This window comes from Phyllostomus hastatus, unplaced genomic scaffold (assembly GCF_019186645.2).
Source record: "Phyllostomus hastatus isolate PE091 unplaced genomic scaffold, TTU_PhHast_1.1 phas_scaffold_60, whole genome shotgun sequence".
Classification (NCBI taxonomy): Eukaryota; Metazoa; Chordata; class Mammalia; order Chiroptera; family Phyllostomidae; genus Phyllostomus; species Phyllostomus hastatus.
In genome coordinates this window covers 16,710,939-16,850,004 of record NW_025334038.1, presented here as the reverse complement: position 1 = coordinate 16,850,004, position 139,066 = coordinate 16,710,939, and the positions used below count along the sequence as shown (strand labels likewise).

Genomic DNA, 139,066 nt, shown 5'->3' with positions numbered 1-139,066 from the left:
GACACTAATATAGATAAGGAACAAGAACTTAACTCCCAAGTCTCGGCAACAGAAATTCCAGGATGAGCTTATAGAGCCAAACTGGTTCTGATCAAATTTAAGGATCCAACCAATTTTTTAAATAGAAGGCAATATCCCATAAATTCAGAGGCCAGGGAGGGGCTACAGAAAATCATCACTATATTCCTAAATCATGGATTATTATTAGCTTGTAATTCTCCCTGTAACACTCCCAGTTTACCTGTGAAGAAGAAAGATGCAACATACAGATTAGTTTGAAACCTAAGGGCAGTTAATGAGGCCATAATCCCTATATATCCAGTGGTGCCTAACCCTTATATTATCCTGGGACAAATTCCCTCCCAAACCTGATGGTTCTTTGTGCTGGATTTAAAAGATACTTTCTTCTGCATTCTCTTGGACCCACTTTGTCCATTGCTATTCACTTTTGAATGGACAGATTGGCAGGAACAGAGCAACAACAAACCTGGACTGTCCTCCCTCAAGGATTTAGGGATAGCCCTCATTTATTTGCATAAGCATTAGCAGAGGACTTGAGGGACCTGCCACTTGCGGGGGATGGCCTAGTGATCCAGTATGTTGATGACCTACTTATCTATTCCCCCATGAAGGAACTAGGCCATAAACATGAAATACAGACTCTAAAATTTCTGGCAGACATGGGTAGAAGGTATTTAAGGATAAGGTTCAAATACTACAACAAAAAGTAGAATATTTAGATCTTACCCCTGGGGGGAAAATGCTATCATCAAATAAGACACAGGCCAGTTTAGGTCTCCCTGAGCCCACCACTCAGAAACAGCTTGGAGCATTCTTAGGATTGACAGGATATTGCAGATTGTGGATTTTAGAATATGGAGAAAAGGTCAGACCCCTCTACAAAGTCTTAAAGGAAAATAGTCAACAGGGACCAACTAACTTATACTGGGAAAAGTAACAACAGAGGGCTTTTGAGCAATTAAAGGAAGCTTTCATGTAGGCACCAGCCCTAAGTCTGCCAGATTTAGAGAAACCCATCCAACTACACAAATTGTGTTAATAAAAAACAGGAAATAGCATTAAGGGTCCTTACTCAGACCCTAGGACCCACTAAAAGGCCTGTAGGTTATTTTTCAAAAGAATTAGATGCCATAGCCTGAGGCTGGCCATACTGCCTCAGAGCAATAGCAGCAGCAGCTTCACTTCTAGAAGAAGCACTTAAGATATTATTAGGACAGCTCTGTCTAGTATGGCTAAGTGGTTGGAGCATCATCCTGTAACCAAAAGGCTGTGGGTTTGATTCACGGTCAGGACACATGCCTAGGTTGTGGGGTCTTCCCCGGTCCAGGTGTGGGCACGTGCCACCTGAAGCCCGGAAGTGTATGGTCTCTGGTCAATTTCTCTAAAACCTGGGGTGGGGGAGAGGGGATAAAAATATATCATTAGGACAAGATATAACTCTATATACTTCCCACCAAATTGTCCCATTATTCAATATTAAAGGACCTCACTGGCTGATTAATAGCCACATATTATAATGCCTGGTTATCCTGATAGAAAACCCACAGGTAAAAATAGAAACCTGCTCTGTCCTAAATCAAGCAACCTTAATGTCTGCCCCAAATATGGAGATTACACACAGTTATTGTGAAATCATAAATCAAGTTTATGCCAGCAGACCAGATCTAAATGAACAGCCACTCCAAAATTCAGATGGAATCTTGTTCTTAGATGAAAGTAGTTTCATGAGGCATAGGGTACATTATACTGGACATGCAATAGTGTCCCACTATGCAATTGTGGAGGCTCAAGCATTGCCTCCAGGAATCTCAAAACAATTAGCAAATAGCCCTCACAAGAGCCCTGGAATTAGGAAAAATAAGAAACTAAATATATATACTCATTGTAAGTAGGTATTTTTAACACTACATGCTCATGCAGTTATTTGGAAGGAGAGAATGAGGCAGGAAACAGCATAAGAAAAACTCTGAGACTACAATACTGTCACTGGCCAGCATTTATCACCCTGATTGCCAGGAAACACCTTTTACCAATTAGGTAGAATAAATAGTAAACTGAGGCAGGGAGGAAGAAGGAGACAAGTCTCACATGCTAACTCAGCAGTCCTGAGCCTGATCTGATAATATTGCCAGGTGTTCCAACATCACAAGAAACAGTATGTTAGCAAGAAAGAAGGAAAGTCCTTGAAATTCTATGTAACATTTCCACTATCTGGGAAAGAAAGCCTTGAAACTGTACTTTCACCCCAAGGCCTGAATGTGGGAAGGGGTCCCCGGTGCCCAAAGAAAGAGCCTATAAATAACTTTGGAAAGTGCACCAATTTTAATTAACTGCCTCCTGTCACGTATTTGTTTTACAACAAGATGACTAAATGGAGTCTGGAGCAAGATAAGGATTCAGGCCAATAGACCCTCACACATCCCTAAGTTTGGATAGTCACATTCCCAGGAAAGCTGGTGCCACATTTACCTATTAATCAATATGTAACTTTTTCCCCCTCCTATCCCACCAACTATGTAAGTCCTGAGAATAAAGGACTCTCTCTCTCTCTCTCTCTCTCTCTCTCTCTCTCTCTCTCTCTCTCTCTGTCTGTCTCTCTCTCTCAGGGGCTCTTGGCTCTTGGGCCACAGGGCCTCTGGCCACCCAGCCTCAGGCTGCCCAGGGGCTTGCCACCCTGGTCTCCAGCCTCTCTTGCTTTTCTAACCCTGAATTTGCCCTGAAACTGCCTTTCACCCCCTACTCTACCCAGTCCTGTTCTCTTCCATGGGAACAGGCCACTAATAAACTGATTACATACTACTAGATTTGCTGATATGTAATTCTTTACATGTGTCAGCAAGAAGAACCAGGTCTCTCCTGTCAACAAGACAATATGTAAATGCAAAACAGGGACCAATAAAGTATGAACCCTATATCCTACAACTCCTAGAGGCTGTGAGCTTGCTCCAGGAATAAACAATAATTCACTGCAAGGGACACCAAAAAGGAACAGATGAAATTGCCCAGGGAAACAATTTTGCAGATAATACAGCCAAGAATTCTGCTATAAAAAGGGAAATTACTATGGGAGCCCTTATTCCTATGGTAAACTTAAAGAAATATTTGCCTTACTATAACAAAGAGGAAATAGATTGGGCTAAACAGCATGGATATAATGCGGATAAATGGGGATGGTATCAAAGAGATGGCCTTTTACCTCTCCCATGAGGAATTCAATGAAAAGTTATAAAAGGCATACCCAATTCCTGTCATTTTGGAAGGCACAAATTAGCCCAAATATGTGGAAGGATATTTACTGGAAAGAGATTGCAGAAAACTTTCAGAGAGTAAGTAAAAATTGCCCCCTTTGTGCTACCAATAATTCCCAAGGCTCAAGGCACCCACAGTTAATAGAGGCAGTACAAAGAAGGGGCACCTATCCTTGGGAAGATGGTGACTTGATTTTACCCAAATGCCTCTATGTAAGGGATACAAGTATCTACTAGTTCTTGTAGACACCTTCACAGAGTAGACTGAAGCATTCCCTAACAAAACAGAAAGGGCACAAGAAGTTGCCAAAGTGTTACTAAAAGAATTAATCTCTTGATTTGGACTCCCCCAATCCTTACAAAGTGACAATGGCTTTCACCTCATATATAGTCCAAAGGGTTAGTAGAGCCTTAGGCATCGTTTGGCATTTGCATTCAGCCTGGAGACCCCAATCCTCAGGAAAGGTTGAAGGGGCAAACCAAATGCTCAAAAGGGCAATAACAAAAAATTATGTCAGGAAACTCATCAAAATTGGCTATAAATGCTTTCTTTTTCCCTATTAAGTATAAGTCCAACTCTATTGTTAGGACTTAGCCCGTTTGAGACTCTTTGTGGCCAGCCCTTCATAGTTAACAGACATTCTCTTAGATGAAGAACTTAGATCAGACCCTTCAGTTTGTCACCTCTCTAGCCAAATTCCAACAGAAATTCGAGACTCTACCTTGATTCCATTATATGAGCTGGGATCCCAGGTTTTAACTAAGACCTGGAAGGAAGGATCACCAGCAGTACAACTAGCCCCAAACTGAAAGGGAACTCATATAGTCATTCTTTCAACCCCCACGGCAGTCAAAGTTCCTGGAATAGCTAGTTGGGTTTATTATTCCAGGGAGAAACCTATCATTCAGCAGACCAGGAGACAAAAAACAAAGGGACAACTGGACTTGTGAACCTTTTGAAGACTTGAAGCTGCTGTTTAGGAGACAAGATAAGTAAAAAATGATAATAAGACTTAAAATCACCTTTGTTTTGGGGTAGTTACCCTTCTTGGGATTTTATTTATAATACTAAATTTTTGCACGAGGACTTCCTTATTTCCTTCTGTATGAAATCACTTCCTTGGTAAACCTTAAAACAATGGCAGAACTGATCAAAATTGTGCCATGGACTATCTTCTTCTTACTTCACCTTAAACTCACACTGAAACAGAACCATTGGATTCTACTGCCTGCCACCAAAACACACACACACACACACACACACAAACAAACAAACAAACAAACAGACAGACAGACAACTGTGACTCCCAATACCAGAGTCTTATGAAAAAGAAAGGAACTATTTAATGAAAAGTTACACAGATTTAGAACAATGGTGGAATTCTGCCATTAAATCCCACTTCCTTTAGAAACAACAAAAGTAACACCCACAAACAAACACACTCCAGCCTCCCTTTTGTAAAATCAGGCCACTTTTCAGAATATGCTAGTTTGAGGTACCATCTTTCAGGAAAAAAAAAAAAAAGCCCTGAAATCTGCATGTTAGCACTCCCCTCATCTCACTTCAGCACTCCTGGCTTCTCCCAGTAATTTGTACTTGGCTAGGCTTGTGCTCTTAATCCAAAACAGCATGGACCCTCCTCATGGTGGGCTGGTAAGGAGGGTCCTTCTGCATCCTTTCAAACTGCATGGCCAAGACCCCAAATGGCGGGCTGCTACATTCTCCTTTTTCTGCCCCTTTCTAAGCTGCATGGCAGAGACCCTCATATAGATAAGTGAGAGAATGGCTGCCCCATGCTTGGGTTTAAATCCTCACCCTGCTCCTCCTTCATAACCCCATTTCTGACTCCTCCAATAAAGGGTTACATCTGTCGGTACTCCAGCTTCTTTTGCCTTTCTTGGCTGCCATTTTTAGTCCAGACAAGCTTGTCCCTGTGACACAGGGAAACTAACTTCCTGCTCTTGTACAAGCACTGTAGCTCAGGGACTACCTCCCAGCTGCATCATGGGTTAGAGTCACACCTATCTCCCTGGCTCTGAATGCCTGCCACAGCTACTTAACAGTCTATGAAGCTAGCCAGCTGTTGATGACATGCAGGCAACTGTCAATGGTTGTCCTTTGCTTCCCCCTCCCTCAGCCATGTTAGTGAGGGTTTTCCCCATTTTGGGGACCTTGATATTCCCTATTACAACACTGCTAATCAATACCTCTCTTTATTAAGCCCCTACAGACAGCAGTTAACCTACTAACTAATACTTGTACTCTTTACAATGACTCTTGTTGGATATGTCTGCAGGCTCCAGGCCAATCTGGGGAGGCATGACCAGCTTCTTTACAACTCTGGGCCCAAACACAGGGGTTCATGTACTATTCAAGTTCTTCTGGACACCAAGACTTATTTGTATCTATTACCAAAGAGGGTCTCACTCACCCTATTATAGGGTCAACCTCAGAATCCAAGCCCCGCTTTGCCTTCACTCCTCTAGGTTTGATCATGGGTACCCGGTAGGGTCTCTAAGTAACACATCTTGCAACTTACTGTTCAAATACCTTTTGACAATGGAATACTCTACCACTTATGGAATACTCTACCCTCCCCCACAATCCATTCACCTCACACCTCTGCCAAATATATCAATCTCTCTGAGGCATTACTATTCTGGAGGTTTCTTCCTGGGAAGGCCCCTGCATTACTCCCACCTGGCTTTAATGGCCAACTCCTATTGGGGAAGTGTAGGAATAGACAGCTGATCCCTTAAGGAAATGCTTTATTAACACCAAGTGACATGATATGTTTTGGGGGAATAAAACCAACAACACTTCCCACAATAACACCCCCTGTTTTAGCCCCCTTACAGCAGCAGCCTTTGCCAAGTCATATTTCTGGGGGGTGGGGAACTATGGTAACAATCATACCAGCTCTTATATCTATTATATATCAGGATGCCTTCCCCCTCAGAGGGGATTTTATTGTATTTGGAGAATCTGGTATATCAAGGCCTGTCTACCAGTTGGATGGGGCTTTGTACCCTCGGGTATGTTTTACCCACTATATCTGTTGCAGATATTACAGTCCCTATACACATCCCCTTGAGCACCACTCACAGAGTATCTAAGATGGAAGTGCCCCTAATTCCAATTTTAATAGGAATCAGCTCACTGGCAGGAATTGCCACTAGAACTACTGGAACCATTTCTGTAAATAATGTGTATGTAAATCTCTCTTTAGAAATCACCTAACTCAACACTGAAGTTGCAGCTTCCCTTTTTACCATCCATGCTCAAATTAATTCCTTAGCAGCTGTAGTTCTTCAAAGTCAGTGTAGATTAGATATACTAGCTTCTGCCCAAGCAGGCATCTGCATCATGCTCCAGGAAGAATGCTGTTTTGGGGTTAGCCAAACAGTCCAAGTTCAAAATCACATTCATGACTTTTTAGATGAGGCCAGGGAGCTCCAGGCCCAGGCTGAGCAAGGGTAGAATTCCTGGTCCAGTTTCTAGGCATGGAAATCTTGTATATGACTCCTTCTAGGTCCTTTGATGTCCCTATTTCTTTTACTCCTTTTTGGACCTTGTATTTTTAATATCCTTGTCCAGTTTGTGTCTTTCAGGCTAGCAACAATCTGCCTGCAAATGGCCAAATGATTGGAATATTTAAGCATACCCCTTAACCCCTTGGAATAGGTTGCAGACATATTCCATACAAAACCCGAAACCTTACCTGCCCAGAGAGGGAACAAATAACACTGTCCCAGAACCAGCTCCATGATCCTAATCAGCTGGAAGTAGATACAGAAAACTGACCTTTGACCTTCAGCACTCCAAAAGCATTTGGATGGTGTCACTTGAAGGGGGCATGTTAGGCAGAATAAATAGCAAACCAAGGCAGGGAGCGGGGAGGAAGACGTGTCCCATACATTAATCCAGCAGTCATTAACCCAATCAGATAAGATTGCCAAGTGTTCTGAAAATCACAACAGAAACTATGATAACACAGAAGGAGGGCAGCCTTTGAAATTCTGTGTATCATTTCCACTATCTGGGAAAGAAAACTTTTCAAACTGTAAATTAATTCAAAGGTCTGGAGAAGAGAGGAGGAGGGGAAACCTAGAATCTGGCTACAAGGGTAAAACTCCTACAATCTGAATAGTTGGGGCATTCAGACTAGCTGGGTGCCCGCCTGCAGCTTTGTGCTCAAGTGAATTTCATAAATAGACTTACTCATTGCCATTATATGTATTGTCTCTTGCCTGAATTTATCTTTCAGGAGAAATACAAGAACTGAGGAGGGGTGTTGGGAACTGACCTGCCTGGTATCAGAAGCTGTAACCCCCACCTAGGCTAAGGCTAAGGGAACACCCTTGGAACCATAAGCCAGCAAGGAGACAAAAGCTTATCTCCCTGGCAGGAGTGCTGCTTTTGCCGCTTCATTCATAACTGAACCCCAAAGCTTGGTCAGTTAGCCAAAGACAGGTAAGATTCCCCAAGGGGGGAACAATCTAAGACAGGCACGATCACGTGGGAGGCCCCCAAAGGAAAGGGCTTTAGGGGCTACAGCAAAAGGGGGTGATGGACCCTCGATCCTTGGCTTTGACATAGCCTGAGTCCTCGTTGTCTGGGAGAAAATCTCCTCATCTCTTGGTTGCCTTAGTTCCCTTGCTCCACCTAAGCCTGAAACAATGACAGGGTGGTGCAGCTCTGTGCTGAAAAGGGTGGGTTCCCTGGGTGATCAGGACTAAGAAAGAACATGTAAATTCCTGTGAAACCTTCTTTGTTTAGAATGCTCTCAGTTGAATGATAAAGGTCCAAGGAGGAAGTTAGTTTGTTCCTCAAAGTCTTACAGCTCTTTGACCCTGACTCAAAATAGACCCTCAGACTTCCTTGTTATCTATTGTTTGATCCTTACTTCCTAGCAATGAGTAATGAGCTTTTACCTGAATTCTTATACAAATGAAACCAATAAAAAGCCTCTCCGAGGGGGAAGGATGCGCTGTCCCCACCAGGGAGGGTGGCCATGGTGCCCTCCAGGAGAGAGGGTGGCCAAGGCGCTTCCCACGTGAGGAGTGCCCCTGCTGTTCCTATTCCCCCACGGGACCTGGTTGTCTCTGTGTATGTTTTTCTCGAGTTTTGACAAGCCATCCACAGTGTTCCGTGATCACTGCTGGCCGGTGACCCACGCAACACAGGGGGATCCCCAAATTCAGGTCTCCCCAGTAACAATTTTGTCCTATTCTGGCCTTATCTGAAACAGGAGTGGCTGCTTCTGTCCTAGGGTACTGAACTGACACAGACACTGCCCTGCAGTGTCCGTGGCATTGTGGATGAGATATGAGATAAATTCACATGGAATACCGAGTCTTGTGGAGGAGAAAGGATGGCACGGCTACTCTCTCAAGGGGAAAGTGCCTCAGAGAAGCCTGGCCACTCTCACAAGAGGAGAGCTCCATGTGCCCTTGTCTTGACAGGCATTTATTGGGTTCAATTTGCACAGGAATACAGGTAAAGCTCATTAATCATTGTCAGGCAGTAAGGATCAAACAATAGATAGCATACAAAGAATTACAAGGGCTTATTCTGAGTCAGGGTCTGTTGGCTAAAGGGCTACAAAACTTTGGGAAACAAACTTATTTACTGCTGGGACCCTTATCATTTAGTTGAAAGCATTCTTAGCAAAACAGTTTTCACAGGATTTTATGTATTTTTTCTCAAGCCTGATCATCTGGGGAACCTGCCCTTTCCAGCACAGGGCTGCACTGCCCTCTGTCATTGTTTCAGTCTTAAGTCAGGCAGGGGAAGTAAGGCAGCCAAGAGATTAGGAGACTTCTTGCAGACAGAATGAGGACTCAGGCTATGTCAAAGCTGAGGAGCAAGGGTCCATCACCCCCTTTTGCTATAGCCCCCCAAGTCCTTCCCTGAGGCCTCCCCATGATTGTGCCTGTCTTAGATCATTCCTCCCTTGAGGAATCTTACCCGTCATTGGCTAACTGATAAAGCATTGGGGGACAGGCAGGGTGAAGGAAAAGGAGCAGAAGTGGTGCCCCTGCTATGGAGATAAGCTCTGTCTCCTTAGTGGCTTCTGGTCTGAAGGTCAGCCTTAGCCATGGGAGGAGCAGTGTTACAGCTCCTGAAACCAGTCAGGGTGGTTCCCAACACTAAACTAGATGGAGGTTATGAGGTTTGTGTCTATTTCCTCCATGAGTGATGATGGATGGAGGAGGGTTGCCTATTCCAGTGATGTAGCATCTGAGCCTAGTGGGGTTCCCATGCCATGGGCAGGAGCGCTAATGCTGTGCCAGTGGCAGTGATCTCTGGGTCAGGCAGACTTGTTTCTATGCCAGGGTTGGTCTTCTATGAAGTAGGCATGCTGGCTTTTGTTCCAGGCCTGGTAGGGACCAAGATGAACACAGTTGTGTGTGTCCCAGTGGTGACCATGCCTTGGGCAAAGGTGTTTCCATCTCAGGTGTGACTCCTGCTCTGGGAGAGGGGCAGGAGTGTGCCATGGAAACAACAGTGTTGAGGCTGTCTCTTCTGGGTGGGAAGAGGGAACACTCTAGTTCAAAAAAAAAAAAAAAGCAGAGTAGGAGTGTGGAAAGATAAAAACACCTAAAATTTTCCTCTTTGTTCAACCTAAACCTTTTCTTTAAATTTTTCCTCATTTTGGACTTCAGGCCAAGATGGAGGCATAGGTAGATATGCTTCGCTTCTTTGCATAACCAAAAGAAGGGCAACAATAAATTTAAAAACAAAAAGCAACATGAATTGCCAGAAAAATCAAGCTGTATGAAAGTCCAACAACCAAGGCTTAAAGAAGAAACATTCATCCAGACTGGTATGAGAGGTGGAGACAGGCAACTGGGTGGAGAGAATGTGTGGCAAGGTGGTGGACTGGGTGGGCGAGGTGGCAGATCAGGGGGTCCCATGTTCACCTGTGGATAAGTTGGGAGGAACAAATGGGGAGTGAGACAGATCTTGCAACTCAGGGTTCCAACATGGAAAACTAAAGCCTCAGAACCTCTGGTATTAAAAACTTGTGGGGGTTGTGGCAGTGGGTAAACTCCCAGGTTCACAGGAGAGTACATCAGAGAGACCTACACGGTCCTAGAATGTACACAAACCCACCCACCCTGGAGTTAGCACCAGAAGGACCCCATTTGCTTGTGGGTAGTGGGGAAAATGACTGTAAGTGGGGCAAGAGTGGAGCAATTGTTCCCCCTCTGACCCCTCCCCCCACATACAGCAACACCAAGTAGCAACCTGGTTTGCCCCACCCTGGTGAATACCTACACCTCCACCCCTAACAATCTAACAGGTGTTCCAGGACAAAGAAATATGGCTCAAATTGAAGAACAGATCAAAACTCCAGAAAAAGAACTAAGTGACCAGGAGATAGCCAACCTATCAGATGCTGAGTTCAAAACACTGGTAATCAGGATGCTCACAGAAATGGTTGAGTATGGTCGCAAAATAGAGGAAAAAAATGAAGGCTATGCAAAGTGAAATAAAGCAAAATATACAGGGAACCAACAATGAAGGGAAGGAAACTAGGATTCAGATCAATTATTTGGAATATAAGGAAGAAATACATATTCAACTGGAACAGACTGAAAAAACAAGAATTCAAAAAAAAGTGAGGAGAGGATTAGGAACCTCTGGGATGACTTTAAAGGTCCCAACATCCAAATCATAGGGGTGCCAGGAGGAGAAGAGGAAGAGCAAGAAATTGAAAACTTATTTAAACAAATAATGAAGGAAAACATCCCCAATCTGGCAAAGGAAATAGACTTCCAGGAAGTCCAGGAAGCTCAAAGAGTCCCAAAGAAGTTGAACCCATGGAGGAACACACCAAGATACATCATAATTACATTTCCCAAGACTAAGAGAATAAGATTCTCTCATAAGGAGAGAATCTTAAAAGCAGCAAGAGAAAATGAGAGAGTTGCTTACAAAGGATCCCATAAGGCTATAGGCTGATTTCTGAAAAGAAACCTTACAAGCAAGAGGGGGATGGAAAGAACTATTCCAAGTCATGAAAGGCAAGGACCTACATCTAAGATTGCTCTATCCAGCAAAGCTTTCATTTAGAATGGAAGGGCAGATAAAGTCCTCCCCAGACAAAGTAAAGCTAGAGGAATTCATCATCAGCAAGCCATTATTACATGAAATGTTAAAGGGACTTATTTAAGAAAAAGAAGATCAAAACTATGAACAATAAAATGACAACAAACTGACAACTATCAACAACTGAACCTAAAAAAAAAAATCCCCAAAACTAAGCAAACAACTAGAACAGGAACAGTCACAGAAATGGAGATCACATGGAGGGTTGTCAGCGGGGAGGAGGAAGAGGGAGGAGAATGCGGGGGAAGGTACAGGGAATAAGTAGCATAGATGGTAGGTACAAAATAGACAGGGAAGTTTTATTTTGTATAGGAAATGGAGAAGCCAAAGAACTTACATGTTCAACCCATGGACATGAACTAAGGGGGAGAATACTGGTGGGAGGGGATGCAGGGTGGATGGGGATAAAGGGGAGAAAAAAATGGGACAACTATAATAGCATAATCAATAAAATATACTTAAAAATAAAAAATATTTACAAAATAAATATTCCCTCATTATTTAAAAAAATTTCATTTGACCATGGAGATGAAGAGGGTATATGTGAGCTAAAGTAGTGATTAATTGCTAAGACTTGAGACCTGCAGGTCCCACTGGGTTCATTCCCTCAGGCTAACTGCCCTCAGCCAGTTAGCCTGAGATCAGCAGGTGCCGTCACGGATCATCAGTGTTAAGGACCTAAAATTAGACAGCATTCGAGGACCAAAGATGATCAACTTCATTGCCTTTGGATGTGGGGCCTATTACTGATTTGGAACTGAGGGTTTTCTAGTTCCATGTAAAACATGCTTCAGGCAGTGGCTGTGTCCAGAATACCAGGGAAATGAGGCTCCAGAGGAATGGTGAGGTTTGGGGTAGGGTGGCCAAGGGCCAGATATCTTCGGTCTCATGGCAAATGAAGTTTCTGGATGAGCAGTGAAGGCCAGCCAGGAGCCTGACCTGAAAGGAGAGCAGTGTATGTGGGAGGGGTGGATAGCAGGTGGGAGGGAGCCAAGGCCTGGACTAGCTAGGCCACTGGGAACCACAGAGTGCTTTTCATTCGTCTGCACTTGATCTCAGCTGTGACTTTTGAGGCTGCTACTAGGCGAGGGAGGCTAATATTTCTGGGCTTCCATCCCCTGGGAAGAGCAACTTGGGCTGTGTGGTTTGGTTATTGAGGGTTTTTATTTATTTATTTTTGTTGTTCAAGTACAGTTGTCTCCATTTTCACCCCACCACACCACTCCCGACCACCCATCTTTGCCTCCCATCCTCAGTCCTACCCCTTTGGCTTTGTCCATATGTCCTTTTTACATGTTCCTGAACAGCCCTTCCCCTCTTATCCCCTATTATCCTTCTTTCCTCTCCTTTCTGGTTACTGTCAGTTTGTTCTTCACTTCAATGTCTCTGGTTGTATTTTGCTTGCTTGTTTGTCTGGTTATTGAGGTTTGAGAGGTGGGAGGGTTCCTTTTGTTTGGAGAGAGGCTTGTATGGTGGTGTTAGGAGAGAAAGGAGGGTCAGCTCTGTCCTCTCTGGGAAGAAAGTGGAGGGAAAGCGGAAGAGAGACCGTGCAATTGTCAGATTTTAGGAGGTCTGTCCTTTGAGCCAGAGGTGAGCAGAAACCTGTTTTTTGGGGGAGTTCTATTTCTTCAGCAGAAGAGTAGAGGAAGGAAGTTAACTGGTCTAAAAACCCATGAGAGCTGGGGATTTGGAAGGCATGAAAGTGCCTGTGCCCCCATGATGAGATTTCCTCCAGAATACTGGTTTCTGAAGTGATCCCTTCACAGCATCTCCAAGTGCAGCAAGAGCACATGCCATTAAATGACTGAGTTAGAAGCAGGTTGTCCAAGCTCAGTTCACGGGAGTGGTCATATTCAGATGTCTGTTTTGAGAGCCATTTCTGACGACTCTGAGGGGACAGGGATGCAGGGGCTGACACCTTAGGACTTTGTCTTGTTTACGGAATGAGATATTAGTTTACTCCAGTGTTAGACATTTGGGAGTCCAAACACTTGTATACAAGTAGAAAAATTTCAAAGTCACAGCATAATATTGGTATACTTTTTGTACAGTTTAGGCATCCTCCCCCTCAAAAAAGTCCTATTTGGGAATTTTTTCCCAAATTCCAGATTCTCTATATTGTGTCTTTTAATCTTAACATTTGGATCTCCTCAGGGGTGGATAGAAAAGAAGTCAGCTTTCTCCTTCTGATTTGAGTGCTCTCTCCAGTCCCACCTCAGCCCCGCCATATTGTGGTCTGTGTCAGCATCTGTTCATTGGCATGGTGCTCTCCTCTGTGTGGCTGGGACCCTGAGCCTGAGATCAACATCTTCCAGGCTTCCTTGTCAGAAAGTTCCACACACAACTTTATGTTCCTCCAATGAGATGAACTCTCATGACACTTAGACGATTTCCTTTGGCTGTGGTAACAGCTAGGTTCTTGGTTTTCCCCAGGTGAGGACTTTGTGGCAGGTGTGAGGATTCTGCATTTCTCTGTTGCTGCAGAGCTGTGTAACCAGCATGTCCCTGCCTCAGGGGACAGCTCTCATGCTCTCTAGTAGTGAGCCTGGAAGCTATTCGCTGTCATCTAACTTTCATTCCTCCAGCTTTTCAACTACAGTGGTACCTTGGTACTCATCATCAGTTCTTTGTGGAAGTTGTGAGGAGTGCTGAAACCCATGAGTACTGAATGAGTACTGAGCTAGTGATGAGTGATGAAGTATTTTCTCTTGCTGGGCGTTGTCATGACTCATACAAGTTCTAGCAAGTGCAATGAGTCCTGAGCAAGTGCCAAGTGCTGAAATATTTTTTTCTTCTCAAAATGTGACAAGTATGGGGTTTGATGAGTTCTGAAGCCAATGAGTACTGAGGTATGATTGTAGTTTTATAAGCACATATTTTTTTGTACTAACTCCCAACATGCTTGAAATATTCAGAATGGATTCAATTTTCATTAGTGAACCCTGACTGTTACAATATTTGGTGTAAGAAAAGATTTCAGAAAATTGACCCTCAAAAATGTGAATCTGAGATTGGTTTTCTGGCCAGTTTAGGCTTCAGGGCAGGGATGACCTCACACTGGTACAAAATGGGGTTGTTTGTATTCCACAGGAAAGGTAATAAAAGTTACTTAAGTTACCATGTGTGCGTGTGCCTGGAATAAAGTAACTTACAAGGGAAGGCTGGGAGTCCAGGGTGTTGCTGATAGATCACAGTTGTGGGAGTGTGAGCAACTTCCCTGGAGAGAGCCAGGAAAGAAGGTCGCACCCGGATGTCACACCCTGTCAAAGCAACACTGGAAACAAGAGAGCTTCCTCAACTACTTGGAAATAAAGGCCTATCTCTGGGAACTACATAGACTGTGTATGACAAAACCAGCCTCAAAGTCTGGTTCTGGAGATTGAAGAATTATATTCAACATGCATTTATATCCTTGCTAGTCTCTAATGTGACATCTAGGTATTAAATAGAAGCCCTGAACTGGGTGGAGACACTTGGGAGATACTGAATCTGAGAAACTTGAGCCTCCAAATCCCACTGAGCTTTCCTTGCCTACAGAAGTAACCCCTCTGCCCCATCTAAGGAGGTTCACTTCTCCAGCCTGGATACCCTGGAGTGACTCCCTCCTGAAGCACTTCCTTGGCAAGCAGATGCAGATTCTCCAAGGGCCCTTTATTAGTTTCCTATGGCTGCTGTAACAAATACCACAAATGCAGTGGCCTTAAACAGCACAATTTATTTTCTTAGATTTCCAGAGGTCAGAAGTCTGAAATGGGTCTTACAGGGCCAGAGTCAAGGTATGGGCAAGGCTATACTCCTCTGGAGGCTCCAGGGGAGAATCCATTTCCTTGCCTTTCCAGCTTCTAGAGGCTTCTTGCACTCCTTGGCTTGCAGTCCCTGTCTCTACCTTCAAAGCCAGCATCATAGCATCGTCAAATCTCTCTTCGATTCTGACTGTCCTGTCTCCCTCTTATAAGGACCTTTACAACCACGTTTGCTCACCCAGGTGACTCAGGGTCATCTTTCCATCTCAAGATCCATAATTTAATCACATCTGCAAATCCTCTCTTGTCATAAGGTAGCATATTTACAGGTTCTGGGATTAGGATGCAGACATCTTTGGGGGGCATTATTCTTCCTACCACAGGCCCCATTAAACATCCGTCATGGCCTCCCGCTGCTTAAACAGGGTCAGCTCTAGGATCTGAGTGCAAGTCTGGCAGACATCCAGCAAGGAAACACGACCTCAGTTCTACAACCATCAGGAACTGAATTCTGCCCAAACCATGAGAGTTTATTTCCTCTAATGACTAGCATCTGACTTGTTATTGGATCTTCAGTGCTGTTTAGGAACTGGGTGTTGTCTGCACCTCCTAACTGTAAGATGGGGCATACTTAATATCACTTCCCTCATCAAGTGGAAGTGCTGTATCTGAATTTGGGCTCAATTAGGTCCTCAAGATACAAGCAAAGTCCATGGCATCCAGATACATTTCCAACCACTCCCTCTATACACACAATCACGTGTAGAGAGTCATAGGTCCAGCTGATTGAGAAAAGAAAGGTTGAGTTTCATCTGGCTTGCAGATGTTCTGTATGATACCCACCACCACCGGAAAGTGGACTGCTGCACATTTCAGCCTCACTTCAAGGTAGTTCTGAAGGACAGTGGAGCAGAACCTTGAACAAGGCATCTGCTTGCTTACTTTGCCTGAGCAAGAAAGATGACCAGAGTTACAGTTTACCCTGATCAAGGTGGTTGCTAACAGTTTAGCTGGATAACTTGGGATATGGAGACTATGACTGGTGAGTTGATGACAAGGAAGTCTGAGAAAGAGGAATGTGCATGGGCCTTTTGGGGAGGGCATATATGGTGAGTGTAGTTTTGTCCCACATGAATATTCACCCATGGGCATTGGCTGCTTTCAGTTCCAATTTCAGAGGGGGCTTTCATGTATCAGGTGGACAAGATGACCTGTTCTGTGGATATCAGTCGACCCCTTTATCCAGCTGCTTTAGTGCTTTGTTCAAAGGTCTCATGCTTAAAGCAGACATAGTGTCAGGAATGGAGGTTTTCCATGGGTTCAGTAAGATGCCTTCTCCTCATCAAGGCTGATTCAGAAAGATACTTCTGTTGCAGAGTGCCTAAACTGCTAACAGCAGAGATCAATGTTGACCTCACTATATGGCATCATTATCCAGAAAGACCCAGTGTCAGGTTAATTACACTGGACTTCATCCAACCTGAAGGAAGCAGTGATCTGTCCTCATTGAAACAGATATTTGCCATCCCTGCACACAGTTCTTCCTTCCACTAGCACCATTGTTACTGAGCTTATGACATGCCTTATTTAGCATCACGGTTCTCAACCACATTCTCTAAGGAAATGGTAATATGATCAGAAAAGAAGGTCTCAGAGGACACCTTTTATTTTCTTAATTGAGGCATAACTTGCTTATAATAAAGTGCACAAATCTTGTGTACACATTTCAATGATGTTTTAAATATGTATACATCCATGTAATAATCACCATTCAGACAAAATATAGAGCATTTTCATCTCAGCTTCCACAAGGCTCCCTCCCAGTCAGCCACAGTTCTGACCTTTATCACAGTAGATTAATCCCACATGTTCTTGAACTACATGTGAATGGGGTTATATAGTATGTATTCTTGCACTCTTTTACTTCTTTCCCTGAACATTATATCTATGAAATTCATTAATGCTATTGTGTGATCCAGTAGTTCATTTTTTTCACTATAGGCTAGCATTTCATTGCATGAATATGTCACCATTTATTGACCCATTTTAATGTTAATGAATCTGAGGTAATTTCCAGCTTGGCACTATTATAAATAAAGCCACTATGACACATGTCTTTTGGTGGACATAGGCATTTATTTCTGTTGGATGTATGTACTCAGGAGTGAAATTACTGGGTCATATGATATATGTATATTTAATTTTAGTGTTGCTGAACATTGTTCCCAAACAATTGTATCAATTTGCACTCTCACTAACAATTTATAATTGATATTGTCAGTCACTTAAATTGCAGTCATTGCAGTGTATATGGAGTGGTATCTCATTGTGATTTTTAATTCCTATTTCTCTGACAAACAATAATATTCAGCACCTTTTCAAGCGTTCATTTACCATTTTGTAGTCTCCTTTAACTATTTATCAAATCTTTTTCCATTTCAAAATTGCATTGTCGTTTTTCATTGATTTATAGTTGTTTACGCATTCTGGTTGAGTCCTGTGTATTGAACTTTAATGAAGTCCAAATTATCAAACTTTTATTTTCCAGTGAGTTGGTGCTCTTTTTGTCTAGTTTAAATATCTTTGCCTACCCCAAGGTTCTTCTCAGGGTTTTTTTAATGATTAAAAGATGATGTATTTAAAGGCACTTGGTACATATTAAGTACTCAAAAAAAAATCACAGGGAAAACTGAAATAAAAAATATGAAAACAAGTAAGTATGGGTTCCTGATAATACATTTATTATATGATTTGGTTTCTTAGAGATGTGGTAACAATTATAGAATCCTGAGGAAACATAGGAATGAGAAACACTGACCAGGACTCGGATGGTGGGAGATGATAGTGAGAGTGATCACCATTCCCTACAATAGAGTCTGAGACTCAGGTAGAACTCAAGCCAGCTTTGACTTGAAGTCATCTCCAAGCATAAAGCTGTGTGTCTCCTCCAAACCCAGTTGAACTTTCAATGTTGATCAAGGGTCTCTGATTCTTTTGCTGCTTCTTTTCTTGACTGTGACTCCACCCCCTGAGAATCTTCTTATATTGCATTTTAATCATTCCATAATCATTCTTTTCTTCTTTTCCTGGACCCCATTTTACCCCATACTTTCTTGACATTGTATTCTAATGTTCAGTCTATGGCCACAGCCATCTTGTTCTGCCAAGGCTGCCATGGTGGCTTCCCCCACGGCCCACTCCATGGATTCCTGGGGCCTCATTTCTGATCCATTTTGTGGCTACTGTATGGCCTCTCACATGTCCATGACACCACCATGATTCACACTGTAACCACCCCTGTGGCCGTGGCTCAACTCATGCCTCACTCTGTGTCCACCACCATGTGCTCCTCCATGGACCAGTTCATCTCCTGAGCTGTGGAGCACTCCAGGGCCCCATCTTGTGTCCAGGTCCAGACAAAGGCCAATTCTGTGGCCATGAGGGTAATAAGTTCCACTATATATCAGGGGAGAGGAAAAGTCCCTCTAAAAGAGAAAAAATATGAAATTAAGTTCTCTTTTTCCTTATCACTGTACATTTCCATTTCGTTGCCAGATTTTCACTTTTCAAAATTACCTATTTTCTCCTCTGTCCACCACCCTTATTGTATTTCTGTGTGTATCACTCTCTTCTTGTAGTTTTGCTGTTTCTCTACCTGAGAAAATACCCTTACTTGTTACCTTATTAACATATCCTCTGCAGTGTGGTAAGGTTATGTGCTATTGGACTTTTGAGACAAAAGTGAATCCGCATTCCTGTGTGAAAGATACAGAGACTCACCTGAAAACTTTTGTTAGTAAAGATGCTGAGAATAGGAAAATGGAATTGAGAGCCCTCAGAAAGCCTTGTGATGACAGGCATGAACTCTGGAAATAAACTGCCCTGGGTTAGAGTCCCTGATCTGCCACTTACTGCATGAGCTGGAACAAATAAGACCACAGAGCTCCAGGTCCCCTACCTAGAAGGTAGGTATAATATCCCCATAAGATTACAGAGCAAACTGATTGACATAATGCATTGTAAGCACTCAGCCCTGGGCCTATCACTTAGTAAAAACTCAATTAATGTTAGTTCTCATTACCTATTGACCTTGCACATAAAATTATAAGTAATTTAGAAAGTGATTCCTGGATAATGGGTTATTATTTTGTAGCCTAACTATGGAGATAGGCTGAGAACTTTGAAATAAAGAATACCAGTAACTTGGCTTCACCTGCCAAACCTTTGCAACTGTAATGTATTTTTTGCTTGTGTACCCACTCTTACCAGTGGTACACTAGTCACTGTTTAACAACCAGCTCTCAGAGGAAAAAAGGGCATGATTCGTATACTTGCCCATTTCAGTGAATGCTACCACCACAGCATATTTTAAGTGACCAATGTGACATCAATGAATTCAGAGTGGGAAAGAGATGCATGCACAGTCCCTTGTCAGGCTGTGTGACCCAGCATCAGAATACCACTGATTCACACCATCCCTCAAATATGAGCTTTCTGAAAGGAACTGTAAAAAAGCATGACAAATATAAATAAATTTCAAATTTTATAGTAAAATATATATTCAGAGAAAGATTAAGACCAGAGAGCATAGATGCAATGGGAGATCAGAGAGTAGCTGTCCCAGACAGAACATGAAATGAGAGTATGGATGAGCACAGGAGATGTGTGCAGTGGAACACAGCCAGAAGCCTGCACTTTGGATGGCTGAATATTGCTGTTTCCTAGTTTAGGTTTACTTTTCTTTCCTTCTCTTTCAGATTTGGTGAAATGTCCTGACAATTACAGCTTATCAGCTGAGCTGAGGAGAACCAAGGACAGACTTTTCATCTCTACCTGTGCAAAAGCATCAGAAAAAAAATTACTCAAGAAGAACCAGAACTAAAATTAGTAGTGGAGGCAAGTGAGAGTCAGAGCCTGAAGACCCTCAATCCTTGGAGATTCTACTTTCAGTGCTAAAATATTTGAATGCCCAGATTTTGATTTATTAAGAAACATAATTTTCTTTAAATAACTTTTTTCTAATTTTTCTCCAATCACACAATTTTCTTTTCTTTTGGCCCTACATCACTTTTTTCCTTTTATTCTCCCACCTTATACCTCTTACCTTCCCTGACTCAGTCATTCTCTCCAGTCTTTGTAACATGGTTAGCAATTCCTTTCTTCAAAGCTCACAAATCCACTCTCCTCTCTCTCTGGATATATTAATTGCACTACTTATTTGAGGTCTACTTGCATTCATCTTCTACCTTTTTGGCAGTCTCCCTTATTAACTCATCTCTGATACCTACCAGGCAAAAACTCAGTCCCATTAGCAATCCAACACTGACCATGGTGGCAGCCAGAGAGATGAGGATGATGGCCCAAGGCTGCAAACGCCCACTTGGTTTAGTGACGTTTGTTGATGTGTGGCTCTCATGAACTGTATTTGTGCCCATGGTGACTGAGCCAGTTTTATGGGAGCTGGTGCTGGTTCCAGGAGTGCTGGTCAGCTCAGAGGTAGACCCTGTACTGGTGGCCCTGGTCCCCGGGACAGAGGTGGTAGATGATGCTCCAAGAGTGGACAAGCCCAGGCCAGAGGTCTTCAGAGCAATCCCAGGGTCAGCACTGCTGGCAGCAGAGGGCATGGTCTCCATGCCAGTGGTGGCAGAGATGGGTCTAGCAGGTCTTGTTCCAGTGGTGCTGGTGCCTAGGAAATGGGTCACACAATATGCTGCATTTGTAGTGGAGACAATTAAAGAGGAGGGAGGTGTACTTAGAACAGAGGAGATGAATCTGGCACACCTGTGGTGGTGGTGGTGGTGGCTGCAGGAGACGTATTGTAGTGGGAGGACAGATGGTAGAAAGTAATTTACTGGAGGTCATGGTCCCCAGAATAGAGGCGAGTGTCTCAGAGAAGAGGAGGTAGAATATGTCTGCTGGTGACACTGATGATGGTGGGGGCAGAGGATTGAGGAAATGTGACTGTGACTCATGCAGAGCAGACCTATTCAAGTTCAGAAGTGCTGCCCAAAGAGATAAAAGTGATACTTGTGTGATGTAGTCACTGGGTGTAAGGAGGGTACTGGAAGAAGATGAAAGAATGAGAGATACTCATGGGTGAGGCAGTGGCCATGGCTGGGAGCAGAGGTGACATGACCTAACACCATCATGGTGGTTATGGAGGTCCAGGTGAATGTGGTCCGAACAGGTGTGGAGGAACCTGACCCACGTGGAGGAGTCCAGCTCCAGGGACAGGTGAGGGTGGATTCAGAACAGCCACCAGTGGCTGAGGGCCTACTATAGCAGAGGCAGTGGAGGTGGTAGTTCCATAGCAACAGCTGTGTTTGCATCAGAAGTGGTTACACAGATGCACAGCAGTGTCACTCACTGAAACAGCAGTGGGGGGCTCAGAATGAAGTATGTATAATCTTATTCAACATGAGTGCTGATGGCAAGTGCAGATGTGGTTTTGTTCAGAGCAAGTGCCAGGGCAGGAGAAAAATCATTCTGGTCTAAGACTGGAACAAAGATTGGCAAACTTTTTTTGTAAAGGGTCAGATGGTAAATTTTTTAAGTTATCTGGGTCAGACAGACTCTGTCACAACTATGCAACGAAGCTGGAAAGCAGCTATAGATGTAAATGAACATACTGGCTGTTCTCCAATAACACTATTCTTGGATAAACAGTAACAGGAGACACTTGACCTATGGATGGAACCAGAGGTCAATATATTGAAGATGAGGTGGTGGTGTCACAGGTGGTGGGTTGTCCTTGGCACAGAAGTGAGAGTATATGGCAAACTTGGATAGTTGTCAATAGAACCGAGGTAAGTTTCCTGTTGGCAAACTGATGGGATGTAATTAACTTGTAAGGAGGGTATATTTGCAAAGAAGTGTTTCTGATTAAGATAGAAGTGATGGACACAAAACAAAAGGAGGGGAGGCCAGAGTAGAAATAAGGAAGAATGAAGAACAAGGGAATAAAATGATATCTAATAGATGCAGTGACTTGACTAGAGTCTAGCCCAGAAATGATAGAAACAGGTGATAAGGTGCTTAGAGAAGATGTAATAATTAGTACCTGGTACAACTGTGTTGGTCATGAACTGAGTGGAAAATTCAGTGACCTTGGTGGACACCATGGTGGTGGAAGAGTCTATGAAAAATCTGGAGACACTGGAGACGGTTGTTTCCCCAGAAGCAGAGGTAGAGGCCAATGAGTGTGATGAGGCCGAAGTGAAGGCTGTGGAGGACCCAGAAGGTGAAGTGGAAGCTTTGGTGTCCCCAAACACTGTGGACAAGAATATGGCTGGCACAGATTCTGAGACAGAGTCTGTGGTGCTCTTAGAGGCTGTGGTTAAGACAGTCAGGGTCTTAGAACCTATGGTGCTATTTGCAGTAGGCACAGAAAAAGTGGAAAAATCTGTTGTGACCTGAGAGGCTGGTGAAGAGGCTGCAATGGACGTGATGGTATTCGAGCCCATGCTGGAAGATGTGGTGCTCACAGATGGAGTTGAGGATGGCATGGTAGACTTAGAGGCTCTGGTGGAGACCATGCTGCCAACAGACTCTGAAGTGATCTCTGAAGGTGGACTATAGGCCATGCTGCTCTCAGATCTTGGAGTGGAGGCTGTGGTGTTGTCAGAGTGTGTGGTGGACAAAGACATTTTGATAGAGGAGGTAGTGCTCTTAGAGGCAGTGGAGAAGGCCACGGTAGTCTCAGAGGCTGTGGTGGAAGCTATGGCTGTCTCAGAACCTGTGGTAGTTTTACTTATAAAAACTGTGGGGGGCAAAGCTGTTATCATGGAGGATGAGGTGCTATCAGTGGCTATCGTGAAGGTTTTGTTGGACGTGGATGCTGTGTTCAGCTCAGTGGGCACTGTGGTGGCTGTGAAGGGCACAGAACTTTCAGTTGTCACAGAGCTTTTACTGGAGACTATAGTGGCATTGGTAGCAGTTGTGGTCTCAGCTTTGGTGGTGGAGGCCTTGGTGGTCTCAGATGATGTTGTGTTCTTAGAGCCAGAGCTTGAGGCTGAGGTGGACATAAATGTTATTGCGGAAGATGTGGTGGTGTCAGGGACTGTGGTGGATCCCACAGTGGACTCAGAGGTCAAAATTGACACTGTTGTGGGCACAGATGCTATTGTGGAGGTTATGATGCTCTCAGAGACTGTGGTTGAGGCCACGATGGGAACTGACATTGTCTGGGAGCCCCTGGCAGTCTCAAACACTGAGTTGGAGGCATTTGTGGGTGCAGATGTTGTGGTAGTCTCCATAGGCATTGTGGTAGCTGTGGGGGTCTCAGAGAACAGGGTGGGGGCCACAGTGAACTTAGAGGATGGAGTAGAGACTATCATGGGCAGAGATGCTGTGGTGGAGGATGTAAAGGTCTCAGAGGGCATTGGGGAGATTGTAGGGTTTTCAGAGATGGCAGTTGTCACAGAAGCTTTGGTAGAAACTACAGCTGTCTCAGAGCCTGTGGTGGCAGCTGTGGTGGATACAGACGTTTTGGCAGTGGACGTCGTAGTCTCAGGTGATGTGATAAAGATCATGGTAGCTTCAGAGGCTGAAGAGGAGGCCATGGTGGGTCCAGAGGTTGTGGTGGAAACTATGGTGGCCTTAGAGCCTGTGGTGCTTTCAGAGGCTGTGGTGAAGACTGTGGTAGGCACAGACATTGCCGTGGAGGTCCTGGTGGTTTCAGAGGTTGTGGTAGAGGCACTGGTGGGCACAGAGGCTGTGGTGTAGGACATGGGAACCTCAGAGGTTGTGATGATGGTTGTGATCATTTCAGAGCCTGTGGAAGCCTTAGAGTCTGTGGTGGGGCCTGTAGGGGGCAAAGATGTTATCATGGAGGAAATGTTGGGCACAGAAATTGTGGTAGGGAGCAAGGTGATCTCATATGAAGACACTGTGGTGGATTCAGAGCCCATGGTGTGGGCTGTGATGGGCAAAGATGTTATGGTGGTAGGTGTGGTGGTCACAGATACTGTAGTAGTCTCAGGAGGCATTGCAGTAGTTGTGGAAGACACAGACTGTCCTTGTGTGCCAGCGGCTTTGTTGGAAACTATCATTGTCTCAGAGACTGTGGCAGAGGCCAGGGTGTTCTCAGAGTGTTTGATAGTTTCAGAGGCACTAGTAGTCTCATGGATAGAAGATATGGTGGTCTCAGAAAATGTAGTGTTCTTAGTATCTAAGGTAGGATTTGTAATGGGCCCAAATATAACGGTAGATGTGGTGATATCAGAAGCTATGGTGGACTCAGAGACCAGAGTAGACACTGTCATGGTCAGAGATGCTGTGGTAGAGGGGTCAGAGTCCATAGTGGAGGTTGTTTTTGTTATAGGCATTGTAGAGGGCATAGTGGTCTCAGAGACCGTAGTGGAGGCTGTGGTTGGCACAGATTCTGTGGTGGAGATCACGGTGCTGTCAGAGGCTGTGGTGAAGCCCATTGTAGATATAGACTCTGCAGTGGTCCCAGAAACAGTAGTGGTTTCAGAGGCTGTAGAGAAGACTGTGGTGGGCACAGGTGTTATGATGGAGGCCTTGGCACTCTCAGGGACTATACTGAGCGATATAGTAGGCACAGATGCTGTGATGGTCTCAAAAGGCATTGTGGTGACTATGGAGTGCATAGATGTTGCAGTTGTCCCAGAGCCTTTAGTGGACACTGTAATGGTGTTACTTTCTGCAGCAACTGTAATAGAGACTGTGATTAGGGCATCCAGGGAAGAGTTGTCATTTGTTTTAATTTCTGTGCTCAGAGAGGCCCTGATGCCTGTTGTGACTGGTGTTTGTAGGGATGTCTGGCTTTTCAATGGAACATTATAAGAATTTTTTTATCAGATAGAACAGTATTTTTCATCTTTCTTTTCTTTTCCTCTCTAATAGCAATTTCTGCTTTTTATGGACATTAAAATCAACGTTTTTCCTTCTTTAAAAAATTGTTTTTATTGTTGTTCAATTACCATTGTCTCCATGATTCCCACATTACTCTCCCCTATCCTAAGTGTAACATGGTCCTTCTTTCTACTAGATGTGCTTATACTTTCTTTTAGTTCTGAATGGCTTATTATTGAAATATGTGTATTCCATCTTTATATTGATATGGGTTTTCTTCCTTCCTCTGTGACTCTGTTTTATTCCTAGTTTGTTAGAGTCATTTTTATTTTTTAAGATTTTATTTATTTTAAGAGAGGGGAATCAAGGAAGAGAGGGAGGGAAACATCAAGGTGTAGTTGCCCCTCGTGCACCCCCTACTGGACAACCCAAGCATGTGCCCTACACTGGGAATCAAGCTGGCAACCCTTTGGTTTGCAGGCTGGCACTCAATCCACTAAGCCACACCAGCCAGGGCTGTTAGAGTAATTTTTTAAAAATTAGTTTGCCCTAGCCAGGTGGCTCAGTTGGTTGAAATGTCATCCCATACAACAATACGTTGTGGGTTTGACCCCTAAGCACATACTTAGGTTGCAGTTTCAATACCTAGCCAGAGCACATAAGGGAGCCAACCAATTGATGTTTCTCTCTCTCTTCCTTCCTCTCTCTCTATCAAACATATCCTCAGGTAAGGATTTTTTAAAAAGAATCAGGAGGGTTATCTTGATTGCAGAGGTCCCCCTGAGGAGTAAGGGATTCCAGCCTCACACTGGGCTCCCCAGCCAGGGACATCAGTGCCAAGGAGTCCCCATAACATCTGGCTATGAAAACCAACAAAACAAATCAGTGAGCAAAACAGAACCAGAGACATGGAAATAAAGAACAAACTGACAGTGACCAGAGGGGAGGGGGAGGGGGATAAAAGGGGAAAGAAGGGGATGGGTCAAGTTAAGGAACATGTATAAAGGACCCAAGGGCAAATACAATGGTGGGGTGAGGGGAGGACTGAAAGTGGAAGGTGGGGGTGGATAGGGCAGGGGAGAGTAATGGGGGAAAATGGGGACAACTGTAATTGAACAACAACAGAAAATAAAATAAAATAAAATAAAATAAAATAAAATAAAATAAAATAAAATAAAATAAAATAAAATAAAATAAAATACAAACAGTTAAAAAAAACAAAACAGTGGGAATTACATCCAAGTAAGTTGAAGAGTTGCTGAAGTCCCAGACATTTCTCCTGAGGACTGTGAGTGGACTTGCTGGCTCACAGACTCACTCACTTTGGGATCCAGTGCAAGGGTGGCAGCCCAAAGAACATCAGGGATATATGGGGAATAACTGAATTGACTAGCTTCATGATGCGAGAGCTGGATGGGGAGAGGTCAGGGCAGCTCTTTCCAGGGACAGAATTGCTGGCAGGTGCTGTTGTTCCTTGGTGGAACCCTTCCCTCCACCCAGCCAGTCTGGCCCAGGAAGGCACCAAATCTGAGTTTCTTTTAATTTGGCTAATACTGATCACTTACCCTGGTGATTCCCTGAGATCCCCATCCCACCCACCTCACATGCCCAGCCCTAGCCACATCCAGTAGCTTTTGCACACAAAGGCCCAGCCTCAGCTAGTGCTGTGAACCTTCCTAAAATTTCTCAAAAGTCCACAAAACCCATAAAAGCGGCAGCTGGCCTCACTATGACCTGTACCTCTTGCAAAGTGGCCCTAAACCCAGCACAAGTGGCATTTAGCTTTAATTTACATTGTAACTCCCACCAGGCAGCCCCAAGCCTGGTGCAAGTGGCAGCCAGTGTTGGCTTGAAATATAGCTTCAACTAAGCATCCACAAGCCTGGCACAAGAGGCAACTGGCCTCAGCTCACTTTGTAGTGTTCACTAAAGGGTCCCAAGGCTGGCACTAGTGGCAGCTGGCCTTGGTTCACAGAACAGCTTTTTCCAAGTGCCTCCAATCCCAGCACAAGTGGCAATCAACAACAGATCATTTTGTAGCTCTCACTAGGTTGTCCCAAGCTGGGCAAAAATGGCTAGCACCAGAGACCTCCCAAGAACCTTCAAAACCAACATGCCAGGTGGCCAGATTCAGACCACACCACAGCACCATCCAACCACCTCCACATACAATAGACATGAAAGGCAGGCCCAGCTGTCACCAGAGCCTAGCTTAAGCAACTTCCGCTCCATAGGATCAGCCCTACACAGCCACTTGCCTGGTATAGCCACAGCCAGTCCTCACAGCCAGTCACACCGAGGTCAGGCTCACCCACTGATGCACCAACAGCAATCAAGGCTCAACTACAATAGGAGGGCACACACAACCCACACAGGGGAAACCCCTGGAGCACCTGGCTCAGATGAAGAGTGAGACTGCACTGTTGGGCCTCACAGGACACCTCCCACATGAGGGCTCTCTGTCAAAACCATGAGACTTAGCATCTTTACCTAATACATAGACACAAACATAGAGAGGCACCCAAAAGGTAGTGACAAAGAAATATGTCCCAAATAAAAGAACAACAACAAAAAAACGCTCCAGAAAAAGATCTAAATGAAATGGAGAGAATCAATCTACCAGATACAAAGTCCAAAACACTGGTTATAAGAAGGCTCAATGAACTTAAGGGAAGGATGAGTGAACTCAAAGTAAACCTCAACAATGAGAGAGAAACTATTAAAAAAAAGAAGCAGTCAGGAGACTTTCAGCCAAGGTGGAGACATAGTTAGACACACTGTGCCTCCTCACACAACCAAAAGAAGGACAATAACAAATTTAAAAACAAAAAACAACCAGAACTGACAGAAAATCAAACCATATGGAAGTCGGACAACCAAGGAGTTAAAGAAGAAACATTCATCCAGAGCAGTAGGAGGGACAGAGACTGGCAGCCAGGCGGAGAGGACTCTCAGTAAGGCAGTGGCTGAAGGAGCAGACAAGGTGGTGGCTTGTGGACTGGGCAGTCCCACATTTGCATGCAAATAAACCAGGAGGAACAACTGGGAAGCAAGACAGACCACGCAGTCCAGAGGGTTCCAGTGCTGGGGAAATAAAGCCTCAGAACCTCTGACTGTAAAAACCTGTGGGGGGGAAGAGGGCAGTGGGAAACACTCCCAGCCTCACAGGAGAGTCTGCTGGAGAGACTGACAGGGCCCTAGAATGTACAAAACCCCACCCACATGGGAATCAGCACCAGAAAGGCCCAATTTGCTTGTGGGTAGCGGGGGAAGTGACTGAAAGCTGGCAGAGAGCTGAGCAAGCAGCACCATTCCCTCTTGGACCCCTCCCCTACATACAGCATCACAACACAGTGATGTGGGTTGCCCTGCCCTGGTGAACACCTAAGGTTCCACCCCTTACTACATAAGAGCCACACTGAGACGACGACTACAACAACAACAACAATAACAACAACAACAAAGGCCCAAATGAAAGAACAGATCAAAGCTCCAGAAAAAATACAACTAAGCAACAAAGAGATAGCCAACCTATCAGATGCACAGTTCAAAACACTGGTAATCAGGATTCTCACAGAATTGGTTGAGCTTGGTCACAAAATAGAAGAAAAAAGTGAAGACTATCCAAAGTGAAATAAAGGAAAATGTACAGGGAACCAACAGTGATGAGAAGGAAACCGGGATCCAAATCAATGGAGTGGAGCAGAGGGAAGAAAGAAACATTCAACCAGAACAGAATGAAGAAATAAGAATTCAATAAAATGAGGAGAGGCTTAGGAACCTCCAGGACATCTTTAAACATTCCAGCATCTGAATCATAGGGGGTGCCAGAAGGATAAGAAGAAGAGCAAGAAATTGAAAACTTCTTTGAAAAAATAATAAAGGACAACTTCCCCCGTCTGGCAAAGGAAATACACTTTCAGGAAGTCCAGGGAGCTCAGAGAGTCCCAAAGAAGTCGGATCCAAGGAAGCACACACCAAGGCACATCATATTTAAGTTACCCAAGATTAAAGATAAGGAGAGAATCCTAGAAGCAGCAAGAGAAAAGGAGACAGTTACCCACAGAGGAGTTCCCATAAGACTGTCAGCTGATTTCTCAAAAGAAATCATGCGGGCAAGAAGGGGCTGGAAAGAAGTATTCACAGTCAAGAAAGGCAAGCACCTACATCCAAGATTATTCTGCCCAGCAAAGCTATAATTTAGAATGAAAGAGCAGATAAAGTGCTTCCCAGATAAGACCCAGTTAAAGGAGTTCATCATCACCGGGCCCTTGTTGTATGAAATGATAAAGGGACTTATCTAAGAAAAAGAAGGTAAAAAATATGAACAGTAAAATGACAACAAACTCACAGTTATTAACAACTGAACCTAAAACAAAAACAAAGACAAACTGAGCAAACAACTAGAACAGGAACAGAATCACAGAAATGGAGATCACATGGAGGGTTATCAGTGGAGAAGGGGAGGGAGGAATGGGGGAAAATGTACAGGGAATAAGGAGTGTAAATGGTAGGTACAAAATAGATGGGGGGAGGTTAAAAAATATAATAGAAGATGTAGAAGCCAAGAACATATATGTACAACCCATGGACATGAGCTAAGGTTGGGGGCAATGTGGGCAGGAGGGGGTGTGCAGGGCAGAGGAGAATAGAAGGGGGGAAATAGGACCACTATAATAGCATAATCAATAAAATATATTTAAAAAATAAAGCATCTTTAAAAGATAATATACTGGTAGCAAATAATAACAATGAATTATGAGGCTTATACATATGTATACATAAAATGCATAACTACAGTGACACAAAAGACAGAGGAGGAAATGGGAGCATATTGTAAGATTCTTACGTTCTAATGTAAGGAGGTTTAATGTTCCTGGGAGTTGGATCGTGATGTATTAAAGATGGGTATTATAAATCCTAGGGCAGTGGCACATACACAAAAATAAGAGGGATATCAAATAAACCAATAGTGGAAATAAAATAGAATCATAAAAATATTCAGTTAATACAGGAGAAAGCAGGAAAAGAGGAAGACAAGAAATAAAAACAGATGAAATAAGTATGAAACAAATAACAATTATATTTGAAACCACATATACTGATAATTACACTAAATGAAAATGGTGCAAACACTTCAGTTAAAAGGCAGATTGTTGTAGTGGCTATGAAAGAAAGCCCCAATTAAATGTGGTCCATAATGAGGGTTAGCAACAGGAGAGTGGAAGGAGGAGAGAGGGGGAAAAGGCACAGAGAATAAGTAGCATAGATTGTAGGTTGCAAATAGATAGGGGGAGGGTAAGAATAGTATGGGGAATGTAGAAGCTAAAGAACTCATAAGTATGACACATGGACATGACTAAAGGAGGGGATATGGGTGGGAGAGGGTGTACAGGGTGGAGGGGAGTGAAGGGGAAAATGGGACAACTGTAATAGCATAATCAATAAAATATATTAAAAAAGAAAAAAGAAAAAAAGAAAAACAAATGAAGATAAATTAATTAGATTGTTATTTCAATGGATTTTCAATGTATTTGAAATGAAACTTACCCTCTTTACTGTGGTCTAAAAGTTCCCCTCTAACCTGGTTTCCTACAATTTTCTCCTTCAGTAACTATATTCCCACCCCCTTGGTCTTCCATATATTCTTGTATCACATCAAGCTTGTTAATGACTCAGAGTATTTCATGTGTCCAATTAATCTTTTTTTATTCTTATATATTTTATTGATTATGCTATTACAGTTGTCCCATTCGCCCCCTTTATTTCTCTCCACCCTGTGCACCCCTTCCCACCTTCATTTCCACCCTTTAGTTCATGTCCACAGGTCATACATATAAGTTATTTGGTTTCTCCATTTCCTATATTATTCTTAACCACCCCCTGTCTATTTTCTACCTACCATTTATGCTACTTATTCTCTGTACCCTCTTCCCCTCTCTCCCCACCCACTTCCTCACTGATAACCCTCCATGTGATCTCCATTTCTGTGATTCTGTTCCTGTTCTAGTTGTTTGCTTAGTTTGTCTTTGTTTTTGTTTTAGGTTCAGTTGTTAATAACTGTGAGTTTGTTGTCATTTTACTGTTCATATTTTTTACCTTCTTTTTCTTAGATAAGTCCCTTTATCATTTCATACAACAAGGGCCCGGTGATGATGAACTCCTTTAACTGGGTCTTATCTGGGAAGCACTTTATCTGCTCTTTCATTCTAAATTATAGCTTTGCTGGGCAGAATAATCTTGGATGTAGGTGCTTGCCTTTCTTGACTGTGAATACTTCTTTCCAGCCCCCTTCTTGCCCGCATGATTTCTTTTGAGAAATCAGCTGACAGTCTTATGGGAACTCCTCTGTGGGTAACTGTCTCCTTTTTCTCTTGCTGCTTCTAGGATTCTCTCCTTATCTTTAATCTTGGGTAACTTAAATATGATGTGCCTTGGTGTGTGCTTCCTTGGATCCGACTTCTTTGGGACTCTCTGAGCTCCCTGGACTTCCTGAAAGTGTATTTCCTTTGCCAGACGGGGGAAGTTGTCCTTTATTATTTTTTCAAAGAAGTTTTCAATTTCTTGCTCTTCTTCTTATCCTTCTGGCACCCCTATGATTCAGATGCTGGAATGTTTAAAGATGTCCTGGAGGTTCCTAAGCCTCTCCTCATTTTATTGAATTCTTATTTCTTCATTCTGTTCTGGTTGAATGTTTCTTTCTTCCCTCTGCTCCACTCCATTGATTTGGATCCCGGTTTCCTTCTCATCACTGTTGGTTCCCTGTACATTTTCCTTTATTTCACTTTGGATAGTCTTCACTTTTTCTTCTATTTTGTGACCAAGCTCAACCAATTCTGTGAGAATCCTGATTACCAGTGTTTTGAACTGTGCATCTGATAGGTTGGCTATCTCTTTGTTGCTTAGTTGTATTTTTTCTGGAGCTTTGATCTGTTCTTTCATTTGGGCCTTTGTTGTTGTTGTTATTGTTGTTGTTGTTGTAGTCGTCGTCTCAGTGTGGCTCTTATGTAGTAAGGGGTGGAACCTTAGGTGTTCACCAGGGCAGGGCAACCCACATCACTGTGTTGTGATGCTGTATGTAGGGGAGGGGTCCAAGAGGGAATGGTGCTGCTTGCTCAGCTCTCTGCCAGCTTTCAGTCACTTCCCCCGCTACCCAAAAGCAAATTGGGCCTTTCTGGTGCTGATTCCCAAGTAGGTTGTTTTGTGTACATTCTGGGACCCTGTGGGTCTCTTGTGAACTCTCCTGTGAGGCTGGGAGTTTCTCCTGTTGCCTCAACCCCCATAGGGTTGTACAGTCTGTCTTGCTCCCCCATTGTTCCTCCCAGTTTATTTGCATGCAAATGTGGACCTTCTATTCCACCAGCCACTGCCTTGCCCACCTAGTCCTCTAGCCACCACCTTGCTATGAGTTCTCTCTACCCCGCTGCCCTTCTCTGCTTGTCCTACTGGTCTCTATGAATGTTTCTTCTTTAACTCCTTGGTTGTAGACTTCCATACTGCTCGATTTTGTCAGTTCTGATTGTTTTTTGTTTTTAAATTTGGTGTCCTTCTTTTGGTTGTACAAGGAGGCACAGTGGATCTACCTATACCTCCATCTTGCCTGGAAGTCTAAAGAGACTTTAAATGTGAAAAATTGTTTTATTTTTATCACATGTTTACCATTCCTAGCACACTTCATTTCTTTGTATAGATCCAAATTTCTTTCTGAAGAACTTTCTTTTACATGTAGTGCAGGAATACAGGAGAATATTTTCCAGCTTTGTTTGTCCAAAAAGAGCCTTTATTTCACCTTCATTTTGAAAAGATAGTTCTATTTTGTATAATTCTAGATTGATGGGGCTTTTTTCCTCTCAGTATATAAATGACATTGCTTTGTTAATTTCTGGTTTACATGGTTTGTCATTAGTAGTCTGCTATCATTATTGTCTTTGTTCTTTCTATACAAAGTGTCTTTTCTTCTCTAGCTGCTTTTATTTTTTATTTTTTTACATACATCTATCAATTGACTTATTTATTTTGTAATTAAAAAAAATTTTATTGTTCAATTAGTTGTTCCCATTTCCCCCATTATGCTTCCCTGCTTTTAATATTCCCTGTTTAGCATTCATTTTTAGCCATTTTATTTTTTTCTCAAGTTCTGCTTAAAATTCATTGAGTTCTTGGGGTCTGCGGGTTTACAATTTTCATCAGAATAAAATATTTTTGTCCATTATTTTTTTCTGTTCTTTCTTTCTCTGGAACTCCAATTACACATTGGTAGACTTCTTGATGTTGTCCCACAGATATTCCCATGATATTTTGTTCATTTATTTTCATCTCCCCATGCTAGGCCATACTTTCTCCATATCTTTCCCTCCCATAAGGTAGCCACTCCAAAGGCTCACCTTCCTTACTCAGTTTAGTTTCTTATATTCTGCTCTAGGCCACTGCTGTTTCTCCTCATTTTCACTATTGATATTCGCTTTGTTATGGCCCACCTAATGACTTTAGGACTTAATTGTTCAGGAAGAGAAGAGAAATAAAAGAGAAAGACAAACCAGTTTGTGTTTTTAAAATATTACACTCTGACTATTGTGTGGAAAATGGATACATGGGGTAAGAGTAGACACAGAAAATTGATGAACAGAACTGATTATTGACTGGACTAGGGTAGTAGCTGGGGAGATAAAGTTAAGTGGATGAATACAAGCTATCTCCTAAAATTAGAAAAGTGGAATCAACAGGATGTGTTGAAAGACTGCTATGGTGGTGACAAAAAAAAGAAAGAGAGAGAGAGAAATCAAGGACAACTCTTAGCTTTTGGGGTTTTATTTACTCAGATTGATAAGAAAGGATGCAGAGTTTGGAAATATTAGACATTTTGAGTTTTATATGCCTATTAAATATTCAAGAGACTACATCTAGTTGGTATTTAGATGCCTGAGCTTAGATCTCAGTTGAGAGGTCAGAACAATAGACATAAATTTGGAAGTCATGTAAAGATAGATTGTATAAAGTGATGAGGCTGGCTGAAATCATCTGTAGGGGAGGCAACAGCTGATGAAGAAGCCCTGTCAGCTGGGCTGACTCCATCACTCAGCTGTCAGAAAAAAAAGAAGAATCTAATAAATGAGACTGAGAAGGACCAACCAATACAGAAGAAAGAAAATCAAAAGATAATATCAAGGAAGCTAACAGAATTTAGGGGCTTTGGAAAAATATGTTGGTTATCTGAGTAGATTGTTGTGAAGAGATGAAGTAAGATGAGGCCTGAAGAATGTGCAGTTGGATTAAGGGACAATATGGAGGTAACTATTTACAGTATTGAGAGCAGCTTTGCATGAAGGGACAGACCATGACTGAAGTAAAGAGAAAAATGAATGAGTATGCATGGAGGTTTAAGAATTTCACAAGAAGAGTTCCGGCCAAGATGGAGGCATAGGTAGACACACTGTGCCTCCTCGCACAACCAAGATAGGAACAACAACAATTTAGAAATAGAATAACAACCAGAACTGATAGAAAATTGAACTGTATGGAAGTCAGACAACCAAAGAGTTAAAATAGACACGTTCATCCAGACCAGTAGGAGGGGCAGAGTCAGGCAGCCAGGCAGAGAGGGGTTGCGTGGCACAAAGAGCATTGGGACCAGGCACATAAGACTGCAGCAGGTGGACCCTGGGCACACAAGTGGGCAACTGGCAGACCCCGGCTGAGGGGTGGCAACTGGCAGACCCAATGAGGCAGCAATTGTGAAACAAGGCACTGATTGCAACCTAGGATCCCAGTTCTGGAAAATATAGCCTCGGGGCACTGATTGAAAACACCTATGGGGGGTTGAGGTGCAGGGAGAGACTCCCAGTCTCATAGGAGAGGTCGTTGGAAAGACCCACGGGGTGCACAAGCCCAACCACACAGGAATCAGCACCAGAAAGGTCCAGTTTGCTTGGGGGAAGTGGTGGAAGGAACTGAAGTCCACAGAGAGCAGTGCAAGCACCATTGTTCCCTCTCGGACCCTGCCCCCACATACAGCATCACAACCCAGCAAGTGGGCTGACCTGCCCTGGTGAATACCTAAGGCTCCACCCCTCATACATAACAGGCACAACCAGACCAAAAAAAAGATGGCTCAAACAGAAGAAGAAATGAAAGCCTCAGAACCGATCCTTTTAAGCAACCAAGAGATAGCTAACCTATCACATGCACAGTTCAAAACACTGGTGATCAGGAAGCTCACAGAACTGGTTGATTTTGGTCGCAAATTAGATGAAAAAATGAAGGCTACAATAAGTGAAATGAGGAAAAATGTACAGGGAACCAATAGTGATGGAAAGAAAGCTGGGACTCAAATCAATGGAGTGGACCAGAAGAAGAAAAAAAACATACAATCAGAAAAGAATGAAGAAATAAGAATTCAATAAAATGAGGAGAGGCTTAGGAACCTCCAGGACATCTTTAAACATTCCAACATCTGAATTATAGGGGTCCCAGAAGGAGAAGAGGAAGAGCAACAAGTGGAAAAGTTATTTGAACAAATAATAAAGGAGAACTTCCCATTCTGGCAAAGGAAATAACTTTCAGGAAGTCCAGGAAGCTCAGAGAGTCCCAAAGAAGTTAGATCCAAGGAAGCACACACCAAGGCACATCATAATTAAGTTACCCAAGATTAAAGATAAGGAGAGAATCCTAGAAGCAGCAAGAGATAAGGAGACAGTCACCTACAAAGGAGTTCCCATCAGACTGTCACCTGATTTCTCAAAAGAAACCATGCAGGCAAGAAGGGGCTGGAAAGAAGTATGCCAAATCATGAAAGGCAAGCACCTACATCCCAGATTGCTCTATCCAGCAAAGCTATCATTTAGAATGGGAGGGCAGATAAAGTGCTTCTCAGATAAGGCCAAGTTACAGGAGTTCATCATCACCAAGCCCTTATTATATGAAATGTTAAAGGGGCTTAACTAAGAAAAAGAAGATAAGAAACATGTATAGTAAAAGGACAGCAAACTCACAATTATTAACAACCACACCTAAAACAAAAACAAACTAAGCAAACAACTAGAACAGGAACAGACCACAGAAATGGAAATCACATGGAGGGTTAGCAACAGGGGAGTGGGAGAAGGAGAGAGGGGAAAAAGGTACAGAGAATAAGTAGCATAGATGTTAGGGAGAAAATAGATAGGGGGAGGGTAAGAATAGTATGGGAAATATAGAAGCTAAAGAACTTATGACACATGGACATGAACTGAAGGGGGTGGAATGTGGGTAGCAGAGGGTGTGCAGGGTGGAAGGGAGTGAAGGGGGAAATGGGACAACTGTAGTAGCATAATCAATAAAATATATTAAAAAAAGAATTTCACAGAAGAATCAGAGTAAAATAATAATAGAACTCTAACTCTATAAGGACAAAGAACTGGAGAGATAACAACAGAAGACAAACATATTTTTTTTACTTTAGCAGGTTTATCTATTTATTTTATTGTTCTATTACAGTTGTCCAAATTTTCCCTGTTGCTCTAGAAGCATTTTTTTAAAGATAAGGGCCACTTCCTTCTGCAGCTGCCAGCCCACCAGGTGGACACACTGTGTGGAGGGTGGTGTCCGGCATGCTGCCAACATGACTTACAGCAGTCTAGAGGCCGCTGTATAGAAGTGTGAATGCAGTCCTTCACCACCACAAATTGTGCAGTCAAGTTTCCTACATGGGAGGTCACTGGGTGGGCACATCCAGAGTGTAGCAGTGATGGGCCTTTCCCTGTGAAGGCCACCTTCGTGATCATGATATCACCCCTGCCAGGTATTATGAATAATGCTGCATTGACCTTGGGTATACAAGGATCTGTTTGAGCCCAAACAAGACACTGATGGCTACAAGAATGAGGGTCTGCAGAATAGACCACCATAGCACTGCTGGTTGATGCTCTCCCAAAAGGGCTCCTGTCACCACCAATGGTAGTCCTGCTCTTTCTAAATCTGTTCCTCTTGCTCCACCAGCTATCAGACTCATAGCTGCAATTCACTCAGATTGTCTTCGGCAGCGATTTCTGCAGTCATTGGTGTGTTCTCCCACCTAAATGTCTAGACAAACTCTTAACATGCCTCCAACAAAAAGGGAGAACTTGGTGGGATTAGAGTGAAGATCATCTGATGCTCACCAGGAGTGTGGGATGTGAAAGTGAAACCACCTTCAGAGCCATACTGAAAAGCCAAAATGACCTTGTCTTCTAGGCCTTTCACCTCCATGAACATGCCAAGCCCAGGGGTGGCTGGCAGATGCTCTTCCTGCTGCTTGTCATACAGCTGCATCTGGTAGTTTCCTATAACCATAGCCTTGTCTGGAATCTCCTCTTTAAAGCACTTCTCCATTTCCCTAATGTGGAAACAGAGTGTGCCTCCACAGGTTGCCAGACCTGAGGGGGAACCAAACAAGGTACTATCCTATCCCTTCACATTGGACCCTCTCCCCAGACATAAACATGGATTGAAAGACTCAGTATTGTTGTGTTAGTCAGGATTCTCCTAAGAAACAAAACAATTAGGATATGTATTTATAGAGAGAGGTTGTGGGGAAGGGAAAGTCTGAAGTCCACAGGGGAAGCCAACAGACTGGAAATTCCAGTGAGAGTTGATGTTGCAGTCAGAAGACAATCTGAAGCAGAGTTCCTTCATCCTCATGGAACCTCAGTTTTTCCTCTTCATCTGATTGGATGAAGCCCACCTATGTTATGGAGAGTGATCTGTTTTACTCAAAGTCAACTATTTGAAATGTTAATGACATCTAAAAATGCCTTCACAGCAACACCCAGACTGATGTTTGACCAAAGAGTGGGGCACCACAGCCTAGTCAAGCTGACACAGAAAATTAACCATTGCAATTGGTAACTTATCAGTTCTCTTCAAACTGATCTGTAGGTTCATAGTAATCCTAATTAAAATCCAAGGAGGCTTTAAAAAAAAAACAATTGACAAGCTGGTTCCAAAATTCATATGGAAGTGCAAAATACAGAGTAACTAGAATAGTCAAAACAACTTTGAAAAAGAAGAACAAAGTTGAAGGATTCACACTATTTGATTTTAAGACTTATCAAGAAGCCATGGTAATCAATACAGTATGGCATTAATGAAAGGATACACACATAGATCAATGGAACAGAATGTGGTCTAGAAATTGACTCATATACCTTGGTCAATTGATTTAAAAAAAATACAAAGGCAATTCAGTGGAGAAAGGATAGTCTTTACAACAAATGCTGCTGGAACAGCTGTATATCCATATGTCAAAGTCTAAATTTGTTCCATATTTTGCAACATATTTTTTATTTTTATTTTTTGAAAGATTTTATTTATTTATTTTTAGAGAGAGGGGAAGGGAGGGAGGAAGAAAGGGAGAGAAAGATCAATGTGCCTCTTGTGCACCCCCTACTGGGGACCTGGCCTGCAACCAAGGCATGTGCCCTGACTGGTAATTGAACCTGTGACCCTTGGTTCACAGGCTGGCACTCAATCCACTGAGCCACGTAGCCAAGGGGCAACATATTTTTTAAAAGTAGCACAAAATGGGTCATAGATCCAAATGTAAAACTTTATTACACTTTCAGAAGGAAACAGGAAAAAGTCTTGTGGCCTTGGATTAGGAAAAGGATCCTTAGGTATGGTACTGAAAGTATAATTTATAAAAGAATCTAAAAGATGTGATAAAAGTTAAGAATTTTTACTCTTTGAAAAACACTTACATGAATGAAAAGACAAGCCACAGACTGGGAGAAAATATTTACAAATATACATCTAAAAAGGGGCTTGTATCCAGCATATATAAAGAACTCTCAAAACTCAATGAAACAAAACTAGTAAAAAAAAAATGGGCAAAAGCTTTCAACAGGCAACACCAAAGATGACAAATAGGAACATGGAAAATACAAATTAAAACCACAGTGAGATATCACTACATACCTATAAGAATGACTAAAATTTAACACACTGACCATACCAACTGTTGGTAAGGATGTGGAAGAACTGGTGGTGGGAACATGAAATGGTACAGTAATCTTAGAAAAGAGTTAAACAGATACCCATCATGCGATCCAACCATTCCACTCCTAGGTATTTGCCCAAGGGAAATGAAGGCATATATCCAAACACTTGTATATGATTGTTTATAGCAGCTGATTGGTAATAGCCAAAACTTGGAAACAACCTAAATGTCTCTAACTGATGAATTAATAACAAATTGTGGTACAGTAAGTCTGCACTTAATGTCATCAATAGGTTTTGTGACTAAAACAACATAACAAAACCAGTTTTACCATAGGCTAAATTTTTTTTGCGTGTGAATGCTGACTGGATATTTTGTTATATTAAGAAATTAATGAGAGGCCCCAGCCATGGCGGAGAGCCAGCTAGAAGCCGGACAGCAGGTGGGTGAGCGGTAACTCCAGCAGAAAAGAGAAGGCTTCAACATAGAGGCTTATATCAGTGATGAGAGGTAACCACTGACTGGTAAGTTATTCATTATGTGGAATCCTGAAAAGGTTCAGAAATTGCAACCAGGTCCTGCTAAGGATGTGGGTGTGTTGTGTGACTAAACACAGAAGGGAGGGTTGAAATACAATGCAGGTAGAACCCATCTCTCAATCCCATATCCTTTCTTCTATTCAAGTAGTTAGGGGAATACATCTCTGTCCTTCACATGAGCCTGGGGTTTTATTTCTGGAAATACTGAAACCAAATAAACTCTGGTTCAGGGATCCCAGGCAGTGCTGAGGTTAGCATTGAGGAGTTGTTCTGAAAGTATGCAATTAAGTGAATTCTTACGTACTGAACTGTAAAATCTTTCATTGCCTCACCCTAGTGAGCTTCTAGCATATTTTGGCAGTTATGCTTATACTTTCTAGACAGCAATTTGGAAATTTTCTCTTGTGGAAAGAAATTACCCCACATTAGAAAAGACCTGCAGATACTGACATTTTCAGGGTCTTCCCAAAAGTGCCACATCTCTTCCAAGTTATGGTAGAGCTAAGTCCATCAGTTAGCAGGCTCCACCCCTGAACACAGAACTTCTAGCGGCATCTTAGTGCTTCCCTCTCAAATGCAAAAGACATTCTGAGATAACTACATATTTGAGGAAAGTCTCTAACTTGAAATACAAACATCCTATGAAGCAAATTCAGAGAAAACTGAGACAATGCAGAAAGCAAAAACAATTTCAAATGTCCTAAGCAAGAGAAGTGAAAATATAGCACCCGTGAAAGAAACAAATAAAAAATACTATTTTTAAGGGAACATACCAAAAAACAAAAGAAAACTCTTTGAAAAAAATTTAAACCCAAAATTTCAAAATTTACTAAAAAAATTAGAACACTTGAGAAGCCAAGGCTATCTCCCTTGACAGGGCTGTCAAACTCATTTTCACCAGGGGCCACATTAGCCTTGTGGTTGCCTTCAAAGAACCGAATGTAATTTTAGGACTGTATAAATGTAACTACTCCTTTACGAGGGTCAAGGAGCTCAGTGCTGTCGCCAGGTAGAAACAAGGTGTTGGGTCAGATAAAACAAGGTGGAGGGCCAGACTTGGCCCGCAGGCCTTGTGTTTGCCACCTGTGGCCTAGAAGAAAATTAAAGTGATAGAGTTGAAAGACAGAAAAAGAATATTAGAGTGTCAGTCCAGAAGGTCAAACACTCAAATAATAAGATTTTCAGAAAGACAAAGCAGAGAAATGGATGTGAGGCAATTGTCAGAGAAAAACATGCAAGAAAATTTTCCATAAATAACTGACAACTTTCTTCTCTATAGGTTTCTAACACAAAGAAAGAAGAATACTAGAGCACTGTATTATGAGATTTTACAACAATAATAGTTTTTTTGAATCCTAAGTCTTCCAAAGAAAGAAAATAGGCCCCTTACAAACAATCAGTAATTGAAATAATATCAGACTTCACTATCTAGAATCTATAAACAATGGATTAATACCTTCAAGATTCTGAGGATATACAGTGTCCAACCTAGAATTCTATAAGCATCTATACTATAAATCAAATGTACAGATGGAATAAAAAAATTCTCAGACATATAAAGTTTATAGATTTATGCATTTTTCTCTCTTCCTGGGAGAAATGGCTACATTACATTTCCCACCCTTCCTTGCAGCTAGGTATGACTACATGTTTAAGCCCTAGCCAGAGGACTGTGAAGGGAAAGGATGTATACAACTTGTATGCTTCCCTTTAGCTGAAAGGATGATGACATTGAAACCATGTGTAGAAAATGACGGAATCACCTTCAGCCTGGGATCCTGAATGATTGCATTGAACAGAGTTCCCACCAATCTATGATAAAGTCTATTTTATTTTACTTTATTTTAGTTTTATAATAAGTTATATGTTTTTTTAACTTGTTTATTTTTCAAAGTCATTTTTGGGATCTGTTGGTTACTTTACCCTAACAGGGGATAAGTCTTTAACACAATTTTCTACCATGAGCCTTCTCTCAAGAAGTGTGTAGCCCTGGCTGGCGTGGCTCAGTGGATTGAGCACGGGCTGCGAACCAAAGTATTGCAGGTTCGATTCCCAGCCAGTGCACATGCCAGGGTTGCAAGCCACGGCCCCCAGCAGCTGCACATTCATGTTTCTCTCTCTTTCTCCCTCCCTTCCCTCTCTAAAAATAAATAAATAAATCTTTTTTTTAAAAGAAGTGTCTAGAAAAAGTGCTGCATCCAAATGAAAAAATGAAACAAGAAACAAGACATGTTTCCAGAGTGTTGGCAAGAAAATTTGTAGCCAAGAGCTGCACAGCAAACCAGTAACAACAAGCATTGCCTGGAGGTGGACAGATGCTTCCAAGAGGGATATTCCGAGGGAAGCAGTGAATCTGATAGATTGTCTCACGTGTTTTGAAAAGAAATTTATACTCTTCTGATGGATGTTTTGGGGTGAATTAATATACATGAAGAAAGAAATGCAAATTTTTAAATGAGGCTATGATTAATACCCAGAAAACCAAAAATATACAAGAAAGGAGAATAATTGTAAGTCATTATATGACTTAGCTATAGATGTTACTTGCAGAGTAATCATGATGTAAATACTAACTTAACACCAAAGATTTGATATGAACATTTGGGGGAGTGTGAGATGGAATATGAGGTGTTTATGTGCAGGGGTGGGAGTTGGGTGCTCAGTCTCCTTTTGAACAGAAGGAATGAGACCAACACAACCAACAAATAAGAATGTTATTTAGAAATAAGAAGGTAAGTGTCAAAAGAAACTCTGGGAAGTGGGGTGCACTAGGGAAAAGCAGTGGGAAAAGGGGTCAGGATCTGAAGTTTGACTATAAGCCTGCAAGATTCTTTCTTTTACAGAGCTATTTACATGCATTACCTAGTAAAAGAAAATTAAAATGAAATAAACAAGTAAATGGGAGGTGAAAAGGGGAAATAGCAAATGTAGAGAACTGTTTTAAAGGTGGGTGATGAAGGAGAATGGAGGGGAGGCAGTGGTTGGGAGTGATGTGGCTGTGCAGGTGTTAGGCATGGAAATTATTACTGTTGAGTAAGTGTTGAGTCCGGGAACCTTTGTGGTTAGATCGCCTGAGAGCTCAACACAGCCACTCCATGCTTACAGACCTGGGATCTCTGGACAGCAGAGCCCCAGAACCCAGGTTTTTAATAATTTCCCTGAGTGATATTTATGGACACTCTTTGGATGCTGATGGGAAGGATTGGAGAATGGTAGAGGGAGAAAAGATATGAGAAGGAGAAAACCCCTGAGAAGGCTCCAAAGCTGACAGGAGGGTGAGAAGGGAAGCAGATGTCCCATGGGGGAGTTAATCCTTGCTAATTCCCTGTAATAGAGTGTGTGTGGTGGGGGCGTTACTTTATAGACCTGGTGGTGGGACAACAGGGTGCCTGTCAGCACCTGGTATACTTGTCTCTTTCGTGATGAAATTGTATTTGGGCCCTGGCTGGTGTGGCTCAGTGGCTGAGTGCCAGCCTGTAAATCAAAGGTTCACCGGTTCAATTCCCAGTCAGGGCACATGCATGGGTTGTGGGCCAGGTTCCCAGTAGGGAGTACTTGAGAGGCAACCATACACTGATGTTTCTCTCCCTCTCTTTCTCCCTCCTTTCCCCTCTCTAAAAAGTAAATAAATAAAATCTTTAAAAAAAAGAGAGAAAGGAATCTTGTTTGAGTCTGTTTGTCTTCTGCAGCAGCTGGAGTCCCATGAGGGCAAGACTTTGGCTTTTCTGCAGCAGTCTTCACCACACCCTGGCAGGTCGCAGTGCCTGGCCCAGGGTACCAGCTCCATAAATGTCTGTCAGATGACTACATGAAGGACATGCTTAGTCTGAGGTAAATAAGATGGATAGGCCTGGAGTCAATGATCTGGATGAGTTAGAAGTGGATTTGGGAGTCCCTGGTAGGGAGGGAACAGTTGAAGCATTTGAGATGAAAGGGATCACAAGAATGGGGGAGAAAAGAGAGAGCCCTAAAGGAGGAAGAGCTGGAGCAGAGGGAGGGCTGGAGCAGAGGGAGGGAATGTAGAAAAGGATGCAAGACATGGACATATTGGTGAAGAAAGGGGAGAAATCAACCCCAATACTCTATATCAGGGGTGTCAAACTCATTTTCATTTTCATTGGGGACCACATCAACCTCGTGGTTGCCTTCAAAGGGTCAAATGTAATTTTAGGCCTGTACAGATGTAACTACTCCTTAACAATTAAGCAAGAGCTCAGTGCTGCTGCCAGGTAGAAACAAGATCCTGGGCCGGATAAAACAAGGTGGAGGGCCAAATTCAGCCCTTGGGCCTTGTGTTTGCCACCTGTGCCCTACATCATTCAACCTAGATCTTTTCTTTTAATTCTGTACCTTCTTCCTCTTGACCTGACCTCCTATAGCAAAGCAAAGGAAGTAGATATGCTCCCTAAGCCTGTATCTAATAGTAAAGAAGAAAATTTGATGCGAGAAATCAAAGACTGTAGTCTGTGAAATCAGCTCAGGCCATGAGGTCAGGTCCCACTGCTACCCTGATCCCCCCTGCTCACCCTAGGGGTTGCTTCCTTCCACAAAAACACCGCTGACTCAGAGGAGAGTCTTGCTTTCCCATGGTCAACCTCCAGTTTGTTTCTCCCAGGAATTCTGAGGGAGGAAGCCTAGTTGAAATCAGGCAGCATTTGAGGAAGGGATATTTCTACTTCACTTTAGACTCAGAATATGGCTCTAATTTGGAACTAAGAATGCTATTGGAACTAGGATGTTCCCGTTGAAAACAAAACATCTGTGCAAAATACAGAGGAAGTGAGATACCTTTGGCTATGCTGACACTGAGATCCCTGGCAGTGGAGCTGGCCACAACTAGCACACAACTAGCTTTTGCAGAAATGGCCAAAAGAGTGAGTCATTTTTGCTTTTGGAAGAGGAGTCATGGCTGGACTGGGACTCCTATCTCAGACCTATGGCCTCCATACCTTTCTCCTCATTAACTCATAAATCACTTACCCAGGACTCCAAAGAGCAGCAGCCACAGGACCAGGAAATCGGGAGAGACGTTCCCTCTCCTCATCTTGAAATGATGCACAGGGAAAGTTCTCATTTAGAATGCCTAGGTCCCAGAGGAAGGTGAACTGCAGAGGCAAAGAGGCAAGAGGTACACCCCCAGGGCCTTGAAGGGAAGTATAGTTGCAGGGAAATCTCAGAAGGCCAGTCAGAACCAAGGTGAGCCTCCCAGAGGTGGAGAGGCTGGGGCACTCTACAAACTGCCCGAGTTTGACATCTACCTTTCTTTCTTTCCTCATGAGCATATCTAAGGCATTTATACTGGCCACAGCTTCAGGTCCTCCCTTCCTAGGGAGGGGCATCTCTGTGTCCTACTCTGCAGCTCAGGGCTGTTCGCACTGAGGTCCCTGTAGGAGCGAAGGCAACAGAGGGCAAGTCAGCCAGAGCAGAGGGGGCAGACCCAGGGAGGGGCAGGGAGGGGATCAGTGTCTGGTGGAAGGACCCCACCCTTTGAACCAGAAATTATCTGAAGCCTGTTTTCTTTGAGTGTATGCCTCATTTCCAAAGCAGGCAGCCTGAGTAAAGGAGGAAAGAGGAAGAGAAGAAAAGGAAGCAAGTAGATCTTAAAGGTCAATTGGTGTTCATTTGGGGGAAATTGGGGGTTTGAGGTCTTCTCCAGAGTGTTTTCTCCTAGATGCAGGGCACACAACTGTGATCCTTTCTCTGGGCTCTCCCAGCCAGAGTGCCTATTCCCAACCTCGTTCCGTTTGGAGTCCTGGATCTGGCACTGTTGGAAAGAACCTAGAAATAAGACCACAGTAGCTACAGAGGCCCAGTATGAGCAGCATGAAGAAACAGATGAAGCAGTCATCAGAAGGCATAGGGTAGGAAAACTAAGGAGTCAGGAATGGGCTGAGTGTGTGAAGCTGACTGGTCAGAGACCATTTTTTGAATGCCTGTTTGGAGAGTCAGTTGTGGAGATATGAAGGAAAGAGCACACGAGAGCTGAGGGCTTAGAACTTTTGTTTGTTTGAGACAGCCAGAGATTTGTCCATCACGGTGTGAGGAATTTCGGGGACCAACCACTTGTATAAAGTAAACACACAGTGTGGGTTCAAAATCCATCCTTGAACCTCTTGTGCTGAAAGTCTTACTTAGAAAATTCCCAAGTTCCAGCTTCTCACTGCCATGTTCCTCAATGTCCTGCCTCAGATCTTCTTCAACTTACCAGACAAGAGCCTGCTTTCTCTTTCTAATTTTAGTGTATCTTCAATTCTAGTTCTTGTCATTATAAGGAGTCTCAAAGCTACCTTCCCCTATTACATATGGTTTGTCAGAAAAAAATAAATAAAACAAAAAGAAACAAGATCTTCTATAAAAAACAAACCAACATGATCTTTGCCTGCAACCCATCTTCCTCCAAGCTGCCCCTGAGGGTGGTGGTCACCCTGGGACTGGAGGTGATGATCTGTCCTGGTGTTGCTTAGACTTCATTAAACAGCTAAACCACCATTTGTGCAGAAAAAAACTTCATATTCCCTTACTGGTTTACATTTAAACTATGTACCATAAATTTAATAAGTTTAAAAAATGTAATATCTACCATACTGTAAATATAGACATTGAAATAATAAGACAGTTTTATTGCTGTTTAGAATGTTTCAAGTGGATGCTAACACTTCTCATCTCAGTATCCACCATTTCCCTTTCTAATAGCATATAAGCAAGTTCTTCCTTAACAGTCTGCTCCACAGAGTTCCTTCTGCTCTCTGAATACACCACTTGCCCCACATTATTCAACTGTAATCTTTTTTGTTTAAAAGATAGTTTTGAGCATCATGTTTTTCTGTACCAAAAGATATGTCTATAAACTTTTTAATTTTCCTGTGACTTTAAAATTTATTTCTCAATAACCTTTTGGTGAAAAGTAAACAAAAATATTTTTTCTATGAAATATTTTTCCATATTTTCAAGAAAATATAAAACAAGATCCTACCTAATATACGAAATAGCAAAATTTATAGACTGCTTACTAATGCAGGACAATTCTAAGGGCTGCACAGCAACTCTATGAAGTGGGTCCATGATTCCCTCATTTTTATGGATGGGTACACTGAAGTCTGGAATAATTAAGGAATTCGTGCACACCTCAGGGAGTTTAGATTTGGGACCAAAAATTCTAGGTCCCCATCTGTGCTCTTGGCTGACATGCTGTAAGGCCTCTCTGTGTTCCTTTCATCTTAGGATGCAGCATTAATGAGTTGGAAGTAAATATGGAACTAGTTACATTTTTCTCCTTGAAATCATGCGAAATATACAACTGCAACCTAGACCAAGAAACTGGTGAATGAGACTACCTCCTCACAAAGAATGGTGTACAAGCCCAGGATGTGGGTTTCATATAAGTTTCTGTTTTTCAGCAAATTTCTACCAATCCTGAATATCCTACAATACGCAGACAGACCGATCAGGTGGGCTGCTTGCCATTGGTTCTCATCCAGGTTAGCAAAGGCACTGCCACCTGTGTTACTGGTTGCAGGGGTTGCCTGGGCCCTACTTTCACAGCAGGCTCCCACAGGAGGGGCGCATTCTTTGACACAGATGGGAGAGAACAGTTTGTTAAACAGTAATTTTATTACTCTTTACCTCACTCTGCAATATATCTGAATACATAGCATCTGAACATGTACCAAAATTACCGGTTATTATACACCATTTAGCCCTTAAAAGGAATTTATATGAGGCAGGTGAAAGCATAAGCCCTACTCTGGGTATATAAAGCCTAAACTAGAAGAAGTTTTTGCAGTATCCCTTCATTTTCTCTATAATAGTGGGGACCAGAAAGAAAAGGTGGGTGGTAGCTGTAAAGGGGAGTTAGAAAAGTATACGTAGCCTGATGCTCCAACCACAGAGGTCTTTTCAGATGGATCAGTTTTAGGCAAGTATATACATGGAAGTTGAAGATCTGGAAAACGATTCCCATAAAACATCCCACACCTGCATAATATTCTTTAGAAAGTCTTTGTGCACCTCCAGGAGCCCGGGACAGACTCATTCGAAGATCATTGTACTAGACCAACAGAGCAAAAGCACAGGTCTGGCAGGTCAGCGCCTCACCATGACAGAAGTTGAGTAACAGTGCTTTCTAACTCTATAAACACACTGCAGGTTCTGGAATAGTGAGATATTCACAGTAATATAACTAGTGAATTAATCACAAGATAGTTTGCTCACCATGGTTTCCTCCCTTCTTCCTCTATTACCAAGTGCCCATTGCTTTGAGTCATTTGTGGTTTATCTTTAGCAACCAAAATTTTAAAAAAGATTTTATTTATTTATTTATTTATTTATTCATTTATTAGAGAGGGGAAGGGAGGGAGAAAGAGAGAGAGAGTAACATCAATGTGTGGTTGCTTCTCAGGTGGCCCCCACTGAGGACCTGGCCTGCAACCCAGGAATGTGCCCTGACTGGGAATCGAACCATTTAGCCCTGCGCGATGCTTTTGTTCGCAGCCCGCGCTCAATCCACTGAGATATGCCAGCCACGGCAACAACCAAAATTTTTATTTATGCATTTTTTATAATGTCTGGTAATAATATTGTAGTAGCTTTACTGAGATATGATTACATGCTGTGTAGTTCACCTGTTTGAAATAGGTAAGTCAGCCAATGGTTTTTAGTGTGTCTATGGAGTTATAGTTAGTAAATGCTTTCAATCTGTGTGCTCAACTCTTTCGTCTCTTTATTCTTTCATTCCTCTCATCCACTTCCTCCTTTTTTCTCTGTTTTGAACCTATTCCTCTCATGTAGGTATTCCTGAATCTGTCCTGGTGTCTTCCACTTTCTGGTGGTTCTCATCTCTGTAGTTTGCATCTAACTGAGCTATTTTTTTCCCACTTGATCATCCAGGTTACTAATGTTATTCTCAACAGTGGCCAGTCTTTTTCAGTTCATTTATTATGATTTTAAATGTGAAAAATCATGTCTTACAATGTTTAATTACCTAGATGGATTGCCTTGCCTTATCTCAGTTATTTTCACACCTTTCACATTCTTTCCACAGTTCACATCAGTGGGCAGCACCTTTTCAGGGGGTTCAGCTCGGCTTTTCCTTCTGGTTGCCGGACCCCTCTTAGTGAGGTGATGATGATTAGCCTGCCTATGGCTTAGCATGGCCTCATTAATTAGGTTCACCTGTTTGGGTTTGAGAACACCCCCCCAAATCCCCCACACCCAGCGAGTGCTGGAAGGCAAAACAGTTCCCACTGTTGTGAGTTGGGGTGAAGCCACCAGCAAACTGCTAATTTTCTCCTGAGGGCTCTGTCCCAGGTGGGGGCACTCTCACTGCCTCATGGAACCTAGAGCATCTTGGCTTTCCAAAACAGCTCCCTGTGTCCTCCAACCCCTGTAGGTTCACGTAGCCAGGTCCCCTGAACCCATGATAGAGATATGTGCAGTCCTTCAAGGAGGGGACTTCACGAGCCTCTTAAAAGGTTAGTCCTAAGCCAGAAAGGTTCAGGCCAGAAAGACCTTGCCTGGTAAAACAGGAAGTGCTTCCTCTTTCTTCCAAAGGGCTCACTCTGAGAGAAATGTGCCAACTAGCATCTTCATTCTGACAAGTAGCCCAGGTCGGGAGCAAGTGTAAATGCCCTGCACACTGTGACATGAAATGAACACACCCAGCCCACAGCACACTGTACCCCTCCACTTCGTCATGCTCCGGGAGCTCCGTGTGCCACACATGAGCTCTGCACCACAGGCCTATTCAGTGCACTCCTGGAATCCTGGCCCAGGCCCTCCCTTCCCATTTCTGCCAACTCATTCCCCTGGGAGCCTGAGTGAGTCTTAGGGATCCTGGGCAAGAGTCCTACTTGGGACAAGAATTAGAAAAGGGGGACATGTGAATGAAGTCTCTGGATTTTGCTGTGGAGATTTCAGATGGCAGGTGCTTTACAGCATGGGAGTTCTCTCATATAACTGGGAAATTCATGTCAGTGCAGTAGACACCTACTTATGTGTACACACAGGATCTCTCTGTCCTTTATTTTGGATGTGTTTATTTCTTAGCCAAATGACCATAAGCATCTCTTCTTTCCAATGTCTGGTAAAAGCAACAGAGGGGGAGGAAGCATCTTCTCCAAGGCTGTCACAGATCCGAAGCTGGGAGGGGACTTCTGGGGACAAGTGAAAGGACACTTAGATCTCCAGTCCCTCAGGTCAGCTTCCTCCATGAAGAATGTGGCTCTCTGACTTTAGCCCTGCTCAGGGTCTGTTGTACCATCCTCTCATCTCCATAGCCACAGAGGATACTGGTTTCCTCCAGAACTAGTTAGGGCTCCACCTAGGCCTGTGGTGGACTCTGTGACTCCCTTCAGGGCCCAGGTCAAGGTGCGGGCCATGGGGGTGGTAGACAGCTGTGTCAAAGATGTCTCTCAGGGTCAGGGAGTTTCTCTAGAAAAAGAAAGGTGAACATTTTCAAAATTATATGCCCTTTCCCAAATCTTCACCATGGATTCCTTCTAGAGCCCTCTCCCCGCTCAAACTATCATTGTTATCTTATACTTCTTCCTCCAGCCTTTTCCCTTCTTTTGGCCCCTTTACCATCAAGTCAATGGTTCCCTTATACACTGATTGGCTCCTCTGGCCACATCGTGGTACTTCTCTGTAGTAACTCTCCCTGATCTTCCCTTTCTCCCCACTCATCCCCAGCTTGGTTCCCCTACTATTCATACCCATTTGCTAGGTTCCTGATACTCCTTCTCCAGGCACTACCCTACTTATTAGGCACTCACCACACAGAAGAAGAGCCCAGCAAAGAAGCCCACAGCTACTACAACCGAGACCAGAGTGATGAGAAAGATTTCCCATGGCTTCAGGGACCCATCGGGCCCCACTTTACTTGTTGAAGTAGCAGTACTTGTGCTATTTCCGTAGGAAGTTGTGTGCATTCCAGTTGGAGAAGGTGGGCCTGAGGTTGCACTGGACCCAGTGTTGACAGCTGTACTGGTCCCATTGGAGGTCCCAGTGGGTATAGTACTCAAGGCTGTGCTGGTCCCACTGGAAGTCTCACTGGATCCAGTGTTGGAGGCTGTGCTTTTCCCACTGGAGACCATACTGGATCCAGTGTTGGAGGCTGTGCTGGTTCTAATGGAGGTCGCACTGGATCCAATATTGGAAGGTGTGCTGGTTTCACCCGAGGTCACACTGGATCCAGTGTTGGAAGCTGTGCTGGTCTCACTGAATGCTGTGCTGGATTCAGTGTAGGGGAATGTGCTGGTCCCCCTAGGGGCTGCACTGGATGTAGTGTTGACAGTTGTGCTATTTTCACCGAAGGTTATACCTGATTATAATGATAAATGATGACAAATACATACATATATATATATATGTATGTATCTGTATAGATATAGATAGAGAGAGAGGCGGGGTGGAGAGGGAAAGAGGATGGGAGAGAGACAGAGAGAGGGAGGGAGGCAGAGGGACAGAGGGCATATATACTTACTGTTCAAAGCTTGGTTAAATTCATTACATAAATAATTCTACTTAATGCCCATACAGGCCTTTGAAATCAATACTATTATTATCACCAGCTAAGATGAAGAAACTGAGGCTTAGAAATGTTGAGTCTAGCCCAAAATTATACAGCTAGTCAGTAGTAGAAAAGGAATTTAAATCCTGGCTGTTGAACTGGCATTTTTAGCTACCATGCTTCCACCTTCTCCAGACAGGCCCAACACAGGGGTTACCTGACCTAGTTTCACTGGCAGTAAGCTTATTTCAAAATCTGCTATACAAGATCTAATACAGATAAAAATTCTCATAAAGGACTTGTAGGACCCAGCTTAAACTAGTATATACTGATTATTTCATTCTTAAAGTTGTATTGCTCCCTTCTTAAACTCTTCTCAAACTGTTATTCAGAAAATACATATATTAGGATCACCCAGAGAGCTTGTTGAAAATAAGGATTCCTACACAAACCATCCCAAACTAAATGAGTCAGAGTTTGAGGTGGGGCCCAGGTATCTGTCTCTTCTAAAGGAGCGAGTTATCCTATTTGCATTAAAGTGCCAGGGGCTCCTGACCACTGTGGCAGAGGTTGAAGAACAGGTTATATGTAGATTAAATGCATAAACTCTCCCAGGACTAAGGACCATATCAAGACCCACAGTATAGGGTAGTTTTTAATGTTCTTGGAGGCTCAGCTGGAGTTAAGGTTGTGCCTATTTTTTGCCCCTCACTACACTGAAGCACAAAGACACTAAGGTTCCCCAGAGCCTGTATTTATCTCATTGTGGCTCATTTTACTACTAACTGGGACATGGATGCCCACCACCCCACTCTGCATGTGTATATTTTTTCCTTAGTCTTATTTGAAGTAACATAGGATTAGAGTTAGCTCTATTTTGGAAAGGTCCCTAATTCTACAATGGGATGCAAATTGGGGTTAAGCTCAGAATCATGCATAAAACTAAATAGGAAACTGAGATGATCAAAAGTAGAGGTGGATTTGACCTGAGAAGTTTGGGAGAACAGATGAGTCAAAATGATAAGAGGGCTCATTTTGATTCAAAGTGATGAATTCTCTAAGAAGTCATGCTTTCTGGTTGTGCAGTAGGAGATGGCCCACAGAGGGTTTGCATGCCAGGACTATGGAAACAGAATGAGAATCAGTTTTGACTCTTAAATCCAATTCTCCTTGGTCTGAGGTTAATTTAGGCTGGTGTGGAACAGGACAGAAATTAGGTTTGTAGATTATTAGATGGGTGATATTTTTAAAAATAGTCAACTCGCAGCCTGGCTGGCGTAGCTCAGTGGATTGAGCGCGGGCTGGGAACCAAAGTGTCCCAGGTTCGATTCCCAGCCAGGGTACATTCCTGGGTTGCAGGCCAGAACCCCCAGCAACCGCACATTGATGTCTCTCTCTCTCTATCTCCCTCCCTTCCCTTTCTAAAAATTAACAAATAAAATCTTTTAAAAAAAAATAGTCAACTCGCCTTATTTTTAATATTTAGCATCCCCAGCCCTATCACATAGGTCATATCATTTCATAGATGTAGCACTGATGCACAGAGTAGTTAAACAGCTTGCCCAAAGTACACAGGTAACAGATGGAGCCATAGTTCCTATGCAGGCTATCAAAGACCAGTTTTAACACTGTGCTCAGACTGCCTCCCTATTAGACTGAGGTGACTGGAGTAAATGATCATGGTCATATGGAGGACCCCCATAGCTGCTCTAAGTAGTGGGCACCACTCCACAACCCCTCAAAGGTTTTTAGACCACCATTTTTAAAGAAAATCACTTACCATGTTTTAAAAGTAGGAGATGCAATAGTAACAAATACTTAAGGGGAATGCTTCCTTTCTGCATCTCGATCTGTCTCTTGATGGCCAGAAAGTAAGATAGCTTGATCCCAGATGCAGCCAGGGCCTAGAAGGTAATGAGCAGTATTCTTGAATAAGGAGAGTTCAAGGTGAAGAGATAAAAGCTGGAGCTTCCAGGAGCTTGGATCTCCTACATATGTGTTCTTGGGAACAGCCGTGAGTTTAGGGATGGAGTGAGAGACTGGATGATTGGTTTCCTTAAGCTTCCTCCATGCAATGCTCTTGCCTCTTCCTTTATCACGGAAGAGCCACAGGGGCCTTTATAGCTTCATATGGGTTGGGGAGGAGGTAGAAAGTTGACTTGTTCTTCTGTCAACTATGAGCAACTAAGAAAACAATACTGAGCCTGGAAAGGAATAGACAAGGGGTCAAGAGGAAGGTTAAAAGGAAGATGACATGATCACACTAGACAGGGCACTGGGCTGGGTTGCAGCAGGAAGTAGAATGGGACAAGGAGATCAAGGTTGTCAGAGTGGAAGGGACCCACCCTTTGAGGCATGGATGGGGCCAGAAACCTGTTCTACATCTGTTTCCTGGTCTGGAAGTCCTATGTGCCTGTTTCAGCAAGGAAAAAGCCCTAATGGACTGAGATAAGGAGGCAGGATCCCACATCTCTCAAGCAAACAAAAATATAAGACTCAAAAGAGAGCAATAATGAGAGATCTGGGTCCCCTGGATAATGGGTAGAAGGCAGATGGAGCCCTGTGGTGTGCAGTAGGCATTTGACAATGTACATTGAATGAATAGGGGAAGAGGGATCCAGGGATCAATAAAGCCATCTCTGTAGTCTCTCAGACATGGGGGCTGAAGTCATAGGGAGAGTGTTGAATGTGCAGGAACAAGCAACCTGCCAGACTACAGAGACAATATAGGGCCCCCTTGTGACCCTCAACCCAGGACTTCCCCCCTTGCTGGTTTTTAGAGAAATCCATTGGAACTTTTCTACCCTGGGATCCTAGAAATGTTCTTTACCATAAGCCTAATGAAGCATCTCTCAGTAGGTTATACCTCAGGTCACATTAGGACACTTCAAGTTTGTTATGGGCGGGAGATCTACAGTCCAAGTCTGCCAGGAGCTTCCTGTTGGGTCTGGACATGGATGTAGAAGCTGAAAGCACATGGTCAGCTAGATGAGCCTGATGGAAGAAACCCAAATGAGTGGGAGGTTTGAGAGCTCATGAAGAAGACATCTTGTGGCCAGGGCAAGAGGTGTGAGCTGATGGGTGTTCCACACATAGTGTGTGACAAAAGTCAGATGCTTCTCAGATTGCTTATTTTTAGGTGAATGAGTACCCTTAACATGTGAGACCTGCCAGAAAGAAGCTGGCAAGTGGGAAGGGGCTAGAGACATGTGGGACCTTGGAATGAGTGGATCTGAGAGTCAGAAAGGGATGGGGTGTGCTGGGAAAGGCTCAGGAACAAATGTCCTGGCAGCTGTGTGGGCAGTTCCTGAGGCAGAGGGCAAGGGGCCAGTCAGTGACAAATTGGGTCCTAGACTCCCCACAATCCTAAAAAACCAACAGCACTCCAAGAAAGAAACCTTCTTCTCCCCTTTAGACATGCTTGGAGGCAGAGATTCTGAAGTCCAGACCAGATCACATCTGTTAGAGGTTATCCTTAAAAATTTTTTTAACATGCACATTTATTATCCTCTCAATGCCATTAATACTTTACTCTTCCCCCAAAGCAACACAAGGACCTTGGCACACTTTCATTCTTATTACCCATCTACCAACTCATACCCTAAGGTTATCAAGTATTTTAATTCTATTTTGCTTTTTATCTTCCTGAGAGATTATTGTTGTCTGCTTATATACCATAAGCCAGCACATAGTCGCACAGATACAGTCACTTCAAACGAGACTGGGGAATATCCATGCACTCAATTAAAACTTGAGAAATCTGTTGTAAAAGATGGAGAATGGGTTTTAGTGGACAACCATTAAGCTATGGCACACACTTAAACCTGCTTGCTTTGTATTCAGTATTAAATAACTCCGGTGTCTTTGGGTTTTGTGGATGTGATCCTTCTGTTTTGTTTTGTCTTGTTTCTTGCTGGCTTCCATTGCTGTTGTTTGATATCATTTGTGATTGAGAGTTATAACTTCAAACTTATTTTTCTTGTGATATCTGTAGAAGTTCCTTGAGGCCTGAAATGAAGGTCTGATCTTCTACAGAGAATTTGCATGTTTGGGCCACAGGGGCCTTTTAAATTAAATGGTAAATTTGAAGTCTTTTGAATTACCCTTGATTTGGGGGCAGCAAACTATGTAGAGTATTGTGGTTACAGCTATTTCTCAAGACATACGTCCTCCTCCTCTCCCTTCCCCTGCACCAGGTTCAGAAAGAGGCAATTTTTCTTGCATTTCCTTAGGGGAGAGGTGGGCTTATTTTCAGTTTGCACTCTGCCTGAAGGTTTCAGGTTAATCTGAGGGCCCACTACTAGAGTCCCCACCTTGGCTGGTGCTACTGAAGCTTCAATGTGCCGGGTTTTGCCAAAGACGGCTTCAGTACTCCCCTTACTCCTCGGGTTCCTAGCTTAACTTAGTCTTTAACTTTAACATTCCTTATTTTCCTGCTCACTCATTGATTCATCTAAGAAGACTTTTTAGTCCACCATTTCAAGCTTTTCATGGTATTTTAGGCCGAGGCTCTTAACCCATTGTAAAGCTAGAAATTTATGTGCCCATTGGATTGTTTTGAGAAATAAAGCATGGTGTATTTAAAGGCACCAGCATGGTGTGTGGTACATAACAAGATGTGATCACAAAGGACAATGAAAAAAAGAGAAAAACATTAAAATATAGTTTCCAAGTGGAAGAAACAAAGAGTAAAGGAAGATGAATCTTCCCAAAGATGAAGGAGATCTGGGGGGTGCTGAGTAAGTCTTAAGATAGTTTTCTGTAATGTCCAGTTTGTGCGACTTGAAGCTACGAACCTAGCCAGGGGTTAACTAGGCTTACTGTGGTGATCAGTTTGCATATATACAAATATCAAATCATTCTGTTCTATACCTGAAACTAATGTAATGTAATGTATGTCAATTGTACCTCAATTTTTTTTTTTTAAAAAAAAGGAGGCATGGGCAATAGACCAGTGAAGATCATCAGTTTGCCAACAGGCACTTACAGAATTCCTACTGTGCACTTTTCACCAGTGAATTCCATGGTCAGGATTCCAGCCTGATATAATTAGAGGTGACTTCCCACTGTTTCTGGAACCTGCCCCTTCAACCAGCCATAGAAGCCATTTCTACATCTGGGGTCCTGGAAATGCCAACTGATAATTTTTGCTAAGATAATCCTTGATGTGAGACCATGTTTCAATGAAGGAGAGTTCTCTGGTGTGAAAGTCTTCTTTTCAGATAGTTGTTATGTCTTTTTTCCTGTGGAAGTCTTAGAAAATAACTCAGCAGTGTTTTTAAACTTCTCTGCTGTTTTTGTCCTTTTTGACTGATGATTTTAGTAAAGAATATGAAAGAACTGTCATTTTTCTCTGTTTAAGAAACACCTTATTGCTCTCCTTGACTGTGTTTTTTATTGTTGCTCTCATTACAAAATGAGTCAACAAATTTGCCTTGCTCTGACCTTTTAAAAAATGAAGAATGTCAGCCCTGGCCGGTGTGGCTCAGTTGGTTGGAACGTCATCCCATAAACCTAAATGTTGCAGGTGCGATTTCTAGTCAGGGCACATACTTAGGTTTTGGGTTTGATCCCTGGTCAGGGCCCATGCAAGAGGCAATCGATAGATGCTTCTCTCTCACATTGATATTTCTCTCACTCTCTCTCCCTCCATCCCTCTCTTTAAAATCAATAAGTATGTCCTTAAGTGAGGATAATAGAAAAATATGAAGAATGTCATGTAATTTAGAAATTGTCATGGGGATTTTTTACACCCTCTACTTGGTGTCAATTTTAAAAATAGACATTTTCTCAGTCCTTAATGTTCATGACGGACAATGCAGTTTTGTTCTAGTTTAACTGTGCACTGAAGCTTTAGCCCTGTAGGTGGCAGCTTTATTTAGGGTTTCCTATCACATGCCAACCCTTGTGTAGGTCCTGGACTTTGTCCCTGTGCCCTTACGCTCTAGTTCACCAGACTTCACAAATGCCCTCAATGTAAAGGCTGCTTCAGAGCTTTCCTTCAGTCTCTCTGAGAATCTGTCTTCTCTCAGCTGTTGACCTAAATATTACCTACTGTCTACCCAGCTAACTAATACAATTACAAAGATATTTTCCAATACTTTGCCCAGCAATTTTTGTGGTTTTCCCTGAGAGGCATGATTAATGTACCTTGTCGGCTCCACTGCCCTTTTGGAAGCCCATTCAGACCCATTTTATGGCCAGTGCCTTCTGCTCCCTGATCCCCTTCCTCCCTAATATTTTCTTTCTACAGCATCCTCCATTGACCAGTTTGTGTTTATACTCTCCTTGTCCTGTGCAGCTTCCCCGTGGCCTCCTCTCTGATCCATTTCATGGCTGTTGTATGGCCTTCCTCATGCCCATGATGGTGCCATCCTCATGATGAGCCATAACCACCCCCATGGCTGTGGCTCAACTCATGGCTTTCCCCATGTCCAAAGCGTCATGCTGCTCCATGGAACAGTTAATTTCACAAGCTGTGGGGCATTCCAAGGTCCTCTCCTGTGTCCAGGTCTAGACAAAGGCATGGAGGTTACAAATGCCTCTATTTACCAGAGGAAAAGTCCCTCTAAAAGACCCACACACAAAAAAAACCCCACCATTATTAGAGTGAAATCTTCCTTCCATAGCATTAAACCTTCTTGGATTGCGACTGGCTGGGGCTACACATCTTGGCTGGGAGTCTCCAGCCCTGTGTGGGGACCGTGTCAGAGGTATGGGACAAGATTACACAGGAACATGATTGATTACTGGAAGCAAAAGCTTTCTATTTACCACAGGTAACAGCCCTTTCAACCAGAAAGGATAAACATGGCTTTCTACCTGGACTCCTTATCTGACTCCCGGCACCTGTGCCTGGTGTTGTTCTGCACATAGGAGGCTTCCCCTAAAGATTGGTTGAAAGATTCGGGCTGCCTCTTTGCAGAACACCAGTTTCCAAAGCCCAACACAATGTCGTCTTCTTTGCTTGCTACCTGAGGGTATGCCCATGTACTGCTGTTTGCCTTCCCTGACATCAGGCTGGCTGGGCATCCTGGTGTCCAGTCAGTCACCCCTGGAAGCACTGCCAGCAGTCCTCTTGGGCAAAATTCTAGAGCTAATGACAGGGTGTCAGAGCAGACAGACTGTGGACAGCACCAAGTCCAACCCTCTATAACCACTCTACAGACAGGGAAACGGCCCCAGAGAAGCCCCAGGGAGTGGAGTCTTGTGTGCAAAAGGCACTGTGTCAAGTCTTTGGTAAAAGTAGGTAATCTAGGTAGCCTTTCTACATAGAAGCATCTGTTCACTCAATAGATTTTATTAAGTGTTTACTGCATGTCAAGCACTGGCTGGGCTATGCTGTGAGGGATCTTTAGATGGGTAAGAAATAATTTTTTTCTGGAATAACTACAAGGAGGAACCCCCCAAACCTCAGAATTATCTGGAGGGCAGGTCCTTTCTAGTACAGGCTTCTCCCACTAGGTGAGTGTTCTAAGAGTCCATCTGTATCAATGTGCCAGCTGGCATTGTTGTGAGAGGCTGCATTTGGCTTCAGTGAAATTTTTTTTAAGACCCTTTCAACACATTTGCCCACTTCATGATGGGTGATTTAAGAGCACACCTGCCCACACCACACTGAGTGTTCAACAATTTTTGACCAAAAACAGCATGATCTCCTTGCCCAACCTTTCTTATTCACCCAATCTCGCCCCAGGTGACTTTTTGTTTGTTTGTTTCCCTGAGTGAAAAAAGTCCTCAAAGGGTAATGTTTTGCTGATGAGGAAGAGGTAAAACAAAAAATGGCAGAAGCACTAAAAGATGTCAAAATCGATGAGTTCAAAAACCATTTTGAACGGTGGAAAAAATATCTTGATAGGTGTATTGCATTGAATGGAGAGTACTTTGAAGGTGACTGAAGTTTAAACATGCAATAATAAATACACAATTTTTTATTAATAAATTATGGGTTTTGGGGGTCTCCCTCATAACTAGATCTGAATGGAAAGGGCTGGGGAGAAGGAAACAGCAAAGAATTAACAGAATATTCACATACATAGCAGTCAAGAGAGCACTAGGGTGGGAGTCAGAAAGTCTAAGAGCCTTCTATGAACCATGTTTCTGTCTCTGAGCCTTGGCAACCCTGTCTATAAAATGGGTGTAATAACTTCAGCTTGGCCTAACTCATACAACATCTGGAAAATGACTACATGAACTTTGGGTGAAAATATTTTGACAAATGAATAAATATAGTGATTTCAAACAAATAAGTTTGTACCAAAGCAAGGTACTGGTAAGTGGCAAAAATGGTTTCACCCCCACCCGCAGCAGCAAGCAGCATCCTCCCAAGACCCTAAGCATAAGACCCTGGGCAGATGTACAGAGGAGAGACAACACCTGCTGGGTGGCTGGAGGGGGCCAGCCAGTGGCAGTGACACAGAAAGAGGAATTGGGGGTGGTGAGATGAGCAGCATTTGCTCCCTGTTGTGTCGTTGGTGGAGCATGACAGGAAGAGGTTGGTCTGAGATTCTGGCACAACATCTAATCCAAGTGAGTAAACATGGACACTAACAAAACTTCAGAGTTGGAGGGCAACTTTGTGGTTTAGGAACACCAGTTTTAAGGCCTTAGAGACTGACCCTCTTGTGGACTCAGTCTAGAATGGCATGACTTGCCCAAGGAAGACAGAAATGGAGAGAAAGGGACAGAGAGTGAGATAGAGGATGAGGCAAGGGCCAAACCTGGGCTTTTTCATCAAAAAGACCTTTTTCTTCAAAAAGCCAGTTTGTCAAGTGCTGGCTAGGCGAGGTCAGCAAATCAACCAGATAGCTCCCTCTATTTCCTGCTCTGGGTGGGTGCAGATGGACAAGGCTTCTGACCATGAGGAATTTGTACTCTTGTAGGGAGACAAATCTGCTCTTAACTAATTTCCATACTGATTTGGGAAGCTCAGAGCAGGGCATCGGGGAGGCCTAGAGAGGCTGGGGAGACTTGGAGAGGCTTCTGGGGGTGGCTGGGCCTGGAGCTGGGTGGTGGAGGACAGGAAGGATTGGGCTGCAGGCAAAAGGTTCGCAGATTCAGTCAGTGCTGTCCTGAAGAGAGATGCAGGTGTTTTGAAAATGTGTCGCCATTTTTCACTACCATAGTAGATGTGTACAACATTTTTCACCGTCATAGTAGATGTGTACAAAATGTGTGTCAGGAGTATGTCAGAATAGTAAAGATTTTAAAGTCTCTACTCTGAAGTTGAAGCAACATTGTATCCTGTGCATCTTGGCTGCCTGGCTTTGGAGCTGGGTCCTCTCTCTTCCCAGGGAAAACAATCCTTGCACATCTCAAAAACAATTTTTTTTTAAATTTTCAATTGCAGTTAACATTCAATATTATATGAATTTCAGGTGCACAACATAGTGATTAGATATTATGTAATTTATGAAGTGATCCCCCAGTAAGTCTAGTACCTGATGCCATCCAGTTATTACAATATTACTGACTATATTCCCTATGCTGCACTTTACACCCCCATGAGTATTCTGTAACTGCCTATTTGTACTTCTCAATCCCTTCACCTTTTTCACCTAGACCCCAAACTCCCTCCCCTCTGGCACGGATCAGTTTGTTTCTGTTTTGTTCATTCATTTATTTTGCTTTTTAGAATCCACATGTAAATGAAATCATATGGTAAAAAGAAACCTAGGAATATTAAAAATAACAAACTTTCAGTTTGCAACACTTTCCTCTGTTCTCATTCGTTCTGTGGGTGTGCTATTGCTGCTTCCTTCCTCTCATTGGTTCCTCCACTTCTCTGAGCAAACTGCTGTCCTCACTCCTGTACTACCCTCTCCTGGTGAGTGCTGGGATCTTGGCTGGCTCCCTTGGCAAGGCGTGTGCCTCTAGGCCTTCAGGACAAGGGTAAATCCTCTGCCTGTACCCAGGAAGCAGAGTCTCCCAGAAACAGGGAGCCTTTTATCGTGTTAATCAACCCAGCTGTCTGTGAGGACAGGTAAAAATAATGAAATTCCACAAAACAGAAGTCAGAATAGTAGTTACCTGGGCTGGGCAGGTATTGACAGGGAGTGGCACAAAGGAAACTACTCAGATAATAGAAATGTTCAATGGTTTGAACTGGGTGGTGGTTATATGGGTGTTTACACATTTTTAAATTAATCAAGCTGTACACTTGAGATGCATGCACTTCCTATAAGTAATACTTCAATTTAAAAAAGAAAAGATAAGGGAAGGCTCACAAAGAGCTAACGCTTGGCGAGCTAGTGATAAACACCCACTAGAGCACAGCCCTCTTGAGCAGACTTGGCTTAGAGCCCAGCTCCGAGTTATATCCTCGGAAAGTTACTTTTAGTCTCTGCCAGATAATAAGAGTGCGTACCCTAATGTGGGTGAACCGAGTTAAGGGGAGAGAGTGCCCTCTTGCACTCTTGTCTCTGGACCTCACACCTAGTAAACTGTTAATAAAATGCTAGTTATTATTACACCATCTTAAACATGCAGAGGCTTGCTCATGGCTGGTGAGTCTCATTTTGTTCTTGCCATAGAGACCAAAGAATCTGAAATAAGAAACTCAAATAAGTTGATTGTAAATTATGCCAATGATGTGTTGGTTGGTGTGTGAAATTTTCAGGTATTTGTTGTGTATTTACCCTGACTTGTCCTTACAGGAAGACCACTTACAGGAAACATAAAGCTAAAATGGGAAAATAGAAATATATTTTTTAAAACAGAACAAGAAATATGCATTGGAGTAGAAGAGTAAGAGCCGGATGGAGAATAGGATGCAGAAATGCAGTCAGCGGCTGGTATGTGGCTGTCAACACCCAGCAGAGAGGCAACTGCAGGGCTCTGGGCTGGAAACGGGTTGGCACTCTGAGCCCCAGAGCCTGCCCTACTCCAGGTCAAGCATTTTGGTATTTACCGTTCTTGTTAAGGCTATTGCCTTGTAATCTGTCTTTAGCTTTGATGAAGTATTTTGAAATTCCCAATCTATTTGAAGGGTGCTGAGAGGTATCTAGAAAAGTGAATTTCTTTTCACTTGAGTAACATCAAAAAAGGTGGGAAAAGAGCCCCCCACTGCCCTTGCACTCCCAGAAGTAGTGTGTAGTAGCGTCTGTAATGGAAGTGAAAAGCCTATTGGGGCCCAAAGCTCATCATTTCTAGACACCCTTCTTTTAGAGCTATTGTCCCAGCTACTTCACCACTTTATCAAAGACAGGCTTCCTGCCCCTCTCCGTTTCTTCTTAACTCTCCTGTGGGCCCCAATGCACCTTTCTTCTCTTTTTTCCCACTTCTTGCTACATCTATCATGTACATTTTCTGTCTCTCTTCTTCTCATGGTGTTTATGTTATCCTGTGAGAGAAAGTAAAAACCAGATTGACATCGTAAGTCTGCCCTTTCGTTCATCGGCTGGGCCAACAGCCTGGAATGGAGCTGGGACAGAGCCAAGTTCGTTGCAAAGATCATTTCACCAAGGGCACACTGCAGCCAGAAAGCATCACTACAGTCCCTTCTTTGAGCAGCTTACTCACTTTCAGTAATCTAGTCAGTGAAAAATGTGGTTCTTCAAAATCACAGACTGTTTCAAATTTGCTGTTTGAAAGTATATCAGTAAGAAAGAAATGTTTCAATCTTGTCTGGAAAATCTAAGTTGCTCTGACACAGAGAAGAGCCTCTATTTCTGCCCAAGGGCAAAGAGTTTCTGAATATATCCAAGTCTATTGTAACTTTGTGACTCGTGGCCAGAAGAACTGAGTCCACTTCACAGTCCAAGCTGCTGTGGACCCTGCCAAACATCCCTGCTTCACTTTGAGCTTACTCAGACTCTGCTCCATTGAACTTCACTGGAACTCCAAGTTGCCCCTAACTGTGAGGACTCTCTTCCTTAGATCAATAAGAAGCTCCTTGGTCGGTCCCCTTGGTGCACAGCCTCCCTTGTGGCCATGCACCTGTAAATCTGCTATGAGGCCACAGCTTGCTCCTGTTGCTTATCTGTAGTGGGCTTGGATGAATGTGACTCCACTCACTGCTCTCTCCTTCTGAACATCCATTCCTATTATTCTACTCCCACATGTGGTCTAACAGCTAGGTGAGTTCCCCCACTCCATTACAGTGACTCCACAGGTGAAAACTCAGTCCCACTAACAACCCATCACTGACCATAGTGGCAGCCAGAGAGATGAGGATGATGGCCCAAGGCTGCAAATGCCCACTTGGTTTAGTGACGTTTGTTGGTGCGCGGCTCTCATGAACTGTATTTGTGCCCATGGTGACTGAGCCAGTTTTATGGGAGCTGGTGCTGGTTCCAGGAGTGCTGGTCAGCTCAGAGGTAGACCCTGTACTGGTGGTCCTGGTCCCAGGGACAGAGGTGGTAGATGATGCTCCAATAGTGGACAAGCCCAGGCCAGAGGTCTTCAGAGCAATCCCAGGGTCGGCACTGCTGGCAGCAAAGGGCATGGTCCCCATGCCAGTGGTGGCAGAGATGGGTCTAGCAGGTCTTGTTCCAGTGGTGCTGGTGCCTAGGAAATGGGTCACACAATATGCTGCATTTGTAGTGGAGACAATTAAAGGGGAGGGAGGTGTACTTAGAACAGAGGAGATGAATCTGGCACACCTGTGGTGGTGGTGGTGGTGGCTGCAGGAGACGTATTGTAGTGGGAGGACAGATGGTAGAAAGTAATTTACTGGAGGTCATGGTCCCCAGAATAGAGGCGAGTGTCTCAGAGAAGAGGAGGTAGAATATGTCTGCTGGTGACACTGATGATGGTGGGGGCAGAGGATTGAGGAAATGTGACTGTGACTCATGCAGAGCAGACCTATTCAAGTTCAGAAGTGCTGCCCAAAGAGATAAAAGTGATACTTGTGTGATGTAGTCACTGGGTGTAAGGAGGGTACTGGAAGAAGATGAAAGAATGAGAGATACTCATGGGTGAGGCAGTGGCCATGGCTGGGAGCAGAGGTGACATGATCTAACACCATCATAGTGGTTATGGAGGTCCAGGTGAGTGTGGTCTGAACAGGTATGGAGGAACCTGACCTACGTGGAGGAGGCTAGCTCCAGGGACAGGCGAGGGTGGATTCAGAACAGCCACCAGTGGCTGAGGGCCTACTATAGCAGAGGCAGTGGAGGTGGTAGTTCCACAGCAACAGCTGTGTTTGCATCAGAAGTGGTTACACAGATGCACAGCAGTGTCACTCACTGAAACAGCAGTGGGGGGCTCAGAATGAAGTATGTATAATCTTATTCAACATGAGTGCTGATGGCAAGTGCAGATGTGGTTTTGTTCAGAGCAAGTGCCAGGGCAGGAGAAAAATCATTCTGGTCTAAGACTAGAACAAACATTGGCAATTTTTTTTTTGTAAAGGGTCAGATGGTAAATGTTTTAAGCTATCTGGGTCAGACAGACTCTGTCACAACTATGCAACGTTAGCTGGAAAGCAGCTATAGATGTAAATGAACATACTGGCTGTTCTCCAATAACACTATTCTTGGATAAACAGTAACAGGAGACATTCGGCCTATGGATGGAACTAGGGGTCAATATATTGAAGATGAGGAGGTGGTGTCACAGGTGGTAGGTTGTCCTTGGCACAGAAGTGAGAGTATATGGCAAACTGGGATAGTTTCAATAGAGTTGAAGTGAGTCATTGTGGCAAAGTGATGGGATATAATTATCTTGTGTGGAGGGGATTTTTGCAAAGCGGTGTTTCTGATTGGGTTAGAAGCAATGGACACTAAACAAAAGGAGGGGAGGCCGGAGTAGAAATAAGTAGGATCAGGAAAAGGGAATAGCATTTATCTAGGGTGTGGTAACTTGACTAGAGTCTAAACCAGAAATGATAGAAACAGTTGAGAAGGTGCTTAGAGAAGCTGTTAGTATCTGATAAAACTGTTTTAGAAAGCACCACTCCTGATAGACAGAACAGCCCTGGAGGCACTGGAACATTGGAATGAGTTGGAACACTCCTAGTAGATGTAGATCCAGAAAAGTATACAAGTGTATCAACAGCCAGCCAGCATGCTGGTAAATGAGGAGGACAAACAGGCAGTTAAGGGCTTAGGGAAACCTCCAGGCTGCTAGTAGTATAAGGATACAAGATTGATCAAGCAGCACTCTATTCAGAAAGACACAAATGTTTATAAGGAAATTGAGGATTATCCAACTGGTAGTAAGAGAACAGTTACTGAAGTTCTAGTTCACCTACCTGGCTATCTGACTGCAGAACACTGTCAGGGAGAGCTCTAGCACACCAGGGTTTGTGGCAGTGACCGTGGTGCTGCCCACTGAGAAGCAAGGTCAAACTGTTGTGTTGAAGTCCTCAGAGCTCCACATTTCAAGCCCAGGGACAGAGATTATGCTAACTAGAGTCTGAGTATGCTGTATTTGGGAAGGGGGATAAAGAAGAAATCTCCAATATGGTGACACGCCCATGTGCATGGACTTAATGACCCTGAATTGTACACTTAAAAATAGTTACGTTGCAAAAAAATAGTTAAAATGCCAGAGCTTATGTTATGCATATTTTACCACAATAAAACATTTTAAGAAAAAGGAGGAGGGACATTGGGAGGAAAGGGAGGAGGAAGAGAAGGAGGTGGAGGTTAGAGAGGAGGAGAAGAAGGAAGGGGAGTTCAGAAGTTTTACCACAGGCTGACACAGAGGAGGATGAATATTCAGGGCTGTGCTAGTATTTTGCTTTGCAAAAAATAAAAAAAAGTAATTATAATTGAGCATGGGCTTGAGAAGCAAAGGGTCACGGTTTGATTCCCAGTCAGGGCACATGCCTGGGTTGCGGACCAGGTCCCCAGCTGGGGGTGTGCGAGAGGCACCGCATATTGATGTTTCTCTCCCTCTTTTTCCCATCCTTCTCCTCTCTCTAAAAATAAATAACTAAAATAAAATAAATAAAAAATAATTGTGATATGTCATTTCATGCACTTGGAACTTATTTAAGAGTATTTATTGTATCTGTCATTGTAGCCATGGTTTGGAGTTCTAATACAGACTGTAATTCTTAGTTCCTGATTCCCTGAATCAGCCGTCTGTGTCCACTACCTGTGAAACAGTCTTTTTATTTTTTTTTCATAAGAGCTTTCCTAAGACACAAGCAGGAGTTAACTGCAAATATACTGTCATGTTTTAATACAGTGGATTTTAAAAGTTGTGAGCCACATTTTCATCATGCTGTAGTTTTTGTGATCTGCTGAGCCTCACTATTGCATTTGAATGCTCTTCTTTCTTTCCACATTTTAAAGTTAACTTTTATTTTTTTTATTGTTTTTCAATTACAGTCATCCCAATTTCCCCCCATTGCTCTCCCCAGAGTCAATCCCTACTCTGTAGTCCTTGTCCATGCGTCCTTTATACATGTTCCTTGACTAGACTCTTGTCCTTTGTTCTCCCATTATCCTCCTTCCCCCACCCCTCTGGTCACTGTCAGTTTGTTCTTTATTTCAGTGTCTCTGGTTCTATTTTGCTTGGTTGATTAGGTTTCACTTATAGGTGAAATCATATGGTATTTGTCTTTCACTGCTTGCTTATTTCACTTAGCATAATACTCTCCAGTTCTATCCCTGCTGTCACAAAGGGTAGGAGTTCCTCCTTTCTTTCTGCTGCATAGTATTCCATCGTTTAAATGTACCACAGTTTTTTGATCCATTCATTTACTGATGGGCACTTATGCTGCTTCCAACACTTGACTATTGTAAATTGTGCTGCTATGAACACTGGGGTGCAGAGGTTCCTTAGAATTGGTTAATGCTTTTCTAAGACAGGTAGATTCTGTTAGTACAAATTACTTAAATATCTGGTGTAATGAATGACAGAAAATACCCACATGAACATATAAGAAATATAAATAAAATATACCTGGTGAAAAGATTAAAAAAAAGAAAAAACAACTTGCACCTTGGCTGATATGGCTCAGCTGGTGGGAGCATCATCCTGTAGCTGAAGTGTGGTGGGTTCAACTCCTAGTCAGGGTACATACCTAGGTTGCTGGTTTATCCCAGGTCCAGATGCACACAGTTCCTGGTCCAGGCACAAACATCAAGCAACCAATCAATGTTTCTCTCTCTCCCTTCCTATCTCTCTAAAAGCAATGAAAAAGTGTCCATGGGTGAGGATAAAAAAAACTTGTGAGCCAAATTCTAGATAAATTATGTCCTGAACAAATGGAACAATAGATGTCAAATGGAACAAATGGAACAAATGGATAGTCTTGAGCTCATGTCATTTACTCTTAGAAACTTTCCTTTTTATTTTATTTAATAATTGCTGCTAAAAGTAAAATTTACTGATAAAAAAGTTAACTCACCTGGCTGGTGTAGCTGGGCTGAACTCAGGCCTGCAAATCAAAGGGTCACCAGTTTGATTCCCGGTCAGGGCACATGCCTGGGTTGCAGGCCAGGTCCCCAGTAGTGGGCACAAGAGAGGCAACCACACATTGATGTTTCTCTCCCTCTGTTTCTCTTTTCCTTCTCTTTTCTCTGAAAATAAATAAAATCTTTTAAGAAATTATAATTTTTAAAATGCATTTTGTTTTGAAAAGGACATTTGTGCCCCATGGTATTGTATGCTTATAAATTATTAAGTCTTTCCAGAGGTGAATTTGGGACAAGAAGCTATTTTGAACCTTATATTATGTGGCCCAATAAAAGATGCATTTAAGGTCTTTGTTTAAAATCTATAAATAGCAATATAATATGGGTGTGATGTTTAAATTTGTAGGTACAAATACCATGAGAAAAAGCTAAAAATTGCAAGCTGTTGCCTCTGGAGAGCAGCACTCAGCCGTGAAAAAGAGTGCGTGCATCAGAGAAAGGAGGAAAGAATGAACACAGGCGACTGACTGTATGACCTACTGGTGGAATACGAGGCAGAGCCTGGGGAAGTTTTGCAAACTGGTAACTCTTTTTTGTGTATGTGTCATTCTGTCACAGGTGAGCACAGGAAACCAGGTTCTTGGTGATTGGGATAAAGAGTTTATGGCAAAGAACATGGGAGCAGGCCAACTCTGAGCAGAGATTGACCTCATGGGCTGGAGGGACTCTATTCTTATAGGGCAGATCCTTCCTGGCTAGTTTTGGCAGGCTTTTATTGTGCATGTGCAAGTAGTTGTATTACTTTAAATCTACTGTGTATGTGGTCTCTCATGATTTTCCCTGATTAGCCACCAGGAAAAGGCGTCCCACAATGTTACCGAATTGACCCTCCCTTCTCCTGGGGTCCCCCTGTACTAGGTTTGCCTTGCCCATTGCCAGAGAATTATAGCTCTCCATATTAGAGATTGGTGAAAAGGAATTATTTATTTAAATTATACAGACTTATGAGCAATGACTTAATGTCTTCATCAAAATCCCAAAGTCCCTTAAAACACTCACAAACACACACAGTTCTTCCTCCCCGCTTTGCTTGATCTGGGGTACCATATCTCAGGAAAAGAAATAGGAGTCCATGGCTCAGGCAGCGCCCGGTTCTTCCCAGTAATCTGTGCTCAGTTGGTAGGCCTCCCTCAGTTCCCGGCACCATCAGTTGTGTTGCTGGGATCTCCAGTTCTTATTCCAAAATCACATGTCACCTTCTCATGGCCCACCAGCCAGAGTCCTCTCACCCCTTTCCTTTCTGCAGCATCTCTCCTGCACTCTTCTGAACTGCTAAAAGAGAGCTCTGCTTCATGCTACATCTTGCTTTCCAGCTTCCTAAGCTGTGTGACAAAGGGAGACCCAAAGCCACATGATTCTCCCCTGCCAAAGCCGCATGATGATTCTTGTCATGCTGCCACACCTGGGTTTAAATCCCAGCTCTAATTTTCTTCTGCAGCCCCATTTCTGACTCCTCCCACAATCGGCTACACTTGGCAGCACTCCCATATTTTCCAGCTTTTCTGGGCTTCCATAGTAAGTCTGGGCAGGCATGGCCCCATGGTGTGGAGCCAATCATCTCCAAGCTCTCACGCAAGCTCTGTAACCAGGGGGAGTTGCCTCCCAGTTACATCTTGAGTGGAAGTCACTTCCTTCTCCTTGGCTCAAAGCATGGCCACAGCTATTTAACATATCTATGACACTAGTTAAAGATTATAGATGTGTTAAATGACCATGCCAGAGGTTATCTGCAAAACTGTTGCAATGCAAAACAACTCAATGGCCCTGCTTCATGTGTCCCACCCCCCAGCTCAGACTTGTGGGGGTGAGGACATCCCATATTTTTAATATTTCCTGGACCCCCTGAGTTCTGGACCCCATTACAAATCCTAGAGGCAGCCCATTGCTGCTTTGTTCACTGATGTATCTTCAGATCTGGCACTGACCATATGTTCCAAAAATGTTTGCTGAATGAACACTTAAATGTCATAGTCAATATGATGTTGTAACAGGGTGCAGGCTGAGAGGCCCCTCCACAAGCCTAGCTTGGGGGCTGGGAAAAGCAGCACAGGGATTTAGAGCTATTTTTCATGTCAACAGCAGGCTAGCTTCATACCTATATGCAAAAATTGTTGTTTTGCATATCAATAACAGCAGGTTAGTGAGGGAGATGGGTGTGACTTTGACCCATGATGTAACTGGGAGGCAGCACAAGAGCTTGGAGATGGTTTTCTCCAGGCCTGGGGCCACACCGCCCAGACTAACTATGGTAGCCACAAAAGGCAGAAAATACTGGAGTGCTAGCAGGTGTCGCCAACTGTGGGAGGAGTCAGAAATGGGGTTTTGGAGGAGGTTCCAGGCTGGGATTTAAACTAAAAGCGGGCCACCATGTGGGATGGAGACAATGAGGGGAAGTGTGTTGTGACTGTTCAGGGCCTGACAGGTTCATGGTATTCGAGCAGATGGAAGAATATTCAGGGTCCCGTTGGGATGTCTGACAAGCCTTTATTCACTGGTGGGCGAGCCACAACGCTCCAAGCTGCGTGTCTCCCTGCTTGTCTCTGCATGGCACACATTGTGGCTCTTGCTCCCCACCATGGCACCCAGCTGGGAGCCCCAAGCCCCTTTTATATACTAGAACAAAGCAAGCCCGCAAAAATCCAGCAAATTATATAACATAGCATGATTCTGCACATGCAAGCCCACTTCATGTTACGGGAACAGTTTATTGGACCCAGTCTCAAGGCTATGAGAACACTACTCATTAGGCCCATTGAAGGCTATGGGAACACTGCTTCCCTTAGTTACCCAGACACCTGGGTAAGGAAGCCAGGCTGCCTCCACTTACTCTTCAGGGAGACAATGTGAGACCACACAGGAAGAAAAGGGGTGAAAGGACTCTTGCAGGTGGTCCATGAGGAGGTGCCGTGTGGTTTTGGATTAAGAACTGGAGATCACAGCGATACAGCTGATGGTGCTGGGAACCGTGGGAGACTTGCCCAGCTAAGCACAGGTTACTGAGAGGAAACAGGAGTCTAGCCAAGCTATGGACCTCTATTTCTTTTCCTAAGGTACGGTACCTCTGAGACTGGCCTGACTGGACAAAGGGAAGGAAGACTGTGTGTGTGTTTGTGGGTGTTTTAAAGGGACTTTGGAATTTTAACAGCAACATTCCACTGTTGGGGACTGCCCTGCCTGGTCTCAGGAAGCTGTAACCCCCCGTGACCTAGGCTGAGTGAGAGACCTCCGGACCAGGAGCCACTAAGGAGACAAAAACTTATTTCCCTGGCATGAATGCTGCCTGTTCTGTGCCTAAACTCCTAAGCTTGAACAGTTAGCCAATGACAGGTAAGATTTCCCATGGAGGGAAACGCCTAAGACCAGCATGATCATGTGGAGGCTTCTGGGAAGAAACTCGGGGCTGTGGAAATGAAGGGGTGATGGACATCAACCCCTGCCCCCTCGGCTTTGTCAAAGCCTGAGTCCTTGTTCTTAGAAGTGAGTAATCCAAGTCTCCTGGCTGCTTTTGTCTCCTCTGCCCCACTCAGGCCTGCGGGAATAGCAGGGGCAGTGCAGCCCAGACCAGAGATGGCAGACCCCCGGGGTAATCAGGACTGGGACATAGAATATGTAAGATCCTGGGAGATCTGTTTGCTGGAGGATGTTATTAGATTAGAATTTGAAGGCACAGGCAGGAAACCAAAACTGCCCTTTGAGCCCTGTTACTCCTTTCAAATGTTAAAACTCCAGTCTCTGCCCAGAATCACAGTGGGGGTTCTGTCTGCACCTTTGTAAGTCACCTACTTCTTTTGATCTTTTCTGCCAGACTGTGAATCCACAAACTAAGTCTGTATTCTCAATAAAAATCTGCTTGGGAATGGAGATGAGACGCTCTCCACTAGAGAGAGTGGCCATTCTGTCCCTATTTCCCCACAGGACCTGGTTGTCTCTGTGTATGTTTTTCTTGTGTTTTGACGAGCATCCGCAGCAGAGATGGATACTGCTGGCCAGTATCTGCCACATTCCACCATTACTCTAAACCTGTATACTTTTGAATAAATAGTTCCTTTCCTTTTTACCGAACTCTGGCATTGAGAGCCACCCTTCCTAATACATAGCTGCAGGCTAGAAGGACCATAGTACAGAAAGACCCCAGGGGAGGGGGCTTGTTTCAGTAACAGTATCTGAGCTCCTTAATGGGTTCCTTTTGGTAACAATGTGACATCCAAGTGCCAATGTTATGGGAGAAAAAACCCTGAAAATACAGGACTGGACTTCAGAGAAAGCCAGGCTACAGACAAGTCTAGAAGTCACCTGCAGCAAAAATATAAACGGGCTTTCAGAGAGGCAGGAGAAGGGAGAGAGAGCAGGGTGCACAGGGCAGTGGTCTCCAGGGGACAGTCACCAGAGGGAGCAAAGGGAGCATGCAAGGAGCAAGCATCAAAGGAGACAGAAAACAGCACATAGAGTCCTGTTCTGTCGATTCCACACCCACCCTTCCCACTCTCCCTTTAGGCATGCCATGAGACAGTGAAAGTAAAGGGGCTTTATAAGTTGTTTGACATTGGGTTTTAATAATTTAGAAGAGAAATTCTACAGGAGACTAGAAATGAAGCGAAATGGCTGGAACAGAGGAGCTCAGGTTTTGCTTCTCTTCAGGCTGATTTCACTCACAAGCCCCGTAGCTCTAGGCTCTCTGTGGCCCCTTGCTTGTGTCTCTGTCTGGGGATTACAAGAGCTGACCAAGGATTTAAACTGAGGCAGCATTTGTAGAAGTCATATTTTCATCTGACGGGGCTTTATTTGGACTCAGAACCTAGCTGTAATAAGGAGTTAAAGATGATATTGATACTAAGATTTTCAAGATAGACACAAAACATTTATTGGGCAGTTGTTACACTCCATTTCACTCCTGGATTCTAAAGGAAATCAAAGCAGCTGCTATTTGTGCTCAGGCTGAGAGCTGAGGGTTTGAGGGGAGGATAAAGGTGGATCTGTGGCACAGCAGGGGTCAGAATCACCATCAGTGACGGCTACAGTCAGTACTGACTTTCACAGAAATGCCAAAAAGAAGTTTATTATCTTTGCTTCCAGCAAAAGAATGGGACAATGCAAGCCAAGTACCTGGGACAGGGACCCTTCTCCCCTGACTTTTTGTGGCCTCCATGTCCTCTATGATCGATGGACAATACTCTTACCAGGTCCAGGATTCCAAAGTGAAGCAGCACCTGGTCGCTGGAGGCAGGAGGTAATTTTCCTCTCCTCACCCTTAAATAATGCACAGGAAAGTTGCCATCAAAATGTCTGGTGACAAAATGTCTGGTGACAAATGTCAGAGTGAACATGGGCTGCAGAGGCATTTGGTGCCTGGAGACTAAGTGGGACATGAACTTTCAGGAAGAATTAAAAGCTGGCCAGGGCCAGGGTTCTAGGAGGAGTAAGATCAGTAGGAGCAGGTTTCCTGGAGGTAGGGAGCTGGGCACTGGGACAGCTGACTCCTGGATTCTGAGAATTGCTCCCACAGTATGTCTGGCTTACCTCCTTGTCTCATGTGTCCAGAGCTGTGGCATTTATAGTTGCCACTGGACAGGGGAGGCCATGACTTCTGGGCCCTCCCTCTCCAGGGAAGAGAAGCTGTCAAAGGAGGAAAGACCCACCCTGGGGCCAGAAGTCAGCAAAAATAATTTATTTTCTCTAGAGATGTCTCATTTCTGGGACAGAGGCATTTCCAGGAGGCAGAAGAGAAAGAAATGGGTCTTATCCTTGTGCCAACAAGCGTTGTCCAGGGCAGGGGGCTGTGAAAGCTGGCAGTTAGCTACAAGGGAACTGGGCCCTGGGGGGGTCGGGGCGGGGACGGAGAACCTGCCAGGCTAGTTCAAAGGTCTCAGAAGGTGACAGAGGTGACAGAGGTTGGCTGACAGGAAAGACCTGGCCTGAGGTACTGACTGTCCAGCCAGAACAAGGCTCTGGGCCCAAACCCGAAAGGGCTGAAAGGGAAGACCTGACTCTGGAGGAAGGGGCTGGATGCACTCTGGCACAGACCTCCACTGCACTTTGTTTCTTAGGTGGTCCTGTAACATCCCAGTCATCAGGGCCATGCTGCCAGCGGCACAAGGAACCTGGTGCCACTAAGGAGCAAGGTGAAATTGAGTTTGGGAGAAAATAAACTCTGTTCCACAGGTGAACTCTTTTCCTGCGTGTGAAACATGCCTCAGGAGGAAGTGCAGGGTGGCTGGTGGTTGGGGCTGTGTGCAGGGAAGCAGAGCAAAACTCCGGAGTTCTGCCGGGTGTGCGCTGGTGGAAGCCAAACCGCAGGCAGTCTTGGGGGGAGGGTGGGGGGGCAGAGGAGGGTGTGGCAACGGGAACCACCAGATCCACCAACCCCCTGGCTGCCGTAGCGGCTCTTCCGGTGTAGCCTGATTCCGGCGACTCCTTCGTGTGCTGGAGACCCTGAACACTCTTCCGTTTGTTAGCCAGCGACACCCAGGAGTCACGGCCAGTGGAGGCCTGAGGTAGGAGGGAGTGCTGAGCAAATGAGAACGGAGCCCAGGAGCCCTCTGTCCCGCTGCACTCACCCCTGGCCCAGCCCCTGGGGTCTTGGGCACCTGCTCCCAAGAGGTGCTCTCCCCAGGGGGCCGGGGTGCCATAAGCGTGAGGATAGAGCCATTCACGAAATGTTTTTGCTAAAGGACAGCCCAGCCCGGGAGTTTGTTAAAGGGGTCCCCCTAGGTTACAAACTAATTAGCAGGAAAGAGAAGTGGGAAGAATCGCCCTTCTGTCCCTATTTGCCCTAGAAATGTAAAAACTCCCCACTTCCCCATCACGCACCCTTTGACCCCAGTGCTCCTTGTTGGTGCCTTGGCAGGGGCAAAGGTGTGTTTGCTTTATCTTGTTTTGGCTTTTAAAATTAGGGTTCAGGGTGAGGAAATTCAGTGGTTAGAGGCTGGGATTATGGGGTATCTGCTTTGCTCCCAGGGCAAGTGACACCCCTGTCCTAGCAGCTGCCACATGCTACATCACCATCTGTGCAGATGGCTAAAAATTGGGCATCCTGCTCCTTTTTCTCAGGCACTTCAGCCCTCTCCCAAGACCCAGGTGGCCCTCTTTGCCTCAAGGTTCTCTCCAGGGGCTTAGATCTGGGGTCCTTCTGGCACCTGGCATGCCTCCTTTCTGGGACCCAAGCAGAGTGGGCGTCTGCTGGGAAACAGACCCTCAGGCTGAAGCCTTCCAGCCCAGATCTGAGCTCTGGCAGACTATTCAGTCTCATTAGTGTCTGGATTAGAATTAGGATTACTGATTAGGATAGGCTTCCAGTGGCCCACAAGTGGGATGCCAAATTTAGCAAAGAGCAACCCATGGACCTGCTATTTGATGTTGGGTGGAGTTAAGGGTGGAAGGCCTATGGCAAACCAGGCGCCTTTCTGATCAGCGAAGACACTCTGGTGAAGAAAGACTTAGGTTCCATGGAGGATGGGTGGCAGTTCTGCTGGGACTGACATTTGGGCATGGAATGGGTTTGGAGCAGGGCTAACATAACTGTGGGACATGGCAGATGCCCATAAATGTTGGGTTTCATTCATTACAGTCTTGTTTTATTCTGTGTAGTACTGCCTTGTTATAGCTCATACTGAATTATTTAATTTTGATTTTCCTGTATTTGTGTCTCAGGTGGGAACTGTATCTTAAAGTTCTTTATCTTCCTCAACAGAATGTGTAATAGGCGCTTAGAAATACTTGCTTATTAAGTAACAAGTTTTTCCCTCATTTTGTCACCATGTATTTGAGCTCTGCACGAACTCATCCCAGCTCATCTAAATCCAGAAGTGAACCATTTTAGGAGCAATAGAGATTCACCCTCCTCTTGCTTCACCCTCCAAAGATATTCATTCCTGTCCTCTAGCCAGTCCTGCTCAAGGTCATCTGCAAACTTACAGCCAGGGCTAGGAACACCAGTTAGGACTTTCTTCCAGCTGATAGTCCAATAACTGTGATGTCCTTACTTTGTAAATACTTTATACTTTATTATAAAAAGACTGATAGCTACAAGGAAGTTATCTGTCATCTGTCAACTCTCCCTTTCCATCTCTGTTCAATCAATAGTAGTTAAAAAGGGCTTTAATAAGTTGGAGAAAAAAATCTAGAGAACATATAGGTGAAATGCTTACTAAGGGGGGATTTGGAATCTGGGATGAAGGTGTGAAGAAAGAGGATGGGGTAGTAGGGAAGACTGGCAAGTGACTTTGGAGGAAGAGGCAGAAAAATAAAATCCTGAGTGGAGAACACCATCAGGGAAGGTCTGGGATGGGTATCAATGGATGAGACTGCAGGCCAAACAAAATCCATCCTGTGTATTCACCCACACCCAGCAAGCCAACCCTGCAGGATGCCCATCATACACATTTAGAAAAACTAAGGGGTTTGAGAGGAGGAGAAAAGAACCAGCTCAATGAGAGATATTTATGATCTTTTCTGGAATTTTTGTTTCTGCTGGGAATGGAGAGGATGGAGAAAGAAATAAATCTTGTTTTCCTTCTAAGATCCAATTTTTACATTAGAAGGAGGAAGAGAAGGAGAAAGAGATAAAGGAGGAGGAGGAGGAGGAAGGGGAAGAAGAAGAAAAAGAACAACAACTACCACCACCACCATGCTGGGAATTCAGAGACCGGCCTCTTTACACACTCTCTAAATAACAGTAGATGGAAATAATATAGATTGGCCTCAGTCTCCCCCTTCTCATAAGCCCACCTCACAAGCCAGATCTGGGCATTGCCCTCAGAGGCTTCCAAACTTCCATTAGTTGTTCTTGCTCTCCCAGCATCAATGTCCTGTATTGGTCCCCATCCCAAGTGTCCAGGACACATCTTTTTGTTCTCCAACCATTGTCTTCCACAGAGAACACTTGTATTATGGTTCTTTCTTTTCTATCTCTCAAACTCACATCCTTCTTGCTATCACCTCATCCCTTGACCAGTTTCAATAAGAACACAACAGACAAAGGGCTGATGCTGTTAACTGTCAGTGCTTTGCCCTTCCTGTAGTCCAGGAAATAGGAATTGTGAGTCTAATTCCTCATCCAGGAAAGGGGTAGAGCATGGAAGAGCTGAGGGCAGGCGCTTTCTGAAAAATCATCGTGGGGAAGGGATCTGGCCCACACCAAGTGTCTGCTGCTCCATCAGGTAGACTGGGTAAGAATTGGGGCCCCCATCATCATCCTCTGGGTCATTGTTCTCAGTGTTGTCAATCAGTGCCCGTTGTGTTCGCATCATGTGGGAGATCTGGGATTGGGAGGAAGGAGAAATGAGTATCATCTGCCATGCCATTTGCTTCCTCAACACCCCTATCTCAGGCCCTTTTCTATTCCCTAATCCAGACCTTCAGCTTGCTTCTTTCCCAAGATGCCATATAAACTTGATTCTTATTCCAGCCCCTGATGCTATACAGAGTCCCAGACCTCTTCATACTTCTTCTGTCCTATTTTCCTTTTCTAACAAAATTTCCCTCTTCTACACCTTTTTTCCTGATCCATGGCCTTCCCTCAATTCTACATGTCATGTCCTATGCATCTATTGTCTTTTGCATAGTTTTCACTGCCACTGCCCCTCTATTGCCAACCCCCATGCCTCTTCTGCTAGAGTCATTATTCCATCTAGTTCTGATCAATAACCTCTCCTCAATCCCCTGTCCCATGGGTCCATTACCCTGGAGCATCCCTATTCCTTACCAGGAAGATCAGGCCAAGGAACACCAGCAGGAGAATCACAGCCACCAGGACCACAATAACTATGGCCCATGGAGGGAATGAATCATCCTTCCCCACCTCTCCAACATGGAGACCTCCTTGTGAGCTATCTTTGTTCTGGTGTGGATGGCTCTTGTTGACTGGGGCTTCTGACATGACAGAACTCAACTCCATGCTAAATGTGGAAAGTGTAAAAGAGCCAATGGGCAGCTGAGGGGTAACCTCAGTTCTTTTTGGATAAGGAGAGGAAGTAGTGATAGACTGGTCTCCTGTGACCTTGACTGGAGATCTAATAGTCTCTGTATCAGCTGTGTTTCTTGTCGGGTTTTCTGTAGGCTTTGCTGGAATTGGTGTGGTCTTCCCTTTGGGAGATGTGGTCTTCTTTGTGTGTACTATAGGCTTTCCTGAGGCTCCTCTGGTTGGCTCTGTGGCCACAGTAGTCTTCAGTTGGTGTTCTGTAGTCTCACTTGAGCCTCTCGTGACCTTCTTATGGGCCAATGTGCTCTCCTGTTCATGTTCTGTAGATGTTGCTGGAGCTCTTGTGATCTTCTCATGAGCTGATGTGCTCCATTGTCCATGTTCTGTAAGCATTGATGGAGGTCTTGTGATCTCATGGACCAATGTGCTCTGCTGTCTGTGTTCTGTAGGCATTTCTGGGGCTGTTGTGATCTCATGGACCAATGTGCTCTGTTGTCCCTGGTCTGTAGGCATTGCTGGGGCTCTTGTGATCTCATGGACCAATGTGCTCTGCTGTCTGTGTTCTGTAGGCATTGCTGGGGCTGTTGTGATCTCATGGACCAATGTGCTCTGTTGTCCCTGGTCTGTGGGCATTTCTGGGGCTCTTGTGATCTTCTCATGAGCTGATGTGCTCCATTGTCTATGTTCTGTAGGCATTGTTGGGACTCTTGTGATCTCATGGACCAATGTGCTCTGTTGTCCATGTTCTGTAGGCATTGCTGGGGCTCTTGTGATCTTCTGATGAGCTGATGTGCTCCATTGTCTATGTTCTGTAGGCATTTCTGGGACTCTTGTGATCTCAGGGACCAATGTGCTCTGCTGTCCATGGTCTGTGGGCATTTCTGGGGCTCTTGTGATCTTCTCATGAGCTGATGTGCTCCATTGTCTATGTTCTATAGGCATTGTTGGGACTCTTGTGATCTCATGGACCAATGTGCTCTGGTCTCTGTGTTCTGTAGGCATTGCTGGGACTCTAGTGATCTCGTGGACCAATGTGCCCTGTTGTCTGTGTTCTGTAGGCGTTTCTGGGACTCTTGTGAGCTCATGGACCAATGTGCTCTGTTGTCTACGTTCTGTAGGTATTGCTGGGGTTCCTGTGATCTCATGGACCGTTGTGCTCTGCTGTCCATGTTCTGTAGGCATTTCTGGGGCTCTTGTGATCTCATGGACCAATGTGCTCTGTTGTCTGTGCTCTGTAGGCATCTCTGGGGCTCTTGTGATCTCATGGACCAATGTGCTCTGCTGTCCGTGTTCCGTAGGCATTGCTGGGGATCTTGTGATCTTATGGACCAATGTGCTCTGCTCTCCATGGTCTGTGGGCATTTCTGGGGCTCCTGTGATCTTCTGATGAGCTGATGTGCTCCATTGTCTATGTTCTGTAGGCATTTCTGGGACTCTTGTGATCTCATGGACCAATGTGCTCTGCTGTCCATGTTCTGTGGGCATTTCTGGGACTCTTGTGATCTTGTGGACCAATGTGCCTTGTTGTCTGTGCTCTGTAGGCATTGGTGGGGCTCTTGTGATCTCATGGACCAATGTGCTCTGTTGTCTGTGCTCTGTGGGCATTGGTGGGGCTCTTGTGATCTCGTGGACCAATGTGCCTCTGTTGTCCGTGCTCTGTAGGCATTGGTGGGGCTCTTGTGATCTCGTGGACCAATGTGCTCTGTTGTCTGTGCTCTGTGGGCATTGGTGGGGCTCTTGTGATCTCGTGGACCAATGTGCTCTGTTGTCTGTGCTCTGTGGGCATTGGTGGGGCTCTTGTGATCTCGTGGACCAATGTGCTCTGTTGTCTGTGCTCTGTGGGCATTGGTGGGGCTCTTGTGATCTCGTGGACCAATGTGCTCTGTTGTCTGTGCTCTGTGGGCATTGGTGGGGCTCTTGTGATCTCGTGGACCAATGTGCTCTGTTGTCTGTGCTCTGTGGGCATTGGTGGGGCTCTTGTGATCTCGTGGACCAATGTGCTCTGTTGTCTGTGCTCTGTAGGCATTGCTGGGGCTCTTGTGATCTTGTGGACCAATGTGCTCTGGTCTCTGCGTTCTGTAGGCATTGCTGGGGTTCCTGTGATCTTATGGACCAATGTGCTCTGTTGTCCATGTTCTGTAGGCATTGCTGGGGCTCTTGTGATCTTGTGGACCAATGTGCTCTGGTCTCTGCGTTCTGTAGGCATTGCTGGGGTTCCTGTGATCTTATGGACCAATGTGCTCTGTTGTCCATGTTCTGTAGGCATTGCCGGGGCTCTTGTGATCTCATGGACCAATGTGCTCTGTTTTCCATGTTCTGTAGGCATTGCTGGGGTTCCTGTGATCTTATGGACCAATGTGCTCTGTTGTCCATATTTTGTAGGTATTCCTGGGTCTCTTGTGATCTTCTCATGGGCTGATGTCCTCTGTTGTCCATGTTCTGTAGGTATTGCTGGAGCTCTTGTGGTGTTTACATGTACTGAAATGGTCTTTTGTTCATGGTATGTAGGTTTTACTGTTGTTTGTTTGTTCTTTTCAGTGACTCTTGGTGTCTCTTTTGTTTGTTCTCTGGTCTTTATCAGTGTCTTATCTGAAGCTACTGTAGTATTGTAATTAGCAGGTGCTGTATGATCATCAACTTTTTTTTTCTTTTCTGTAGTTCTTGATGCCTTGTATGTTGTGCTTTTTTCTGAGGAAAATGTGAGTCTATTGCTGCTTTCTGATTTAACTGAGTGGTGGGAAAGAGTTGTGATGCTCTTACTGTCTAATGTAATGATGGTACTTTCCAAGGGTGTTGGAGTTTTGAAGGCATTTGTCTTTACTGTTGGTATGCTTGTTGTGGTCTGACGACAAGTTGTTTTTCTCGTGGGTTTTGTAGTTGGATATGTTGCATCAGATAAATTTTTGCCTGTGTTATTGGAGTCAGCAGATCGTCCATTCCGGATAACTGGGTCTTTTCCTTGATTGCTGGGGTTTTGTTCAGAAGTGGGAGCAGCTTTATGATGAGTTGTAAAGTTTTTGGAGTTCTCTATAGGTTTGTAAACTGGTCTCAAATGGTGTGTGGCATTGCAGTGGTGTTTAGGTTGATGGGTTTCCGGAGATTTAGGGTGGTCTGGAGGGCTGTGTCCCAAATGAAGAGCAGTGTGGTCAGAGGGAGTAGTATAAATAAGGTTTGGTGTAGGAGGAGATAAATTATCAGATGTTGGGGATTCACCAGGGTTCTGAAATTCTTGAAATGTGCTAGCACCTGTAAAAAGAGAGAGTCAAGTAAGAAACTTTCTCCATGATCATCCCTGCTTCCCTGACCACCTTATTCTCTAGGGGTCCCTTTATTACCCCAAATATATCTCCCCAGCCAGCTCTCCCCAGAATACTATAATATCTAATCCCCATTCTCACCTCCTGTCTCTGAATGTTTTTTCAGGCTGTGCCTTCAGTAAGAATCTCACCTCATGCTTCCCCACATCTACTTCTCAATTCTAAATTTTAGATCTTTCTATCTTTATGGCATTTTTCCTGATCTTTTCAAGCAAATAAGATCTAGTTTTACCTCAGTGCTTAAAAATTTTTTTGTTAGTTATTTTTTCCTGCTCTCTGCAACTTGACATTACAGTTATGTGTGTGCCTGTCAGCTTCCCCACACTTCCCTGCCTATCAAATCATAAGTTTTGAGAGCAGGTATTGACTGGCGTTTTGCTCTACAAGTGCTCCTCTACAATATATATAATGCTAATGGAATGGAGTCCCCTTTCCATGACAGAGCTGATGAGAAAGGTAATAAATATTAGAAACTTCATCTTTCCATAACATTCCAGCTCTAAAGATCAGACCTCTTGCAGAATTTCCTTTAAGAGTTAGTAAGTAGACACAGGTGATGAGTGAGAGAAGGATAAGAAGAGGAGTGAAGGACAGGAAACTTATACAATTTGATGATGGAGTTCAGTCTGGGTGAAGGGAAGTAAATGAGATGACTCAACTGTTTGGTTCCCCCACGGATCCCCCTCTTGGAAGATCAGAGCTAAGGCCATCTTGGATAGATGCAGGTGGCCCTCTCACAAGAAAAAATATCTGCTTGGGGGTCCTGAGAAGAGTGAACACGGCAGCTGGATTCTGGGAGACACTATGTTTAAGGACAGGGTGTGAGGAAAAACACCCCTATCAATAAACAGATATGAGCCTTAATTCTATGGAAAACAACCCATGGGGACAGAGTAGATGTCTGAGTGAGAGCCAGGAGATCACCAAAGAATGAGAGATAGTGTTGTTATATAACTGACATTTCCAGTTTCTGTTAGCTCAAGGTGGAAACCAGAACCTGGACCCATTCCCAATCTCAGGAAACCACAATCCACCCAGCCCCTTGCTGACAAGGACAGTTGGGAGCTGGAGGACTCGGTCTTTGAAAGAAATGTGGGTAGGAGGAGAAGGGAGAGGTAGTAGAAAAGCCCATATCTCTGAAGGCCATGGCACTGGGGCGAGAGAAAAGGGCTCAAGTGCCAGGTGCTTCCTTCACTGTGCCCACCCTGCTCTCCCACTCCCTCTGCAGCAGCAGCTCTCTCACTCACTGGGCCCTTCTCCAGCCAGGTACTCCACTTATTGCCTCACAGACAGTCTCTTTCTGGATTCTCCTCCATGGTGACTGATTTACCAGCTCCCCACAAGGCACCTTAGAAGCTGTCAACTTCCCTATTTTACAGCCCAGAAACTTGAGTTTCAGGGAGAAATGGTGACTTGCACACAATCCCTGCAATAGCAATGGTCAACCAAGAACACTGATTGTGAGACAGGCAGGTCCTGCAAAGGAGGATGTATACTAACTCATTTACTGTTCACAACAACCCTTTAAGGTTGAGATCTATTTGTTATTCTCCCTTTTTTATATATGAAAAAAACAAATTTCAGGGGACTCCAAGCACCCTCGGCAGGTAAGAGGTTAAACCAGAACGGAACACACGTTCTGGGCTCCCAGCCCCCAGGGCCACACTGCACAACTTGTAGGTCAGCCCAGACCCTTTGGGCTGGGAGAACACGGACATTTGTGGAATCCCTGAAGGATGCTGTTCTTCATTTATTTATTTCATCTTCACTACAAACCTGTGAGGCGAGTGTATGATCTTACAGTCTGACAGGTGAGGAAAGGAGGTTCAAAGATGTTAAGTAATTGGCAAAGTCAGACTTTCCTCTACACCCCAGATGCTTTTAGATGTGATAAGGGGTAAATAAATGCCCAGCCAGGGAATAAACAAGTGGGCCACAGCATAGCGTGGCAACTCCACTGCCTAAAGAAAGCAGGCCAGGACTGGGATCCAGGCTGGTGCCACACCAGCTTCGCCTCCTTAGGTCACTGAAGTGCTCTGAAGCTCCATGTTCCCAGCTGTCTATAACAGTGATGCCAGCTGCAACAGCTTAGTGTGAGGACTGAGGGAAGTGGAGTGGAGTTGACTCTTTAAAGTGTTTGTTGAATCCGAATTGTAGTCTTTGAAACAGTTTGACACTTTGCCCTGTTCTCCTGGTAGCAGGGGAGCTAGAGATACAGCCCAGCCCTCCTGCCTGGCCCACCTATTCTATGCGCCTTTGAGCCATTGCCAGGCAGCTTCCCTTGGGGCATATCAACATAGCACTCGCCTCTTCCAATAGATGATAAATTATTTAATTCCCATAATGTCAGTGATTTTTATTTGTTTGTTCAATGCTATCTCCAGCTTAGAACAATGTCTAGCCTATTACAGGCACTTCTTAAATATTTGCTGAATGGGTGAATGAGAGAATATCTTGAGACTAATGAACTCTTCAAAAGCCTTGCCAGCAATCTTTCATTATGCATGTTAAGAAAAAAAAACATATTGTGAGCGCCAAAGGTTGGAAGATCAAGGAGTAACTTTTGCTATATTAGGTGCTAAGCCTCTGAGTTGGAAAGAAGGTGAAGGACCTGTAGCCTACCAGTTCTGGGACACCAGTTGTCACTGAACCACAAGAGCCACACAGTCAATAACTAGACTCAGCAAATTAGATCTTAAAATTCATATCCACATCACACAGCTGTGGAAATATTGCCTATGAAATCTGACTCTCAAAAATGGCTACTCCATTTATAATGAGTCAAGCTCCAGAGTTCCCTGGTCCTGGGCCCAGCCGTGAAGTAAACCAGAGACTAACCCCAGGACAAACTAACCATCTCTTCTCTCCAGTAGATCTACTATTGGTAAAAACTTTATTTCCCTAGGAGTTTCTCACTGTGAGATTCATTTCACTGACTACAATAGTGGCCTCCAGAGGATCTTTTTGGTCACCAAGGTTTAGGCATAGAAGAAAGTCTGGCTTTAGCAGAAGACACTGGAGATGTGTACTTAGCTTGGGTAAAAGAATGAAAACAGATCTCACAACATCAAAACTGTACAATTCTAAAGTTATGTTCAATATGCTTCACTCACTTCTTTGAAAAGAAGGTAGACAGGCTACCATCAGAGCAGCCTCCCCTAAGCAACAACTTCTGGTGTTTCTTAGTGTCCTACCAATGACGTGGTTAAATGCTTGTTAAATGTGTACAGAATCTCAACATGTGACCTAAAACATAGACGTAGTGAAAAAAGACTAAAGGGAAATACACTGAAATGGTTGCCCAGGTGACTAGAAAGTACTGAGAGATTTTCTATTTTTTTTTCTATTTTTCAGTTTCTAGAATGAATATATATATGCCATAGAAATTAAATGAAATAACATTTACTGTAGGAAAATGCCCATTCTGGAGTCTCCCCAGGACCCCAGGAGCCCAGCCCCACATGTGCTCCCTCAAAGATGATGCCACCCTGAGTCTGCCCCTAAGGTTCCGAGGCTGCACCATGCAGACCCTGGGGTCCTAGGGTCCAGTTCTCTAAGTCTGAGTGTGGACTGATCCTGTAGATAAATGAATCCAACCATTCCCTCTTCCCAGCTTCCATCTCTGCTGGACAGTCATGTGCTCACATGCGGTTCCACCCCAGCCCAGCCTTAAGTCTCCCACCTCTCACCACTCCATGGACCCGAACATCCAGCTGCCCACGCCTGCTGGCCATTTCCCAGATCACACCCACCCACCCAGAGGGTCCTGCTCTGGAATTCAGATTGTGAGTCTGCCTTCTGCCTCTCCTGTGCCCTAGAGTAAATGTCTCTCAGAAGTGAATGTGCATGGAGTTAATTCATTCCCTTCTGCCCCTACAGGTACGACAGGTGGTGCACAGCTGCAGGTGGCACCTGACATCAGCCCCAGGGAAAGGGACATGAATTGGGGGGGCTGATGGTGGCTCTGGAGCCTCTGTCTTCAGACCCTCAAGGTGGGAGGAAGCCATCAAGTCAGGACACAGACGGAAGGCACTGCTGAGCCCTAGCAGAGGCAACCTGAAGGCTCCTCAGGCCCTGCCCCACCACCCACCATCCTCCAACTCCCACCACATCCACTCTGGCCACAGCAAAACCCTGTGCTCAGGGAAGGAGAATCTCCCCCTAATGTCACCCTCAGTCACACACACTTGGAAGGAGAAGCTGCTGCCTGTCCCTCCCCAAATACTGCCCAGAGCAGCCAGACTCAGCTTTCCTGGCCCTGGTTGGGAACAGCAGCGCCACTACTGTGGATGACCCTGTCCACTACAGGGACAGTCTGTCTGAGTCTATTTTTGCATGTCTGCCTTGGGAAGACCCTCCTCCAAGCCACTCAGGCCTGTGCCAAGCTGCCTCTGTGTTTGGCATCTCCCTTCCCTGCGTTCAGTCACAGAACAGTTTCTTAACTAAGTGACCTAATTTGGTGATTTCACTTTATCTTGTAGGGTCTGCTTAGTACATCACAGTTTTCCATATTCATTTTCTCATCAAAGCCCTGGGATGTTTCCCAGCTTTAAAGTGGAGACGAAAGCACACACCCTTTTCAAGTTGCCATGAGGGCTCAGTGAGCCGCCGGGGGTGAAGTGCCTAAAACAATGCCTAGCACACAGTAACTGCTCTACAGGCCACCAACCATTTGCATTGGCCAGGCAGCGTGCTTCTTGTTTCATAGACATGTGGATTAATTAAATGGGCTGGAGTCAGGGCAGAGCCCAGGTCAGCACAGAACAGGACTCTCAGGAGAGAATGTACCTTGTGCCCCAAGGGTGACAAGCAGTGTGTGGAGTGGCCAAAGCCAGCTTGTCTCTGAGGCTTGGGCAATACCTTTACCCTTTCTGAGTCTCTCTCCTCACTATACAAGCGAGTATTATTGACCACTTCAAAGGATTTGAGGAGATGAAATGAGATGAAGTACCATAAGAACCTGAGTTCCTCGAATAGCTCAGAGCATGTTTAGTCCCTGCTCCCACCCAGACCTGCCTCCCCACACAGTAGCTGTGTACAAACTAGAAGAAGACCCCTCTACATGGCTGCAAAGAGCAAAGCATAAGCTAGATTTCATTGCCAGCATGGCCCTTAGCTGGCACACCTGCGCAGTGCACAACTGGACAACTGTATGCAGCAGTTCGTCCCCACCCCCTTTTCCACCACATGTTCATCTGCTGTCATTTCTATGATTGCTAAGAAACAACCCCTCTCTGTCTTCTATCCACCTGTGTAAAAGTGACTCCTTTGCCTCTGAGGGCACCTTACCTGTCCCCTGAGTAGCTAGAAGGAAGAGGAGGCAGTACTGGAGGCCAAAGTCAGAGAGGATACAGTGAGCTGGCTGGGCCATGGCAGTGGCGGCGCTGGTGGCAGGTCAGCTGCTTGAGGCTGAGAGCTGGGGTACTCTCATCTTATACAGGGCCAGTTTGACATCATGGGGGCTGGGGCCCCTCAGGCCTAAACCTTGAACAAACAGAGCCGTCCCACCCCACAGCGCTGCTCTGATAACGGGAGACCGCAGCTGCTGCGTCAGGGAGCCAGGAACATAGGTGCCTGCCCCAGGGCTGGGATTGGGGGGAGGGAAAAAAACTGGGAAGGTAGACTCCTGACCTTCAGCAGCATTCTGAGGTTGGGGGAGAAGATGGTGGGTTGTAGAAGGACTGGGTTCTGGCTGGGCAAGACGAGGAGGGGGAGATCAGATGCCCAGTACAAGAGGAGTTTCAAATTCTGGTTCTTCTCCAGCTGTACCTTCTATCTCCTGTCTAGAGCAACAGCCCAGCTCACCACACCCCTTGCACACACAGGGCCACTCTTTTTGCTGTAGGTGGAGCTGCCGGAGGGGGTCAGGTGAAAGAGCAAAGGAGAGGCAGCCCTCACATGGCCCACCACTGCAGACCTGGGTGCCTGCAGGCAGGTGCCCAGAAAGAACACAGCATGTGGAGACAGCAGAGCCATTGCAGGGACAAGACAGACACAGAACTCCAGGAACTGACTGGACATGCCCCACCAGACGAAGACAGGTCTAGGCTAACCAGAGACACTGAAGAGAGATCTTTGACACCCATGCCCTTTCCCCTCTCCCACCTCAGACTCCATCTACCCCTACACAGAAATGCAGACCCCTCATGTCTAGGATCCTCCAGCCTCCCCCTTCCTTCCTTCCTGTACCCTTGCCTGAAGCAAGCCTTAGCTCAGAGACTGTCCATACTGGGGCTGAGGTGGAGGAAGGACAGACTGCGGGGACTGAGGAAAGGCAGACTGGAGGTCCAGGTGTCTCCAGCACCACCCATTGCTCACTTCAGTGTATTTACAGTGGGTCTCCTCGTGGAAAGTCAGCATCTATCAGACAAGGTCTTTGCCTTGGTCACTGCTGCCTCCTTAGTGCCTGGCACAGTGTCTGGCTCACAGCAATCAGTAAGTGTTTGGTGGGCCAAATGGAGTGGAAGCCCAGGCGGGTCATTGCCCTTGCTGGGGAGGGCACAGGCACACAGGCAGAGAGGGCCAGGACATAGAGGGCAAGAGGCCAGGGCCTGGGGCAGTGCAGCTCATGGGAGGGTGGGGAGGACTAGGGGGCTAATCATGTGAATTCCTTTCATTACTCGGTGTGACTAGTTCCAGGGCCCTGGGCAGGGCTGGAATGGGTGGGAAGAAGAGAATAAGCCAATTGCTCATTAATGTGATTAATGGGAGATTAATGAGGCTCAATGGAGTCAGGCCAAGACTGACTATTCAGAACTGGGCAATGCCTCCTGCAGGATGGGGACCTGAGGCAGACGTGGGGTCCCCTGTAGTTCCACCTGGACTCAAGAATGACTGGAAGCCCGCTTTCCACTAGTTTTCTACTCCAGCCTTTCCCCAGGGACCTAGGAAGAGCAGTTTCGCTCCCCACGTCCCCACCCACCCCGCAACCCCAGGGACATTTGGCAATGTCTACAGACATTCTTGTCACAACCTGGATGGGGCTGCTCCTAGCATCTAGCAGGCAGAAGAGAGAGATGCTGCTACACATCCCATAATGCACCCACCAGTCTCCACAACAAAGGACTCTCCAACCCTCATTTGTCAATAGTGCTAAGGGTGGGAATCTCATTTTGTGAATGAATACCCCCCTTCTTTTTAGCCATAACCTCCCCAGAGGACCCAGCATCTGGGGTAGAGATACCTGAAGGCAGGCTGTTGTATCTGAGCTATAGGCGAAGGGTCTGGTCACAAAACAGCCCTACCAGCCAGTGACCTTCGAGTATTGCTATGTACCAAAGAACGTGCTGAGCACTTTATCTTGCTATAACCTATGAGGTTAGCAATGTCAACCTTAGATCAGGAAAGGACTCGCCAAAGGTCACAGCACTGGAGAGGCCAGAAATGATTAGTGCCTGCCGGATGGCAAAGCCCACGAACTTAGGCAAATGGAGACCAGTGGAAGGGATGCTGTTTTACTCAGCACTCACCCAGAGTGTCCAGGGGGCATCAGAGAGCAGGGCTCCTCACTGTCTGAAGTTGAGAGAATCGGGGGTCTTGGGAAGGCCAGGAGCTAGCCCAGAGGGGCTCCATATGGAAAGGGATGGGGAGGGGAAACCCCCTCATGTCTCCTGAAGACCCAAGCAAAGTATCTTCAGCTAAGAGGTGTCTCTAATAGTTGGGGAAGAGGGTGGGAATGGGGAGGAAGTGTAAGGGGCAAAGACTCCCTCAGAGCTGGAAGACCCAAAGACCATCTAGTAGTGCTGGTCCTTCCCTTCATAGGTGAGGACACTGTGTCAGAGAGGTAAGGCAGCAGATGGCAGGCTGGCCACAGGACCAAACCATGGACTTCCCCTTACTCCATTGTGGGAAGAGACCGGTGGGGCCCATGGCCACAGAGCAATTGACCCACAGGAAACAGACCTCGTCAGCCAGAATGGAAGGCTGGCTATGTTTTTTTCTTTTTTTGGGCAGGGGTGGGGGTGGTTCTTAATTGTCCCCAGTTTTTTTAGTTGAGATATTGGTTTATAACATTACATAAGTTTCAGATATACAATTACAATTCCACATCTGTATATACCACAGCATGCTCACCACCAAAACTCTAGTTTCTACCTATCACCTGACAAACTGACTCCTTTACCTGATTCACCCTTCCCCCAATTGCAGCCCCTCTGGTAACCACCAATTTGTTGTCTGCCTCTCTGGGTTTGTTTTTCTTTTGTTTGTTTGGGTTTTTGTTTGTTTTTTGGAATGAGTCTGTTTAGGGAAGAAAGTAGAAAGGCCAAAGAGGAGGGGTGTTCACTATCGTGCTTCCACCCCTTCACTTGGCAGAGAAGTGCTGCCTGATGGCCTTCTGATGGCAGCTGGAAGGGGTCACAGAGCCACAGCCACTCCCCACACTCATCTCTTTGTAGAACTGGCAGGCCAGTGAGATGAAGGGGGATAGGATGGGTTAACCGAAGCACCAGGAACATGGACCACTGCCACTCTCAGTGCTCCTCTTCCAGCAAAAAACAGTAATGCTAATTTACTGAGCCCTTACTGTGTGCCAAGCACCTAAGTGCCTTATGTGCATATAAGCTCATTTCATCCTACAATAGCCTTTGAGATGGATACTATCATTCTCATTTTATCCAAGATTCAATTACCTCATCTCTACAACAAGGGGTAATAATAATACCTATACCATAGGTTTGCTAGGAACTAAAATAGGTACAGCACCTGACACATAGTAAGTGTTAGTTAAGTATTAAGTATTAGTAGTAGTAATGAGAAATCTAGAACACAGAGAGTTTAAGTAACTTGTACAAGGTCACCCAGATATAATGTCAGAGCCAGGATTCAACCTGTGGCTCCACGGAGCTGATTCTTCATGGCCAAGAGCTGAACTTAGCTGTAAGCTGATGAGCCTCCAGCACTCCCCAGCCTCTCTGTCAGTGTTCCCAAGCCCCCATTTCTGCCTGGTCAGTGTCTCCCAGCCACCAGAACTAGGGTTCCTTTTCCCCCTATATCCTCTCTAAGTGTGTAAACAGCCATCCTCCCTAAAGCCCCTGTGCTTGTCAGAGTGTTGGGGTACAGGTCCCAGCCCCACTGGCCTGAAGACCCATGCATTTAGACCACAGCTTCACTTACCATCTTGATACTATACAGTAAGCTGATAATTGCTGCCACCACAGTGACCATGATCAACACAATGGCCCAGTCTGGAACAAAGCCCTTCTCCTGAGGTGTCGGGCCTGAGGGGTAAAGACACAGTGACTGAGGCAGGTGAGACCTCAACCCCCATTCCCCAACTTTCCACCTTTCCTTCTATGTTGCTCATGTTTCTGTGACTCTAAGACCACATTTCTTTGTGGAGTTCTCTCCTATTCTCTTGGGAGCAGAATCTCAATGGAGGGGCTTTTCAAGGGTTTGAACCTAAGTCTTTGGCAGATTTGATGGACTGATTCTATAAAGATGAAAAGTCTGAGAACAGCCAAAGCAATCTGAAAGAGAAACAGAAGTGGAGGACTCATACTACAGGCTCAGCAGACTTGCTGCAGAGCTGAGGTACAGAGCCCTGTGGCACAGGAGCCAGGGCAGACAAATGAGAGAGCAGAATCAAGTCCAGACCGCACATCATGGTCACTTGATTTTCAATAAAGGTACTCACACAATGCAATGGTGGAGAATGACCAACAGTCTTGGAAATAAATGGTTCTGGAGCAACTGATTAACCAGAAAGGGCAAAATTGGACTTGACGTCTATCTCACTCCACATGTTGAACCACTCTGCCTGGTTTCAGAAGCTGTAACCCCCCCATGGCTAAGGCTGAGTGGGCGACCTTTGGACCAGAAGCCACTAAGGAGAGACAAAGCTTATCTCCCTGGCAGAAGCTCTGCTTCTGTTCCTTTTACTTCACCCATAACTGGCCCCCAATGCTTGGTCAGTTAGCCAATGACGGGTAAGATTCCCCAAAGTGGGGGATGACCTAAGCCAGGCATGATCACATGGGAGGCCCCCAAGGAAGGACTTTGGGGGTGTATAGCAAAAGGGGGTGATGGACCCTCACCCCTCGGCTTTGACAAAGCCTGAGTCCTCATTCTGTCTGCAAGAAGTCTCCTAATCTCTTGGTTGTCTTACTACCCCTGCCTGACTTAAGCCTGAGACAATGACAGAGGGCAGTGCAGGCAATCAGGCCTAAGAAAGAATATTTAAAATCCTGTGAAACCTGCTTTGTTTAGAATGCTGTCAATTAAATAAGGGTCCAAGCAAGAAGTGAGTTTGTTCCTCAAAAGTTTTATAGCTCTTTAGCTATCAGACCCTGACTCAAAATAGACCCTCAGAGTTCTTTGTTATCTATTGTTTAATCCTTACTGCCTGACAATGATTAATGAGCTTTACCTGTATTCTTGTGCAAATGAACCCAATAAAAGGCCATTGAGGAAAAGGCTCTTGGCCCTTCTCCTTTGAGAGATTGGCCACCTTTCCTTCGCAAGCAGATCATGTCTTGGTAGACTTGTTCTCATCCATGGCAGATGGGGGCTCTGTGGGCGGAGCCTCCCCACATCCATACACAGAAATTAGTGTGAGATAGGTCATAGGCTTAAATTTAAAAACTAAAATAATAAAGCTTCTGGAATAACATGTTCGAGAATATTTTCATGACCTTGAAGTAAGAAAGAGAAGGTCTTAGGCAGGATACAAAAGGTACTAACCACAGAGAAAAAGCCAAGAAACCGAAAAGCAGGAAGGGGCCCTTGTGCAGCCACCAATGCCAGGGCTCTGCTTCATGAGGCTCTGGGGAGCTGCCGACTGCCGACTGATGCTGCCAACTAAGCACAGATGCCCCCACTCACAGCTTCAGGCCACACTAAAAAAACAAGTCCTTCAAGGATGGATTGAGCAACAGAAATATCACCTGGTGCCGCTGAGAATGGTCCTGAAGTGTTCCCAGAAATGGTCGGAGCTAAAGTCTGAGGATAACTGGGAAAATACTCAGAGGTTGAACAAATTGTTGAGAAACTCACAGATGTGGTGGGGATACTCTTTGAGATGGTGGGGACATTCCCAGAGAGAGAGGGGAGACCCACAAAGACAGAGGAAAGACCCCCAGAAACAGAAGGGAGACCCCCAGAGACAGTGTGAAGACCCCCAGAGAAAGTAGAGGGAAGACACCCAGAGATACAGGGGAGATAGACAGAGACAGTGGGGAGATCCCCGAAAGTAGAAGGGAAACCCCCAGAGACAGAGGGGAGACCTGTCGAGACACCCCCAGAGATAGAAGAGATTGTCACAGATAGTGGGGATGCACCCAGCTGTAGTGGTCCTTAATGGGGCAGCTGAGCTGTTGGAAAAGAACAAATGATCAGGTTAGAAGAGTCGACCACATCCCTGGGTCTTCACCCCACCACACAGCACCACTTTGAGTCCATGCTCACTGTGTGTGGCAAAGGCCTTCAGACCCACAAGCAGCACTAGCACGGCATCTACGGTGCCTGCCTAGGTGTCTTTCCAGACCCATTGTCAGGGCTTTTTAAAAGGCTCAGAGGCCCATTACATGCCTCTGGAGAGCTAGGTGTGCCAGGACCTCCATCAACACCAGGATCCCCATATACAGAGAGGTCAGCAAGCTGTCCCCAGAGGATTAACCTGTCCCGGCCTGATCCTAGGAAGCATGGGTGAGGGGGGCAGTAAGAGCCTGAAGATGCCCTACCTGGCCCTCTTCCCAGCTTCTTACCTGGTTCTTCCCAGACTAGGACCTGCCCCCCAGGCCTGAGTCAGTTCCCCACCCATACCCTCCTGAAAGGGAGAGGACCAGGTGTCCTATTCCCAGGTCCTCCTATTGATGCTAGGAGTACAACTGTTGAGGATGAGGACATATGGGTCTCTAGAAGAAGTAGGAATTGGGTGCTTGGTAGGGCTGGAAGACACCATGGCTTGGGGAAGGGAAACCCAGGACAGGGTAGGACCTGAACCACCCTCATCCAGATGGCTCCAGCCCCAACATTTTCCATTCCTTTGGTGAACAAGAGGAGCAGCAGGGAAGACCACATTGTGTTCAGGGACAGTGTATTGCAGAAGTTCAGAGCCCCCTCTGGAGCCTGTCTGCCCTGAACCCACCACTTCCCAACTGTGTAGCAACTCAGATGTGTCTTCACTCCTACAACAAGGTGATCTAGCCCCTAGTGTAAAGGGGTGTGATGAGCATTAAAGGAGATGTTTCTAACATGCCTAGCACACAGTGTCAGCTATGATTACCTAGAAAGGGAAAGACACAGGGGTGCTCCCCTCTCCTCTTAGGAAGACTCAAATAAGAAAAACAAAAAACAAATTTAAAAATACAAATTAAAAAAAAGAAGACTCAGATGCATCTTTCCACCTTGTGCCCACTGCTCCTACCTGCTGGGCCTGCTAATCTTTCTGTCCATCTACTCCTCTCTGCAAGTCTGGGAGTCCCATTGATGGTGGAGACAACATCTCCCTCCATCTCTGCCTCCATTCTTCTGTGCTTGGGCCCTCTGGTTTTCAGAGGGAGAGGGGAGATGTTACACACAGAAGCAGATGGGAAGATGTTACTTTGTGTGTTCCAGGGGCTGATGTGACTGGTTTGTCGATCTTGTCTGTGTGTCTGGTGTGTCTGGCATTATAAGGGATGAGTTCTAATCTCTCTGCTACTGACTGTGTGACCCTAGTCATTTACCCTCTCTGGGACATATTTCCTAGTGTTTAAAGAAAGATGAGCCCCAAACTTTCCTCTACACATCTGTCCTGTGTTTGCCATTCTGAGGGCCTGTGACTAAATGGATGAGTAGATGAGAGAATCCCCTTTTGCCTGAACACAAAAAGTAAAAAAAGAAGAGGATTTGTTAAAACCCATGTCACCACCTGCGTGTGTGGGATGTTGTGGAGCAACTAAAAACATTCAAAGATGAACGTTTCACATTACCCAGATTTTTCTCCTAGAAAGACACTGTGACTGGGGGAGCATGACACCTAGGTTTAGGAAGAAACTTGACTTAATCCACCCCTCCCTTTTGGGCCCACATTCCTGAGCCATTCGCTGGCCTGAAAGACGGAAATTAATTGTAGTTAATAATTAATCCCTAAAGAGCAATGAGAGGCCCTGGCCTGGGTGGGGTCTGGACATCTGCAGGAGGGACACCTCCACCACTTCCCTCTCTGCAGGTCCAAGCACCCATGGGGGATGAATGAAGAGGGACCACCCACTGTTTTCTCTAGCCGCCCAGTGAATGGCCCTCTCCTGGTTCCTCAAAGTCATGTTGGGAGAACTGGAAAGTCCAGTTACCCAGCTTCCCCCTCCCATTTCCCCTCAAATGCCTGCACTAAGGATTGGCTGTAGAAAGGTAGGCTGGGTAAGGAGAGACCAGGGGGTGCTTCAGACATCTCTTCTGTCCATCAAGAAGTGAGGTGGCCACAATGGGGACCGGACTGACCCTCTTCCTCCTCCTGACCTTCCTTGGCAGCTCACATGGAACAGGTGAGGGCTAGAGAGCTGGACACAAGGGTCCTCATGGCAAGAAGAGGCCAAGAAGGGGAGAGAGAGAGACAGAGGCACCCGAGTCCTGAGCTCCCCAGAATTCAGGAGTGAACTCTGTCCTGAGAGGGTGTGAATGGGCTTTTGGGAAGAGGGAATCAGGTGGGGGTGAGGCAGGAGGGGTGCCCCCGTCCCCAGCCCTGGTAGCTGGGTCCTAAGTTGTACCTCTGGATCCTTAGGGCCAGGAATGACTCTGCAACTGAAGCTGAAGTATTCCTATCTTGCGAATTCACCCTATGATTCCAGCTCCCTGGAATTGCTCAAGAAGGTATGTTCTGGGGAGGGGAAAGGATGGGGTTGTGTGAACTCAAGTTGTGTTTCTGAGTTGGTTTGGGTCTCTCTGCTGGCACCTGACCATTCTAGGTGTGAGAGCCATTTTACACCTCGCTCTCTAACCCTTTCTCTCCCCCAGCTCTGCCTCCTGCTCCACCTCCCATCACGGACCAATGTCACCCTCAGTCAGGCTGGATCCGCACAGCACATTATTTGCAAAGTCTGAGAGCAATCAGAGCCTGTGCCCCTCTTGGATGGGGTGTTTGCCCCCCCTTCCCCACCTGGTGCAGGGGGAATACCCTGGCCCTATCTTCCAGCAGGCCCTCACCTGCTGAGTGGCAGGAAATAAGCTGAATTAAATGACTTTGTGGATTCGTGAGCCAGCTGTAAAAAAAGTATTGGACACCCAAGACTCTGTCTGATTCTCCTTTGAAAAGCAGAGGGGTTCTGGGATGGACTCGCTCTCCCTCAATGCCAGTTTCAAAGGCCTAGAGAGAATCTAGGGAATTAACTGGAGACACACACACACACACACCCCAAATGCACATACACAGGGACATGAACACACACTTCATTTTGAGATCTTCAAAATACCTGGGAATAAGGGAAAGACCCACGTATTGAGCTCATACTTTGCTCCAGGTGTGATGCTTCCCCAGGTCAATGATTGCAGCAATATTAAATATAGCATAATAGGTATTATTATCTGATTTTCTAGATCAGGAAGTTGAGGCTTAGAGAGGATAGGCCACTCATCTGACATCCATTTGCAGTGCAGAGGTCAGACACCAGACAAATGCCTTGGCTTAAGCCAGATTTTTGTGTCCTCTCCCATTGCTTAAGCCTTGGGGTCAGGGGCTCAGAATCCAGACAGACATGGGGACAGACACCCACAGGACATGGGCCCTCTGAACCAGGGATCCATACAGGCTAATCAGGGTAGAAGGAGGGGTGAGAGGCAGCTCAGGTGAGACATGAAGGGTTTAGCTGATGAGAGGGTGGCCAGCTGATATAGGTGGGGGGAATGGGTGCTAGCAGAGGTTGTGCTGGCTAAACATAAGGACGTGTAGCCACAGAGGCCCGTACTTGAATCCTAGCTGAGTTTCTCATCTGTGTGGAGCCTGCACTTCTTCACCTGCAAAATGGGTATAATGACAATACCTGCTTCATAGGATTGTCATGAGGATTACACAGATAAGCTACCTAGAGCACATGCCGCTGTGCCTGTCAGATAAAGGGACATAAGTGGTAAGGATTGTTGTTAGAATAGAAAACCAGTTCCAATGTGTAAGTCCCATCAAGGTCCAGTGTTCTCCTCCTGATTTTTTTGAGGCAGGCACTCATTTGACGCCCCCACTCAAGATTATCTTGAGTCCTTACCAGCTGTCTCAAATTGCAAGCATGATGCCAAGACTTGACCATTTGGGGTATTCATATGATTGCTTCCTGCTCTCCACAGCACCTGTCCCTGCCAACCATACATCCACTCAATCACCAGCACCACAGCATGAAATCAGAGCCTTATTGCTCTGGGGGAGATAAAGGCAACAGCTCTGTGTGGAGCATCCCTGAAGATGAGGGGGGCACAGGAAGTGGAAAAATAAAAACAAAAATCACAAAATTTCCCTAGTTTCCTTTGTAATCGTCCTGAATTAGCCCAGAGGAGAGCTAGCTGAGGGCCCAGGATTTCATGACTTGCCCCAAGCCTGCACCAGTGGGCAGGTGACACCCACAGGTCAAGTGTGTAGGCCCCAAACAAGTTGGGGGACTAGATGTCTGGATCCCCAAAAGACTAGAGGAGCAGACAGCTAACTGCTCCTGAACCTGGTTCCTAAGTCTCAGAACTTGAAATTACTGGGCTGAGATTTCCAGATTGTTTTCTCAAAGAATTTTCTTCCCAAACACAAAATAGGGCAGTGCAGCGAAAAGAATGTTGGGGATTCATTAGACCTGGGTGTGGCAGAAACTGTTAAGTGTCCCCTTATAACTCTTCTTTTGACGGTCATGTGAATTTTAGCTGAGCACCTGGCTCATTCTATTTCCCAGCCTCCCTTGAAGCTAGGAAGGGCCGTGGTTAAGCTCTAAGGGGATAGAAGTAGAAAGTATGCAACTTCCTGGTAACATCCTTGAAAGGAAAGGAACTGCCACTTCAGAAGGAAGAAAACAAAGTCCTTACAACCGCCAAGGTCCCACACCAGCATTTTCCAATGGAACTTTCCCTAATGATGGAAATGATTTAGAACCTGCACTGAGCAATATGGTAGTCAACGGCTACATGTGACTATCAAACACTTGAAATAAGGGACTGAATATTGAGCTTTATTTAATTTTAATTACTTTAGATAGCCAAATGGCTACCATTTTGGACAGCACCACCCAAGATAATCCTCCTTGAGCCTTCCTATCCCCACCCCATCATTCACGCCCTTTGCTCATCCCCCAATTGCTATTCTTTGAGCACTCTGGGCATGCTCCCACACCCTGGCTTTGCTTTGGCTCTTCCCTCCACCTGGAACACGGCTCCCAGGCATCCACTCAGCTAATTCCTGCACCTCCTGCAAGGCTTTGCTTAAATCTCACCTCTGCAGTGAATTCTACCCTTCCCCCGTTAATACTACAACCTGCTCCCTGACACACACCCAAGTCCCCTTACCTTGTTCTACACTTCTTTCCTCATGGCATTCATGACCTTCAGACACACTCTATATTTTACATCTTTGCATGCTGTGTCTGACTTCCCCTGCTAGAACCAAAGTACTACCAGGGCAGAGATCTTTGTTTCTTTCACTCATTGATAAATCCAAGGGTGGGTGCACGACAGGGCCCAGTACATAGCAGGTGCTCCAGAAATACTGAACTTGGGGAAGAGAAATAGGAAGTTACCCATTCCCTCCTTTTCCTCTTCCTTCTGGGTGGGAATGTGAATGTGCTGTTTGGGACTGGAGCAGATCTTAGGTCTAGAGTTAGAAAAAGTATATCAAGAATGGCAGCAAAATGTTAAATTTTAAAATGTTAATTCTGTTAAATTTTGGGGGTGACTCTTCTGCCCAGAGAAGAGGTGACACTTATCTCATCTAAGCTGCCGTGATACCTGAAGTGTGGTTACAGCAACCAGAAAGAATCTACACCTAATTTATTGGGTTGAATCCCAGTTGATACTTTATACAAGCTAATTTTATTCTCGGAGCACATTTCTTCTTATCTGAAATGGAGAGAACACCCCCACCTCTAAGGTTCTCAGGATTAAATAGCACCAGGGAGGCCCCAGCCATGAGGGGCCGGCCATAAACAGCAGACACTCTGAGTTACTGGACAGAATGGAACCTGGGCATGAGAGTATCAACCCCCGAATTCCAGATGAGACAAGATGTTTGGGGTGGGGAGGTCGGCATCTGCCCATCTTATGTACCTCTGTCAGGGGCTAGGATGTCCCTGGCACTCTAGTCTCAGGTACAGAGAGGGAGGGGCACTCTCTGCAGCCCCTCAGCACCCCTGGGGATTGAGCCAAGGAGCAAGGAAGTAGAGAAGTGCCAGCAAAAGCTGGGGCACTTTTGATAAGTCTGGGAAGCAGGTGGAACCCAAGTCACTGTGCGAGGCCTATGAGAATTCTCCTTTCCTCCAACGAGGTAGGCACTGCCCAGCATCCACACCCCCACTGTGGCCCAAACCGAGCCTGAAGAAGAGGCAGCCCTCCTCCCTTCCCAGACCAGACTCTCAGGGAACAACTGAAAGGCAAGAAAATCGCCATTGAGGGAAAGAGAGATAAAAGAACCACAGGCACATGCGTTTAAGATTTTAAAAGTGTATCCGAATCTCCTCATGCCTAAGCTTCCAGGTGGGGCTGCACAGGAGGGAAGCAGGGGCAGGAATGTGAGCATCTCAGTCACCCACAGTCACTCTGACCAAGCTGGTTTGTTACCATAAATGAGGGAGGTGGACCATGTGGTCTCTGAGGCAGCATCCCACCAGCTGCTGCAGGATCAGTTTGTTCTCAAAGGCAGGCCTGGCAGGGTAGAGAACCGCCAGGGACAGTGAGTGAGGGCTCAGGGTTCCCTGGGGCTAGGAGATGCGCCCATCAGCTGCCGGAGGTGAGAAGCCGCCTTGTCCAGTTTTGACAATTCCAGCTGGATGGAAGAAAGCTGGGCAGGGTGAGAAGCAGGTAAGGATCCAGGTATGAGGCCCACCTTCCTCCTACCACATTCCCTCGGGGAGGTGAGCTCCCTGGGTGGCCTCCCAGCCTTACCCTCTGCTGCCTTTGAGTCTCTGCCTCTTTCTCTGATGGGGTCCGGGCTATGAGGCCATCAAACTGCTTCTGTAACTTGTGTCTTCTGGCAGCCAGCAGAGGTAGATGGACCTCGGGGTCCACCAGGCCCTGTGGGAGAAGAGGGACATCCATGGCTCACCCAGTATTTCCTTCCTCCCTCTGCACTTTTATAAAACTCACCCTTGCCCTCTTCCCAACATCCTTTTTGACCCCTCCCCCACTCCAATCTCCTCTGAGCACCTGTAGCTCCATGTAGACCTGAACAGTGTTACCGACAGAGGCCTGGGCCCAGCCAGAGGGAGCGGCTGTGTCAGCAGGTAAGAGGCCCACAGCCCCACAGCGGCCCAGGGTGCCCAGTGGCTCCAGGAAGGTCTCAAAAGCGCCCTGCTCTCCAGGCTCTGAGCTCTGCAGCAGCACTGGAAGGAAAGGGAATCTGTCAAGGCCCATGACCCTGCCTCCCTTCCCGTCCTGCACCTCCTACCCTGGGCCCCGCCCCCAGGCTTCCCCCTCTGCCCTGCCAGCCCCTTCTTTCTGCAGGGATGTGCCTCACCTCGAGGCCGGGCCTTGGTGAGCTGGTACATGGCTTGAAGAGCCCTTAGTGCCTGCACAGCCTCCTGGACCCGGGAGAAGCGCCGCTCCAGCTCAGGCTGGTGCCAGTGTTCCTACAGATGGGGACCCAGAGTTGACCAGCAGGCCCCTGGGACTCCTGTACCAACTCTGCTGTCTCCATCCGCCCACCCCACTCCTCTGCACCACCTCAAGGATGGAACACAGCAACAAGCTGGGGAATCATCTAAGAAGATCTTAGATGATCAGTGGTTGACATCTGTTGAGTCACTCTGATTGAAGATAGCAAACAACCAAAAATAAAATTTAAAACATATTATTCAAAACTCACAAAGCCACATAACTCACAAAACTACATAATTAAACAAGAAACTTAGTTAAGCTTTGAAATGATGTTTTGGGGTTAAGTTTCCTGCATTTATCCTTCTCATATTATTAAAGCTTAAAGCTGTACCGAGACTTTTGGGTTATCCTATCACTAACATCTAATCCTCATCACAACCATGACATTGACCATTGCTATCCCCAGTCTAAAGATGGAGGAAACCGAGGCACAGTAACACAGCTAGCAAGGATCAGTCTAGTGACAGTGATGCTCTTGTCCACTGTGTGACACCGCTCCTCAAGACAGCGCTACAGAACGATCCATCTCCCCAAAGACTCCAGAGCACAAACCACTGCTGTCAGTGACCCCATGGCAGCAACTGTTTTTAGAACACTACTCTCCAACCCCTCCCCCGCACTAGTCCCACTCCAGGAATGTGTGTGACTCACCAAGCTGCTGGCACTGGGGTAGGGGGCCACAGAGATGCTGGGGGCGGGGAGGCAGCCTGGCCTGGGGGGTAGCCTCTGCCAGAGCTCCTCAGCCAGGAAGGGCATGAGTGGGGCGAGCAGGCGCAGCCCAATGTCAGCACAGGAGAACAGCACCTGAGGAGGCCCAGCGGGGCAGGGGCAGTGTGACAGCCCAGGCTTCACAGCCTCCTAGGGAAGAATCCTGCAGGTCAGGAGAAAGGGCTGGGCCACAGTCACAGCCGTGCCCCCTCCACACACTGGCAGTTGGGACGCTGTGGGTAAGAAGCATGCCGCAGCTCGAACACCATTGGCTGTCCCACAGAAAGGGAATCTCAGGCAGGGATTCTTAGAGATGGATGGGGAATCAAATTGTTGGGAAGGTCAGGTAATTTAGACAAAAACGTATTGAGGTTTTGCTTATAAAAGAAACAGAGGATTTTTTTAAAAGGCTGAGAAACAGTGATCGCGGGCAGCAGTCCTGAGCTAGCAACATCACCTGGGTCAAGCAGTGACAATTTTTGCCTCACCATCCCGTCTGGTGAGTCAGCATTCAGAAGAGGTGGGGGCCCAGGTTAACCAGCTGTCCCTCCCAATGATTCTCAGACAGGATTAAGTGTGAGAACCCGGAGTCTAAAGACCACTCTACTTCCTCCTTGTCCATTTATAGCTCCCAGCCTGCCCAGGGTCCAAACTCAGCAATCAAAGGCTGCAGAAGAAGCTCTATCTGCTTCCTGACTCTGCTTTGTCAGACTCAGTTTTCCAGAAGTGTCCCCACATCCCCCTCTCTCCCCAGGTGACAGGCAGGGAACAGTGGCTAGGCTAGTTGCAGGAAAGAGGGGAACTGGAATTCCCTGGCTCATCCATCTTCCTGCCCCAACTGAGGGGACAATCGGGAACCTTGCTGAGAGCTCTCTGCCAGGGAACCCAATCCCCAGGGGATAAGGAGCAGGTCTGCAGGAATGCAATGCATACCAGCCCCAGCCCCACTCACCAAGTAGACGTCACAGAGGCTGTGGAGCCAGAAGTGGTGCAGGGCATGGGTGGCAAGTGGGAGCTCTCGGGTGAGGAAGCCTCGCTCACACTCTCGGGTAGTGTGGGCCAGACGGCTCAGGATCCAGGAGTCCATTGGGGTGGAGGGGGACAACTGCAGGCAGAACAGGGGTACAAGATAGGGACAGCTCAACTTCCACTCTTTGCCTTTCCTTCTAGATGCCATCTTCCACCTCAAACATCAGACAGCCCTGCATCCAAGCACCTCTTCTTTCTCTCTTACCTCCTCTGCAGGCTGGGGTGTGAATTTCTCTCCTAGGACATTGAGGATAAAGCGCAGGGCATTCCAGATCTTGTTGCAGAAATGTCGGGAGCTCAGGACCTCAGAGACAGACAGGTGTAAGTCACCTGCTGGGAGGGAGAAAAAGCACAGAGTATGCAGGTGGACTGCAGTGACACAGGGCAACCTCAGCCCTGCCAGCCCCTCTTTACACCCCAATACCTCCTGGCCCAGCTTACCCAGGGCCCCGTGGGAGCACAGAGCAAACCGCAGGGCATCTGTCCCACACTCAGGGATCCCATGAGGGAAGTCCTTTCTCTGAAACCAGAGGGAGAACAGGTGGCAGATTTCTATGAAGCCACAGGGCCAGAAGCCTGGGTCACAGAGGAAACGGGTTACTCTGAGTTAAGAGGCCAGATGGGGCAGACCCTGGGGACACACCTGCGCTGCAGTTGCGATTGCCAGCTCTGCAGGGTCCAAGTTCCCATCTCTCAGCTTCTCCTGCAGCACCTAGGACAGGTGAATATTCACTGGCCTCAGTCCAAGACCGACTCCTCCAAGGTTCCCACCCACTGTCCCCCCAGCTGACTTCTCTCTGTAGGCTCCCCTTCTCTCCCCTACAAACCCCAGTCTTGTCCAGCTCTCATCCTCACCTGCAGCTCCACCCCTCTGATGATGTCCCGTGGATCCAGCACATTCCCCAGGGACTTGCTCATCTTCCGGCCCTGCCTGTCCCGGACCATGGAGTGAAGAAGCACCTGAGGGTATGGAGGGGTCATACCCTCAGAGGGCAGCTTGAAGAGCCTTTCCCCAGAGGGTCCCTTGGGATCTCTGGCCTCCGTGCTTTAAGGGTTAATGCGGGAAGTGAATCACGGAACAGGAATCAAGAACATGGAAAACACCACAGTAGGGGTTAGAAAAATGGACATGGATAGGGAACACTGCAGAGTTAGAGGGAGGGACAGGGCACTAAAGGGTTGTTACCTTGTTGAAGGGGAGCTGCCCTGTGAGCTGGGTGCCCAGCATGACCATGCGGCCCACCCAGAACAGCAGGAGGTCACTGCCCGTTTCCAAAAGTGACAGGGGGTAGAACCGACTGAGGTCTGGGGTCTAAGAGGAAAAAGATAAGCAGAAAGAAGCCCTGGGTGCCATCTCCTCAAGACTTTGAGAGGGCTCAAGTGTGTCCTTCACAGTCCCCACCTCCAGTCTCTTCCTCTCAAACCAGTGCCTCACCTGATGGGGCCAGCCCAGGGAAGAAAAGGGGAAAAGAGCTGAAGAGAACCATGTGTCCAGGACATCAGGGTCTGCAAAACAGGGAATGGAAACAAGTGGCACCTCAGCTTCTAGGGCCTCAGCTTGCTGCTGCCCACCCTTCCATCCCAACCCTCACTGCCAACTTTCCTAATACCACCTCCCCAAGACCCAGGCCCTCACCACGCTGCAGGGTCAGCTCCGCCCCTGGTCTCCCAGTCAGTTCTGCAGCCAATTCTCTGGCCTCAGCCTCTGTCCGGCCCACTACCCAGCAGTCCTCCCTATGGCCCTGCAGAACAAGGGAAGTGAGAGGAGGAACATCTGGCCCGTGGGAAACATCAGTCTCCCAGTCTCTTCGGGGGCCCTCTGGCGGTGAGATAAGGAAGCCACCCTGACAGGCTAAAGCACCTGAAAGGCAGGAAGCTGGGCTAGCGATGAGGCCTAGGACTGCCTGCTAAGGCCCTCTCTCCATCCCGCCCCACTGCCCAGCCCCATCCCTCCCGCACTTCCTCCTACCAACCTTCCCAGGCTCCTCCACAACCAGGTAGGCTGGAATCTGATGGCCCCACCACAGCTGCCGTGAGATGCACCAGTCCCTGCCACAGAGCAGAGCAGCTCCTCAGTGTCGGCAGCGGTCCCCTCCCAGGTCCACAAGTGCCCCTCTTACCCGATGTGGGAGAACCAGAGCCGCCAGTTCTTCTGGTGAAAAGATGGGCTCAGCTCCAGGGCCCCAGACTCCACAGCCTGCAGGGAGAAGGCCTTCAGATAGTGCTACCTGTCTTGCACCCACAGCGTCCCTCTGATGTGGTTCTTGAGCTCAGAAAGGACCTCCCAAACCTCCTGAGGACACACACCAGCCCACTCTGGGCCACCTTGCCTCTTTGCTCAGCTGTCCTGTTTCTCTACCCCTTCCCCAGGGTCAGTCCTTGCTTGCAGTGCAGCCTTACCTGGGCAGCCCGTTCCCCCATCTCCCGGCAGCGCACAAACCACTGGCTCTTCAGCAGGTATTCTACCACGTCCCCGGAGCGGCTGAAAGGGAGAGAGCTGAGTCCACTGCTCCCCCTGCCCTGTGCCTCTGCTCCAGGGACCCAGGACCCTACTAGGTGCCAGGTCCTCAGTACTGAGAACACAGCAGCCAATGAAGCTGACAGAGCCCGTATTCTAGCATGAGGATTCAGAGCCCATCCCATGTCCCTCCTAGGGGGATTGGAAGTGGAGTTAAAACGGGTCACCTGCAAATGGGCAGCACCATGGGATGGTCCTGGAGGCCCCGGAACAGGCCCCTCTCCCTCAGTATGGACACTATCTTTTCCCGGGCTACAAATCGATGAAGACCCTGGGAAAGCAGCAATGGTAAAGGTTAAAGGGCTCTAGAGAAATGAGAGTGGGAAACAGGAGGTGGGGCAAAGATGCCCCTAAAGGATGGGGAAACAGTGAGTCCGGTACCACCTGCAGCCAGTCCCCACAGACGGAGGTCATGGTCCCATCCTCTGCAATGACACTCAGAGGACTCAAGCCATGTCGGCTCCCCAGCTCAGCATCAGCAGGACTGTGAGCTGGAGTCACCTTCACTGCCCCTGGGGGAGCAGAGACACCATAAGCACTGAGCCCTGACCCCGGCTTTTGCTTTTCCAGAGGGATCATCGTCGCCTCTGCCCCTGTCCCTCCACTCTTCTCTCCACCTCCCTTTCGTTCTCCCCACCCACTCAGACTACTCCCTACGAGCTTTCCTTTCCTCCTTTCTTCCTCCTCCTGGTCCCCAGCCCTCGGCACCCCAGCTTTCTTTCCTTCCCCTGACCTCCACTCACCTGTGCCCATGTGTGGCTGGACAGCAGGGTCTGTGATGAGGGGGAGGAGCTGCCCTGTCAAGGGGTGACGAAGTTGTCGCCCATGTAGATGCTGAAGGGAGAGGGGTCAAAGACAGGCATGTGCGAGCAGAAAGATCTTGGCAGGGCAGGAGAGCCCCGAGAGTAAGATGAGAACCCAGGTAAAGAGTCAGCATGGTAGTCAGCCAACTTTTTCTTAAGGGGATGGAGTGTGAATAATTTAGGCTTTGCAGGCCAAAAGGCAAATGCAGCCTCTGCCCAATTACTCCACCTGCCACTATGGCACAGGTGATAACACAGCCCAGATGAGCACAGCCAGTGAGTGTGGTGTGCCCAAACATAGGTGGCGTGGATGTGCCCCTGGGCATACCTGTCAACCCCCGAGCTAGAGGAAAAGTGCAGCATCAAGAAGAGAAGGGAGCAGACTCAGAGCCACTGGAGAACTGAGCTAAGAAGACTTAGGAAAAGGAAGTGGAAGTATGAGAGAAGGAGCTGCCACCCAGAAAGGAAGGGAAGAGAAAGCTGTGGGAAGGAGTGCCAGGGGCAGAGGGCACTGGACATTACTGTATATCGGGTGTCGTCGGGATGAACGGCCACTGCCACATCTCCAGGCAACGTCTCTGGCCTCGTGGTCCCTATCACGACCTCTGCGTCTGAAGACAAAATTCAAGCATGTCTAGCCAGCAGTCATTCTCACTCCCCACTGCAGACACAGCTAAAGCCAGGAGAACAGGAAAAGGGAGGGGCAGGAGCAGTTGAGGTTGGGCAGACCCCCAGAAGTAAGGACAGAAACTTAGGACCAGTGTTTACAGGAGCCTGGGTCAGTGGCTGATGCCAAGGAATTCCTTGACAGCTTGCACAGGAGAAATGGGTATGGCATTAACAAATGCAACCAGAATCTTTGATGGTATCCAAGAGACACTTAAATACTTGGTGTCCTAATCACAAATGCTATGCATTCTTTGGGTCTGGCACCAGTCCCTCCTACAAGAAACAGACTCTGACATTCCAACTCACCTATCTTCCCCTTCTCTGAACTCTTCAGAACACTTACTGTGCAAACCACACTTCAGAACTAATCTTTCATCTCTTTTGGAGGTAGCAGCCTCCTGAAGAATTATACTAAGCTCCAAAGGGCAGTGACCATGTGCACTTTTCTTACATGGCACAAAACAGCCAGGGGAAGTGCCCACAAAAATGCAAACACTACCAAGGTTCCTTATGCCCCTCCCACCAGGTCATGTGTGAAACAGGCTGGTGGGTTCCCTCCCATCAGCCCAACACAGGTTTGAGAAAGCAGGGGAAGCAGAGATGAGCGGGCAACCTTTCCAAGGGCTGCACTCACCAGGCTCTCCATCCACAGGGAAGGCCACAGAGATAAGGAGGCCAAAAGACACAGAGGTGGGGCAGCCAGGCAGTCTAAGTTCTGTGTGGCCAGGCAGGGACCGGCTCTCCACCTGGAGACATGGAAGAAGCAGGGTCTGAGAGCAGCCCTTCTTCAAGGCTCACAGCCAGTCTTCCCACATCCACTCCTCGGCCTGCCCGGCCTCACTCTGCTCTCACCTAATTCTTGCGTAGCACAGTTACAGTAAATATTCACCAGATACTTAAACCACACACAGGTACGGTGCTGAGCACCTTCCACGAGTTCATTTCATTCTCCCAGCACCCCCAAGATGCAGGCATTCCCATCAGCCCTAAATTACAGATTAGGAAAACTGAGGCTCACAGGAGCCAGAAGTCAGGCAGCTGGCAGGTGGCAGAGTCTGGGTGTGAGTCCAGGCAGTCTGGCTCCAGACTCTGGGCTTTCACCCGCCTCAGCACTCTCACGAACCTGCTTCTCTTTTTCTGCCTTACCTCGATGTCAGAGATGGCTGATCTTAAAGCGCATGACCAGTTGACAAGCTGCTGGCTGCGGTACAACAACCCTGCCTTGTGAAGTCGCACAAAAGCTTCAGTCACAGCCACTGAGGAGCCCTAGAATGACCTGAGTGTCCACATCCAACAGCCCCTTCTCAGCCTGTCACCCCATTCAGGGACCATCACCCCCACCCTGCTTTTCTCTGCACACACCACAACCCAACTCCCTGCACATGTCTACACACCTCCCTGACACCCTCAGGGACCAGGCTGGGCACACTCACAGCGTCCATAGTGAAACATTCTCGGTCCCAGTCCAGGGAGGCCCCCAGAGCTCGGAGCTGCTCACAGATCTCTCCACCCTTCCTGTATCCAGAAGGATTTGTCAGCAAACATGTCCCAAGCACCAATAACGCACCAGGCCCAATGACACCCAGCAGTGCCGGAGGCTGGGGCGAGCACAGCATTGATCTAGCCTCTAGAAGCTAATGGGGACAGACTCCCAAACCAGTGTGAAGCCTCCTATAAAATTTCTAAAAGTATCAAGTTCTACAGTAACAGAAGAAGGGGCAGCCAATTTGTGGGAAATCTAAAGAACCTTTACGAGAAGATGGCATGTGATAACGGACCCAGAAAAATGAGGGCGATGTCAAGCAGATGGAAGGTGGGGGGTGGATGAGTAGGAGAAATGAAATCTAGGCAAGAGAAAGTGGGGTAAGTGGGAAGGGGAGAAGCGTATGTGTGCACATACATATGCACATATATACTTCAATATACATTTCTTATTGTATCATCCTGAAACACACAGACACAGACACAGACTCACACAGAGAGAGATATACACAGAAACACACACATGCACACACACACACACACACAGCTTGGAGACCCCACCAAACTCCAGCAGTGGTGTCCAACCTGCAGCCCGTGGGCTGCATGCAGCCCAGGATGACTATGAATGCAGCCCAACACAAAACCATACATTTACTTCAAATCTTTTTTTTTTTTGGCTCATCAGTTTTCATCCGTGTTTATGTATTTAATATGTGGCCCAAGACAACTCTCCTTCTCCCAGTGTGGCCCAGAGATGCCAACAGGCTGGACATCCCTAGAGTTCAAATCTCTGAAGTTAGGGAAGTGATGGAAAATGGGAAAAGCAACCATGAGCAGGGAGGGGGCAAGAAAGCGAGGCCCCAAACCATGACTCGCACCTCCCTGTGCCTGTCATACTCACTCCTCCTTCCACTTCCAAACCTCCTGGAGGAAGTCTTCCCGGCTCAGATCGTGTCTTCTCACCCCTCGCTCCTTCCACAGCTGCTTCTCCACCACAGCCTACCAGATTAGGGGACAAAGAAACAGTGAATCAGGTCACTTTTCCGGGGAGAGAGTTCTTTCATCCAAGAAAAGTAAACAGTGGCAAATGACATACTTGGGTAGCGATTCCTGCATGATCTGAGCCAGGGACCCACAGCACCTGATCCCCACGCATCCGGTGCCTGCAATAGAAACACCGGCACCTGAAGCCCTGAGCTTATGTTTATCCTCACTCCTTGCCCCTTTCCCTTCCCTCCAAGAGCTCAACCAGCCCCTTTCCCCTCACCAGCGCACAAGAGCATCCTGGATGGCCACCGTCAGTGCGTGCCCGATGTGTAGGGAGCCGGTGACATTGGGAGGTGGGATACACATGGAAAAGGTCTCCCCTGTAGCCTGGGGCAGCCTGGTCTAGAAGAAAGCAACAAAGTCAAGGGCAAGAGAAGACGGGATCTTAACTGGTGAATAGCTCCCTCCGGTATCTCCAAGGCATAAAGAGCGGAAAAGAAAGGTCCTGCAAATAACAGGGAAAGGAAAAACCCACCAACAGAATGCTTTGGAGACACCAGGGGCAGTTGACAAGTTCTCTAATGTGGCTAGCTGTGAGCTCCAGACTCTGAGGCTCAGTTGTACCCACCAACCTCATGGGTCATTTATCCTGAGGACTGTTTAGTACCTCTCCCTGCAAGGTACAAACCTGATATTCCGGCTTGAAGAAACCCTCTCGAACCCACCAAGGGTACCAGGCCGCTTCGACATATCGGGGGCTGTATGCAGGAGGTAGGGGCTGGGAGACATCTGTGGAGGCAGAGGAGAGCTCTACAAACTCCTGAACTTCACTCCCAGGGTGCATTTCAGCAAACCAAATGGGCAACAAGAATGTGAAAGAGAAGGCCTTCAAGTTTCCTAGTTACCTTTCTTTTCACCAAGTTCTGTGGGGATTTCATATAACACTATTTCTTTAGGAGTCCAGGCCTTACTGGATTCTGCAGGTGACTGGGGGGAGGGACCAGAAAGGGAAGATGCAGTTTCCAGTAAATGTCAGGCATGCAGAATCCAGCAGTCTCTCTTCCAGCCCCCTCCCAAGTCTTCTCAGACAAACCGTGTGAACCCAACCTTGTTCTTCCGGGCTAAGCCAGCCTCCAGCGCCACCTGCTTCTCTCGCAGGCGCTTCTGTTTCGCCTCACGGTTCCTCTGGGAGATGGGGGATCCATAGGGCTGTGACTGGGTAGAAAGGGTACAGGACCTGGGGAGGCCCCGTGAGGGCCTCAGCCCCCATTGTAGAAAAGAGGCCAGAGGCAAATGAGGCATCAGGAGTACCTGCAAAGAGGCCGCGATCTGTTCCTGACAAAGCACAGGAGGGTATGGAGGAGCAGGGAGGGTCACACCCCTAAAGTCACACTCTATTCCTTATTCCCCGCCTCCTACTAGCATTGCTGTTATTCTGTCCCTTTCCACATAACCGTTACTCTCGGAGGACTACAGGGCATGTCGACAACAACAGGATCCTGGACCCACAATATCAGGTCTCTTCTGGGGAAGAGTCAGCGTTTCTGGCCCCCAACATATGCGTGGGACACGTGGGGTGACTGTTAACACATGGGAGGTTAAAAGACTCGGGGATTCGGGGAGATGACCAACATCTTCGTGCCCGAGAACCAGCAAGGTGTCCAGCCAGTTGCCGGGACCTCGGCCTGCCCAGACACACCGCCCACACAGCCTCCAGCTCCATGCGTCCTACCCACCAGAGGCTACCCCGGCGCGCTCACCGGGCGAGCCCGCTGCCCGCTGTGATCCCAGGGCGCCCTGCAGCACAGCAATGGCTGAGCTGGGGAGGAGCCACCAGCAACCCAACACCAACTCCAGAACGGACTGTAGAGCCCGGAACCCGACCGCAATCCGCGCGTTGCTGAGTGGCTGGGCGAGGGCGGGGGGAGGGGCTGTGGGAGGGGCGAGGAGGTAGGACTCCGCAGGCGCAGTAGTTGCTGGGCTCCACCCCCACCCCGCCCCCTCCCGCCCCTGCCCAATGACCACAGACACGGCGAGCCGAACCAAAGAGAGGGAGGTGCTGGAAGCCACGTGGCGCAGTTTCATGACTTTATTTAACAGTCTCCACTAATAAGTAAAAACCCCCGAGTTACAGGGCTGAGCCTGGCTCCTGTCCTAGTGCATACGCTCAGGAGCTGTGCTTCTGCCGCTTCCAGAAGCGCTTGACGTCGCCATGGCCAGCCGGTGTTACAACCATGAGCCGCTTGGCCGAGTTCTCGAACACCAGCACGCCCAGCTCCCGTGCGTGGGCCAGCAGCAGCTCAAAGTCCACTTGAGACAGGAACTGGTTATACAGGACGCCTGGGGACCGAGGATAGGCGGCGGGGAAGAAGAGGAGAGACCATGAGCCCCTCTGTGGCAGGCCACCCACTACCATTTAAACGTAATCTATGTCCTTTCACAGCTCATCCAACCATATTCAGAGAGGCAATATAATACAAGATAACCCAGTAGTGCTCACCAAAACCAGAGAGGTGCTGTGGATTATCCCTCCCAAATTTTCTCTCCTGACTAAATCCAAATTGTACTAATTTGAGATTTTATATACCACTACCAACTAACCCCAAAATAAAGTGTCTTGTAATCAAGACAAATACAAAACAACAATAGCTTTTTCAGGTCATGAAGGCTGAACTGTTCTTCCTCCGGCCTGTGACCAAGAATCAACCACCAGAAGTTACCCACCCTCGGTGAACCGGAGTCTGTCCCTTTCCAGCTCCCACAGCCGAATCTGGTCCGTGATGGTGGGCGGCAGCACAGGTATCTACAGGAGCAAGGGATGGCGGGAGGACTCAGGAATACTGCTGCTGTGGGGGGAACCCATTCCTCCACTGTTTCCCAGAGTCTCCACCACTTCATCACCGGGGCCAGGGGCTGTCAGCCTCCAGCAGCTTGGTGCCTGAATGTACCTGTTTAAGCATCACTGGGTGGGCCCTTGTCCTGAGGAAGTGGATGATCTAAAACACAGAAGAATGGGGTCAAGGGCTCAAATAAGGGCAGGAAAGCTACTTTGGCTGGAATGGAACATCAGCTTACTGTTTAAAAAAACTCACAGCCACATGCCTGTCATCAGCCCATGCCCCTGTTCAGCTGTTGTCCCAAGTTGCTGTTCCCACAGTCAAGTCTGCCATTCCTTCTCTGGCATGTCTGCCCTTTATACAGCCTTGTTTTGTTTTTCTTTAAAATAGCAGCACTGACTGTGTGGCAGGCTCTTACTTAGCTCAGTGTTTTACCACTGTTCTCTCACTAAAGCCTCTCCAAAACCTGGTGAGGTGAAAACTCATTATTTCCATCTTTCAGATGAAGAAACTGAGGATCAGAAACAAAGCAGCCAGCCTGGTCATGCAGCTAGGAAGTGGTGGTACCAAGACACAAATTCAGAGCTATCCCCCATCCCTCAGGTCTTTCTCTCCAATGTCTGCCTATTCCACACCTAGAGTCCGGACTTCTCATGTGCCTGATCTATGCTCAGACAGACAACTCATCGCCTCCATAACAGGCCTGGTGACCACCCTGTCCCCCACAGCACAAGTGCAGCCTGTCTTCCCACAAACCCCCAAGGGGGTCTACCTGCTGGGCTGTAATGCCACTGGCGATTGCCTGCTGGACACTCTCCCGGGTGACCTGTGCCACCACCATGTTGGGGAAGCGATAGAGCATCTCCGAGAAGAGGGCAATGAGGGCGATCTGCAGCTCCGACTCTGACGCAGGCACAGGAAGAGAGGATGATGAGGCTCCCCCATACCCAGACTTCCTCTAGCCCTGCCCTCACATGTGAAGGGAAATGTCAGAAAACCCTGTAAATTATCAGGTAAACCAAAAAAACAATGGCATTCCTTCCTGCTTCCTTTGCCTTTCTCACTCTCATCCCCAGCCTGCACTTCCAGGGGCCCTCTGTTGACTCACCAGTGTAGGCATACAGTCGATAATTGGTTTCTACAACAATGAAGCCTGGCTGATGTGCAGTGCCCCCAGCCCCAGAAACACCTGATGACAGGTTGATGGCCAGGCGTGTGGGGTAGTAACGCCGAGACTTCCTCTGGAAAGGACAGAAGAGAAAGGCAGAGGGCCCTCTCTCAGGTGTCACTGCCCTACATCTTCCTTCCTGAGACACAAGATCCCTCTCAGGGCACAGAGCCCCAACTCCCAACTTCTCTCCCCAAGGGACCCAAGTATTCAGTACTGCCAACTGCTTACTGCTGCCTCCCAAAATCCCACTCCTTTCTAAAAGCCAAAGCAGCATGCCATCCTGCCTCTTCCCTAGAAGCCATGTATTTGGGTCCTCATACCTTCCTCTGGAAAACAAGTCCAAACTCACGCAGATGTTGCAGGAAGTTCAACAGAGAATCGCTCATACCTTCCACAGAGTAATCCTGGGGAAGAAAAGTAGTCAGCTGGAGTCCAAAACACATCCCCTTCTACTGCCCCCAACTCGGTCCATCTGCTCCCTCTTTTCCTACCTCTGGCCATGCTCTGTCCATTCTCATCTTTCACTCTGTAGCCCCACAGCCTCACTTCCCCTCCCCACCTCTCCCCCTTCAGTTCACCCACCTAAGCCTCCAGCTCCAGCCCCTGCTCCCTTGCTTACCTTGCCCAGAGTAGAGAAGCTGAGCTGGAAGAGGAAGGAAAGGATCTCCACAAGGTCCATGCCTCGACTCTAAGGAGGGACGGGCAGAGACAAAGGGAAGGGCAGGAAGGAGAAAACGAGAGGACAAAACATCAGGGAGCAGAGTTTGTAGGTAGCAGTCTCTGAGGGGGCCTTGAGAAGAGCCAGGAGTGCAGGCGAGCAGAGCCTCACCTGGGCTGTCTGCAGGTACTGCAGCATAAAGTACCAGAGCTGGGCAGGGGTGTCCAGCAACAGGAACTGGAAGCCAGCAGAGGTGATACAGGGTGGTTCTCCAGGCTCAGCACTGGGAACAGAGAGAGGGACAAATGGGAGAGGTGTGCAGAGAAAGGCCACCACCCCCACTGGTCCTCTCATGTCTTCTGGTTTACCTCTGGCAACACTCCACTCGACTCTCCTTTTTCAGTCAATCACCTCCACTCCTGTCCCACCCAAACACTCAGTTTAACAGGGACCCAAGGATACATCGAACCAGGCCGCTGTCGCACCCTTGGCTTCCTCACCTCTTCATAAGCCCAGCCTGGATGAGGAGCTGAGCCAAGTCCTGGCTGACAGCTGCATCAGGGGAGCCCACCATGAAGTGCAGCACCACCTGAGGAACGCAAGAGGACACAGAGATGCCTCTAGGGTCGACAGGAAATAGGAGCACAAGCAGAGATACACACAGAGTCCCACGTCCTCACCTCCCATCGCTCCTCGGCGTACTTATCAAGTGAGGGGACATCCCGAGTATGCTTATCTGGTCCCAGCTGACTTGTGTCATCAGACCAGGCCTTGCCCCTATGCCAGGATGGACCAAGAGTGAGGAGCCCTGCCTGTGTTTCCTGCCTTCCCTCTGCCCTCTTTCCACCCTCATCCCCATGGGTCATGAGTGGGAGGTCTTTCCTATACTGTGCAGTTGTATCTGGTCGAACTTATTCCTAAAGGAGCTCCTGAAGGTAGAGCCCACAAGGTTCCAGACAGGGCCATCACAGCTCTCCATCCAGAAGTTTAGTTCCCCTGGCCCAGCTGAGGAAGAGGTGAAAGTGACATACCCACCCAAAAGGGCAATGCGGAGGTTCTGGCGGAAGATGGGGTTGAGGATGAGGCCCTGGAGACCACCAGGGAGCAGCTGGGTGTGCCAGATACGGAGGCTGCTCAGTAGCCCTGTACTATCCTCCTGAGCTCTGAAACAGAAACAGAGAGGTGAGGGGGTGTCTGGGAAACAAAAAGGAGGCCCATAAAGGGCCCCACTTCTGCCTTTTCTAAACTGGTGATTTTTGGATCACTGTTTCACAGAGTGAAACCAGTGTCTTCTTAAACTGCAACACTTACCAGAGCCTTTCTATACACATCACAACTCTCCAAGAGGGAAAATACAACATGCAGAGTTTCCCAACCTTGTTTAATGACAAGTTTTGTGGTGTACCCATTAATATTTCCTGAAAGTTCCAAGAGCAGCAGTTTGGGAAATCTATCTGTTCGGAAATTTGTATTTAGCTGAGAATGCAGCAGACTCACTTGCTGAATTCCTTCTTCACCCACAGGGCCACAGCAGCTTGTGGCAAAGGTTGCTCCAGAAAGAGCATCCGCATCACCCAGCTCTTAGCCAAAGACGGAAGCTCCCTGCAAGGGGCAGAAGTAAAATGTTAATATCAGCAACTGCTTAGATCTGCATCTCTGTCCTCAACCTGCATCTCAGCCTCTCAAACATGTTGTGTCCCTCACCCACCCACATGCCTTTACCAGTGTTGCTGTCCCCCAAAACACCATCTGTTTTGGCCTGACACCCTTTAATCTCCAACTCCCTTAAGACTAAGCTTCTACCCATGATAACTTATCCATCTGCAAGCCCCATTACATTGCCCCACCACAGCCCCTGTTGCATAGAGCATCCTCACCTGAAGACAGCCAGACAGGTGGCAGGGTGTCCATACAGTCGGTCCAATACCCCAGGGTTCAGACCCCCAAGGAACTCCTGCAGATTCCTGCATTGTAGATGTGCTCGGTTCAGTCCAACCTTTGAGGGGGTGCTCTCCATTACCTGAGAGATGCAAGTGTTAGAAACTCATCCCCACAATGCATGCCAGTGTCACCCCTCACCTTTCTCATTCTAGTCCAGATCCACTGGCTCCCACCAGGTGGACCCATCTTTTCTATGTTTCCCTTTCCATGTCATTCATCTCTTGTTTCTCCCAAGCCTGACTGACTTCCTCCTTTCCTGCCTCATCACCCCACTTTTGGCCTCAACTCCAGTCTTCTCTCAATTTCGAATGAAGAGAATTGTTAATTGCCCCATATCTGCAGAATTACTTTGTATTTCGATGATTTGTCTCATCTTTACCAAGCAGTGACAAAAAGACTTGTTTGAGTCTTTCTCCCTTTCACCTCTCCTGGTCAGAGCGGCCCATAAGCTCCACATCTGTCACACTTTCCCACCTACTTCTTTGCCCCACTTCTCTTGCTGGGCACGGCAGTAAACTACTTCTCCGCTCCACGTCTCCCAAATCTAATTCTACCTCTTTCCTCTCCCTCCCCAAGAGTATCATTTCACCCCATTCAACCTGATCCACACCATCCAACCTAACTTCTCCCCTACTTCTCTCCCACTCCTCCCTCTCACTCACAGCTCCTACACTCCGCCATCTCCTCTCCCGGCCCGGCCCCCTTACCACTCTGGGTTGATTCCCCCCTCGCCCACCACGAGTTCCAAGCCGTCGCTTAATCTGAGCCAAGGTCTCGCATTGGCTCCCGATAATAGGGAAAAGGATGGTGAAAAAAAAAAAAAGAGAGAGAGAGAGAGCGAGCGAGTACAATTTCACAGACAGGAATCACAAGCGTAGGACTCAGAAGACAAGAGGAGGAGTAAAAAAGTAGGGAGGATAAGAGTAGTTGTGGCACTCGCTGCGGGGCATACTGGGATTTGGAGTTTTGTTTTTGCCGACCCACCAAACAGGATGAAGTGTGTCTGACTACAACTCCCAAAAGGCACCGCGGGGAAGCCGCGAAAAAAGAGGCTGGCCTTTAATTGAGAGCGCTCGGGACTACAAAGGCCGAACCTACAGGTTCCGCATAGCTTTCCACACTGGCCGTCGTTTTGTCTAAGCCACCCGAACAGGAAGCGGGACCGAGAATAGACGTGCCCATAAGATTTCCCGGTGGAGACCCGCAGACAGCTCGGTGGTGAGGCGCTTAGATTTAGAGACTCGAAACTAGGTTCCTTGAACTCAGTTGCTCCCGGTAAAATTGGAATACGCTCTGCTGAGCGTTTTCGCGAGTTAGGAGTTAATACAATCCAGTGCGTCCTCACTGAGCACGTTAAGTATAGATCTTAATTGCCATGTCCACCGTGCTTCAGCAACCGCCGCCCTGTTTAATTAGAAGATCCTAGTAAATACAATGTTTAACACAATTGTTTGCTCTGATTTGATTTATGAATCTACTGCAGTCAGTGAAGGCCAGAGCTACACACTTCCGTAAGTTCCTGTAAGGGCAGTTTTTTTTTTAAGGTTTAATTTATTTATGTAAAAGAGAGGGGAAGCGAGGGAGAGAGATGGAGAGAAACATCCATCCATCAAACATCCATCTAGCAGTTACCTCTAGTATGCTCCCCAACTGGGGATCTGCCCCCAAACCCAGACATGTGCCCTGACCAGGAATCAAACTGGTGACCTTTCGGTTTGCAGGATGATGCCCAACCCACTGAGCCACATCAGTCAGGACAAGGCCAGTTTTATTATTACCATTTTACAGTCTAGAAGACAAATCCACTGGAATCAAATTTGCTCACAATCGGACAGCTAGAAAGTGCCGAAGCCGGGATTTGAAGGGCATTTGCCCAGGAGGGGGGACTAATTGTATATAACTTTGTCATGTTTGTTTTGTTGGTTTGTTTCTTTAGCAATCAATGTTTAAAATCCTCGAAGAAGGCCACAAAACTAACAAAGCTTCTATATGGCAAATGTTATGTACAGTCAAAAGACAAATTACAGTCTAGCAAGAAGTATTTGATAAAATGGACAAAATACAAAGAGTTCTTATAAAGCAATAAGAAAAAGAACACAGTGGAAAGATTGACAAAAGAGAAAACAGGCAATAAACAGAATACAAATGACTTATAATCAAATGTAAATGTAGAAACTTAACTTCACTAGTAACTAAGGAAAAGTGAATTAAAGAAACAATAACACATTCAATTGAAAAATAATTGAGGATTGACCACCTGGCCGTAAGCCTTGGTGTACAGCATATGAGCATACTCATATACTTTTGTTGAAAGCTGACACAAGCATGCTTTTTTTAAGGGCAGTTTGGCAGTACATACCAATAATTTTAATGTGATTACCCTGTACTGAAATTCTCCCATCCTGGTGCAGAGATATACATGCAAAGATGTTTACTGAAGTGTATTTGTTGTATTATGAAAACAATGGAAACAGCCCAAGTGTCCACCATTGGGAGTTGGTTAGATAAAATGTTGATCATTGTAATATATAAAATACTGGGCAACACTCAGAGAGGAGGTCACTGTGTGACCTGGGGCAACATACAACCTGTCAGGAGGGGAAGAAAAGCAGATCACAAATGGCATAACTAGGCCAATCCCATCTTTGTAAGGGGGTTTTATATGCGTGTAAAATTCAAGTAGGTCATATGCTTCATTTTGATGGGAATAAGCTCAGGTCACAGTTCTCTGCAATATAAGGGAAACTCGGAGGCTACACTAGCCACCTCTAGATTTTACAATTAAAATGATGTTTAAAATTCAGTTTCCACCCTGACGGGGGCTTTGCTCAGTAGTTTGGGTGTTGTCCAACAAGGTGAAGTTTCAGTTCCTGGCCGGGGCACATGCCTGGGTTGCAGGCCAGGTTTCTGGTTAGGGGCATTCGAGAGGCAGCTGATCGATGTTTTTCTCCCCCTCTTTTTCCCTCCCTTCCCCTCTCTCTGAAAATAAATTTAAAAATATTTTAAAAAATAATTTAGGTCCTCAGTCACACTAGCCCATTTCAAGGGACTCACTAGTGGCTACCTATTGGACGGTGGCAGTACAGACCGTCTCATCACTGCAGAATTCTCTTCGAGATGCCTGCTCAAAGGGATGCCATGGATGAGGGTAAGGGGTCCATGGCAGGAACTGAATTTCTGGAACTGGTCTTTAGGAAGAAAATCATTCTGGGCTCCTAGGAGCTGATTTGTAGAAGGAGCACCCTGACTTTGGGGTATCAAGCCCGTGCTGCAAAACTTGCTGTGATATCTAGTTCCTGAGCGCCCCTCAGGCAATGTCCTGAAGAAAGAGCAGAGATCCAGGAGCCCACACAGGCTGCTTCTGAGCAGCTTGCCCTCTACAGCTGTGCCACCTTTGGGCAAGTGGCTTAACCTGGTAAGTTTTCTTCTCTATGAAAAGGCAATCATATTAGCTATTTCGTATGTTGGGAGTGTTAAATAAGATATAATATGTAAGAAGTATGGTACCTAGCACATGGTAGGTGTTCAGTCAATATTTTCTTTACATTGAAATATTTTAAATTAAAATATTTCATAATATTACAATATTTTAAATTTTAAAAAAGTTATCATAAGTGCTACAAAGAATAGAGTCATGTTGCTCTGTGAGTGTCAGTAGGGGGTTTGACCTGGTCAGGTAAGTCAAGGGCAACTGCTGAGGGACAGGCAGGCATTGCTAAGGCAGACAGCAAGGGGCTGTGTTCCAGGCAGGCAGCAGCATACTACAGAGGCCATGTGGCGGGAAGGACTGAGGCCGGTGGGAGGAACTGAAAGGCCAGTGATGCATAATGGAGAGAAAAGGGAAGGTCCCAAACTGGAAAAGGGGGGCCAAAGTTGGCCAAGAAGATTTTGTTCTTATTCTAAAGTCAATGGGAAGCCATGAAAGAGTTTGAAACAAAGGAAAGGGATCAGATTTATGTATTTTCAAGATCACTGTGTCTGCAGGGCTGACAAAAAACCAAAGGGGAACAAGGCAGATCCTGAAAGACTGTTGTAGTTTGGGCAAGAGGGAGGTAGTGTGTGCTGGGGGTGAGAGAGAGAGGAATGACAAATTGAAGGGAAATTTGGGAAGCAAAACCAACAGAGCCTGGTCATAGACAGGATTTGGGAGGAAAGAACAAGTGACCCCAGGTTTCCGGCTTGTGCAGCAAAGTGGTTGACACTGCCATTTAGTCAGGAAACAGTGTGTGTGTGGGGGGGGGGTGGTTTGAACACACCAAGATGAAATGCACATGAGGTCTTGGTGCTTGCACATGTCTAGAGCAGTGATTCTCAACCACTGTGCTGCAAGAATTTTTAAAACATGCAATACCTAACTATTTAGTCAGGGACACTGACCTCTTTTCCCTTAGATTGTCAAATTAAAAAATGACAACAACCAGCACAATAGTTGTGCCATGTGAGTAAATCAAAATTATACCTATTTTTACCAGATCAGCAGAAAATATATTTTTGGTGTGCCTCAGAATTTTAGTAATTACTTTATGTGTGCCATGAGATGAAAAAGATTGAAAATCGCTGGTCTAGACCTTGAATTCTGACCTCAGAGACGGAAGGTCTCAGCTCTCCACGTGGCATCTGTCCCTAACCATTCTGGGTTCTGGCTTCTAAACCCTTAGCCTGTTGGTGCCCACCTTGGACTGTGGTTCACAATGGTCTGCCCTTATGCAGGTTTCAGCAGGACTCTTAGATCCGTGTCCTGGACCACAAGGGCCTATGAATTCAACCTAAGATTAAATTATCTTTATTGTTATCCTCATCATCCACCTGGCTCATTTTGTGAATATCATCAACCATGACCCCTAGAGATGGGTCTCTGCCTTTTCTAATACTTGCCACTGAATTTTTTTTTCCTTTCCAACCAAGTTTTTACTCTTTGTTAAATGTTTTCTTGGTGGTCATAAGTCATCCTTCCAAGCCTTTGAGATAACTTAGCCTCTTTTTTCTGGCTCCTAGCAAGTCATCCATTGGGTGATTGGCATGCATGATGAGCTCAATCCAGGGATTATCCACTTGGGACTTCCAGACCTATTGGTGGGGGGTGGGGGTGGGGCTTCCAAACCCCTAGAATATGGGCCAGGAAATAAAGACCTTTATTTTTATTAACTTCTAACTGAACTTAGCATTTCTTCCAAGTCTGAATAAGAGCAAAACTCCAGCAGTACTAGCAGTGCACATGACCATCACTAATGAGCACCACAGCTGTTTTCATATCCCACTAGCCTTAGAAATCTCAGATGTTATCATTATACTATTTAAAATGTCAGCATTTATTACACCTGCTGCTAGATATTATTACATATACCTAAAAGGATGTTAATATAGCATAATTGTTAGCATTTTGGTAAACTCTATAATCATATCCATATATATACACACATACCATTCTAAATGGGTTTTAAAACATAATTCTAAGGAAGAATCAGTAGACCTCTCCCGACTGTCAGAAGGGCTCATGGCTCAAACAAGGTTAAGACCCCAGGCCTCCTGCAGAGCTCTTGTTGGAGCTGATGGGGTTTATCAGCTGATGAACCTGAGGTCCCACTGGCAAGGGCCTGGCTTAAGGAGACACAGAACACTGTTCTGCACAAAGTATGTGGTAGGAAATGGAGTAGAGAGGAGGAAAAAGAGAGGGAAGAAAGGAAATGGGATGAGGGAAAGGTCCGGAAGCAGATTTTACCAAAACCCCAATAAACTTATGCATAGCTGTGGAAAACTCAATCTTTATTATTACCTGCCTAGTGCAGGGGATTAAAATTGTATTGAGCTAGATCCATATATTAGTGTAAAAATCTGTGTCTCTCCCACCAAAAATGTACAAACCCCGAGTGATTATAGAAAAACCAATGCGGCAGCTACAATAGAGATGCCCAGTCCCAGAGCCTCAGGTGTTGTTCCCTCTTTCCCCTAATCCCAATATTTATTCCACAGAAACATACAGACTTAGAGAAATTCTAGTTCCAACACAGCAGGGAGAGGTGGGCGTGACTGGGGGTTGGGGGCAGGGATCACCCCCAGGTCCAGTGTTTCAGAGGATGGGGTCGGGGGGCGACAAGCCGAAGCTGAGGACAGTTTCAGGAGTGGGACAATTCCTTTTTGTGTCCTCCTCACTCCCCAGATTCTCAGGCAGTGGGGTCCAGTGTGTGACAGAGAGAGGGTGGCAGGGGGTGGGGGAGGCCACAGTCTTCCCTCCAGGAACCAGTGTTGTCCAGGAGCCCAGGTGTTCCAGGGGCCAAGTCCAGTGTCTGCTATGTATTTGCCCCACGATCTCCGAAGGGATGGCTAGAAGATGCCCAAGAGAACCCCATCCACAGGGCCAGCTGGGTGGGTGGTGGGGGCTTCTAGGAGAGGAGCAGGGACAGTGTCAGCTCCCTAGAAGGCCCAGCCCACCTGTGGTCACACTGCCTCTCAGAGGTGAAAGGCAAGGGGAGTGGAGGTGCCATTGGCTCCTGGGGTTTGGTGTTGCTGGCCTCCCCACCCTGAGGGAGGTCCACTGGGTGTCATGATTCACACTGTGTTGAGTGCATCTTCTGCCAGGAACCGATGCATTTGGGAAAAGGGTGGTCTCTGCTCAGGCTCCCGGCTCCAGCACCGAAGCATCAGCTCATATAGGCCGAGCGGGCAGGCAGGTGGCCGAGACAGGTACACCTACATTGTGGCAGCAGGGTGGACGGAAGGCAGGGAACAAATGTCCTTTAGTTCCCAAGAGACAGGCTCTGCCCTCCCAGCCCCCAGCCCCATCCTTTGCTCTGACCTGCCGGCCCTGGTCTCGGAAGAACTCCCCTGCATTCTCAATGACTTGTTCATCTGTCAGCTGCCCAAATGGCTGGGTCCGGCAGAGCATCAGCACCTCCCACAAAGTCACCCCAAAGGCCCACACATCACTTGCTGTTGTGAACTTCCCCTGGTGTGTGGATAAGGCAATAGGCAGAGAATGGCATCAGGCAACACAGACTTCCTCCTTTCCCCACAGGGCCATGGACCCTCGGCACTTCCTGGGACTGATGCCTCTCTCCCCAGAGGGCTCTCTCCCAATAAGCCTGTCCCTCCCTCCCTCAGCTCTGCCTTCCTTCTCAGGCTCTAGTCCTCTCTCCTCTCTTCCCTTTTCTACCCTCCTGCCCTCCATTGTCTGGTCCTATCTAGGTCCCAATCCATCCCCTTCTCTCTAGACCCCTCTGTCTCTTAGCCTCTCTTGGTCTCTGCCGCTCTGACTCCACCTTTCAGCTCTACTGTCTCCTGGATCCTTCCCCATCACCCCATACCTCCCTGCTTTCTCCAGTCCCTGAGGACACTGGTCCAAACCCCTACTTTACAAATGAGGAAACTGAATGAGACCACAGACTTGAAGAGGCAGCCAGAGCTCCCCGCCTGCCCGCCTCTCACCATGAGGATGCACTCCCAGGCCATCCAGCGGATGGGCAGCACCGCTCGGCCCTGCACACGGTAGTAGTCCCCAGCATAGAGGTTCCGGCTCATGCCAAAGTCGGCGATTTTGATGGTGAAATTTTCCCCGACCAAGCAGTTCCTTGTGGCCAGGTCCCGATGCACAAAGTTGAGTGTGGCCAGATAGCGCATGCCTGAGGCAATCTGGGCTGCCACATGCAACAGCATTGGGTAGCTGAGTAAGGGAGCCAAGGACAGAGGGTCATTGGGGTAGCCCCAGCCTCATCCTCACCTTACAGATTATCAGGAAAGCAAGGGCAGCCACCCCTGGGACCAGACTATACTGACTCTGGTGCTAAGATGGAAGTACCAGGTGGAGACCTGCAAGTAGGTACATATTCAACCTTCCTTTGACTCATGACCCTGGGGAACTACTGCTTTTATTATGTCCCCAGTGTACACTTAGGCAGTAAGGGTGACAGAGGGCAGAGGGAAATTCCCGACAGGGTCCAAATCCCTTCAGCCCCTCACTGTAGCCATGCCTGGCTTCTCTGGCCCTCATATTCCTCATCCCAGGCCTCCCCAACCCCAGAGCCTCCACCTTCCTCCCCACCCCTTAGTCCACTCTGCCTTCAGACTGGAGCTCTCAGGGAAAGGCCAGCCTGGGTACCCACTGACCTGATGGTGGGTCCCTGGGCGGCCTCCTCATCCCTCAGGGCCCCCTCAGCTGCCTTGTCCTCCAGCTGGTGGGCGCTGAGGAACTGGTTAAGGTCACCGTTCTCCATGTAATCAGTAATCATGCAGAGAGGGTCATCCTGCACACAAACACCCAGGAGCCGGATGATGTTTGGGTCCTTTAGCCTTGACATGATCTTCACCTCCTTCAGAAAATCGTTCCTAGAGACAGAGAGAAGGTAGTGAGGACACCAGGGGTGGGGGGGATGATGATCTATGCCTGTCCCCCTGCTCACGTGGACCAGCACCCCACCCCAGTGTGCACACCAACTTGCTGTGACGTGGGAGCCTTCCCCAGACAGCCCTCTGTTGTCTCTGCCACATTTCTCTGTAGATCGCTCCCTACTCTGTATAGCTTCCCTGCCCTCTCAAATGCCAATTCTGGTCCTTACCTGGCATTCTTGGTGGCATCTGGCCGTAGGATCTTGACAGCTACCAGCAAGGGGTGTCCCTTGCGCACATTAAGGGGGAAATCAAGACTGACAAGATCTTGAGGGTTCTCTACCTCACAAAGGTGCACCTGGAGAAGAAAGGTCATTTGTTAGTCAAAAGGTTTCCCAAGGCTGCCCTGACTGATGTGGCTCAGTGGGCTGGGCATTGTCCTGCAAACCGAAAGGTCACTGGTTCAATTTCTGGTCAGGGCACATGCCTGGGATGCAGGTCAGGTACCCTCTTGGGGACATACCAGAGACAACCAATTGATGTTTCTCTTGCATATCAACATTCCCCTCCCTCTCTTTTTCCCTCCCTCCCATCTCTAAAAATAAATAAAATCTTTTTTTTTAAGGTTCAATTAGGATAACATAGTCACAGATGGCAGGTTCCTGCTCCAGGGGGACATGTGGGTGTGGCATCAGAACCCCAGATGGATGGATGGTGGGGATCCTCCTTACCTCCCCAAACTGGCCCTCACCAAGCTTCTCCTTGAAGCGGAGCCGTGACCGAGGGAAATCCACTCTGGGGGGCCCATCCCCAGCCACCCCTGGGGGCAGTGCAGGTACAGCATAGGTGTTGCCCCCAGTGACACCCTGCAGAGTGACAATGTCAGCCTCGGCATAATGGGGGACGCTGTTCTGGGGAGGCGGGGGCAGAAGCGGGGCACCTGGCTTCTCAGGCTCCATGTAGTCCCCACTGCAGGCTGGAGGGATGAAGGAAAGAAAACGGGGCCAGCATCAGGAACAGCCCTGGAGGGCCACAGTTCTTCACACCCCAGCCTTCCATAGGTGCTGTCTCCCAGCTGGGTGACAGACTAGGTCTACCCTCCATTAGCTTCCTCAAACCAGAAAAAATGTCAGTGTGGGATGAGTTAGCTGTTCCAGAGTTTTCAAGACAGTGGAGATGGTTATAAAGTCTTATTCTCTAGGGATCCTAGCACATCCCGAGGAACCATGAGGTAAGTCTTGTCCAGAAGAGGAATTCCTTTACCCACCATCAGAAGAAAGATGGTGCCAGCCATCCTGTCAGCCTCCACTTTCCAAACCTTTGCCCCACTCCCTGCCAGCCCCTCCCCTTCACTGAGCTCCCACCCCCCTTCTTTCACGGCCCCCACTCTCAGCCTTGGCTCTTCCCTGCCCTTGATACCCAAACCCTTCCTGACCCAACACACCAAGCTCAAAGACAAGCAGAGACGGGGGCACACAGAGAAGGGAACAGTTCCTCACAGCCCACACAACAAGGGGTCTACAGACAGAGGAGAAGAGGCAGAGCTCCCTCTTAGCCCAGGAGAAGGGGCGACAATGAGGAGGCAACACCAAGGAGAGGAACAGACAGAAGGGGTGGGGGTGTGAGCCTTCACCTCTGGGACTGCAGAGAGAGGATACATGGGGGGACAGGGCAAGCACCCAGGGTGAGAGGCCCTCCTCCTTGAAGTTCTAGAGAGAGGGGAGAACAAAGGAGTTACAGGAAAACCTGGGCCACCACCTCAACCTTCTCTCTGGCTCTGGAGAGCTGAAGAGATGGGGTGGAAGAGGAGGAAGGGGACAGAGCTGAGAACCAGTGGGCTTTCTATATCTCAGCTCAAGGGGAGGCCTTAAAAAGGAGGAGCAGAGCAGCAGAGGAGAGCTAAGGCCGTAAGAGAGTCCTCCATGGGAACTCAGGAGAGCAGAAGAGGCCACAGTGAGGAGAGGAGGCAGTGCAAGGTGTGAGGACTTTTCCTTGCCCCAGCAGAGGTATGGGGAGCCTGGTGGAGCCCAAGGCAGAGGGGCTTACCCTGGGTGTTGGTGGGTTTAGCCCAGGCGGGCGTGGGGGGGCCTGGGCCTCGAGGGGGACGGGCGTAAGTGGCCAGAAGGAGGCGGTAGGCTGGATTGGAGAGCAGCAACGCTGTCGGGAGAAGGAGGGGTGGGGGAGACATGGGGAAGGGATGAGACTCAAGGCTAGACAGACAGGGAGAACTGGAAGACAGCAAAACCAGGGCTGACGGAAACAAATGTACTAAGAGAGACAGGATCAAACAAGGATGTGGAGAGTGCTGGATAGCCGGTTGCATAATGAATGGATGAATAGATGATGGATGGTTAGATGAATGGATGGATGGATGATGGATGGACAAATGGATGACAGATAGATGATGGATGGATAATGGGTGTGTGAATATATATAGAGATGAATGGATAGGTGAGTGATGGGTGAATGGTCGGATAGGTGATGGATGGATGTATGGATGATAGATGGATAGATGAACAGACAATGATAGATACATGATGAATGGGTGAATGATACATGCATATAGGTGGGTGGATGATGAATGGATAGCTGGACGGCTGGAAGGAACACAGTGAGTCCAGGAGAAAGGAGAGGGGCCCGGAAGACACGATGTGAGGCACAATGGAGAAGGTGGAGAGGTGTGTGGGGGACAGAGACAGGAAATCCTGAGGGAGATTATATGGTAGGGACATGGAATGATACAGCGGGTGGTAACCAGGGGCCAGAAATAAAATGAATTGAAATCGGAGACAACAAAAATGAAGGGAATGTGAAAGAAACACAGTAAGAAAACAGGCAGAAAATGGAGGTAGAACTGGAACAAGTCAGGTCTTACCAGAGCCATTGGGGACACTGGGGGCAGGGTGGGTCAGATTCCCCCGAGGCCGGGGCTCCTGGTAAGGGGGTGGCTCTCGAGGACCCGGGCGGTTGTTGATGAGGATGGTGTCCCCAGGGACAGAGAGATGAACTGTCAGCTCCTCTTCTAAGACCTGACGCTCGGCCTAGTCACAGAGAAGGCAAAGTGTGCATTGTGCTGCTGCTTAGCGTGCACACCCCAGTCCTTTGTTAAATGCTGCACCCATATCCCCTTATTCTGTCCTCACAACAGCCCCAGAGTTGTATCTGCAATGAACTCCACTTCGCAGGTAAGGAACCAGAGGCTCAAGAGCATGTGAGTCCCAGGATGGGATCTCACTCAGGTCTGACCAGTTTGTAATTGTCAACTTTAATGTGTACACCAGCCCAGACTCTCACTGAAAGACATGGGTTTGGGGTATGCCACACTTCTTTTGGCTGCTCCTCCAGCTTCCCTTTCCCCACTCGGCGTCTTCCTCAAGAGGTGACCAGCGTAGACTTCAGTGACAGGCTGTGGTTGGGTTAGCCAGAGAAGAACCCAGGGGATTTGGAGGGCAGACCCAAGGAAAGTGCTGTCAGGCTGATTGCTCTCCCGGCCCCTCCCTGAGGGGAGGACTCAGGCTACTGCATCCTTGAACCAGAGTCTGCTGCCCCACCAAGGCGCCCTCCGCACAGGCTCACTGCCCGGGTTCTGGTAAGTGTGGCCTTCTCTCGCCAAGCAGCCCAGGATGATGACACTGTGGTGACCGGCCCTGGGAGCCTCACTACTCCTCTGGATTTCCATGCAGCCCACCCACACTTTTGTAAGTGGTCTCTTTACTGAGGCCCCCTCCAATTACTCTAATTAGGTTGTGTTGAGTCCCCGATGGACCCTGACTAATGCAGACACAGGTGGCCTTAGGCCTGGAGCCCTACCCCACCCCAGCCACCCACCTTGCTGAGGAGCCTGCGCCAGTGCAGTCGCCACAGCATGAGAGCGATGATGAGCAGCAGCAGCAGAATGATGGCCACCAGGCAGCCGATTAGGATGGCAGTTGGGCTCCCCTCGGCCTTGGCCACAGGCTGCTGACCCCTGGGCTCCAGCTCTGGTGGAGGCAGGAGGGTCAGAATGGCAGAAAGTTTCCTACCCAAGGTGGGGGGCACGCAGGGAGGACTGGTGCACGGGACCCACACCCAGAACAGGCCCCAGGGCTGCTTACCCAGGCTGCTGAGGTTGGTGGGATGTGGGCCAGGTGGCCACCAGGGGGCTGGTGGGAAGGTGCCCCCCAGAGCCAGAGAGGAGTCATTCACAACATCTGGGAAGAAGGAAGAAAAGAAAGCAAAGCAGATAGAGAGGAGAGATGCAGGGAGGGGGACCTGCAGGAGCACTAGTGAGGGGGTGAGGAATGGGAGCATAATGGGTAGTGGGAACAGGGTTCCAGGGGTCTGGAGGCCCTGGCAGTGCTGGATGTTAACCTTTTAGCTGCTGGACTGTGGGAAAGCCCAGGGTAGGGATTGTAGTATCAGGAGGCTTAGAGGAGAGGATGTTTCCCAACCAGCACAGAGTATTCCAATATTTTAACAGCCAGCACTATCATACTGGTTCCACATCAGTCCTGACTAAGGGGCTCATACAGGAAAGACAGAGACAGCGGGGGAAAGGAGGAGCATTCAAATTATTTTGGGGACCCGCTGCCTGAGAAGTTCTGTGGGTGATGGGTAGGTATGGTGCCAGGGGAGGGTTTCTTGGGGACCTGAGGGCTTGGCAGTCCCAGAGGCTGGGGACTGGGCTGACATCAGGGCTTACCAGAGATGAAGGAGATCTCACTGAAGAGTAGCCAAGGCCCAGCAAAGAGGAAGCGGCACTGCAGAAAGCGGGCCACACGGCCGCCCAGGGGCACCGACACAGCCCGGGCTCTGGGGTCCCCCAGGCTGCCCCCCAGGGCGTGGCGCACGGGATCCCCCTCCCAGGCCATGGCTGGGCCCCGCTTGAAGTGACACTCCACCCCTCCAGGCAGGCGGGCTCCCAAGGTGTGCATGTTGTTACAGTGGACCTGAGGGGAAGGGAAAAGGAATGTAGGGCCAAGGCCAGGAGAACCCTGGCAACCCATCCTGGTCTCACAGCTTCCCCAGGAGCTGGACATACCCACCTGCATGGCCTGGAAGGCCCTCAGCCTGTCAAACTCAAACTCCATCTCCATGTACCCGCTGGGAAAGCTGTGGTTGCTCCATCCCACATAGTCATAGCCTGGCCAGACCCGCAGCTCCTGGCTCTTCCGAAAGTCATCCAGCCCCACCACACCATCTGCCAGCTGGCCCAGACCTCCGTACTGCAGCCTGGAGAGGAGAGGCCGAGGAAGAGTTTGGAAGAGAAGAAAGTATCTCCTACCCAGATGCTCTGCCACCCCAACCTCTGCAGTGGCCTGGCTCAGACCCGGGACTAGAATGGGCACTTTGAGTCACATGCTGCACAAAGCACCCTATGACGTGTACGTTTACTGTGACAAAGGAGTGCCTTTTCCTAACTCATACGAAGTGTCATATGAGCTAGTGGTCACCTTGCTGCCCTTCGAACCTGGTCGTCCCTGAGGCTTCAGCTAACCCATGCCCCTCCCCGTTCTTCTATCTCACCGCCCGGACTATTTGCCAGCCCCCCACCCCCACCCACTTCATCCGCCCTCCTTCCCCAGGCTTCAGGCCTGCCCGGCCTGCTTCCTCACCCGCCAACCGTGTGTGTGGTGTGTCCATCATAGGTGGAGTCATTGAGGTGCACGGCCTCGGATAAGTACATCGTCTGCCCCACAGGGGCGGTGTAAGACAGAAGTCCATCTGAGGCAGGGTGGGAGGAGGGGTGTGAGGGCAAGGAGCCTCCATCCCCCATCCTTCCACAGGCCCACCGGTGTGGGGGAGGCAATGTTGGCCAGTTCCCTCCTCACTCAGAGTGACAGCTTCCCAACAGGAGAAAGAGGTACCTGGATGCCCCTCTCCCCAGGACAGGAAAGGAGTTCTCAGGGGGATGAACTGCTGAACAACTCACCCTTCCAGAGGCAGCCGTAGAGCTCCACCCGCAGACAGACGCTCATGACCCGGTCCGCCCGGGGGTAGAAGCGAACCAGTCGGGCCACCATGGGGGGCCCAAGGTCCTTCAGCACCACTCCCCCAGGGTCCTCATTACCTAAGATCACCTGTGGGCCAGGAATTGGGGTGGATGGGTGGGAAAGGCAGATCTAACTTCCCTGTCAGCAGCTGCTGCTTGGCCCTGCCCACGCCACAGAGATCCAGGAAGGGGGATGCCAAGCACACAGGCTATGGGGCTGCAGCAGAGACCTCTGGCACCTCTGGCAGCCTGAGGGTCAGTCCACCTACTCCAGCATCATCCCTTCCACTCCTGGCCTGGCTCCCTGTATCTGTCTTAAAGCCACTCAGCTCATTGTGCCAGGTTCCACCCCATCTTCACAGCCCTGCACCCCTGCTCCAGTTCCCCCATCCCCTCTGTTCACTCTGCAGGTGCTGGTCCAGAGCCTGCCATGCACCAGCCCTCACATCCTCAGTGGTGAGCACCAGTCCCTGCCCCGTGGGACTGAGCCCTGTAGGAGAAACAGCTGTGAAGAACAGCAGGCAGGAAGTGGGCCTGGAGGTGCGATGGTCAGAAAAGGCTCTCTGAGGAGGTGACATCTGGGGGAAGAACTTAATGGAGTGAGGGAGAGCCTGTGGACATGGGTGGGGGCAGGGGAAGTTTCCAGGCACAGAGAACAGCAAGTGAAAATGTGCTGAAGCTGTGGGATGAGCCCTAGCTTATTCAGGAACAGCCAGAAAACCAGGGTGGCCCAGGCAGGGCCAGGATAATAGATTCGCAGGAGCGAGAGCAGACCAAGCTTCTGCACTCAGAAAGGGGATTCCCTTTTGTTCTGGCACAGTGGGGAGCCAGCAGAAAGTCAGTGTTGGGTTTTTTTTTTTTAAGATTTTATTTATTTATTTTTTAGAGGAGAAGGGAAGGAGAAAGGGAGGGAGACATCAATGTGTGGTTTCCTCTCACACGTCCCCCATTGGGGACCGGGCCTGCAACCCAGGCATGTGCCCTGACTGGGAATCAAACCAGCAATCCTTTGCTTTGCAGCCCACACTCAATCCACTGAGCTACACCAGCCAGGCTCAGTGTGTTTTTTAAAGTATGCTGGATGTGGCCTCTAGGGCAAGATCCAACTTCAGACAGGAAGGGCAGAAGCAGGGAGCACAGTTAGGAGACTACATCAGCACTTCGTGTGAGCTGGGATGGGGTGGGGATGACAGGGAGAGATGAGAGGCAGGAAACGGCATGGAGGTAGCAGAGACTGGCCTTGCTGATGTGTCGGAAGCGGGAGGTGAGAACAAGGAGCCAAGGAAATCATCTTAGCTCATGGCCTGAACAACGGGGCACATGGTGGTACCATTTCCTGAGCTGGAGAACACTGTCAGGGTTGGGGGAGACAGGCTTAGGGTGCACATGGGACTCAAGTTCAGCTTGGGAAATTGATGGTAAGTTCGAGACACCCATTAGACATCTAAGTGGAAAGGTGCCGAAGTTGGTCAGGTGTGCCAACACTAGAGAGAGCTCAGGTGGAGAGGTCTGGGCTGGAGAAGTTGTGAATTGGAGGATGGTCAGTGGGTATGTTGCATTTAATGTGTAGCTGGAGAAGAGCCACCCTTCCTGGCTGCTGCCCCTGCTAGCCTCACCTCCTGACCCCAGCGGTCCCTCCAGTCCATCCAGCGATGGCCGTCCCGGGAGTAACGCAGCCGGTAGCTGGGGGAGAACTCCTTGCCCAGGCCCCCGGCATGCCGCCCCTGCGTGCCCACCAGAGCCACCAGGTGCAGTCGCCGAAGATCCACTTGCAGGTACTCCTCCTCCTTCGGAAAGACTGGCCCTGCGGGGCACCATGCCCCATCCCCATCACTGCTCTCCAGCCTGGGAGGGGGCAGGAGATCACAGGGAACGTCTGGCCCTGGGCCTGCCTCTAGATCTAGTATTTAAAGCCCCACCCTTCCCAGGACTATGGAAGTTTCATTGGCATTGGCCTTCTCAGAAGCCTCTCGGCTTGTGCAGAGAGGGTGGAAGGGCAAGTAGAGACCCTAGCAGTTAACCTCCAGGGCAGCTCCGGTGTGCCAGGTACCTGCTGTGGCGAGCAGCTGTGGAGTCTGACCAGGAGCTGGAGGCAGAGATGTCTCCATCTGGGATGGTCCGGTCCTGCATGCCCAGGGCATAGCGGCACTTGGCTGGGTTAATACAGGCAGATAGATGTCAAGGCCCCCGATTCTCTGACTCACAAGCCCAATCTCTCAGGGACCCAAGGGCCAGTCTCCTCACCAGGGTCAAAATGTCCCTTCATGTCAGCATCTCCAGTTGCCACCAAGCACAGCAGCAGCAGTAGAGATGGGAGGGCCCCTGGCCCCATAGCTCCTGACCCCGTGGGCCTAAGGGGGTGGGGGCAGCATCTCTGCAGGAGACAAGATGGACAGGAGGTAAATTAAAGGGCAATCACAGAGCCTGGGTCACAGCTAGCAACAACAGAGACAGAATGGACTACCTCAGGCACAATGTCAGTCAGACGACAACAAGGGGAGTTGTTTGACAGCATCGGCTGTATTTTCAGAATGATTCCCATGTGCCAGACACCGGGCTAAACTCTGGTTCCCTCCCCACCTAGGAGCCCAGAATTCTAAGACTAGTGGGGGACTCCAGCACTTTCCGACATCACCATCCTCTGTAGCTCTGCTAGGCCCCATGTGATCCCTGGACCAGCAACTTCAGCAGTACCTGGGAGCTTGGGAGAAATGCAGGGTCTCAAGCCCCACTCCAGACCAGCACATCAACACAATTCCTGGGCAATCTGTGCCCGTGAAAGTCTGAGAACCACTGCTCTTCCTCACTGGGGTCCAGGCAGCTCATCCCAACTAAAACCATTTCATCTGGCACAGGGAAAGCTATACTGACCTGTCCTCTTCCTTGGTCTGCACTGAGCTCCCCAGGCCCTGGAATCCTGAGGGACCTCTCGGGCCACCCCTCATATCCTAGCTCTCCCTGCTCTGCCTTCCACCAGACCAGCTGTGCCCCCAGTTCCTACTTTCTGAAGGGGGAAGGGCCCAGGGCTGAGGGAAAAGCTGAGCTGCCTTGGAGAGCAGGGCGGGTCTGAAGACAGGGCTCAGGTCACCCCAGGAGGTAGGAGGAGTGGGGGACACTCCCCCATCCCTTTGTCCTCCTTCAGCTGCTCCCACAATGCTTTAGGCAGGAATGTAAGAGGCAGCTGAGACCCCACAGCTCTGAAGCAGCAGCTGAGGGGCTGACTGAGTTGTGGGGGCACCCTGGTATCCAAGCAGAGCTAGGACCAGAGGTAGTCCCTTGGAGGTCCAGGAGCTACATACACACAGGGGCCTGGAATTCCTGGGTCCCACTCTCCACCCCCACCACTGTTGGGAACAGTGGGGCCCTTGTTCCCCTGAGTAACCTTCATGCCTATCCCAGATGAGTCATCGGAGCCAGACGGAGCAAGAGAAGCCCGGGCAGAGATACAAAGGCAAGCAGAGGATAGGAGGCAGGGGGGTGAGGGGAGGCAGGGCCAGAAACACAAAGCAAGAGGTAAATAGAGCAGATTCAGAAGCCAGCAGAGAAATGCAAATGCACAGCCGCCAAAGGCAATGCTTCTCAGATTCCCCCATCCCCCCTTCTCTCCACCGGATCAGAAACGGGAGGTCAGGCCCACCAGACCTACCCCAACCCCACCCACTCTGCCCCATCACAGCCAATTCCACACAAAGGGCCAGGCACCGAGGCAGGTTGTTCACGCTCCTTTCCCCACCCCCCCACTCCAGACAACACCCACACAGCTCTGTACATACAGATACACACACACTCTCTCTCTCTCTCTCTCTCTCTCATACACACACACACACACACACACACACACACACATGGTCAGACATGTGGGTTTACAGAGCTTGCTGTAAACACAGGCAAGATTAGCACAGCATACACACACACCTCTGTGTCTCACAGACAACCCGTCGCAAACTCAGTGACACGCTCCCATGTGACAGCTACGTAAATCTGTCACACACACAGACTCCGGCCAAGGCAAAGACATATGCTCCCACATCAACTCCATCCACACCTCGGCCTTCTTTGAAGTCCAAGCCCATCACTTAGTGAAGAGCCATCATCAGATACCTGTGACCATGAAATGACAAGACACCACATATATGCTCCTGCCATTACAGGACAGTGTGAGACACACACACTCAGGCCCTTAGGGGACAGGATCCCATGGACCCACCACCTAATATACAGGGTGACCAAGCCCACCAGAAGTCAAGGGGGTGGGGAACTCGGACAGCTGGTGGCAGCTGAGGAAGAGCCGTAACCTGCTTTCACCTGTCTCACTGTACCACTCAATTCTGCACACACGGACTGGCCTCAGCCATAGTGAGTCTCAGCACCAGACTGACTGGGGTTGAGGTTGGGAAAGGAATGTGCAGCCAGCAGGGGACCTGTGGGTGGGGGAAGGCTGGGGGGAGGAGTGGAGGAGGGACACTGAGGATGGTGCTCATTCTCTCACCTCAGAACCACCCGACCATTCAGCGTGGATGGGCGGCTGCCACGGGCAGGTTAGGGAGCCAGTCCCTCTGCTGGGCTGTGGCCAGGTTGCCCCCAGGAGCTGGTCGGGTGGAGACCCCAGGGACCAGTCAGGCGGGAGGGCAGGCCCACTTCTCAGGGACCGAGGAGATGATTCAATGGGGCTACCTAAGAGCACCTGTCTTCCTTGCTGAGTAAGGGCGCGGGGGTGGGGGTGGGGGGGTCCTTGCTCAATGCTGGAACACACTTCCCCGACGTCAGAGGCTCCCGCACTCACAGACAGCGGGCCGGAGCCCCCGAGAGGCAGACAGGCTCAGACCCCGAGGGCGGGACAAGCAAGTGCAGGTCCGCAAGTCCTGCCTCCCCGGTGCGGCCCGCACCCCGGGGCCGCCCGCCGCCGCGCTCCCGCCTCCGCCCAGCGGGGGTCCTCGGCCGCTCTCCCTACCTCTCATCGCTCTTCCCGCGGACCCGGCGTCCAGCCCGCAGTGGGGCCTTGGTGGCGGCTGGGCGAGGGGCGGGGAGGCGGCCGGACCCGGGAGCCGGCGCGGAGCGGAGGCGCCGGCGGGGCTCGGGTGTCGGCGGCGGCGGCTCCCTGAGCAGCTGTCGGGGGGCCTGTTCCGGGGAGAGGAGCCGGGGAGGTACGACAGCGGCCCTGGCACCGCCTCCCTCGCCCGGCCCCCCGTCCCCTCCCCCGGCCGGCGCCCGGCCGCGGCCCGGCCCGCCCCACCCCCTCCCGGCGCCAAGGCCCGGCTCCCGCCCGGCCTCCTGCTACCTCCAGGCTGTCCCCAAGGGCGCTGCCCACCTGGTCGTGGCGCCCCTGTCGCCCTCTACCCACCCATCCCCCAGGTTCCCCACCGCAGAGGACCAGAGAGCTGAGGCCCCCGCGGCCGCCTTATCCCGCTTGGGGCCTCCCACACACCCAAGCCCCTCCCTACTCCCCCTTTTCTGGGCTCAGTTCCGGGGGAGAGGGAGGTGATGGGGGGCAGCCCCAGGGCAACGCGAAGAAGCAGGTTCCCACAGGCCCAGGCCCCAGCCCAGCAGCAGGAATTCGGTCGGGGAAGAGAAGCAGGGCTCACCTGCCCAGCCAGCCCTCTCCCCAGACCCACTCCGCACCCCAAACTCCGCTGTCCCAGAGGCTGGCTCCAGTCCAGCCCCTCTCTCCCGACCCTTCCAGTTCCTCCACAGACTCCGGGTCCAGACTCCCGGCCCTGGACTCCTCCTCAGGGCAGGCCTCCCTCAGGCCCAGCCAGCTCTGGCCCCATGCGCCTGACAGCAAATACAAACTCACCCAGACAGCTGGCCAAGAAGAAACACAAAGTTCCACCATGACAAGTACACAAAAGCACTACCAGGAAGAGGCTGGCCCTTGGGAGAGCCAAGGAACAGATGGGTGTGCACTCCAACCCACGACAGACACACAAACCCAAGGGTGCCCCACCTGCTAAGGGACTCAACAACAGACAGCTAGGGTCACTCAGAGAATTACCTCTCCCTACCATCCCCTTCCACCAAACCCCAGAGTGCCTCCGGAGCACCTATCCCTCCCGAGACAGTCCCTGGGGAACCTGGGCCAGAAGAGGCTGATCTGTGGGTGGAGTCAGGCTGGGGATGGGGCCAGGGTGTCCAAGAGCCTTACCTGGGCAGCTCTCAGCCTCTCCTTCCAGGGCAATGCTGGGGAAGACCAGACCGAGGCCAGGCTGAGCTGCACCCCACACCTCAGGAGAGAAGCTGCAGCCCCTTACACCCTGGTGGGACATTCCACACTCCAGGCCTACACACACCCAGGCCAGGTGGCATGGCCGGTACCAGACAGAAGGGTCCACTGAAGAGAGTAAACCATAAAATCCTGAAACCCTTGCCCACTATCCACCCAGGAGAAATTCCTAATTTGTGATGTTCACCTCCGCCCCAGCCCAGGGCTGTAGGAGTGGCAAGGATGCAGGGCTGGGGCCCAGAGGAGTCAAGTGACTGCAGAAAGAGGGCTGGAGCCGGCTGGAATGTGGGGCTGGGAGCCCAGATTCCCAGGGGCCAGCGAGGGAAATCCCTACCATCTGGGGCCTCTGAGCAGTGCCAAGACTGAGTGTCCACCCATGTCTCCTGCATCACTTCCAACTCCAGAGGCCCTTTGTCCTCCCAGGCCCCCCAAGGTCTCTTTCCCACCCCCTTTCCATCCAGGCTTCCCTCCCCTTCAAGCCAATGGCTTCCTCCTGCCTAGGAAAGAGAGGAAGGGAAACAACTGGGGGAAAAAATGTAAGGAGAGGCACATAGGAGAGAGCAGCTTCAGGACTTCAGACTACTTGGCCAAAGTGGGGAGGCCCAGCAGGACAAACAAGAGAGAGGAAGGACGAGGGCAGCCTCCCATAGGACCTGCAGTTCCCTTCCTGTGAGGTGCAGCTGGCCCTGGGGCAAGCAAGCTGGGTTAGCAGCTGGGGAGAGTGAGAACAGGCCAGTAGGAGGGCAGGGTGAGTGGTAGATGAGGCCTTAGGCATGAGTCAGGCCTTGATACCAGTTGGTACAAATGGGAAACTGAGGCCCAAGAGTGGAAGGAGGAGGAGAATGTAGCACTGGAAGGGAAAAAGATGTGATCAAGCTCAGCTGTGGATAGCCTGGGGCATGGAGAAAGCTGATGATGGTGAGGAACTCAGAGAGACAGGGGATACTCTGAGGCCAAGAATGAAGAGGACTGGGGGTCCAAAAAAGGAAAGGGAATGGAGAAAAGGTTACACCACATGCAGCAAAAGGTGGGAAGACTGAGGTCTGGGGAGAAAAGTGCTGGACTGCCAGATGGGAGAGTGGGGACAAGCGAAGAGGAGGGCCAGAAAGTGAGGCTCCCTGAGCAGTGAGCAGCCAGAAAGACCAGGGGTGCAAGAAACAAGGACAAAGAAGAGAAGGGCTGGAGTGAGACCAAAAGATGGAGGAAGAGGAGGAGACTGAGGCACAGAGGTTGAAACACAGGGACATGGGGAGATGAGAAGAGTAAGAAGCTAAAAAAGGACAGGCAACCATGGGACAAACGAGGGAAGATGGGGTGGAAGATGAAATCAAACCTGCTTCTGGGCATCAGGGCACAGAGGCCAAACACCTCCCCTTGGGGGCACCCTAGCCCCTCAGCGCATAGTCAAAGTCTATTCTCCACCCTTCCCCTTGTCCTGCCAGGCTCTGGGAGCTCCCCTCCAGCCTAGCCAGCCTGATCCCTCTCTCAAGGGGAGAGTCCAACTCAGTCCCCACTCCTGCCCTCCCAGTTCAGCTCTGGCTTCCTCTCACCTCCAGCTCAGTCCCGGGTCCCAATCCCTCAGTCTCAGGCCTTCGGTGGCTCCAGGTCTGAAACTGCCAAGGCTGCCTGTCTTTGTCTGCCCTTCATGGCCACGAGCAGCTGCCTGGGCCAGCTGCCTTGGCTTCAACGTGACCATGGCAACCCATCCAGCTCCCCTCTCTGAGCCTCCCAGCCCCTGCAGAGAGGGAGGGAACAGCCTGGCCTGGGAGGAAGGGAGGGGAGGCCAGGGCTGAGAAACTGAACCAAAGGGAGACCTCAGACAAAGAGCCCCCAGACAAAGGATGGTGGAGGGAAGCAGCTTGGGAGAAAGCTGCCCAGCTGGCTGTGCTGTGGGCTCGGCTAGGGGCATTTGGTCCTCCTGACAGGGACAGCCCGGGGTAGAAGGAGAGAGGTTAGAATTGATTGGTGGTGGTCCTTTGGAGGCCCCCTCAGTCAATAACACTTCTCTTCCTTCTCTCAGTTGTTGCACTCTGGGGACAACCTGAGTGCCAGTTTCCTGTTTGGCTGCCCCCACTGTACCAGTGGCCCATAGGAAGTACCTGCGGCCAGAAGTCACCCTTAGTTTTCCAGAACAACCCCAATTTTAAACATAGTCTGGCCTGTCCCCTCTAAAGTCCTTGTCAGACAAGGTACTCTGATTAGTGGCTTGGAATCCAGTCAACCAAAGCCAAAGGTGACTGGGTTTGGAGAGGTGGGGAGGGGAGGAGGGAGTACTGATACTTCTCACAGCACCAGGGCCCAGGACTCAGAGCATCACGTGGGGACCAAGGAGCATGGCTCTCCTCTGAGAGGCCAGGAGTGAACTTGCCACTCACCCTCTATAACACCCTAGTTCCTCACCCTTAAAATGGAGATAATAATGTCTGCCCTACCTGGGGAGCCTGCTGGGATGATTTTGTGAGAGGCACTTTTGATAAAAGCAACCATCCAAAGTCCACCAATGTGGGTGATCTCCCTCTGTGGCTTTCTCATGTGTCACTTGGGTCTCTAAGTTCTACCTCCCAACTCATTCCTGTTATTAAGGGTTTGTGCAGGGCAGGGGTCTGACAATAAGAGCGATGAAAAATGCACTCACTGCCCTACTGGCATTTACAGTCTAGAGGGGGAGCCAAGCATGCATGTATGTGTGCATGCATGCATATTTGTGGGCATGCATGTGTGTGTGTGCATGTGTGTATGTGTGTATATGTATGGGGATATGTTGATAAAGATTAACTGGAACTTTAAGCAAACAATCAGTTTGGAGGGCCTATGGGAGGAAGTAGGGCTTATGGAAGTTCTCACACTCTCAAGTAATAAAGAGAACCATATGAGAGAGAACCCTACAGCAAGAGCTCTATGTTTATCCTAAAGCTCTAAGGTTCCAAATTCCCCTTCCCTTAATCTCCTTTCCTTTGTACAAATACCCCTCCATCCTGGCATGCTGGCCAGAGTGTGCACATGGCTTGCCAAATCTGCGTGCACCGGGTTGCAACCTAGTCGACATTATTTTTCAGATGCCATCATGTGCGTGCACATGTGTGCATGTGTATTTCTATAAGCACAGAACACAGCTGACCTGTGTTGTAGTCAGAGCTGGAAGGGGCTGTGGGAACCCAGGTCCTTCTGTGTGGAGTAGAGGGCGAGATTGCTGAAGACCTCATGGGAAGTAGGAGCTTGAACTGGGCCTTACTTAATTCAGACAAAACTTTGCAGAGATGAGCCGAGGCCATTCCTGGCTGAAAGCATTGAGGGAACAATCCCAGGGAGGGGTGAACATGGTCATATGAAAATGTAGTGTGACTGGAAGACAGGGTCTGTCCAGGTGAGCAACCCAGAAAGGCAAGGTGAGGTGAGGTGACCTCATTAGGAGTTTGGCTTATTCTGAAAGTGAGAAGGAAGATCCTTAAGATTTGAGCTGGGAAATTGCATCATTAGATTTATGTTATTTTAAAAGTGGTTCTGGCAGGAAAGCGCTGGATGCACAGTGCAGAGCAAGGTTGAGGGAGAGGAAGGGGTCAACCCACCTTAATCCTATCCACATACCCCTGATATCTCACCCCAACCTCCCATCCTGGAATGCCATGAGGGAATGGTGAGCTCCTGCAGGAAAGCAGTGCACATTCTAGGTATTTTCCTGATATTTTTACCTGTCATTTGGTCATCTCTTTGGGGTCACTAAGGTGGGTGGGGTAGAGTTCTTCATAAAAAGGGAGCCAAATCCAGAGAGGATGTAACTTGCCTTAGATCTAATCTCTGTGGCAACTTGCTGCTTCCCACCAAACTCTTCCCCTAAGTCCTCCATCTTACTCTTCCAAACTGGGAGGAGACAGATCAGCCTCTGTGGGGCTGGACTGGATGCTCACCTGAGCCTCTTGAGTCCTGCCCACCCATCAGAAACCCCACCTTTCATCAATCTTTCATGGGTCTCACGGTCCCTGCAATGAATGAAAAGGACACTGGGGGGCACTCGCTGCACGGGTCACCAACACCACTGCAGAAAGCCGAGAACGCCTGGGTTGGGGGAAGAGGAAGAGATTCAAGTCCGTGGTGGGAAGGTAGGGTAGAGCAGCTGGGAGGCAGATGGAAGGGAGAACTGAGAAAGGCTGAAAGGAAGCTTAGAACAGCTGCAGGGCTCATTAGGGTGAAATATTCTGACAGTCATACATCAGAAAAATAATTCATAGACAGAATTTTAGAATGTTCACTTTCTGTTTTCTGTTACCGTTCACCAAGCACCTGTGGCAGTCACAGCAACCCTGAGCCCCTTCCTGATGATGGCTGCTGATTACAAGCCTTGCTGGTTGCCAGGCTCTGCTCTTAGCACTTTCCTGAGTCACCTCGTTTGTCCCTCACCACAGCTCTGGGAAGTGGCATTTTGAAATATGCCCACATTTACAGGGGCAGAAATTGAGGAT

The 139,066-nt window shown here is 47.5% G+C and overlaps 8 protein-coding genes, 1 long non-coding RNA gene and 1 other non-coding gene across 24 annotated transcripts; 2 read left to right on the top strand and 8 right to left on the bottom strand.

Moving 5' to 3' along the window:
* Positions 1–17,678: 17,678 nt before the first annotated feature.
* MUC22 (mucin 22) lies at positions 17,679–44,755 on the bottom strand. 4 transcript variants are annotated; one of them, XM_045826094.1, is made up of 4 exons: positions 44,418–44,755; positions 22,192–24,816; positions 20,420–20,817; positions 17,679–18,616 (listed from the first exon to the last, which is right to left on the bottom strand). In XM_045826094.1, the coding sequence occupies exons 1-4, from the start codon at positions 44,509–44,511 to the stop codon at positions 18,386–18,388; spliced, it is 3,348 nt and encodes a 1,115-aa protein (XP_045682050.1). In that variant the 5' UTR covers positions 44,512–44,755; the 3' UTR covers positions 17,679–18,385. The 4 variants fall into 4 exon arrangements, with proteins under 4 accessions (XP_045682050.1, XP_045682052.1, XP_045682051.1 ...); XM_045826096.1 differs by having other exon boundaries at positions 22,192–24,621; XM_045826095.1 differs by having other exon boundaries at positions 22,192–24,804; positions 44,418–44,754.
* Positions 36,572–36,730, bottom strand: LOC123810522. Its single transcript, XR_006784253.1, has one exon. It is a non-coding gene; the product is annotated as a U1 spliceosomal RNA (small nuclear RNA).
* A 4,699-nt stretch (positions 44,756–49,454) lies between the features above and the next one.
* On the bottom strand, positions 49,455–53,049 carry LOC123810398 (mucin-21-like). Its single transcript, XM_045826098.1, has 3 exons — positions 52,724–53,049; positions 50,207–50,754; positions 49,455–49,865 (listed from the first exon to the last, which is right to left on the bottom strand). Exons 1-3 carry the CDS (start codon positions 52,785–52,787, stop codon positions 49,740–49,742), a joined length of 738 nt encoding a protein of 245 aa, XP_045682054.1. The 5' UTR covers positions 52,788–53,049; the 3' UTR covers positions 49,455–49,739.
* Positions 53,050–63,879: 10,830 nt separating this feature from the next.
* LOC123810515 lies at positions 63,880–72,552 on the top strand. Its single transcript, XR_006784252.1, has 3 exons — positions 63,880–63,932; positions 67,663–67,838; positions 72,390–72,552. It is a non-coding gene; the product is annotated as an uncharacterized LOC123810515 (long non-coding RNA).
* A 3,070-nt stretch (positions 72,553–75,622) lies between these two features.
* Positions 75,623–78,777, bottom strand: LOC123810513 (mucin-like protein 3). Its single transcript, XM_045826315.1, has 2 exons — positions 77,017–78,777; positions 75,623–76,570 (listed from the first exon to the last, which is right to left on the bottom strand). Exons 1-2 carry the CDS (start codon positions 78,775–78,777, stop codon positions 76,421–76,423), a joined length of 1,911 nt encoding a protein of 636 aa, XP_045682271.1. The 3' UTR covers positions 75,623–76,420.
* An 18-nt stretch (positions 78,778–78,795) lies between these two features.
* LOC123810514 (mucin-like protein 3) lies at positions 78,796–86,128 on the bottom strand. Its single transcript, XM_045826316.1, has 2 exons — positions 85,839–86,128; positions 78,796–80,478 (listed from the first exon to the last, which is right to left on the bottom strand). The coding sequence occupies exons 1-2, from the start codon at positions 85,918–85,920 to the stop codon at positions 78,797–78,799; spliced, it is 1,764 nt and encodes a 587-aa protein (XP_045682272.1). The 5' UTR covers positions 85,921–86,128; the 3' UTR covers position 78,796.
* A 7,575-nt stretch (positions 86,129–93,703) lies between these two features.
* SFTA2 (surfactant associated 2) lies at positions 93,704–95,795 on the top strand. The gene is made up of 3 exons (XM_045825927.1): positions 93,704–94,012; positions 94,249–94,337; positions 94,482–95,795. Exons 1-3 carry the CDS (start codon positions 93,952–93,954, stop codon positions 94,566–94,568), a joined length of 237 nt encoding a protein of 78 aa, XP_045681883.1. The 5' UTR covers positions 93,704–93,951; the 3' UTR covers positions 94,569–95,795.
* Positions 95,796–98,124: 2,329 nt separating this feature from the next.
* Positions 98,125–109,380, bottom strand: VARS2 (valyl-tRNA synthetase 2, mitochondrial). 4 transcript variants are annotated; one of them, XM_045825922.1, is made up of 30 exons: positions 109,229–109,380; positions 108,600–108,803; positions 108,398–108,479; positions 108,181–108,281; positions 107,773–107,894; positions 107,602–107,668; positions 107,407–107,504; positions 106,457–106,538; positions 106,170–106,289; positions 105,658–105,769; positions 104,877–104,965; positions 104,295–104,385; positions 103,936–104,063; positions 103,719–103,822; positions 103,434–103,515; positions 103,154–103,230; positions 103,007–103,082; positions 102,670–102,775; positions 102,469–102,539; positions 102,220–102,345; positions 101,889–101,993; positions 101,677–101,745; positions 101,475–101,553; positions 101,239–101,366; positions 100,957–101,109; positions 99,948–100,154; positions 99,157–99,268; positions 98,847–99,022; positions 98,586–98,714; positions 98,125–98,481 (listed from the first exon to the last, which is right to left on the bottom strand). In XM_045825922.1, the coding sequence occupies exons 2-30, from the start codon at positions 108,792–108,794 to the stop codon at positions 98,386–98,388; spliced, it is 3,183 nt and encodes a 1,060-aa protein (XP_045681878.1). In that variant the 5' UTR covers positions 108,795–108,803; positions 109,229–109,380; the 3' UTR covers positions 98,125–98,385. The 4 variants fall into 4 exon arrangements, with proteins under 4 accessions (XP_045681878.1, XP_045681880.1, XP_045681879.1 ...); XM_045825924.1 differs by having other exon boundaries at positions 101,239–101,363; XM_045825923.1 differs by having other exon boundaries at positions 109,253–109,376.
* A 169-nt stretch (positions 109,381–109,549) lies between these two features.
* Positions 109,550–115,011, bottom strand: GTF2H4 (general transcription factor IIH subunit 4). Its single transcript, XM_045825926.1, has 14 exons — positions 114,807–115,011; positions 114,036–114,178; positions 113,656–113,760; positions 113,190–113,321; positions 112,839–112,935; positions 112,659–112,747; positions 112,330–112,441; positions 112,120–112,188; positions 111,821–111,904; positions 111,438–111,570; positions 111,102–111,232; positions 110,441–110,488; positions 110,217–110,295; positions 109,550–109,832 (listed from the first exon to the last, which is right to left on the bottom strand). Exons 2-14 carry the CDS (start codon positions 114,173–114,175, stop codon positions 109,660–109,662), a joined length of 1,392 nt encoding a protein of 463 aa, XP_045681882.1. The 5' UTR covers positions 114,176–114,178; positions 114,807–115,011; the 3' UTR covers positions 109,550–109,659.
* Positions 115,012–119,845: 4,834 nt separating this feature from the next.
* Positions 119,846–136,179, bottom strand: DDR1 (discoidin domain receptor tyrosine kinase 1). Of its 9 annotated transcripts, XM_045826009.1 has the most exons (20): positions 133,698–133,843; positions 133,341–133,507; positions 132,879–132,977; positions 130,634–130,763; positions 130,440–130,542; positions 130,006–130,234; positions 128,330–128,477; positions 128,013–128,121; positions 127,443–127,629; positions 127,100–127,346; positions 126,513–126,608; positions 126,247–126,398; positions 125,294–125,459; positions 124,465–124,575; positions 123,150–123,394; positions 122,649–122,776; positions 122,200–122,418; positions 121,522–121,756; positions 120,893–121,042; positions 119,846–120,786 (listed from the first exon to the last, which is right to left on the bottom strand). In XM_045826009.1, the coding sequence occupies exons 4-20, from the start codon at positions 130,719–130,721 to the stop codon at positions 120,646–120,648; spliced, it is 2,754 nt and encodes a 917-aa protein (XP_045681965.1). In that variant the 5' UTR covers positions 130,722–130,763; positions 132,879–132,977; positions 133,341–133,507; positions 133,698–133,843; the 3' UTR covers positions 119,846–120,645. The 9 variants fall into 9 exon arrangements, with proteins under 9 accessions (XP_045681965.1, XP_045681961.1, XP_045681964.1 ...); XM_045826005.1 differs by lacking the exons at positions 132,879–132,977; positions 133,698–133,843 and adding an exon at positions 134,184–134,321; XM_045826008.1 differs by lacking the exons at positions 132,879–132,977; positions 133,698–133,843 and adding an exon at positions 134,009–134,123.
* Between the last annotated feature and the right edge of the window lie 2,887 nt (positions 136,180–139,066).

Coding starts and splice junctions, on each gene's coding strand:
- DDR1 (XM_045826003.1), bottom strand. CDS start 134,222: ATGGTGGAACTTTGTGTTTCTTCTTGGCCAGCTGTCTGG. Junction 130,235..130,439: donor ACAGCTGCTCGCCACAGCAG/GTACCTGGCACA, acceptor GCCCCCTCCCAG/GCTGGAGAGCAGTGATGGGG. Junction 128,478..130,005: donor GGGACCGCTGGGGTCAGGAG/GTGAGGCTAGCA, acceptor CCTGGCCCACAG/GTGATCTTAGGTAATGAGGA.
- LOC123810514 (XM_045826316.1), bottom strand. CDS start 85,920: ATGGCCCAGCCAGCTCACTGTATCCTCTCTGACTTTGGCCTCCAGTAC. Junction 80,479..85,838: donor TCTAGCTACTCAGGGGACAG/GTAAGGTGCCCT, acceptor CTCTTTTTACAG/GTGCTAGCACATTTCAAGAA.
- VARS2 (XM_045825922.1), bottom strand. CDS start 108,794: ATGCCTCATTTGCCTCTGGCCTCTTTTCTACAATGGGGGCTGAGGCCC. Junction 108,480..108,599: donor GCTTAGCCCGGAAGAACAAG/GTTGGGTTCACA, acceptor CCCTCCCCCCAG/TCACCTGCAGAATCCAGTAA. Junction 103,823..103,935: donor TCTGTGGGGACTGGCTGCAG/GTGGTACCGGAC, acceptor CTGCTTTCCCAG/GGTCTTCATCGATTTGTAGC.
- GTF2H4 (XM_045825926.1), bottom strand. CDS start 114,175: ATGGAGAGCACCCCCTCAAAGGTTGGACTGAACCGAGCACATCTACAA. Junction 111,233..111,437: donor TCGACTGTATGCCTACACTG/GTGAGTCAACAG, acceptor TGCCTGCGTCAG/AGTCGGAGCTGCAGATCGCC. Junction 110,489..111,101: donor GTGGCATTACAGCCCAGCAG/GTAGACCCCCTT, acceptor TCTGTGTTTTAG/ATCATCCACTTCCTCAGGAC.
- LOC123810513 (XM_045826315.1), bottom strand. CDS start 78,777: ATGCCTACAGAGCACAGACAACAAGGCACATTGGTCCACAAGATCACA. Junction 76,571..77,016: donor TCCTTGGCCTGATCTTCCTG/GTAAGGAATAGG, acceptor TCCCAATCCCAG/ATCTCCCACATGATGCGAAC.
- SFTA2 (XM_045825927.1), top strand. CDS start 93,952: ATGGGGACCGGACTGACCCTCTTCCTCCTCCTGACCTTCCTTGGCAGC. Junction 94,013..94,248: donor TGGCAGCTCACATGGAACAG/GTGAGGGCTAGA, acceptor CTGGATCCTTAG/GGCCAGGAATGACTCTGCAA. Junction 94,338..94,481: donor CCCTGGAATTGCTCAAGAAG/GTATGTTCTGGG, acceptor TCTCTCCCCCAG/CTCTGCCTCCTGCTCCACCT.
- LOC123810398 (XM_045826098.1), bottom strand. CDS start 52,787: ATGCAGAAAGGAAGCATTCCCCTTAAGTATTTGTTACTATTGCATCTC. Junction 50,755..52,723: donor TCTCCTACTTTTAAAACATG/GTAAGTGATTTT, acceptor CATTATAATCAG/GTATAACCTTCGGTGAAAAT. Junction 49,866..50,206: donor CTGGGCTCTTCTTCTGTGTG/GTGAGTGCCTAA, acceptor TTCTTTTTCTAG/AGAAACTCCCTGACCCTGAG.
- MUC22 (XM_045826094.1), bottom strand. CDS start 44,511: ATGAGAACTTTCCCTGTGCATCATTTCAAGATGAGGAGAGGGAACGTC. Junction 20,818..22,191: donor GACCAACACAGTTGTACCAG/GTACTAATTATT, acceptor CCCATTTCCTAG/GCACCAGCACCACTGGAACA. Junction 18,617..20,419: donor TGGGACTGAGTTTTTGCCTG/GTAGGTATCAGA, acceptor TTTCTCTTTTAG/AGGGACTTTTCCTCTCCCCT.